This window comes from Corylus avellana, chromosome 1 (assembly GCF_965113065.1).
Source record: "Corylus avellana chromosome 1, dhCorAvel1.hap1.2, whole genome shotgun sequence".
In the NCBI taxonomy this organism is placed as follows: Eukaryota; Viridiplantae; Streptophyta; class Magnoliopsida; order Fagales; family Betulaceae; genus Corylus; species Corylus avellana.
This window is the reverse complement of record NC_142490.1, coordinates 4,219,307-4,331,424: the sequence shown is the minus strand read 5'-3', so window position 1 is coordinate 4,331,424 and position 112,118 is coordinate 4,219,307. Positions and strand designations below refer to the sequence as shown.

Genomic DNA, 112,118 nt, shown 5'->3' with positions numbered 1-112,118 from the left:
TTTGTATATTCAAATAGGAAGTAGATACATAAACTTAAAATATTAAAAATAATATAACTTTTTTTTCCACTAAATATTTTTCATTCTCTTAACAAAATACATTATAGACAAAATACCCATTAACAAAACCATCACAGTCATCGTCTTGATTGGTTTTGGAGACTCTGGTATCGAGAGCTCGGTGGTAGGTGAGGGGTTTAGTGGTAGGTGAGGGGTTTAGTGGTAGGTGATGGGCGTTGAATTTGAATGAATGGAAAAGTCTATGGAAATGATTTGAATTAAAGATACCATGTTGTCATTGGTATTGTATTCAGTATTTTTATCTAATGTGTCAAATTTATATTGAAGATTATAAAATGAGATTTTACTACACATTCTGATAGAAGGGTCTCTTATATTAAATTAGATTTTATAGATTTAATTGTGTATATAATATGATAATGTACATAATGAATAATTTGTTATATTATTTAAAATTTTTTAAATGATGATATATTATGTGCATCATTAAATCTAACAAAACAAAATTTGAACAGCTAGGATTCATTTCTCTTAATGCGTCAAAATGACCCATCCATGAGACTGATGAGAGCATCTCCAACAGTATTTCTAACCTAGCTTTTTAGTTAAATTTAGCTATTTTGTTAACTTTTCTTGCTTGAACAGATACTGTAAAATAGAAAGTTTTCCTACTACTATACTGTTACAGTAAAGTTTTATATTTACAAGTTACAGTAACAACTTGTAAGTAATATTTTATTATATTTTCTCTTTCTTTCTATTTTTTTAATCTTTTCTCTCTAATTCTCTCTTTATCTCTTTTTATGGAAAATATAAGGAAATGATAAAAAACTAATAAAATAATACTAAAAAATAATATTTAATTATAATAGATAGTTAAAATAGATGTTCTTGTTGGAGTGTGTAGTGAAAAACTAATAGCTAAAATAAAAAATAAATAAAAAAATTATATTTTAAATAGTAAAATGAAAACTCTTACTAGGGATGTTCTCAAGTACCAATCAAAAGTTCAAAGCAAAGGAAAGTTTGGTGCTTGATTTTTCATCATTCAATATTGGAATTTTTTGCAAGGTAACTTTCTTTCCCCCTCCCCAATAATTAATGTAATGACTCGTGCGAGAGTAATACAATGTTTACTACAAATGATATTTAATAATTGGTAAAATGATTCAGATGTTAAATTTTTTATTTAATTATTTAATTAATTATTAATTTTCACATCAATTTTTAAATAATTTTGTAGCAAAAATTGTAGTATTCCAAATCCTCTTCATAATGCAATTTATGCTACTAGTAACACACTATCATGTGGAGAGCACATGATATGGAACTAATAATGCCATTTATGGTAAGTTTATAAATAAATAATTTGACTATATTCATCTAGAAAGACTAATTAATAATCACACTGCTCATTCAAATGAGAAAATTCCTTTAAACCGGTTGGGATGAAAATCTTATGTATAAATTATGAATAAAAGATTCCAAGACAATGACCAAAGATGAGGCCCAAAACAGGATATATTCACGTACTGATAGAGACATGGGCATGATCCAATAGCTGGATTGATACTTTTCACTCATTTAAAATGTTTGAACACATGAGGATTGTCAGCGAAACGCTTTATTGTGGTAGTGGAAGAAATCAGCATCGGCCTCGAGCCGCCTTCCAAGGAGGAGATAGGCTTGCAAAAGAGGTAAACTGTAAAAGGCGTTAGAAGCCTGCCGACTCTAGAGGGTTAGAGCATTTAGTCTCACCAAATTTTACTCACCAAAATAATTAACTCACTTTTTTAGAGCACTTCAACAACCTCACTATTTTAACAATCCACTTTCACGATTTTATTTAAATATTTGTTTATTTTTTTTTAACTATAAAAGGAAGAGAGAGAAACGAAAAGCAAAAATGAAGAGAGATAAATGAGTCATTTAATTAATAGGTGAGTGAACAATACTTTTTATATTTGGTGAGTACTGTTTATTTCACTATTTTTTTTTTTTTTTTGGTTAAAGTAGTAAGTCTGAAAAATAGAGATTTAAGCAACTTTTATTAAATTGCCTCACCAAAATAACTAAAAGATAGTTTTAGTGAGGTTGCAAGGAGTGCTTTAAAGGGATTTCACGCCCAAGTCAATATGGGGTGTGATGGAGAAATATGTGGTGAAGAAATAATATAATTGACAGTAAGAATAGAAATTTGTGTACCATAACTTTATATACTAACATATAAAGTGACTGGGAGAGAGGGGGAGAAAGTGACCGGCCAGGAGAGGGAGAAGGTGACCAGCCGGGAGGGCGAGATGTAGACCGGGCCAGGATGGGGAGGCCTTGGGCCGGTTAATCTGGTCCCTCCAAAAACGTTGTTTTCATCCAAGGTTAACGTCATGCATTACCATTGATTTTTAATTTGAGAAATGTTATGTTTACCTAATATTTTACCAAGAGATGGGTAGTGAGAGAAATACTATGAGTACCAAAGAATAAGTTTCACATCATTTTAGTATTAATCTCTTAATAAAAAAATTTAGTACACCTAGCATTTCTTATTTAACTACTATCCGACCCAAGAATTAATTCATCACATGCAGATGTGGAGAGTCCCCCAACCTGCCCTCTCCTGCGTTAGGTGGGTTGTGAGGGACCTCCCACCCCCGCAACTACTTCCTATCCCGCGGAAGTGGTCGTTGGGACCTTTACCTTTTTCTTTTTTTTTTTTTTCTTTTTTTTCTTTTCTTTTTTTTTAATATTTTATGAAACAAGGATTTTTTTTCTTTCTACAATTCGTTTTTTCTTCGTTTTTATTTTGTAATTTCATAACCACTACGTTGAAAAAACGGCTGAAATTTGTAGTAACTAGTAAGTGATCATTTAGATTTATAAATTTATTTTGAAATCTCAGGAATTTATTTGTTACAGATTCAAAGGATATTGACTAATTAGTAATTTTCCTGATTTTTTAATTTTAGATATTACTTTATAAATGAGTTGGTCATCGAGACAAAGATTATTGGTGGCACATATATCCGAGAATACTCCTACTAAATAATGAGTCGTTATTTCCATAATGGAGAATCACCACATATGTCGCATTAGATTCTCATTGATACCCTGACGAAGCTGAGTCAGACTATAGCTCAATCAGACTTGAGGGAGTATTTGTCGTTCCTATCATCTAGGCCCTTCTTGTGCGGTTTCCAGTAAGTAAGTGCTACTATAGTTACACCCAAGTAATAACCATAAATGATCACTTAGCCTACCCTTTTCCAGAAATAATGATAATAATGATAATAATGATAATGAGTCGTTAGCCCAAATGGGTTAGGTGAGGACTCATTTGGGCTAACAACACGGGCAGTCACGGCTCAGCCCAGGAAAGCAAATTCATTGGTCACGTGAAACCAAACATAATATATATGTTGATTGAGGAATCTACGTCGGTGGAGCGTGAAATAGTGTCGTCGCTGTAGAGCTTCAAGATACTGAACAAATCTTCAGCTACATGAGGAAGAGAATCCGGCCATCTCTCTAACTCTAAGGTTTTTGCAGGGAAGGATGGAAATATGTATATATATATATATATATATATATATGGAGAGAGAGAGAGAGAGAGAGAGAGAGAGCATCTTTTGGCTATGGGATCGATGATCTATATACAGTAGGCAACAGGAAATTGTGATGGCCCAATATTAATTATATATTGTTTTTGAAGTATTAAGAGCCAAAATTGTTAATTAGTGTAATAGATTTGGATTATTCGTTGAATCATTCATGCTTTTTGCAAAAAATAAAGGTTGCAAGTGGGTGGCCTAAAAGATTCATGTTATTTTTGTTTCAATTGTTGGCCAAATTCTGGTTTTTACAATATATAACAGTACTCCTACTTTGTCTTTTTCTCTTTTGTCCACATAGTTTTTGGCTCCTCGTATTGTTGTTATTAATAATTATTAAGATTAATGTTATAAATTATATATTTTTTTCTAATGTTGAGGTGATAGTCTAAATATTAATATGTTGATGTAGCAGTCTTAACCAATCTAAAGAAAATAAAAATTTGATATGCATATGTGGTCTTCAAATTCAGACTACTACTTTACCGACCTTCAGAGATTAACTATGTTCTCTTACGTTTGATTTTGTCATTAAATATTTTTTTTTAAAAAAAAAATCAACAATTATAAATATCACAAATGGGCAAGTGTCTGTCTTGTAGCATAAGTAAACAAGTTTAGTTTACTAATCATATCTAACACACTCTGTTTAACTATGATCCCCTGATACTTACAATACTGCAAACATCAAATACAAGGCCAAACTTGGAAAAACATGATTGAAATTGACGTTATGTACATGTTGCCTAGTAATCAAGGGTGAATCTTTTCTCCACTTTCAACATCATCTACATGGGCCCAATTAGAGTGCACTTCATATGGATTCAAAGAAGATGCCTTCAAGATTCTTTGGAAGCTGTACTGTCGGTTTACAGGCGGCTTTGGGAGGCTTCTTCCCTTGTCGAGGCTTAGATTTTTGAGGGCCTCTTCGTCATCCTCATGAAATCCTTGCATCTGGATGATTCCTTTGACAAGGTGTGCACATCCCTCTTCTTCCATTTTATCCGTTGATTTTGTTGAAATTATATTTGACTTGTTCTTGTAGACTGCGTACAGGATCAGCTGTGCTGACCCCAACAAAACGCCTACGCCGTTTGGTACCTGAAAATGTTTCGATAAAACATTTATGAAAAATGTTAAACATCTCAAATTTTTGTTTCAAAAGTTAGTTATCAAAGATGGATGGGGGACTTACACCAATAAAGAAGTCTTGGACAAGCACGGCATAAGCCGACCAAATGCCAGCATTAAGGAACAGAAAAAATGAGAGGAAAAAGGGCATGAATTCCACGCTCTTCGTCTTTATCACCAACCTCTGCCAAAATCAAACAATTTATATGCAAATTCTCATGAACAAATAACATATATAGTTTAATGGAGGAGATTAATGAAATAATTACCATGGCTGATAGAGGAGATGCATACATGCCAACGGTTAAGCCAGCACATAAAACTCCAACGAAGGTGAGCCGCACACTTCCATGGAGTGCCAGAAGAGTTACTGCAATTACTAACCCAAGAAAACCCACATTCAATATGCCCACCAACTTCGCTGTCTTTACCTGGTAAATATGTAGGAGAATGTATGAAGGATGAAATGAGGCATTTTCCATTTCTAAACTAAATTTTCCACCGACTAGACCTCTCTCTTGTCTGACTAGACCCCTCTCTTGTCTGACTAGACCCTCTAGCTTGTTATTGGTTTACAACAAATAAGTGCTATCATGGTTATGCACAGCCAGACAGAGTATTCACGGTTGCTCAACCCTTCATACCTTTTTTTAATTAGTAAAAAAAAAAAATAGAGCTTTTTCTTTATATATATATTGAGTACCTTGAGATGGTTTGGAGCATAGATGAGAAAAAGAGTGACATATATGAACTGAAAGATGACACCGGCGCCATTCACCGTCCAGACAAGTAAACCGCCAGGCTTAAGAAGTCCATAAAACGTCCATAAACTTGTGCTGAGTAGAGTTGTTATATATGGAATGCTTTTGTAATTCTCTGTCGATTTCTTCTTCACCACCTGCAAAAACGTTTTTCTGAAAATAGGAAAGAAAAAAAAACAACCATATTTTTAATCAATGAGATTTTTTGCTTAATTAACTAGCTATGGTGGTTATGTTGTGGAGGAACGAAAGTTCTGACCAAATAATCCATTTTGAAATAATCCATTTTAATTCAGCATATATATATATACACTCTATATCTTAATCAATAAAGAGATTTAGAAAGAACAATTGTTCTTTTGACATGCATATTGTCTCATCACTTACATGGGAGAAGCAAAAACCAGTATTGAAATTATGTTGCCTGTAAATAAAGAAACATATATAATGTGATAAGAAAAGAGAAGAGATTAAAAGAGGGTTTATGAGAGACAAAATAAATAGACAAACCAATAATGCCAATGATGATGCTCAGGGCAGCCATGGGAGTAGCTAGCTAGAGGCCGGAGCTGTTGAAGGAATAGTGATTCGGTGGTGATTGCATGCGAAAAATAAAAGAGCTTCAAGTTAGATCTTCTATATATAGATGTACGTGTTACACGTGTGTATCCATTGTGCAATATGTTTGGCACGTTTACACTCATTTTACTTGAACCTACTTCTTCTTTAAGGCATGCGGTTCTGTGGACCACCCTCTCCGGCCTTCATGCATGTATGGGATTTTTGATAGTGTAACATTTCTTTTTGTTAAATAAAATGAGAAAAAAAATTATATTATATTAATAAAAACAGTACTAGAATCCTCTACAGCTTTTAAGATTACTATTAAAGAGTTTGTTGAATACTATATTTAATTATTATAAATCATGTAAAAGGTCGGCGGCTGGATATATATGATCTTATGGATTTACTTTACAAAAACCAGGGCTTTAATTATGAAGTACTCTAGCTCCCATAAAACGACTGGATTTTTTGAAAGTTATATTTAATTACTATAAATCATGGATTGAGATCTCTTAAAATTTTCTTTAAATTTGAGATTTTCAAATTTTTAAATCATAGATGTTCATTTTATTTAAGTGTCTAAAATAAGTCATATTTCAGTATTTAATGAAAAAATTTAACGAGAAAACTACTCTTAAAGAATTTAATAAGCCATATTTTCTTATTAAATGTTAAAATATAATTTATTTTAAACGTTTAAATGAAATGAATATCTATAATTTATAAATTTAAAAACCTCAAATTTAGAAAAAATTTTAATTTATCTCCGTCCATAAACCATAAAAGGTCGGCGGCTGGATTTACTTTACAAATACCTAGGGCATTATGAACTCTAGCTCCCATAAAACGAGAGGAAGATTGGTGGTTAGTACTTTGTGAGATCCAACTACTTTTTACTTTATGATATTGATTGACATTTCCGTCAAAAGTAGGGGTTTGATGGCCACTTTGAGATGTCCACGAAAGCTAGCTCCACTATTGTAGACAGATCTTTCAACCTAACTATGGTGGGGAAGGTGAGGTTGGGGATGACAAATGAGAGAATATCATCACCCTTTTTCCCTCTTCTATATCTTCTCCGCAAGTAGCGGGGCTGCCTATTGTATATACTATTTGTACGATGAATTAATGGTAGACTCATCAACTATTAAATTTATAGGAGAATAAAATTAAGGACAAATTATTGACACAAATTATTTCTTTTGAATTTTTGTGGAGTCCACATGGAGAAATGATTAACGTTAATATATATATATATATATCTTACAAATCAACCATTTGATTTGTAGACTTATGTAGACCCATAAATCTAATAATTGATCTATTGAATTTGTAAAATGATATTAATAAAGTATGAGGAAAATATTGACGAGAATCATTTCTCAATTACTTTAAGTCTCAAACTATTCTCAATATATAGCTCATCGGAATTTAATAGCCAAAAATAGCTAAAGCATTCTCAAACAACAAGAGCCGTGTCCAAATTGAGAAAATATGTTGTACAACCCGACATAAGATCCTCGATCCTCCTAAAAGATCACCTATGGCTTATTACGGAAAGCAAGGCATATGCATGGCATCTATAAAAGTTTCGAGCATGTTACTCATCCATTATTATTATTAAAGTTTGAAGGATGCATGTTATACATAGGCAATGAAAATCTTGAGAAAGATTTTTTGTTATTTCGAGTGATGATTTAATATAGAGTAAATATTTTATGTTTGAATATTGTTTTTGTCAATTTGATCGCTATTAAAATATAAAATAAATAATTAAATTTATTTATTCTTATAAGCTTAATCTTTTAAGATAAATAGTTGTATCTATTAATTTACCCATTTCATGCATTATCAAACTTTCATAAAAATCACATAAGCCCAAAGCATTTATTTAATAAAATAACATGACATAATGCAACTAAAACTACTAGTGATTCCCAAGGCTCAGTAGCTAGGCTATGTTCCAAACTAAGTATGTTACTTTTTTTTTTTTAAAAAAAAATATGAATAACCACGGTTGTGGTTAGGAGGGATAATATTTGTTGGATTTTCTGTCGTAGCAATTTCATCATTGTGATATCACCTTGTTGTACAGCCTTTCTATGAAAATGATATCCGACATTCAATATGCTTGGTCTTATCATGATACTTTTTATTTTTTGTCAAATGTATTGTGCTCGGACTATCATAGAACACAACAATCTCATCATGTTGCAAATTAACCCTAATCACCAACCAGACCTCTCAACTAAATTGCTTATTTCACTGTCTCTATAATTACCATATACTTCCTTCGTGGTAGAAAAAGCAATTTGTCGGATGTAATGTTGCTTTCTAACAAATGGCATAGCTCAAGAAAGTGAAAACATAACTTGTAAGAAACTCCTCTTATCTATCCAAATTACCAACATAATATGAATCGACAAACATTAGAGCCAAAATATCTTTAGTTTTGTCATAGAACAAACCAACATTTGTAGTGGCTTGTAAATATTGAAGTATATCCGTTTTACTTTCGGCCAATATACCTTGTTAGAATTGACCATGTAGCAACTATCAACAATGACCGCATGCACCTTTTTTTTTAAGTCAAGAAAATTGTCCACCAATAAATACTTGACACCTTCATCATGTAGGGGATAAAATCATGTTGAAGTTGGTTGGATATAGTTATTTATTCTTTTTATGCAACGATTTTAATTACATGAATCATGACTCGTATATATATATATATATCTTCTAGGATTCACTGAACTTCCTTTGTCTGTTCAAACCATAGTTTAAAAAGATAGTAAATTTATGAGGACTATTGTTTTGGATGACTCCGGCCCCTCTGAATATTGTTCCCATAATTGACTTTATATGGTTTATAGAAGAGAGGAGAAGCATGAAAAAGCCTTCAGAATCTTTGAGGCGTTTCTTCTTCTCGACCTGATCTTGGGTGGGTCCTGGCCCACTGGGTCAACATTGTTATCGTTTTTTCCTGCATATGGAATTCACAAACACTCTGCATCATGTTTAAGGGATGCCAATGAAGATATTCATAAATGCAAACATAATTAAAAGGGGTAGTTAATTTAGAGTTTATTCATATGATTTAGAGCTTGTTTAGGATTGCGCTTGCAAAATAGAGTTTTAAAGTAAAAAAAAAAAGCATTTTGGCCATTTTTTTGGTTTTTTGGACTTTTAAAAGTACTTTCATTTTTTTTATTAAACAAATATTTTTTTTTTCTTCAAATGGACTTTTTGAATGTCAAACGCACTTGTAGGCCTCTCAAACGCACTCTCAAACAGGCCCTTATTTTCTTTTCAAAACGTTCATTGGGTTTTCATAGACGACAAATTTGATCTATATGCTTTTTACGAAGGGGTGGTTATCGGTCATATCAGTCCGGTTTTGGGGTTTTTAGTTACCGACTGATAAGGGTTTATACCAAAAATTATGGATTAATCGATAATCGGTTTTTAGTTAACAAATTTGAAATTAACGAATATTATCTGACTCAAGCTTGTAGATTTCTTCAGCTTCAATATCAGGCAAGAGTGACTCACCATACTCAAAAATGGGAGAATATCTCAATCAATTCTGACAACAAATAAGAGCTTCCACTGTTTTACCTTTATCAAAAATACAATTCTCCCATCAATTTGCGTCTAAACTAAACTAATGAAATTTTTGTAACGCGTACAAAAAGTCATATAAGACGTTTAAAATAATATTGCTATAATTATACATGATTGACACGTACATCAACATATCCTTAATATATATATATATAAAAGTAAAGAAAAAAAAGAAGAAGGAGGTGGCAGTGGAAAAAATCTCCGTTGCTAGTTGTGGTGGAGCCAGCTTCTTGGTGATCCGCCTCCACTCTTGCGGAGGTAGTTACGGGGTGGGGTGTCCCCTACAACCTGCCCTCTCAGCGACTACCTCCTTCTAACCTGCGAAGGTGGTCGCTAAGACTTCCATTCTTAATTATTATACAATTCTTGCTTATTAGAAGATGAAATTATAATTTTATAATGACTACGTTGGAAAAACCACTGAAATTTGTACAGAGAGGTCATTTTATTACGGATGCGCGCATTCTATTTGGATTTGTAAATTTATTTTGAAATTTAAGGGATTTATTTGTTACAAATTCAAACGATATTGATCACTAATTAATTAATTAATTTTATTTTTATTTTTAGATAATTCTTATAAATGAGTTGATCATGGAGACAAAAGAGTATTTGTCGTAAATGATATATCTTCCAACATAATAATTGGTAAAATGATTATTTACAATAATACTGCAAACATCAAATACATGAAAGGCCAAACTTGGAAAAACATGATTGAAATTAAACTTAATTACGTACATCAAGGGTGAATCTTTTCTCCATTTTCAAGATCATCTACATGGGCCCAATTAGAGTGCACTTCATATGGATTCAAAGAAGATGTCTTCAAGAGTCTTTGGAAGCTGTACTGTCTGTTTACAGGCGGCTTTGGGAGGCTTGTCCCCTTGTTGAGGCTTCGATTTTTGAGGGCCTCTTGGTCATCCTCATGACATGCTTGCATCTGGATGATTCCTTTGACAAGGTGTGCAGAGCCTTCTTCTTCCATTTTCTCTGTTGATTTTGTTGAAATTATATTTGACTTGTTCTTGTAGATTGCGTACAGTATCAGCTGTGCTGACCCCAACAAAACGCCTGCAGCATTTGGTACCTGAAAATGTTTCGATAAAATATTTATGAAAAATGCTAAACATTTCAAATTTTTGTTTTAGAAGTTAATTCTTAAAAGATGTGTCACCATCCCATAAGTTAGTGACCAATTATATATATATATATATATATATATATATATATATATATATATATATATATATAGTGCGGAGATGGAAGGGGGGACTTACACCAATAAAGAAGTCTTGGACAAGCACGGCATAAGCAGACCAAATGCCAGCATTAAGGAACAGGAAAAATGAGAGGAAAAAGGGCATGTACTCCACGCTCTTCGTTTTTATCACCGATCTCTGCCAAAATCAAACAATTTTTATATATGCAAATTCACATGAACAAATTAATAATATAAGTTTAATGAAGGAGAATAATGAAATAATTACCATGGCTGAAAGAGGAGATGCATACATGCCAACGGTTAAGCCAGCACATAAAACTCCAACGAAGGTGAGCCGCACACTTCCATGGAGGGCCAAAAGAGTTACTGCAATTACTAACCCAAGAAAACCCACATTCAATATGCCCACCAGCTTCGCCGTCTTTACCTGATCATCAATACCATGCATTCCCAATTTTCTCTTTCAATCAAATGGAAAATGGACATTCAATTCATACAATATATATATATATAATTTCTTTCTTCACATATCTAATTCTGAAGTACGTATTAGTGTTTTTGCAATGTTGGTATCCCAAGTATTTTTTCCTTTTAATTATACCAATTTTTGTTAAAATGCCCAAAATGCCCCATATTTAAAAATAAATGGAAATTATGGTGACCCACAACGTGGCCGTAGAGCCGTGGGTCACCAGGATTTTTACTTTTTTTTTTTTTTTTTTTTTTTTTGAATTTTCACTTAAAAAGGGTTATTTTGGACATTTTAACCAATAAAGTAGTAAAATTAAAGGGAGAAAAGTTTTGGGATACTACCATTATAAAAATTAAAAGTTTGAAGTTATGATTGCAAAAAACACCGATGATGCTTAGGGGGTAATGAAATTTCCCCACAAAAATAATTTCAAGGAATACATGCATGTAAATCTATTAGGCTTTATACATAGTTACATACATATATATGAATGTATTATATAAAGCCTAAAATGGTACAAAGTCAAATCTTCGATATAATTAACAAAAATGATATAAGATAAGGGTAATTAAAGATAATATATTATTTGGACGCAATTTCTGAACTAAATTAGGCTAAAAAATAGGTAGGATCGGCAAGAATTCTACTATGTACATTAACTTATTTGATGTGAAAGCAAAGAGAGCTTTAATTAATATTAGTCATTTTGAGACGTGATGTTTTAATGGGGTTGAGTCATGGTATAGCTCAACCAAACTTGAAGGAGTAACTGAAATTTTTCACTGATTAGACCTCTCTTGTCTGACTAAACCTGTCTAAATTGTTATTGGTTTCCAACGAATTGAATAAGTGCTATTATGGTCATGCTAGACAGTTGCTACTGATCAATCTCTCATACCGTTTTTTAATTAATAAAAAAAGAGAGCTTTTTATTATATATATATATATTGAGAGTACCTTGAGATGGTTTGGAGCATAGATGAGAAAAAGAGTGACATATATGGACTGAAAGACGACACCAGCGCCATTCACCGTTGAGATTAGTAAACCGCCAGGCTTAAGGAGTCCATAAAAGGTCCATAAACTTGTGCTGAGTAGTGTTGTTATATATGGAATGCTTTTGTAATTCTCTGTCGATTTCTTCTTCACCACCTGCAAAAACGTTTTTCTGGAAAAAGGAAGAACAAAACAAGCATATTTTTACATCAATGAGGTTTTTTGCTTAATTAACTAGCTAGCTAGCTAGTGATTATGTTCATGACTTTGTGGAGGAACAAAAGATCTGAGCAAAAAATCCATAAAGAGAACAATAAAGAGATTTAGAAAGAACAATTGTTCTTTTGACATGGTCTCACTTACATGGGAGAAGAAAAAACCAGTATTGAAATTATGTTGCCTGAAAATGAAGAAACAAATGTAATATTATATTTGATAAGAAAAGAGAACAAATTAAAAGAGAGTTTGTGGGAGACAAACCAATAATGCCAATGGTGAAGCTCAAGGAAGCTGCAGCCATGGAAGGAGTAGCTAGATCGAGGAGCTGTTGAAGGAATATTGAAGCAGTGGTGATCGATGGGTTTTGGAGGTAATTAATAAGGTTGCATGTGAAGAGTGAAGCAGAATAAAAGAGGACGTGTACTATCTTGAAGCTAGATATTTTATATATAGATGTACGTGTTACATTTGTATCTATTCTGCAATATGTTTGCCACGTTTACAATCAATTTACTTGTACCTTGCTATCGATCTCTTTTGTTTTATAAAGGCATGTACGTCGTCCTCTCTTTCTCTTTCAAAATAAAGATATTATCATGAAACATACAAAGAGCTGGGTGCTGGAGATGTTTGTTAGTTTTTGTGTTGATTTAATTCAGTTCTAAAATATAGATGTTACTATTTATAGACTCAAACACTGATATAGAATGTTCAGAATCCAATCACCACCGTTCATAATGTAGATTCATGTGTTATGAACGTCCCTGCAAAATTTCAGCTCAATCGGACCACAAACGCTAATCGATTGGAGCTGTTGATCAAGGCTGGACAGCATTTTCAAAATGTTGTTTCACCCATTGCATGCCCTGTCCGGACAAGCCTTCCCCGGGTCCGGACTGCATTTCTAGAAACTCTATTTTTGCTCCGCAGGGCCCTGTCCGGACAGCCCATTAACCTTTCCGGACACCCCGTAAGTTTTAGGCCCAAAAACGTGATTTTAAGTGGGTTAGGTCTATGGTTTTATCAGGGGTATATATACATCATTATAGAAGAGAGAGATACGAATTTTCAACCTCAGAGAGTTCGTATGAGGCTGTGCTTGAGTGATTATTTTGTTGTGAGCCAAATTGATTCCTCTTAGAGGATTTTTGTTAGTTTTGATTGTGTGCTTAATTGAAGTCTATCAGAATTGTTCGATAAAGGAGAATCACGTTGAAGAAGATTGTAAGTGAGGAAACAAGTTGGAGGCTTGTCGATCTTACAGAGTCAAGGTCTTGCAAAGGGTTGTAAGTGTTTCTAGTATATGTAATCTCTGGATAATCGTTTGATGGTGATTTCCTGGCTTTGGCTGCTCTAGAGAGGTTTTACTTTTAAAAAGTTTTCTAAAAGGTTTCCTCTTCGTCACCAAAATCTTTGTGTATGACTGTTTATATTTTGGTGATTGTTTGCTTTGATAAATATCCGTTAATTCTGCATAAAATTGTGATATTTATCTGTTTAGAGTTTTTCAATTGGTATCAGAGTGGGTTCACTCCGTAAATGATTAAATTTCTGAGTGTGATCTTTGTTTCTTGTTTAAGATGTCTCAAACCCTTAACACTGTGCCTAATTTTGATGGATCAAACTATGGCTATTGGAAGTCCCGTATGAGATTTTTCTTAAAATCTATAGACGTTTGGCATGTCATTGAATCTGGATTTAAAGCTCCAGATAAGCCGACAGCTGAATGGTCTAATGTTGAAAAACAAACCCATATGGCGAATGACAAAGCTATGAATGCTCTATGCTTGGCAATTTCACAAACTGAGTTCTCCAGAATTTCAAATTGTGATAGTGCCAAAGATGCATGAGAGATCCTAGAAACTACTTATAAAGGAAAAAATCTTGTTAAAGCTTCAAAACTTCAAATGTTAGTTTCTAAGTTTGAGGAAATTAAAATGTTAGAGGATGAGGCATTTAATGATTTCTTTGGTAAACTTAATGAAATTAGAAATTCCTTGATAAATCTATGAAAGAAAGTTTTTGACACTAAGATTATTAGAAAGGTCATGAAATCACTCCCTGAAAGATTCAGAATGAAGGTAACAGCCATTGAGTCATGCACTAATCTGGAAACCATGAGGATAGAAGAGTTAGTTGGTGCCCTTTAGACTTATGAGTTTTCTTTGCCTCAACCTAGGAAAAATAAGGATCTTGCCCTTAGAACTCTTAGGAAGAACTCTGATGAGGAATCACCAGATGATGAGTAACTTGCCTTGATAGCTAAAAAGTTTTATAAGAATGAACATAGAATTTTCAAGAGGTTTGGAAAACAAAAAGGAAGTACTCAGAAAAGAAATGAAAGAGACCTACGTGGTCCAAAATGTTATGAGTGTTCTGGCTATGGTTATGTTCGCAATAATTGTGCTAATCTCAAGAGTAATAAGCTAAAAGACCAAAAAGCCTTCAATATTACCTTGAGTGACACCGATGAGGAAGAAACTCCTAATTATATGGCTTTTGTTGCATCCTATGATTCTGATGATTCTAATCAATCACATGTTCAATCTGCCTCTGATAATGAATTAAATAGGGTTAATGATCTTCAAAACTCCTTTAGCAATTTAATGGAAAAGTTTTCTACGCTTAGAAATACTAACTCAAAAATTATTAAGGATTTTAAGAATCTTGAGCTTGAAAAGGATAATTTGTTGAAATCTTTGAGTAATTCACATGCTGTTTGCAATACTCTCAAATCTGAAAATCATGTGTTAATTGCTAAAAATAAATCTCTTTAAAATGATCTGATTGCATCTAGAAATCACTTGAGTAAATTCTCTAGTGAAAAGTTTGATAAAATGTTGCATATTCAAAAGTATTCTAGCGACAGATCTGGTTTAGGATTTGATAAAACAGCTTCTTTGTCTTCTAACCGTGCTTCTAATTCAAAGATTGTTTTTGTTAAACCAGTGAAAGTAGAAGAATCTTCAAGTGAAGAAAAGCAAGTAGTTGCTTCGACTCCTTAAGGTAAGAAAGGTAAGAAAATCTACATTGAGCCTCATGCATCTTACCCTACACTTAGAGTCGTGCATCTTCCTAGGAAATTACCTTCTCAAAGGTTTGTCCCTCCATGTCATCACTGTGGCAAAATGGGTCACATTTGACCTCACTATTTTAATTTGAAACCTCATGTGCATATAAATGAAAATTCCTATTCTAGGAAAGAAAGTGAGAGTTTGGTCATAATGATGAGAGAAATGCTATCTAGGCTAGATAAGTTTGAGTAAAGTCATAAGTTTAGACCTAAGATTTCTCAAGTTTGGGTTAGGAAGGATGATATCATTCACCCCTTGAGGGGGAGTGGTGATGATCTCATCTTATGTTAGGTGAGTCACCCAAATGCCTAGGATTGATTTTCTTGCATATCTTTGCATATCTTAGAGCAAGTTGTTTTTCTTGTTTCATTGCATTTTTGTTTTATTTTGTTTTGAAATTGTATTTTGTTTGTGTGCATTTCTTTTGTGAAAAATAACAAAAAGACAAAAATATTTTACTTTGGTTGTTTTTTTTTTTTTTTTCTTCTTTATTTTGTCCTATGCACCTAGATAGTTTATTAATTTTTCATGTTGCTTTTTATGAATTTAATTCCTTGCGTCTTGGAATGTTTTTAATATGCATGAGATGAAAATTTGTGTCAATGGACTTATTTTTGTGGTTACCTAAAGCTTGAGCTTATGTGGTACATTTTGCCTATGCTTTATCCCTTGTGCACATTTAAGCTTAAATTGAGGTTTGGTTTCACTTTATTTGTGAGGTCTGTTAGGTAACCATATGAGGTTTTTAACTAGTCATATTTTTCAAATTGACTATATGCTAGTTGAACCTAGGGCTTAAAAATTTCTACTTTCTCTTTTGTGATAAGCACCAAAAGTTTAAGGACATTTTCTTAAAGAGAAAAATAAACAAAATAGTGAAACAAATAAAATAAAAAGATTATATTCCAAAAGGAATTTATTTCACTGTGTCAAACTTGTGCAAATTATTTTACAAAGAGAAATGTATAGAATGAGAGTGACTAGGTCCTAGTATGATAATGTTTGACTTTTGATTTGATATACTTGTCAAAATCTCATTTTGGTGAAACTTTCTCCTAATTTTGTAAGTTGAAATTTTTTCTCTTTGGATGGCTTACACATACACACCACACAAGCATGGGTTGAATAGAATATTTTCTTGGCTTAGGTTAAGCAATATGAGTTTCTTGTCATTTCTAGTCTCATGTATATTTTGCATATTTGGAGCATGTTTGTGATATTCATTGTGTAATACATGAGTCATTGATGTGTATATCATGTGTGTTCATTTGACTTTTAAGGGGGAGAAATATGTTTTGCATTTCCAGTTTCTTGTTGTTAATTGAGTCATACATTGAGGGAGAGTTTTGCTGATGTTTCTTTATGATCATGCATTTTACGTCATTTTTTTTTATCATGAGTTTTATTTATGTCTTCTTGTTCAACATATGCCTTGATGTATTTTGTGAAGTGTTTCAGGAAACATGAAGACCTTTAGTCATTCTATGACAAAAAGGGGGAGTAAATATGGGGAGATGATGGGATTAGTTCGGCATTTTGGTTTTGTCACTGAATTGCCAAATGGGGAGTTTGTTAGTTCTTGTGTTGGCTTAATTCAGTTCCAAAGTGCAGATGTTACTGTTCACGGGCTCCAACACTGATATAAAATACTCAGAATCCAATCTCCATCGTTCATAATGTAGATTCGTGTGTTATAAATGTCCCTGCAAAATTTCAGCTCAATCGGACCACAAATGTCCATCGATTGAAGCTGTTGATTAAGGTTAGACAACATTTTCAGAATGATGTTTCACCCATTGCATGCCTTGTCCGGACAGGCCTTCCCCGAGTCCGGACGACATTTCCAGAAACTCTATTTTTGCTCCGCAATGCCCTGTCCGGACACCCTGTAAGTTTTTGGCCCAAAAACGTGATTTTAAGTGGGTTAGGTCTATGGTTTTCTCGGGGGTATATATACATCATTATAGAAGAGAGAGACACGAATTTTCACCTCCAGAGAGTTCGTGTGAGGCTGTGCTTGAGTGATTATTTTGTTGTGAGCCAAATTGATTCCTCTTAGAGGATTTTTGTTAGTTTTGATTGTGTGCTTAATTGAAGTCTATCGGAAGGGTCTGATAAAAGAGAATCATATTGAAGAAGATTGTGAGCGAGAAGACAAGTTGGAGGCTTGTCGATCTTACAGAGTCAAGGTCTTGCAAATGGTTGTAAGTGTTCCTAGTGTCTGTAATCTCTGAATAATCTTTTGATAGTGATTTCCTGGGTTTGGCTGCTCTGAAGAAGTTTTATTTTTAGAACTTTTTTTAAAATGTTTTATCTTCGTCACCAAAATCTTTGTGTGTGACTGTTTATATTTTTGTGATTATTTACTTTGATGAATATCCGTTAATTCCGCATAAAATTATGATATTTATTTGTTTAGAATTTTTCAATGCTCTTTCATGGATTTTCTTTGCAAGCAGCAGGTTTTTATGAACTCTAGCTCCCATAAAACGACAGGAATTAAGGTCGGTACTTATTTTTTTTTTGTAACAAAAAAAAAAAAGAAAAAAAAAAAGGAGATCCTAGATTCCTAGCTATAGGAGTAATGGTCCAACTGCTTTTGACTCTATTATTTAGATTTGATGGCCACTCTGAAATATCCACAACAGCTTCACTGTTGTAGACCGATCTTACTTATCTTAGACTTAAACCTACCTATTGTGGGGGAAGGCTGAGGTTGAGGATGGCGACAGAATATCATCATCCTCTTCCCCTACCTCTTCTATATCTTCTCCACCACTAGCGGGGGCTGCATATTGTATATACTATTTGTACCATTCTTTTATAATATTCTCTTTCATGTATATATAGTTACACATGCACATATATTTAAAAGCATTGCCAAAATAGTTAGAAATTCTCAAGCAACAAGAGTCGTGTCCAAATTGAGAAATATGTTGTACAACCCGACGTACGTAAGACCCTCCTCCAAAAATCTCCCATGGCTTATTATATATGGAAAGCAAGGCATATGCATGGCATCTATAAAAGTTTCAAGCATATATGTTATATATTCAATATTCAATTTTTTTTTTTTTTTTTTAGTTTGAAGGATATATTGGCAATGAAAATCTTAACAAAGCTAGGTCTTTGTTCAAGTAATGATTTAACATTATGTCAAAGTAACGGTTTAAGTTTGAATATTGTTTTTATCAATTCATTTTTAGAGTATAAATTTAAAAAATGTGTGTGTGTGTTTTTTTTTTCTTAGTGTTTTGAATTTTTATGAAAAACGATTACCGGTTAATAACCGACCTTCAATAACTGTATAACCGTTGGGTGTGATTAACAACTAAATGGTCTAATGGTTGCAGTTATTTAAAAATGAATAACTACATAAACCGTTTGCGATTATGAAAGAATAACTACAATCACATTCACTTGTATACCCCTCGTAAAGAGGACTTCAAAATCAGCCCATAGAAAAGTGGACTTCAAAATCAGCTAGAGGAAGAAAAGAAATGGGGGTAATTTCACTTACCCCCATGAAGTTACGCACTTTTTGTAAATACCTTTCAATATTTCAAGTCTTTCACTTTGGTATATCGAACTTTAATTTCCTTCTATTTTTCTCCTTTCGTTACATATTGCAGTTAAATTAAATAGTGGAATAAGTAATTTCAGTAAGAGTATTTTAATAATTTCACACATTTTCGTTAGAATTTAACAAAAAATTTTAACAGAATGAAGAAAGTAAAAGAAAATTAAAATTCAATATAGCAAAGTAAAAGATTTTAAACATTAAAGAGTATTTACAAAAGGCACCTAACTTTATGGAAGTAAATGAAATTACCCCCAAGAAATAAGAGTCAGAAACAATCACGTGAAACCCAATTCGGCCGCCGATAAATCAAAAGCAAAAGAGACCAACCCACGTGAAAGACCTGAAGTGAAAAAAAAAAAATTAACTGGCCCCACATCACTTGATAGCGTCAAGTTACTAGTACTTCACAAATTTTCAGTATGATTTGAATTTTTTGAAGTCCCCATTACAAGCTACAAATATATATCAATCAAGTGAACTTGAGATCCAAAACTGATTTACTCGTAATGATTGTTGGATTTTTCCTAGTAACAATTTTCTTTATTAGGGTTTATTCATGTGATTTAAAGTCTGTTTAGGATTGTGCTCGCGAAATAGAGTTTTTAAGTCAAAAAATGTATTTTGGCCATTTTTAAGTTTTTTAGACCTTTAAAAGTGCTTTCATTTTATTTACCAAACGAATATTTTTTTTTTTCTTCAAATGGACTTTTTGAGTATCGAACGTACTTGTATGCCCCTCAAATGCACTCTCAAACAGGCCCTTATTATCTTTTCAAAACGTTCATTGGGTTTTCATAAACGACAAATTTGATCTATATGCTTTTTACGAAGGGGTGGTTATCGGTCATATCGGTCTGGTTTTTGGGGTTTTTAGTTACCGACCGATAAGGGTTTATACCAAAAATTATGGGTTAATCGGTAATCGGTTAAACCAGTTTTTGTGGACTTCTTATTGGGCTTTTTACTGTTTGCTAATTGGGCTAGAAATTAGTTGTTTTGAGAACCCAAATACTTTTTGTTGGGCTAAAATAACTTATTAAAAATAAGCTGTTTTGGGAGCCCAAATACTTTTTGTTGGGATAAAATAGCTTATTAAAAATTATCTTATTGAAGCTATTTTTATATTGATCCACCACATCTTAAAATGTAAAACTTAACAAAAGAATATCAGAAACTAATCAAATCAAGTTATATATATATATATATATATATATATATATACACACACAAGACAAGGCCTCAGCTTCAGCTTCCATGTCAACTTAAAACAACCCTAAAATAACAGTCACAAAATATTAATGTGCCTTTAGAAATTCTAATTAGACTAAGCAAATTTCAACTAAACAAAACCAATTAATGAAAAATGCTTTCATTTTTTTTTTTTTTTTTTTTGAAAGAAAAATGCTTTTACAAAAGGCAAATAAATCCCATCCAATGCATTCATTGAAGCAGCAAACACCAGCACCAATATGGCAATCTCAATGCATCAAATCAACAAAACTCAAAAGAAATCAAATCTACCTAAACCCAAATTAAAATCCATTCAAAAATAATAAACAAAGTATCAACTAAGTAAAATCACTTAATAAAAAGAAAATAAGTTAAATAACCCACATAAAGGGCAACAGCGATTACACAAATATAGTAGAGAGAAAACATAAAGATAGTAATCAATATGGATAAACATAAAAACGGTTACATAATAATTTTCATGATCCACCTAAATATGGATTATCTTCAGACTTCAATTCCATAAATTTGCTTCCTTCAATAATCCAACAAATCAAAATATAAACATAGTGAATCGCTATTAGTGATTAATATTAAAGAGTGAGAAATAAATATGAAGTAAGAAAACAATAAGATGCAAAAAAACTTACCAAATCCTTTCAACAAAACATCACTCCGCAGAGTTCATCCATCAAGCCTTAATCGGTGTCAGATGTGATGGAATTAGACAGAATTTCTACTACAATTAAATTTTTAAAGTATTAGTGAAGATAATTTAATCAAATAATTAGAACAATGAACAAATTTGAAATTAACAAATATTACGTAACTCAAGCTTGTAACTTTCTTCATCTTCAATATCAAGTAAGAGTGACTCACCATACTCAGAAATGGGAGGAAGATTTCAACCAATTCTAATAACAAATAAGAGCTTCTACTGTTTTACCTCTATCAAAAATAAAATTCTCTCGTCAATTTTCGTCTAAAGTTAACTAATTAAATTTTTGTCATGTGTACAAAAAGTCATATAAGACGTTTAAAATAATATTGCTATAATTATACATGATTGACACATCAGCATATCCTATGTATATATTAAAAAAAAAAGAAAAAAAAGAAAAAAAGAGGTGGCGGTGGAAAAAATCTCCGCTGCTAGTTGTGGTGGGGCCAGCTTCTTGGTGATCCGCCTCCACTCTAGCGGAGGTAGTTACAGGGTGGACACCCCCCCCCCCCCCCCCCCCCCCCCCCACACACACACACACACACACACACACACACACACACACACACAGCAACTACCTCTTTCTAACATGGGAAGGTGGTCGCTAGGACCTCCATTCTTAATTATTATACAATTCTTGCTTATTTGAAGGTGAAATTATGAAGGTGGTCGCTAGGACCTCCATTCTTAATTATTATACAATTCTTGCTTATTTGAAGGTGAAATTATAATTTTATTATAACGACTATGTTGGAAAAACCACTGAAATTTGTATAGAGAGATAATTTTATTATAGATGCATTCCATATGGATTTGTAAATTTATTTTGAAATTTAAGGGATTTATTTGTTACAAATTCAAACGATATTGACTAATTAATTAGCTAGTACATTTCGTTTTTATTTTTTATTTTTTGTTTAGTTTTTATTTTTTATTTTTAGATAATTCTTATAAATGAATTGATCATGGAGACAAAAGAGTATTTGTTGTAAATGATATATCTTCCAACATAATAATTGGTAAAATGATTATTTACAATAATACTGTAAACATCAAATACATGCAAGGCCAAACTTGGAAAAACATGATTGAAATTAACGTTATATACGTACATGTTGCCTAGTGTTAAGGATAAAGATAAGTCTCAAGATAATCTCCAAGTTCAAATTCAAAAGAGTCTCGAAGATAAAGCTTCTCAAGATAAAGATTATAAAAGGAGTTAGAATTTAAATTATATGTTTCAGAATTCAAATGTATTTCATATCTTTTAGAATTCAAATGTATTCTCAAATCTGTAAATTGTTATCTATTGTAACAACTTTAATTATAAATACAAAAGCCTATACCAGTGTTAAGGTAAGGCAGTACATTTGAAAAATACTTCTGATTATCAAAATCTTTATGGTATCAGAGCTATTTTTTTTTGACTCACGTCAGTTTTTTTTTCTTTCCTGCCACCCATTTTCATTTTCTTTCTCAATCCTCTTAACCACAATGAATGATGCATCATCTTCCATTGTGGTTCCCACCCCACATGCTACCGTCACCACTGCAGCCACCACTATCCACACTTCTGTTACTCACAAGCTTTCAAAAGACAATTATCATTTGTGGAAGGCTAGTATTGTGCCCATTCTCAAAGGCCACTCTGTCTATGGTTTCGTTAATGGAACTATCAAACCTCCACCCCAAATCATTGAAGTCGTGTCCTCCACCACTGATGGAGTTGAAACTGTCGAAAAGAAACAAAATCCAGCGTATGCGACATGGAACCAGCAGGACCAACTCATCCTAGGTGCTCTTACATCCTCCTTAACGGAGTCCATCCTCACTTATGTGCTCAAGTGTACCACTTCCCGTGATCTCTGGTTCACTCTTGAACACTTGTTCACCTCTCACTCTCAGGCTCGCCTTATGCAAGTTCATCTCCAACTTGCTACCCTCAAGAAGGGTGATTCCTCCGCCTCGGACTATTTTCAAAAATTCACAGGCCTCGTGGATACTCTTGCTGCTGTTGATCAACCACTCAATGATTTTGAGCTCACTGCATTTCTCCTTGCCGGCCTTGGATCTGACTATGACTCCTTTGTCACATCTGTTACCACCCGTGTGACTTCTATGACGATTGATGATCTATATGGGCATCTCCTTGCTCATGAGCACCGTCTTTTTCACAATGCTGCAACACTAGATGCTGCCCCTGCAGATGCAAAATTTGTGACTAAAAATAGGCCAACCCGTGAATGTGGAGGCCGCCATTCTCCATCCAATTTTAATTATGGCCGTGGTGGGAGATACTCCCAGCAAAATCGTCCACCTTACCAATTTGGAAATCAGCGTGGCAGGGGGCGTGGTGGACGATCCTCTCATTCTCAGTCCCGACTTTTTTTGTTAGGTATGTCTAAAAGCTGGTCATGGAGCTCTCACATGTCACCACCGATTTGATGAGTCTTTTCAACAAGAGCATACATCAAATGCTCATGCCTATGTTGCTGCACCTCCTTCCCTTGTGGATCACAATTGGTACCCAGACTCTGGGGCCTCGCATCACATCACTTCGGATCTTGCCAATCTCAACTTGAAGGCCGAAGAATATGGTGGTTCTGACCAAATCCGTGTTGGTAATGGTACTGGGCTTTCTATTAAGCATATTGGGACTGCCCAAATTTCTACCCCTTCTTTTCAATTTCAATTAAATAATGTTCTCCATGTCCCTCAAATTCGGAAAAACCTATTGTCTGTGCATCAATTTACCAAAGCTACAAAAACTTATTTTGAATTTCACCCATATAAATTTTTTGTGAAGGACCAAGCTACGGGGAACACTCTTCTGGAAGGGCAGAGTAATCACGGGCTCTATATCATTCCTCCTTTTTCATATGTCAATAAAGTGCGTGATCCAACTGCTTTGGTGGGTGAACGTGCATCTGTGTCAAGTTGGCATTCCCGTTTGGGGTCATCCGGCTTTTAGTGTCGTTTATCGTGTCTTATCTTCATTCAAGCTTCTGTTTTTGCAAAATAAAAAGGACTCCACGTCTTGTGCTGCTTGCCTTAGATCCAAGAGTCATCAACTCCCTTTCTCCAAGTCTCTACATCGTAGTAAATTTCATTTAGAATTAATGTACACAGATGTTTGGGGTCCTTCTCCCATCTGTTCAAAATCTGGTTTCAGATATTATGTCTCATTTATGGATGATTTTAGTCGCTATTCCTGGCTTTTTCCAATTATGCGCAAAAGTGATGTCTTTGTTATTTTTGTTCAATTTCAATCTTACGTTGAACGATTTTTAACAGAAAAATCAAGTGTGTCCAATCTGATTGGGGAGGCGAATACCGCTCTCTCCATAAATATTTTCAACAACATGGCATCACTCACAGACTATCTTGTCCTCATACCCATCAACAAAATGGGGCTATTGAAAGAAAACATCGACACATTGTCGAAACTGGATTAGCTCTTCTCTCTCATGCATATGTTCCCCTTCGTTTTTGGGAAGATGCTTTTGTCACGGCATGTTATCTTATAAATCGAATGCCAACAAACACTTTACAAAAAAAATCTCCATTTGAAATTATTTTCAAAATTCAACCTAACTACAATTTTTTGAAGGTTTTTGGTTCAGCCTGTTGGCCAAACTTACAACCCTACAACACAAATAAGTTGCAGCCTCAGTCTGTCCAGTGTCTCTTTCTTGGGTATAGTCTTTTACACAAAGGTTACAAATGTTTGCATATTCCAACCGGTAGAGTTTACTTCTCACGAGATGTGATATTCCAAGAAGAAATATTTCCTTTTTCCCAGGCTGAAAAATCGCCTTCTTTGTCCTCATCTAATGCATCAATTTTGGGTCCAGCTCCTTTTCAACTCTCTCTCCTCCAGCCCGTGAGTTCTTTACCAGCAGCAAGTGTGCTCCTGCAAGCTACTTCACATGCACCTAGCCTCACCCACGTCACTCCTCACATGCCAAACAACCCATCTACATCTGCACAACGACCCACCCTTGTGCCTAGACCAACAACCTTATTAACCGGTCCCTCAATGGCTTCCTAAGCACCTCCCACAAACACATCTATGACAAGTCCCTCGCAAACTCATCAATTTCCTACCACACCTGTTGAAAATCCAACCCCTACTCCACCTGAAAATCACTCAACAACCGTAGCTCACCCAAACTACATTCAACCCGTGAACCCCCTAGTCTCACCCACTCCCACTTCTGTAGGTCCCCACATTCCAAACCAAAATATCCCTACCAACACCCATTCCATGACTACAAGAGCCAAACATGGTATCATCAAACCAAAAATACCCATCAATGGTACCACAGAATATCCTCTCCCTCATGCTCTCCTAACCGAAGCTAACTTGGATTTGGTAGAACCAACTTGCTACTCTTCTGCCATCAAGCATCCGAAATGGAGAAAAGCAATGAATTGTGAATTTGATGCATTGTTACAGAATCGAACATGGAAATTAGTTTTCCCTTCGGAGGCTCAAAATATTGTAGGATGTAAGTGAGTATTCCGCATCAAACGACGGGCTGATGGTTCGGTTGAAAGATACAAAGCACGTCTTGTTGCCAAGGGCTTTCATCAACAACCTGGTGTGGACTTTGATGAAACCTTTAGCCCTGTAATTAAACCCACTATGGTACGTACAGTTCTTTCTATTGCAATTTCAAATGGCTGGGCTATTCGTCAAATTGACGTAAACAATGCATTCCTACATGAGGTATTATCTGAAGAAGTTTATATGACTCAACCCCCTGGATTTACTCATCCTCAATTTCCCCTGCATTTATGCAAGCTGCAAAAAGCTCTTTATGGGCTAAAACAAGCGCCCCGAGCTTGGTTTTCAAGGTTAAGCACTCGTTTAATTGCTCTTGGTTTTCATGGTTCAAAATCTGATACGTCATTGTTCATATATAAATCTGCTGCCATGACAATGTATGTTCTCATTTATGTGGATGACATAATTATTACGTGCTCCAGTACTACTACCATAACTGATTTGATCTCAAAATTACACTCTGAGTTTGCTATCAAAGACCTTGGAAGTCTGAATTTTTTTCTAGGAATTGAGGTTCTATATCATTCGGGAATTACATACCTATCTCAGCAGCGGTATATCCTAGACCTCCTAACTCGTACAAAAATGGGTGATGCAAAGCCAATTGCCTCACCAATGGCTACATCAACAAGTCTCTCGGCCTTTGAAGGGACTATTTTTAAAGACCCCACTCTCTACTGCAGCACAATAGAAGCTCGCCAATATTTATGCATCACGAGACCGGACATTGCCTTCACTGTCAACAAGTTGTTACAATACATGCACAAGCCTCTTGAGCCTCATTGGCAAGCTACCAAGTGTCTCCTGCGCTATCTCAAACAGACAATGACATTTGGTCTACAGTTTCGACGTTCCTCCTCAAATTTAATTCAAGCCTTTTCTGATGCGGATTGGGCGGGCTCCCGTGATGATCGCCGTTCTACAGGAGGTTTCTCTATTTTTCTTGGCCCAAATCTTATCTCTTGGAGTTGTTGTAAGCAAAAAACGGTTGCTCGGTCTAGCACCGAAGCCGAATATAAAGCCCTTGCAAACACTGCTGCTGATATCCAATGGCTAAAATCATTATTGCATGAACTTGGTGTAACTTCAGTTCAATCTCCAGTTTTGTGGTGTGACAATATTGGAGCAACTTATCTTTCCTCAAATCCAGTCTATCACGCACGTATGAAACACATAGAGATAGACTTTCATTTTGTTCGTGATATGGTCAACAAGAAGACACTTGCCATTAAATTTCTATCTACTAAAGATCAGCTTGCGGATATATTTACCAAGCCTCTATCATCTACTCGGTTTGCATCTCTTCGTTTTAAGCTCAACGTCGTTCCTTTACCGTTGAACTTGAGGGGGCATGTTAAGGATAAAGTTAAGTCTCAAGATAATCTCCAAGTTCAAATTCAAAAGAGTCTCGAAGATAAAGCTTCTCAAGATAAAGATTATAAAAGGAGTTAGAATTTAAATTATATGTTTCAGAATTCAAATGTATTTCATATCTTTTAGAATTCAAATGTATTCTCAAATCTGTAAATTGTTATCTATTGTAACAACTTTAATTATAAATACAAAAGCCTATACCAGTATTAAGGTAAGGCAGTACATTTGAAAAATACTTCTGATTATCAAAGTCTTTACCTAGTAATCAAGGGTGAATCTTTTCTCCATTTTCAAGATCATCTACATGGGCCCAATTAGACTGCACTTCATATGGATTCAAAGAAAATGTCTTCAAGAGTCTTTGGGAGCTGTACTGTCTGTTTACAGGCGGCTTTGGGAGGCTTGTCCCCTTGTTGAGGCTTCGATTTTTGAGGGCCTCTTCGTCATCCTCATGAAATGCTTGCATCTGGATGATTCCTTTGACAAGGTGTGCACATCCCTCTTTTTCCATTTTCTCCGTTGATTTTGTTGAAATTATATTTGACTTGTTCTTGTACACTGCGTACAGTATCAGCTGTGCTGACCCCAACAAAACGCCTACAGCGTTTGGTACCTGAAAATGTTTCGATAAAACATTTATGATAAATGCTAAACATCCTATATTTTTTTTCAAAAGTTAGTTCTCGTGTCACGCTCTCATAAATTGGTGACAATATATATATATATATATATAGCCGCGCGAGATGGATGGGGGACTTACACCAATAAAGAAGTCCTGGACAAGCACGGCATAAGCAGACCAAATTGCAGCATTGAGGAACAGGAAAAATGAGAGGAAAAAGGGCATGAATTCCACGCTCTTCGTCTTTATCACCGATCTCTGCCAAAATCAAACAATTTATATATATGCAAATTCACATGAACAAATAACATAGTTTAATGAAGGAGATTAATGAAATAATTACCATGGCTGATAGAGGTGATGCATACATGCCCACGGTTAAGCCAGCACATAAAACTCCAACGAAGGTGAGCCGCACACTTCCATGGAGGGCCAGAAGAGTTACTGCAATTACTAACCCAACAAAACCCACATTCAATATGCCCACCAACTTCGCCGTCTTTACCTGATCATCAATACCATTCCCAATTTTCTCTTTCAATCAAAAGGAAAATGGATATTCATACAATATATATATGTATATATTCTTCATACTATATTACATAATTTCTTTCTTTCCTTTTTGGCTTGAGCAAATAAATCTTTATTAACTTATCTAATTCTGAAGTACGTATTAGCTAGTGTTTTTGCAATGTTGGTATCCCAAGTATATTTTTCCTTTTAATTATACCAATTTTTGTTAAAATGCCTAAAATGCCCATATTTAAAAATAAATGGAAATTATGGTGACCTACAACCTGGCCGTAGAGCCGTGGGTCACCAGGAATTTTACATTTTTATTTTTTTTTTGAATTTTCACTTAAAAATGGTCATTTTGGACATTTTAACCAATAAAATGGTAAAATTAAAAGGAGAAAGTTCTTGAGATACCATCGTAACAAAAATTAAAAGTTTGAGGTTATGATTGGGGTAATGAAATTTCCCCTCAAAAATAATTTCAAGGTATACATGTAAATCTATTAGGCTTTATACATAGTTACATACATATGCATGTATATGTATGAATATATGCATGTATATGTATGAATGTATATGTATGATATAAAGCCTCAAATGGTACAAAGTCAAATCTTCAATATAATTAACAAAAATGATAGAAGATAAGGATAATTAAAGATAACATCTTATTTGGACGCAATTTCTGAACTAAATTAGGCTAAAAAACCGTAGGATGAGCAGGAATTCTACCATATACATTAACTTATTTGATGTGAAAGCAAAGAGAGCTTTAATTAGTATTAGTCATTTTGATGTTTTAGTGAGGTTGAAGAGTAATGCTATTAGTTTTCTTAGAGTCTTTTTAGAGTCATCCTAAATGTGAAGTGACTTTTAAAATCACCAATAAATAAAAAGTTAATAAATCACATTTAAAATTTAATGATAATTTTAAAAGCCAAATCACATTTATGATGACTCTAAGAGAATTCTAAGAAGACTTATTACTCGAGGTTGAGCCGCCGTAGAGATCAATCGAATTTAAAGGAGTGGCTGAAATTTTTCACGGACTAAACCTTTCTTCTCTGACTAAACCCTTCTTGTCTGACTAAACCCATATAGCAACCCTTCTTGTCTGACTAAACCCATATAGCTTGTTATTGGTTTCCAATGGATAAGTGTTGGTCATGGTTATGTCTGGCCAGACAGAATATTCACAGTTGTTTAAACCTTAAACCATTTTTTAATTAATAAAAAAACAGAGAGCTTTAATTTTTATATATATATATTGAGTACCTTGAGATGCTTTGAAGCATAGATGAGAAAAAGAGTGACATATATGAACTGAAAGATGACACCAGCGCCATTCACCGTCCAGACAAGTAAACCGCCAGGCTTAAGAAGTCCATAAAACGTCCATAAACTTGTGCTGAGTAGTGTTGTTATATATGGAATGCTTTTGTAATTCTCTGTCGATTTCTTCTTCACCACCTGCAAAAACGTTTTTCTGGAAAAAAAAAAATAAAAAAAACAAAAAAACAACCATATTCTTACATATATCAATGAGTTATTTGCTTAATTAACTAGCTAGCTAGTGATTATGTTCATGAACTTTGTGGTTCGGAACAAAAGATCTGACCAAAGAATCCATAAAGAGAACAATAAAGAGATTGAAAAATTAAGAACAATTGTTCTTCTATTGTGTCACTTACATGGGAGAAGCAAAAACCAGTATTGAAATTATGTTGCCTGTAAATAAAGAAACAAATATAATGTGATTTAATTGTTTTCTCGAAGAAAAGATGGTTTGTGGGAGACAAAATTAATAGACAAACCAATAAAGCCAATGATGAAGCTCAAGGCAGCAGCCATGGAAGGAGTAGCTAGGGGAGCTGTTGAAGGAATATTGAAGCAGTGGTGATCGATCGATGGGATTTGGAGGATATAATAAGGTTGCATGTGAAGAGTGAAGAATAATAAAAGAGAAGGACGTGTACACTGTACATATACTATATCTTGAAGCTAGATATTTTATATTTGGCAAATGCTTTTTTCATTCTCCCGCCCATCTCCCCATCATCTCCTCTCTCTTTGATTTTTTTGTTTTTATAGCAAGTGGGGAAATCATTGTAGCAAACCTCTTTATATATATAGATGTACGTGTTACATAATTTGTATCTATTCTGCAACATGTTTGCCACGTTTACACTCTATCATTTTACTTGTACCTTGCTATCTAGATCTCTTTGTTTATAAAGGCATGTGGTCCTCTCTTTCTCTTTCAAAATAAAGATATTATCATGAAACATACAAGAGCTGGGGTGCTGGAGATGCTCTCTCATGGATTTTCTTTACAAGTAGCAGGTTTTTATGAACTCTAGCTCCCATAAAACGACAGGAATTAAGATTGGTACTTAATACTTTCAAGAGATCCTAGATTCCTAGCTATAGGAGTAATGGTCCAACTGCTTTTGACTCTTTTATTTAGATTTGATGGCCACTTTGAAATGTCCACGACAGCTTCACTGTTGTAGACAGATCTTACGTATCTTAGACTTAAACCTACCTATATGGTGGGGGAAGGCTGAGGTTGGGGATGACGACAGAATATCATCACCCTCTTCCCCCCTACCTCTTCTATATCTTCTCCACCACTAGCGGGGGCTGCATATTGTATATTCTATTTGTACCATTCTTTTATAATATTTTCTTTCACATATATATATATATATATATATATATATATATATATAGTTACACATATCTAAAAGCATTGCCAAAATGGTTAGAAATTCTCAAACAACAAGAGTCGTGTCCAAATTGAGAAATATGTTGTACTACCCGACGTAAGATCCTCCTCCTAAGATCTCCCATGGCTTATTATATATGGAAAGCAAGGCATATGCATGGCATCTATAAAAGTTTCCAGCATGTTATATATTTAATATATATATCCAATTTTTATTTTTTTAGTTTGAAGGATATATAGGCAATGAAAATATTGACAAAGATTTTTGCTCAAGTAATGATTTAACATTATGTCAAAGTATCGGTTTAAGTTTGAATATTGTTTTAATCAATTCATTTTTATAGTATACATTTAAAAAATATGTGTTTTTTTTTAAAAATTTTTTTATGAAAAATGGTTACTAGTTAATAACCGGTTTTCAATAACCATGTAACTGTTGATTGTGATTAACCACTAAATGGTCTAACGATTAAACCGGTTGTGATTAAGAGAGAATAACTACGATCACAATCACTTGAATACCCCCGTAAAGAGGACATCAAAATCAGCTAGAGGAAGAAAAGAAATAAGAGTCTGAAACAACCATGTGAAACCCAATGCGGCCGCCGAGAAACCAAAAGCAAAAGAGACCAACCCACGTGAAAGACTTGAAGTGAAAAAAAAAACAATTAACTGGCCCCACATCACTTGATAGCGTCAACTCGTCAAGTCACTCCACAAATTTTCAGTATGATTCGAATTTTTTGAGGTCCCCATTACAAGCTACAAATATCAATCAAGTGAAGAAAATGATATTTGAAATTAATATGTTTTGTTCTCTAATGATACATAAATATATTGCAGTTTGGCTAGCTATCACAAAACACAACAATCTCATCATGCTGTACGCAAACTCAAATCGCCAACTAGGCCTCTAGCTGAATTCCAAATTGCTTATATCACTGCCTCTATGACTGCCATATACTCTATCTTTGTAGTAGAAAAAACAATTGTTGACCATAATGTTACTTTTCAACTAATGACAGACCCTAAGAAAGTAAAAACATAACCCGTTAGATATCTCCTCTAATCCAAATTATCAACATATATAATATGAATCTATAGACACTAGAGGCAATGCTGTTGGCTCTGTCATAAACCTAACCAACATCTATAGTACCTCGTAAATATTAAAGCATCCATTTTACTGTTTGCCATTGAACCTTGCCAGTATTAACCTTGTAGTGACTAACAATACTAACTACATGCGCCAATGGGCATGCACCTTTTAAGTCCAGCAATTATCCTAAACTAGGGTAGGAGATGCACTTGACCTAATAAGTGATTATATGATTCGATCCTAATTTTACAGTACTTGACTTTAGTCCACGAAATAAATAAATAAAAAATAAAAAGAAGAAGAAAAAGATATTGTCCACCAATTTTTCTTTTTAACATGAATCATGACTCTTATATCTTCAAGGATTCATTGAACTTCCTTTGTCTTTTCAAACCATAGTTTAAAGAGAGAGTAAATTCATGAGCACTGTTGTTTTGTACGAATGAAACGTGCCATACACGCCTTGTGAGAAATAAAAAATTAAAAAAATTGAAGACTTGTAAGTAAAAAACAAAAGGAAGAAGAAATACTCTCAAAACCATGAACAAATCTCGCACTAGCTACCATTATTGAGTGAAAGGCTAACGTGTGCACTGTCATCTCCAGCCCTCTGATTGTTCCTATAATTGACTTTATCTCCACTTTCAGGCGTTTCTTCTTGACATGATCCAAAGGCTGATATGAATTATGGAATTCAACATTAATTTCTATCGTTTTAGTCGGATGAATATGGAATTCACAATCATTTTGCATCATTTTGAAGGGATGCCAATGAAGAAATTCATAAATGACAAGATATTTAAAAGGAAATAGAGAGAGATCCAAAGGAATTTATTTGATGATTTATGTTCACACGGTAAAGCCTTTTATGGCCTAGCTAGATTGTGCTATTATTTCTTTATACTTTTACCGATATAAAATACTCATATTTATAGGAGAATTGTGATACGTAAGTATGATAATCAAATCAATCAAATTTGATTACCATCATAACTAATTACACCATATCATATAGTCTAACAGTCAATCATTGATGATATGGACAATAAAGTCTCTAACTCAAGATGAAAGATTCTGAAAATTAGAGTTTGAAAAAAAGGTGAATATGACAGCGATCAGCTATGGAGGTCAGATGATGGCTAAAAACTCAATAGAGTTGGTGGCAGTCAGCGACAGTGACCAGAGATTGGCCTTTAACAACAATAAACTAAAAATTTTGAGCCAAACAATGGGCGGCCAAAAAAGGGCCAACTGTAGGCCAAAATCACCAAGTGAATTGTGTATGGGTTGTTTATTGCGTTGCACCTCGGTCAAGGAAGATATGTAAAACCAAAAATAGGAAAAGAATATTATAGCTAGGAATTGAATTTTAGGGATACGATTCATTCACATAATGAGGAATTGTAAACGAGTATCTACAAGATGAGAAGTGCTACACATTCTAAATTTTCTTCTTAAAAGTTGGTTCTCAAATGATGTGTCATAATGTCATGAGATTTATTATTTTGAAAAATGTGTTACCAACTCATGGAATGGTGACACATCATTTGGAAACTGACTTTTAGAACAAAAATTTGAGATGTTTAACATTTCTCCTAGAGAATTACCCTAGTGAACTCTATCGTTGCGCTCGGAGGTTTTGGCCCTTGAATTGCCAAATTGTTATTTTCATTTACAGTTCTCATTCTCCAAGATCTGGGTTCATTAAAGCAGTCCAATAAAAATTTAGAAAAGAAAAATGCATGTGTATTGGATTGCAGTGGCAATTTCACAGTGAGGTTTGACTTTTACCAATCTGCCTAGCTTGGAGAAGAAGGGTTTCGCTCTTTTACCCAACCCGCAAAGGTGATCGCTAGGACCTCCATTCCTAATTTTTATACAATTTTGTTTTGTTTTGTTTTTAATTTGAGGATGAAATTGTAATTTTATAACGACTATGTTGGAAAAACAACCAAAATTTGTAAAGCGGGATATTTTGTTACAGATGCATATATATGGAGACAAAATTAAGATTATTTTTTTGTAAATGAATTCCAACATAATAATTGGTAAAATGATTGTTTACATTAATACTGCAAACATCAAATACAAGGCTAAACTTGGAAAAACATGATTGAAATTAAGGTGTACGTTCTGTTTCCTGAATCCTGGTAATCAAGACTCAAGAGTGAATCTTTTCTCCATTTTCGACATCATCTTCATCATGGGCATAATTAGCGTGCATTTCATATGGACTCAAAGAAAATGTCTTCAAGATTCTTTGGAAGCTGTACTGTCGGTTTGCAGGCGGCTTTGGGAGGCTTCTTCCCTTGTTAAGACTTCGATTTTTGAGGACCTCTTCGTCATCCTCGTGAAATGCTTGCATCTGGATGATCCCTTTGACAAGGTGTGCAGATCCCTCTTCTTCAATTTTCTCCGTTGGTTTTGTTGAAATTATATTTGACTTGTTCTTGTAGACTGCGTACAGTATCAACTGCGCTGACCCCAACAAAAAGCCTACAGCATTTGGTACCTGAAAATGTTTGGCAAATGTTTAAAATCTAGACTCTAGGATACTTAAAAAGAGCGGGGTAAAAATACATGCGGATAATAACCGCCCGCACCTGTTATTCACACGTGTAGATATAGATGGTAAAAATTAATATTCGTAAATGTGGATGCGAATAGCATGATTAAAATAAGTGGATGCGAATAATAACCGTATCTGTATTTCCTTTATTTACATATAAATATATATATATATATATATATATAGTGCGGAGATGGATGGGGGGACTTACACCAATAAAGAAGTCTTGGACAAGCAACGCATAAGCCGACCAAATGCCAGCATTAAGGAACAGGAAAAATGAGAGGAAAAAGGGCATAAATTCCACGCTCTTCGTCTTTATCACCAACCTCTGCCAAAATCAAACAATTTATAAGCAAATTTACATGAACAAATGGCATAGTTTAATGAAGGAGGTTAATGAAATAATTACCATGGCTGAAAGAGGCGATGCATACATGCCCACGGTTAAGCCAGCACATAAGAGTCCAACGAAGGTGAGCCGCACATTTCCATGGAGTGCCAGAAGAGTTACTGCAATTACTAACCCAAGAAAACCCACATTCAATATGCCCACCAACTTCGCCGTCTTTACCTGATCAATATGTAGGAGGATGGGAGAAGGAGGAAAGGAGGAAATGAAACATTTTCCATTTCTAAACTAAATTAGGCTACAATAATCATGAGTTTAATTATATATTGATATCAATACCACTCTGATAGATAGTAATTAACCAACTAATTAAAGTAAATGAAGCAGTGGTCGGCGGGAATTCTACCATATACGTAAACATATTTGACGTGAAAGCAAAGAGAGAGCTTTAATTAAATATGTCTTAATGTAATCCGAGTCAGTCCTGCTGACTAACCTCTTTCGGTCATTAATTTTCAACCGATAAATTCTACTATAGTCACGCTTTTGATAAACTTAGACTCCGTTTGTTTGGAGTAAATTAATTTATAAAAAGCAATTATTATTGTTATTATTTTTATTTTTATTTTTTTGTATTTTCAAGTATTTGAGAGGACGGAAAATAATAAATGAAAAATATCATGTAAAGAGAGAGAGAGAGCATTAATTATTCTAGTACCTTCTTATCCGTGGGAGCATAAATGAGAAAAAGAGTGACATATATGAATTGAAAGACGACACCGGCGCCGTTCACCGTCCAGACAAGTAAACCGCCGGGCTTCAGAAGTCCATAAAACGTCCATAAACTTGTGCTGAGTAGTGTTGTTATATATGGAACGCTTTTGTAATTCTCAGTGGATTTCTTCTTCACCACCTGCAAAAACGTTTTTCTGAAAAGGGAAAAAAGACAGGGAAAGTGATCATCATCACTAATCAATGCCCATAATCCAATCTTCTCATTAATTAATGAGTTTTTAACTCTCTAGCTAGTTAAAGATTATGTTCATGAACAAAAGATCTGACCAAAGAATCCATAAAGAGAACAATAAAGAGATTTAAAAAGAAGAAATTGTTCTTTTGATGGTGTCATGCACTTACATGGGAGAAGCAAAAACCAGTATTGAAATTATGTTGCCTGAAAATAAAGAAACAAATATAATGTGATATTAATTAATTGAGAGACAAAAATAGAGAAAATTAAAAGAGGGTTTGTGTGAGACAAAATAAATAGACAAACCAATAATGCCGATGATGATGCTCAGGGCAGCCATGGAAGAAGAGGAGCAGTTGAAGGAATATTGAAGCTAGCGGTGGTGATGATGGGAAATTGCATGTGAACAATAAAAGAGGACGTGTAAATGTCGATATAGGTTGCTTTTTGTATCTATCATGCAATCTTTGCCACGTTTACACGAATTTATCTTCATAATTGCATGTGGACCACCTTTTTTTTTTTTTTTTTAATGCATGGAACTTTTGCCTTCATATGTCAGTGGGTTTTCAGATTAATTTTCCTTGTGTCTTTAAGTGCACTTGTCCTAATTCACTAGAGGCATCAGATGAATATATGTGATTAATTTTTTTTTTTTTTAAATTCATTTAAAAAAATAAGAATTCTAGAAAACCTTATCTTATGCCAAAAAAAAAAAAAAAAAAAAAAAAAAAAAAAACCCTTAGGATGAACTTGCACATAAAACGACATGGTAGATTGGTAGGTTGGTACCTATTACTTGATGAGATATATGTATTATCTAGTGAATAAAGTTGAGTGTATTATTGACATTTTTCCCTCAAAAGGAGGGATTTGATGGCCACTTTGAAATGTCCAAAAAAGCTTCACTGTTCTGAAGACAAATCTTCTGAATCTTTAACCTGCCGATATATGTTGGTGGAAGGTCACGAGATTGGTAAAGTTTCGCCATTTTTTCCATTTTTTTTTTTTTTTTCACATTTTTTACGTAAGGATAAATTCACTTTATCTCGTGAAGTTTCAGAAAATTTTTAATTTGAACTCAAATGTTTAAAAATTAGCAATATATCCCTTAATGTTTTAAAAATTTTTAATTCAGACCCTCCATTATTAATTTCTATTTAATTGGACAGAAATTATCCCATGTGTGTTTCGCATGAGATTTTGATGTTCTCTATTCTAATTTTACCCTTATTAAAACCTATGAAATTATATAATTACCCTCAATTTCATAAGTTTTAATAAGAGTAATTACATAATTTCATAGGTTATTTGAAATTACCTTTTCTATTATTTGAACCATTTTGAATATTTTTCTTTCATAGCTGCACCTACTACGAAATTGTGATGATAGATAAACTAATTATTAAATAAATAAAAAAATCTAAAGAAAGCAAATTGATGTGCTATAGATAAAAAAATATTTATATTATTATTCAAATGTCAGAAATCATCACTGTTTATTATAAAATGTATATTAGTATTCACTAACATTTATCAATTTCTTTTTTTAGTTGATGACTTCTTTTTCAAACTAAATACACACTATTAAAAAAAAATAAAAAAAAGATGTAGCTTTCTTTCATTAAAAAAAAAAAAAAAAAAGGTTGAACACGTGCTCCTTTTATAGTTTTTTTTTATATGCATGCATCAGAGAGGCAGCTAAAGAGCACTTCAAAATCAGCTCGGAGAAGACCCGAAACAGCCACATGAATCCGAATCGGTCGAGAAACCAAAAGCAAAAGAAACCAATCCACGTCAAAGACTTGAAGTGAAAAAAACAAAACAAAAGCATATATAACTGGGCCCTACATTGACTTCGTAGCCTCTAAGTTACTCCACGTCGCTGGTGGTGTCTCCTCCAACACCCCTAACGGTAATTACAAGTTAACAAATACTAATCAAGTAGTTTGAGTAATAATTGACTTTGAGAATTGAGACTGGTTTAACAGTATGTTTGTTGGAATTTTTTTTTTTTGGATGATGGGATTCACATTCATTGTGCATATGGGTTTATGGTATATGCCAAAAACATGATATTAGAACCATACTCTTTTGGCTTTGCTTCATTTTTCTAGAGCAAGCCTTTGTCCCCCTCCCTACCTTTCCTCTCCTCTCCTAACTCCTTTGTGCAAATGCCACTGGCGTCCCCACCCGCTCCGCAATGCTGATGACACCACCGCCTTGCCTTGTTTTGTGAAGCCATGTGAATATTGATCAAAGTGAGCTCCATTCAATTCAACCCATAGTTTAGGGGCATAAGCTAAACCTGGAGGGCTCACATTTGCAGAATTACATCAGGAGCCCCAGAGAGGATTTAACCATTTTTAAAGCTCCATCACACAATACACACATTTTCCCATCAATTAATCCCACTGGTCTCAATTCCTTGTTAAGACTTCATTTGCTTAAATGTTAAAACTAAACCAGGTGATGAAACTCACACAGTACTTGTTATCTATACTGAAATTGGCAGCCAAGCAAAGATCTGAATCGAGATCCAGTGCAATACTACTGTGCAATACATTTTATCTGGACCATCAAATGCACGGTCCAAATCGAACAAGAAATTAGTGAAAAGAAAAAAGAGGGGCCTTCTAGGTGGCTGAACCACCCACTTGGGTGAAAGGAAAAAAAATGGCTTTGTAGTCACAATCTGGATGGTTTATTAAAAAACCCACAAAAAAGGTATTGCATAAAGTTGAACAGCCCACAAAACAAATGCAATACTTCTCAATCCAAGATATCCAGCTCTACTTGGTTTCCCAAGTGACATTTAAAGCCCATCATAACGTTACTTTGATATCAAAAAGAAAAAATATGGATATCAAATTGAATCATTCAAACTTATGTGGTTTAAACACAAAAAGTTCAGAATTGAATGAGACAAGCTCCAAGCAATTCAGCTCTAGTATTTCCCATGACCACCAGAAGAAAATTCACCAATGTTACATGGAATATGCACCAAAACTCATTAACCGATCGATCTATATGATAAAAATGATTTCTTCACTGTGTACAGCAACAAAAAAGAAGGAACAACACGGGAAATGGTATACATATAATACCTTTATCCGGATACTAACATCCAGAAAACAGAACACTTCATTTTGCATAGATCTTTATCCTGTATGGACAGCACCACAGTGGATTGAGCACATCCTCAATCAAGACGCTCCATCTGCAAAGCAAGACAAAGATCAAGGTTGTTTCCTTGTTGGAAATAAACATACCATATAAAGCCAATATAATAGGAACAGTCAAAATGGTTCTTCACGGGAGAATGCCTATTTGCGCAGTAACATTAAAGAGCAGAGAAGGAACAAAGAGGTCAGGATTTAAGCTTTAACCATGACATACCTTCCAAAGACCATCGTTAAGATAATGCATGTTGTCCACTCCAATACCCTTGTTGATTGCTTTTCTGTAACCCAGGGCAAATGGTTCAGCTTATTAAATATGCAGCAAAGGAATTACCTCTATACTTAATAGTGAAATCGTAGATGTGATAAATGAATACGCACATATGTGTGTGTATGATTTCAATATAATTATAGGAAACATGGAGCATATAAAGTATATTACTAATTAGCAAATGGTGAGGTGCTAGTTTTTGATTAATATGATGTAAACCAAAACTTTAGGCCTGTGCTTCTCACTATTGTCACAGACATGAATTGCTCGACCACCCTTCTGGGAAGAGGAGGGGAGGGGAAAAGAAAAACTAGGTGTTATCTACTCGCCACTTCTGGTTCAGCACTCTAATTACTAGAAAATTCAATACATAAAAACTAACTTACATGTCTTTTGCTGACATTTTTGTAAATCCAATTGCAAGGGCATGCTCCTTTCCTTCTGCCATAATGGCCTGAGAGTATTCAGTTCTACAGATCAGAAAGATACAAAACTAACCTTCAACACTTTAATATGACACAATTACTATGCATCAAAGAATTATTGCAAGTTTGACATGATATGACGGTAGCCACAGACAAAATGTATTTATACCACTGGAGTTTCTGCCTCCACATCTTCATCCAAAGCACCGCCAGGAGATGTAAGACCAGGACACATTATGTTGGCACCAGCAAGGACAAATTTTATTGCACCTCGGTCAACTTGTAACTTCTTCATTATATTTGGATCTGTAAAACCAAAAATAGAAAATAATGTTATAGGCCTTGAATTTTAGGGATAAGATTCACTTACACGATGAGAACATCAAGCGATAATTACATTAGCACTAGACAAACTTTAAAACTACGTTTCACTGAGAACCTAGAATCTTAATTGAAGTCCCACATATACTTCTGTCCAACTGGATTTAAAAAAGAAATGGTAAGTGACAGCACTCTAATTGGTTATGTACATGGGCATGTGGAGGAGATTGAGGAAAGAGAGCACGCACAAGAGTTACACTAGAGGTGGTGGTTCTCCTATGTGATGTTCATGTCATAGAACTAATCTCCTATTCTGTATAATGCAACTCAGGACACCTCAGTGAAAACTGGAACAGTAATGGTTTCTGCCAACCAAAAAAAGAAAGAAAAAAGAATTGAAATGGTTTTGCAATGTCAACACCTTTTTTCTCATTTTTTCTTTTATAGTATTATATCCTTTTTTTCTTGCTGAGCTGTCGTCCTTGGTAAAGTGCCAACCCACCAACTTTATTGGGCTACTCCCTGGATCTAACAGCATCTTACGTATATTTCCCTAATGAGGAGGCAGAGACTGCTTCTAGACCATGAGACTTGTGTGTACTGCTTAGATGATTAGATGAGTCAAAAAAATGGAAGAAAGTTTTCATAGAAGAGTAAGAGAAAATCCAATATTGAGAAGAAGAAAAAAAAGGACTATAAAGATTTACAACATTTTCCAAACTTAAGCTTCCATCTGCTGGAAATCAGCCAATAAGTCAGTGGATACAAATCTCAAAGAGATAGCAATCTGATGATAAAGGACACCGTATACTCGTGATAAGTTGGCCTGTAAATCAGCAAAAATGAAATGTTCCTCCATTTTTATGAGTAAATCAATCTTATTAGAAGGCGCAACCCAAGTACACATAAAGCATACAAGAGAGAAACAAATCCAATTAGGGAGAAGAAAGAGAACATAGATCAAAAAATTCAAAAAAATTTGAAAAACAAGAATTATTGGTAGCAACCGTGCACTCATAAAAGGTTTTGAACAACATATGTTCCTCCATAAAAAGTCGCTCTTGGGCCCCAACCAGAATGGGACTCAACCCCACGTTTAAAATTCATATCCCACTTTAAAGCAAGATGCCTAGAAAGGGAAAAGCACCTAAATTAGTTGGTCATTACCCAAAACCCCTGATCATTTCATTCACTCCATGGTTCTTTTTCACTGCTTCTGAGGTGTATGGTAGAAACATCCTACTGATTCCTTTTTCTTCTTTTCCCCTTTTTGGTCAGTAAGTCACACATGCATCTAGCTGGTCATCAATGACCTCGCTCTCCATTCTATTCTTAGAGAAAAAGAGGTGCTATTTAAGTTAAAGCATATTGGTAAAATCTATGGACATTTTTTTTTTTTTATTAGTAAGTCACGCACCAGGTGGGACTTGAACTCACGATCCCACCCTCCATCTGTCTAATACAATTTTTAAATACATCATAAAATAAAATATAAGTCCCACCTCCATAATTCAATCTGACTTCATTTCAATACATACAGATCAGTTAAGACAACCCAGAAAAAAGCATCACATTGCAACAGAAAAAGCATAGCAATTAATAAGACTGGCTATTACTTATCAAAAAAAAAAGAAAAAGCATAGCAATCACTTTTAAAGTGACAAATTTTTAGTGTAAAGTAGATGTGAAAATGTAGATAAGATACAACTGTCCCAAAAAAAAAAAAAAAACACTTTACATTGATGAAGGAGTCGTAGGGTAGGCATGTATGGTCCATCACGCACATTGAAGAAGAGTGGCACATTGTTCACCAGAACCAGGTTTAAATGGTTTTGACTATTAAAACAAGATAGGGGAAAAAGAAAAAAGGAAGTTGTCAGAAAAATGGCTCAGATATACCAGATACCACAGTTATCATGAAAGAAAGAATGTGAGGGAAGCAGAAGCAACAGAATTACAAACCATTTAGCAACAATGAGAGGAGACTTCTTCGGAAGCAAATCGTCCAACACTGGTTCAAGACCTGGATACTGCAATAGAGGTGAGATTGAGTTACATATAGATTGAAATAAATTTTGAAACTTTTAAGAATATAGTGACAAATTCATTGGTAAACATCACCTCCTCTGCAATACTTTGTCGAATTTTGCGTTGCACGGATGCCTTGACTTGATTTTGTGCAGAGACCTCTTCAGAGGAAAACCTGGAAGAAAACAAAACATGCATGGTTCATAAGACCACAGAGTTGTAGTGCCAATGTTTGTAGTGTCAGATTAAAGAATAGACCACCCCAAAATCAAAACAATAAAAACTAATATTACACAAGTTTTTGGTCAAACCAACAAAAAGCCTAGAATCCATTAGATGAATTAAATATATCACCACAATGGCATAAAAAAAAAACCCATTACTGAGATTTCCAACCACCGAATTACATATGCAGACACATCAAGAAACACTGGAAGAGCCTACAATAAGGTGATCATAAAAAACCCATTCTTGAGATTTCCAACCACCGATATTACATACGCAGACACATCAACAAACCATGGAAGATCCTGCAACAAAGTGATCCCCCACTGTCTGGAAATCCATCACTTCCCCAAACATCATCCTATATATTGCCCCATGCCTCATGTGGTGTATTTAGTTACTTAAGCATGGCCCATCAAAGCTTCAAAATGCTTTTCTACAAACGGAAACAATTTGCATTCCAAATCCCAACATAAACAACCTCCGTATAATACCCCATCCACTGTAAAAACGAATGCCCACAAGACCCACTTCCCCAATTCACCAAAATGGCCTAGCACATAGTGCACAAAAATGTAAGGACCAACATAGTGGTAAGAGTCGTATGCGTACTTCCATAAAGCAACACAAAACTCATAGCATTAAAGGCATCAATGAAGTGCAAGCCACAAACCATAATCATCAATACACCCAAAAAAAAAAATCTTGGATTCAAATATAGCAAACCCAACAGGCAAAACGATGGGTATCGTTTTCTAATTCAAATCAGACAAAACCCAGAATAATTTGATCCAATAATGAAAAAAGAAAACACAAATAACTACATAAACACAGACAGAGAGAGCTTAAAAGAGCTTACTTTTTGAACATTTTTCTGTCGGAGAAACGACGAGTTAAAGATCTAGAAGAACTTCAGGAAATGGGTTGGCCTATCTAACTGGGGTTTTAGGTTTAGCATCGATCTAAAACCTCGGGTTTCAGCTCTTGGAATTGGAAAAGAAGGTCGGGAACAGTTCGCTCGGGTGGCGCACTTTAGTCTGCGTAGTTGGTAAGCCGAGCATTCTAATTGGGCTGGGCCAATTGTGTTGGGTTTGACCCGTTTGGGTTTGTCGGGTTAGACACAAATTCCTTTTGGGTCAGTGTTGGGCTTTGAGAAATGGGTACTTGTAGTCCATGATTCGAAGACTAATTATTTTCTTATGACAGACACGTGTACGTCCCAAGATCTGAAGGTTCACGAAGATCTATACACCTCCCTAGTTTGATAATGCACAATAAAAAGCCCCTCAAAACCATAACCCTAGCTTTCACTCTTACAAGCTCCTCACGTTCGTCGCGGCGTACCCAGCACAACCAGAGACGCAACAGCCTAGCAAGCTCCAATGGTTCTCTCTCTCTCTCTCTCTCTCTCTGATTCTTATTCTTATGCTCTCTCAGCTGACTCGTGTATATGTGCGTGTGTGTTTCATTTCCATAAAGGGTATCGATCTGGTCGCAGGAGGTAAGGTCAAGAAGAGCAAGCGTACTGCTCCCAAATCCGACGATATCTACCTTAAACTCCTCGTGAAGGTGTCTCCAAACCCTCCTTATATACGATTATTTTTATTTATATATGTGAACCATATTTATACGTGTGATGTACCATGATGTGGTTTTGGTGTCTTGGGAAAATCTTAAAGCAGACCCACGTTCGTTTCTGTTTAGAGTGCAGTCTCAATCGTAGAAAAGTTGTCAATTTAAGTACATTCTCACTTAAATATCGGTCAAATCGAACATGAATGTGTAATTTTTAACTCAAATGACACGGTGGGGATGTGGTTTATGCCTCATACTTTCAAGATTTATGACTAAAGTCGTTTACTTTAAAATATGGTCTTTGAATGGAATGCTGGATTTGTGATTGAATCTATATTGAACTAGTTAATTTTGCTCTTTCTTCCACTTGCGGAATCTGCAAATGTCCTTGCAATAGAAACTTTAATCCTAGTTTTGGTTGTAGGATACAGAATTCATTAGAGAGGGGGACACTTTTTCACCATTTGCAGATACTTGTATCCTTGTTTTGAACCTATGACGCACATGACATTTTAGTGGGGAGCAGTCTTTTTTCGATTTGTAGTGCTCCAATGGGGATGCCTGAACAAGTGACCTCCAAACCCATGTATTGCACCTCTGAATGTCAATGACCGGTCTTGGCCACCACTTGTTATTTTTGTTTGACTTTTATAGTTGCAGAACAAAAGTTATCTACACAACAGACTTGATTATAACTATAAAAAATATGAAATAAGGAATCCATGTAGTGATTTATTGTATCTTCATAATGTATTAGCTGCTCCGCTGACTTTCTAAGCCCTATCACATATTCAAGATTTTTGCTCCTTAAATTTGTGTCCTTTGTTTGAACTATTCTAAGGAGGCTCACTGTATTATTCATTTTTTTGTATGATATATTCGGAGGGAAAAACACTATGTTTTGTGATTTACTGATTTATTTAAAATGTTTCTTTAGAATTTTGCTCGATTTTGGATTATGTGAACTTGTATGGATTCTCTTTATTTGGAGAGAAGAAAAAAACATGTTTGTTGTAAATGGATTAATATGGGTTCTTGTTATAGTGGATTTGTGTATGTTTCTGTGTAGTCTGACTTGATGCTACTTAATTAGCTTTACCGGTTCCTTGTTCGGAGAACTGGCAGCAAGTTCAATGCAGTGATTCTGAAGCGCTTGTTCATGAGCAAAGTCAACAAGCCACCACTTTCTCTATCTAGGTTGATCCGTTTCGCAAAAGGAAAGGTTTGTATTTTGTTTGTCCAATTTATTCTTGTAAAATATAGTTTATTGGGCATTAAATCTCATTACACCTTTGGTTGGTTTTATAGGAGGATAAGATTGCTGTGGTTGTTGGGACTGTGACTGATGATACTCGGGTTTATGAAGTTCCTGCTTTGAAGGTTACGGCACTGAGGTTTACTGAGACTGCTAGGGCGAGGATTGAGAAGGCAGGTGGTGAGTGCTTGACGTTTGACCAGCTGGCTCTCAGGGCTCCATTGGGACAGAACACGGTATAGACTTTTGATGCCATTAGCAGTGTTCTTTTTTATTGGTCTTTTATGGATTTTTTTTTCTATGTTCTAGTGATTAGCTTCAATTGCTAAGTACGATGTCTAAGCCCCCTAGACTTGTATTCAGCTTGGATTTTTTTTATCTAATTCTAGTTTGAGGGCTTATATTCTACTGAGAAATTGATGCATCCTGTGAATCTTATTTTAAACTAAAAATCTTTGCAAATTTCCAAACAAATGTTCTAAAAACTTTAGATTTAACATCCTAGAAGTTTGCCGATACAGTGCAAAAGTACCAAGCATCTCTCTTTGCCTTGTGGATGCTACGGATTGTTCATGCCTTGCATGGTGGAGGATGAGATTGTGGGTTCAAGTCCCACCGGTTATGGGTTCTTACTTTACATTTTTGGTTTTTTTGGGGGGGGGGGGGGTTTTTTGGGGGGGGGGGGGGTTTTTGGGGGGGGGGGGGGGGGTGTATTGTGGGAAGGTCGTAGAATATGAAAGTTAGAGAAGAAAAGACAATAAGTGATGGAATAGTGATACGTGTAATATTATATTTCTCAATCATTTAATTGATTAGTTTTACTATTCACATCATTTTTCAGTTTATTCCACTTATAAAAAAAGGGTTTATTCTGAATTGATGGTGCTTTAGTCATTCCCTTCACTATCACAGTTTCATCTCCCTTCTATTGTTTTCAAAGGCTATAGAATATTAACAAATAATATGGATTTTAGTTGCATATTAATTGATAAAGAAATATAAGTTATTCCCTAGCTGTTTATTTGAGAGGCATCATTTTCATCGCGGTTGCAAAAAATTGCTTCTTACACAAATACAAATGAATTTTTTTCTTAATAGTCAGCAAAATTGTTAAGAGCTATTGTATTAAACATAATCGTGGATGCAGGTTCTTCTCAGAGGTCCAAAGAATTCTCGTGAAGCAGTGAAACACTTTGGACCTGCTCCTGGTGTGCCACACAGCCACACCAAGCCCTACGTGCGATCAAAGGGAAGGAAGTTTGAGAAGGCCAGAGGAAGGAGGAACAGCAGGGGATTTAGGAATTGAGTTCATTTTATTACTTGTTGAGCAAGTGTCATTTCTGACTATGTCAATCCAAATTTTTGCTGGACTATTAGGTGGTTTCTGGCAGTTTTACGTCAATCTTATTTAAATATGCACTGCTTGTTACTTGAAGACTCGTTTCTTATTTGACACTGGTTCGTCTAAAGTGTATTTGGGGCAGCTTGATTTCGAAGTTTTGTCACAAACGTTTCAGAAATGATATGGTTTCTTATAAAATCCCTGTTTTCGAAGCGGATGTATCACTTGTCTGCTGCATATTTGTTCCATTTCTGCAGCCGATGTTTCTGATTAATTCCATTTAATACCAGATGATGTAAAGCATATTTTGGTTCGCATGGGAGAATCCCGAAGCTTTACAAGCTAATGCTTGTAAACCCTTCATTTTCAAGCCCCACAAAAACTTATGGCATGCATTTCTTGTTGAACCTCTTAATAAGGAACTCCTAACCAAGAAATTCGACTTTTCTCTTGGTGAAGCAACTAACCATCCATTGATAGCAGGGCCATGGGGAATCCAGGTGTTATTGGTAGACAACACGTGCTTCTCACTCATAACGAATGAACTAGAGGTGTCTGACAGAAACCCTACCAAATTCTCAGAACCTTCACTCTGCCTGTAAATATGTCAGGTTTGGCTTTCCAACACAAAGGACTCCTTGGGGAAGAACACGAACATAAGTGCTACAAATGAGATTGGATTTAAAAGTCTTTTGCCCGATCTCTCTCTATTTTGTAGAGAGAGAAGCTCTGGATATTTTCCATACCGTCTCCTTCAGTGAGACTTTGCCCACCGCCTAGTGCGGGTTCTCCTGGGAGGAGGGAAAGGCTTTTCCTTTCCCTTCCTCCCACCCCCCTGTGTATCCTCTCTGTTTTCCCCTTTTCCCTGTTTCCTCTTCTCCTGGTTTTTCTCTTGGTTTTCTTTTTTCTCTTTTTCTTCTCCCCTGCTCCTAAGCCAGCTCCGCTCAGCGCCACCTTCACCGCCCCATCTCGTTGCTCCGCCTCCGCCGTCCCTTCACCGCCTCAGATCCGCCTCAGATCGGTCGAGCTATCCACAGATCCGCCATCGCCGTCCCATCTCCACCTCAGATCCGCCTTCTCCTCCTCGCGTGGCTCCTCCGATCTTCCCTCCGCCCACCTACCTCCGCCCCTGCCGGTGCTGTGTGGTTTTTTTGTTTCTTCTGTTTCTGGCCCTCCGATCTTCGGTGCTAGCCCAGAATCTGGTTGTGGTTGTTTTGCCTTTGCTTTTTACTTGTTGATTTTGTGTGTTTGGCTTTCTGTTGTAGTTTTTTTGCAGCTTTTCTGTTGTTGTTTTTTATCTTTGTTGTTATTTTCTGTGGGTTTTCACCCCCTTGTACTGAAGTGGATGGATCTTATTTGGGTGATTTTTGTTGCTGGTGGTTGGCCTTCTACGGTTCCGAATCGGTTTATGCAGTGTTTGACCTGCAACAACGTGGTTGTTGCCTTTACTGCATCGGACTCTTTATCGAGTCTCTTTGCTATTTGTAACCGCCTTGTGCGGCCCTGGAAAAGGCCCGGCTTGTATGCCATTGCCTGCTGTTTGGTCCTTTTGGACCAGATCCAGATTTCGTTCTTAAATTTGTACTGCATTTACTTTTTGGGCTGTGTTGTTGGGGTGCCCACCCCTTTTGAGGTCAATTAGTCAGTCCTGTAACCCGTTTCCCTTAATTGAATAAAAAAAAAAAAAAAAAAAAAAGATTGGATTTACTTGGACCTTCTCCAAGAAGGGGTGCATCCATTAAAAAAAAAAAAAAAAACTTGGCACTATGATATGCCATACAATCATAATCATATATGATAGTACGTGCTTTATGCCAATTTTGGGAAGACATGATGACAGGAGGTGAGGTCTAATAATGCGTGTTTTTAGTATTCAAACTAACCAAAAAAACAAGGGAGATGTCCTCATAATCCGATCTTCAACTTCTGTTATTTTAGTTGGTATTTTGAAAAATGCTTCAATATTATTTTTAGCATGTTTGAAAAGTTCATAGATACGATTAAAATCTAAAGAAAGTAATTAAAATAGGTGGAGTCGAAAATGTTTTTGCTAGAAACATGGGGATTGAGTGGATGGTGCATGCAGCCTCATATTGTCTAAAATAATCCCAAAGAGACTTTGTTAAGCAGAGTAATTGTGTGGTCATAGGCTTCTCTCATGCACTAATCTAATCCCTCTACTCTTTATATATATGCTTGAGTCTTGAATGTATTCAATATATAACTACTCCTATTTGAGAAGATAAAATTCTGTGAAAAAACAAAAGATGAACACCATTTCTTGCTCAAAGGTCTTCCTTGTGCTGCTTGTAACTCTCTTGCCAAACCAAATTTTTGCGGATCAAAATTTAATCTCCTCAGCTTGTGGTCACACTCTGTACAAGGATCTGTGCACCACAACTCTTGAATCGGACCCCGAGAGCAGCTCGGCTACTAGTTTTGATGTCCTAACCAAAGTTGCACTAAAACATGCAACATCTACAGCTACCGAAATACATGACCAGGTCACAACACTGCTCAAAGGATCGTCGAGCAATAAGGATGCCCTAACAGGTTGCAATAAGAACTTCCAAGACGCAATCGAACGACTTGCGGCAGCGAGCAAGTCCCTGGCATCTAAGAAGTACTTTGATGTTTATACATGGGTGTCGTCTGCCGTGAGTTCTAGTGACACATGTGGCGAAGGCTTCAAGAAAGTGGGAGAAACCAAATCTCCATTAGCCGATCAGAGTACCACATTTGCCCATCTTGGCAGCATTGTCATAGACATTACCAATCAACTCAAATGAAAGGCTGCTAATCTCATTATCTCAACTCAATTTACATATTGAGCTTAGTTTTCGGCAATAAAAAAGTCCTTCCGTTACACAACTAATGGATTTGTAGGAAGGAAATTGTATGGAGTAATGTCTAATAAACTTGCAGATTGTGGTTGTTTCAAATTACAGCATTGTCTTCAAATTTACATTTTCTAGATACTAATCTCTGCATTTTTTGGATGCTGTAAAATAAATCTACATAATATTCTATAATTCCAAGATCAGGTTTCCCAATAAACTGATAAAAGAACTTAACCAAAATCCATAGCAATAAATAGCCTTTGAATCTTGATTTGAAAGCCTAAAACACCAAATAATAGTTTCTCTCATTTGGCCCCCCTAAGTTACATCAAACCGATGAATGTTGTGTACATTTATAGGGTCCGGAAAGGGTACATTCCCCTTCTGGATTCCTTTGCTTTGCGTTTGTTTGCAGCCCCTTATGGCTGCTTTGATTCGACTAATGGGCCAAATTATTTATTTGACTCGTTTCTACTTGTTCTTCGTTCTTGTTTTCTTGGTTTGTTTACGGCACCGTATTTGGGTTGTTTCAGGGCATTTGTTAGGGTTGGACACCCTATTTGTATTTTTATTTGGTTGTAATTTTCCCCTTCCCCACCGCCATCTTGAAAAAAAAAAATTTATGCAATTCATAAATATTATGGGCACTATGGGCAGCAATCAATACCCAATATGTTAATATGCTCCTTAAAAGTCTTTGGTGATAACCATTTTTTAATGGATCTGCAATCATGAGTCCTGTGTTAATATGTTCTATAGGCACTCGCACTTTTTGAACTTCCTCCTTAGCGGCAAAATATTTAAGCTCCACATGTTTAGTACCATTAGAATATATGTCGTTCTTAGAGAAAAACACGACAGCATAATTATCACAATAAATTATCAATGGCTTGACAATAGTGTCAACAATTTCAAGTCTTGAGATAAATTTCCCCAACCATAATATATAAATTGTGGCCTCAAAGCATGCCACAAAGTCAGTAAAGTTTGAATTAGAGTAGCCAATCACCTCTTAGAACTTAGAAGTGAGCATATAATCTTTTGATCCTCCTAAGTATCTTATCACTTTCTTTGCAGCTTTCTAATAATCCATTTCAAGATTGCTTTGATATATGCCCAACATACCAACTACAAAAAACAAATTCAAATTAATTTTATTTTTATTTTTTAAAAAAGTAAAATAAATATATATATATACAAAAAAAAATTATAGGGGTGGCTGTCGGTTGTTGGGGGTGGGGGGTGGCCTTCAAGCCACCCTGAATCTGCCCTAGGGTGGCCCAAAAGGCCACCACCGGCACAGGTGGCACGTGAAGGAGAAATTTTGAAGTTTTTTGGTGTGCGTGGTTGTTATAAATGCAAACTTTGAGCGCTAATATTTTCAAAATTTGAGACGTGCAAATAGTATTTATGTGCGAAAAGCCACATATGAATAGTAGTACTGTTCACGAGTGAACTGTATGTTACTATCCACATGTGAATAGTAGCACTATTCAAACGTCTATATTTTATGAATATTGATGTTTAAACAGTAAAACGACACAAAATTAGTGAAGTTTTCCAAAAAAAAAAAAAAAAAAGTCACTAATTGGACTTTATTCATTTATATATATATATATATATATATTTTAAAAATGAATTTTAGTTTTTGGGTATTACATAATGCTAGTCCAAATACGAGTAATGTCTACAAAAAATAGTGGAGTTCCTCAGCTACTCATACAAGAAGGGTATCTTCCAGTAAAACATTTAGGCAAATTACATTGGTTTCGAGAAGACCAACAACTTTGATTTTTCACTATTAATTGAGAAACTTACATCAAGGATCAGTTCTTGGTCGTCAAAAAAGTTGCCATTTTTCAAGCAGATTTTACAACTTTTATCCTGTGTCTTGTACAACATACAAATGCATGTTTGGTCCAGTATTTTCATCATTCCAAAGGAGATTATCAATTGAACAAAAATTCAATACTTTGGATCGTTTGTTACTAAAATTCTGAAAATTTTATCCTAATTAACCGGCCAAAAGGCCAAATGGCTAATTGATTAGGAAAATTAAATAAATAAATCAAACTTCTAGTTAAGTATTTGTCAGTTTTTCAATATTATCTTTAGCATGTTTGACCAAAATAAAAATAGTTCATGGTTAAAATGAAAATCTAAAGAAAGTATGTTTTTGTTAGAAACGTGAGAGTGGACAATGCTTGCAGACTCGTACCGTTAAAACAAAAGCCCAAAAATATATACTTGTGTGGTCATCCGATTCTGTCGTGCACTAATCTAATCCCTCTACAGCTCTATATATATTTGAGTCTTGAATGTATTCTTTAGCTCAGTAATTAGTCCTATTAGAGAAGATCAAATTCTGTGAAAAAGCAAAAGATGAACACCATTTCTTGCTCAAAGGTCTTCCTTGTGCTGCTTGTAACTCTCTTGCCAAACCAAATTCTTGCTGATCAAAAGTTGATCTCATCAGCTTGTAATCTCACTTTGTACAAGCAACTGTGCACACAAACTCTTCAAAATGACCCCGACGGCAGTAAGGCTACTAGTTTTGAAGTCCTATCCAAAGTTGCACTAAAACATGCAACATCTACAGCTACCCAAATACATGACAAAGTCATTAGTCTGCTCAAAGGATCATCGAGTGATAAGGCCCTAAAAGATTGCAAAGAGAACTACGAAGATGCACTTGATCAACTTGGAAGGTCGACCACAGCATTGGCATCTAAGAGATACAATGATGTTAATACATGGGTGTCGGCTGCCATGAGTGATGCTGACTCATGTGACGGTGGCTTCTCGGACGTGGGAACTGCCAAGAATCCATTAGGAAGTCAGGGCACCACATTTAGCAACCTTTGCAGCATTGTCTTGGCCATTACCAATCAACTCAAATAGGTCTTTTTGTTTTGATTTTGATGAACATCTATTTTGATGTCAAATCGATGTTGGAATGTCCATGCATGTGTTCCAATATTTAATATATATATGAATAAAACAGAAATACCGTTATTTTAGTTTTTTTTTTTTTTCTTTCTAAATTGGGTTGAATGAATTTTTTTAATTTAGTTTATTAAAGTGAATATAGATTTTGTATGCTCTAGTGATAAATATCAATTTAATAAATTAAATCAAAAGAATTTCCTACTAATAATTTGTCCCAACCAAAATAAGTACTATAGGTTACATACCATTTATCTTCCATTCATTTCATCTTATATCCACAATGCGAAAGGAGGATGAAAAAGCACCACCAATTGCGACCTTGGGTGGCTCACACTGCATGATCATGTCATACGATATAAATATTGTTCATTTAATATAAAATTTCATTTTTTGTCAAGTAACAGTAACTCAAAACATCGCCCTTCTATTGTTTTCAAAGGCTATAGAATATTAACAAATAATATGGATTCTCTTAATAGTCAGCAAAATGGTTAAGAGGCGCAATTCTTTTGTATTAAGCATAATCATGGATGCAGGTTCTTCTCAGAGGTCCAAAGAAGTCTCCTGAAGCTGTTAAACACTTCGGACCTGCTCCTGGTGTGCCACATAGCCACACCAAGCCGGATTTGAGATCAAAGGGAAGAAAGTTTGAGAAGGCTAGAGGAAGGAGGAACAGCAGGGGATTTAGGGTTTGATTTTGTTAGTTCTTGTGTTGGCTAATTTAGTGATCAAAATGGAAGTTTGAAAGCGCGCAACAAAATCCAGTTTCAGGCCAAGGCTGTCCGAACAGCAAGATAGCCTGTCAGGACAGCAATTCCAACAAGCTGAAATTCATCCCCTGCAATAGGTGTCCGGACAGAGTGCTAAGGTGTTCGGACACCACTTCCAGCAAGCAGCCGAAAGCTTCTTCGAAGGTTATTGTCCGGATAAGCACTTACCCTGTCCGGATACACCGTAGATTTTATGCCCAAAACGTGTTTTTAAGTGGGCCCAGATCTAGGGTTTTGTACGTGATATAAATACATCTTTATAGACTTGGAGAGGTACGGATTTCTACCCTAGATTTCGTTAGAGGCTATACTAAGAGAGAGTTTATGTTGTGAGCTAAATCATTCCTCTTAGAGTACTTGTTAGTTTGATTTGTGCACTTCATTGAGAAATCTATCGGAAGGATTCCGTAAAAGAGAATCACGTTGAAGAAAATTGTAAGCAAGGAGACGAGTTGTAGGCTTGTCGATCTTATAGAGCCAAGGTCTTGCAAAGGGTTGTAAGTGTTCCTAGTGTCTATAATCTTTGGATAATTTTTTGATAGTGATTTTCTGGATTTGGCTGCCTTTGAGAGATTTTACTTTTAAAACGCTTTTTAAAAGATTTCCTCTTCGACACCAAAATATCTATGTCTGCGTAATTTACTGCTTTACATATTTTGGTATTGAATTGTTTGTTGCCTCTTATTTGTTAATTCTGCATTAATTGGTATTTGGAGTCTGCATATATAGCATTTTTTTCAGAGTGGATTTTATTACTTGTTCAGCAACAAGTGTCATTCATGCACTATTGGCAATCCAAATATTTGCTAGACTATTAGATCCTTGTTCTAAAGTGTATTTGGGGCAGCTTGATTTCCATGTTTTGTTACAATCATTTCAGAAATGAAATGATTTCTTATGAAATCCTAGAAGCGGATGCATCACTGTCTGCTACATATTTGTTCCATTTCTGTAGCAGATGTTTCTGCAGAAATGGAACACTTGCTACCAATCTCACCTTGTAGCACTTGCTTCCATCATGTTCACCCTTTATTCTATGATATGCCATACGATCATAATCATATGTGATAGTACTTGCTTTCTGGTTTTAAAGGAAAGTCTATGCCAAAATTCAATTTTGGGAAGACATGATTATAGCCATCCATAGCTTATAACTTATAAGCCTATAGCTCACAGGAGGTGAGGTCTAATAGGATGCAGGTGTTTTCAATATTCAAACTATCCAAAACAAATGGTAGATGTCCTCATAATCTGATCTTCAAAATCTGTCATTTTAGTTGGTAGTTTGAAAAATGCTTCAATAGTATTCTTAGCATGTTTGACAAAAATTCAAGGATGCGATTAAAATCTAAAGAAAGTAAGTTAAGATTAGGGAGTTAAAAAGGTTTTTGCTAGAAACATGGGGAGTGGTGGATGGTGCATGCTCATATTGTCCAAAAGAATCCCAAAGAGACTTTGTTAAACAGAGCGATTGTGTGGTCATTCTCTTCTCTATTCTCTCGTGCTCTAATTTAATCCCTCTACTCTTTATATATATATATATATATACTTGAATGTATTCTTTAACTCAATAACTACTCATATTTGACAAGATAAAATTCTCTGAAAAAGCAAAGATGAACCCATTTCTTACTCAAAGGTCTTCCTTGTGCTGCTTGTAACTCTCTTGCCAAGCCAAATTCTTGCTGATCAAAATTTGATCTCCTCAGCTTGTGATCTCACACTGTACAAGAAACTGTGCACGAAAACTCTTGAATCGGACTCCGAGAGCAGTTCGGCTACTACTTTTGAAGTCCTATCCAAAGTTGCACTAATACATGCAACATCTACAGCTACACAAATACATGACCAAGCCACAAAATTGCTCAAAGGATCGTCGAGCAATAATACAGCCCTAACAGATTGCAAAGCGAGCTACGAAGATAAAATTGAAGAACTTACGAAATCGATCGATGCCCTTGCATGATGCATCTAAGAGGTACGATGATGTTTTGACATGGGTGTCGGCGGTCCTGAGTGCCAGTGACTCATGTGACCAAGGCTTCAAGGAAATGGGAGAAGGCAACAATCTGGGTGCCACATATAGCCAGCTTTGCAGCATTGTCTTAGCCATTACCAAACAACTGAAATGATCTATTTTGATGTAAAATAGATGTTGGAATGTCCATGTGTCCCTATATTTAATACAGGAATAAAAGAGAAATGCCATTATTTTAACTTCATTATTATTATTATTATTATTATTTTTATTATTTATTTATTTTTTTCTAAATTGGGCCAAAGTAAATTTTTTAATTTAGTCTATTAAAGTGAATATAGATTTTGCATGCTTTAAAGATAAATATCAATTTAATAAATTAAATCGAAAGAATTTGCTTCACCACCTCATATCTAGACTAATAATTTGTCCCATATTGTTGGTTACTTACCATTTATCTTCCATTCATTTCATCTTATATCCACAATGTGAAATACAGGATGCAAAAGCACCACCAATGGTGACCTTCTGGTAAAGGAAAATAAACCCAACATTATGTTTCTTATGAAAACAAAATGCAAGAAAACGAAGATGGAGGAGTTGTGGGTTAAGCTTGGCTTTGCAGGTTTGTTTGTGGTGGAGCCAGTTGGTAGGAGTGGAGTTGTGGGTTAAGCTCTCTTATGGAAGGCTGATGAAGAGTAAGAAATTCAAAATTGTTCCAGACGGCACATCAACGCCATTGTGAAACATTCAGATAGTGCAATATCTTGGAAGCTAACGGGTTTTTATGGACATTCGGATTGGACCAAGCGACATGAGTCTTGGGCCCTTATGAGACATCTCAAAAATTTCAAACTCAAACCTTGGCTTTGTTTGGGCGATTTTAATGAGATCGTAACGCAATATGAAAAATCAAGGGCGGCTTTAAGGAAGAAGGGCAGATGGACTTATTTAGGGGAGCACTTGAGTACTGCCATTTGAGTGACCTGGGATATAAGGGACCAAAATTTACCTGGACAAATTGCAGAAATTCAGAAAACTTCACTAAGGAACATTTAGACTATGCGGTTGCAAATAGCAGTTGGTGTTCGGTCTACAGGAAGGTGGAGGTACGGGTATTAGCGGGCAGGTCTTCAGACCACAAGCCTCTGCTCGTGCGGCTTGACAGTGGGAATGACGCACGGGTAGAATACAGCAAAGGTTTCAAGGTTGAAGCATCTTGGATTGTGGATGGGGAGTATGACCAAATTGTTTGTGAAGCTTGGGAGGGAGGAGGTCTGGGAGGATCAAAGATGCAGCTGGTTCGGCAAAAGCTTGCTCACTGCCAGCATGATCTGTCCAGGTGGAGTGCACGCAAATTTGGGAATGGCGAGAGGAAACTCAAGGAAAAGACCAAGCAGTTGGAGGCTTTACAGAGGGAGGAGGGTCCTGAAAATTGAGAGGCCATCAAATTGATTCATTCCAAAATTGATGTGATAATGGAACAAGAAGATCTTCGTTGGAAACAGAGTACAAAACAAAACTAATACGAAGTAGGGGATCAAAATACGCCCTTCTTCCATGCATGGGCCTATCATAGGAGAAGAATCAACTATATTCGGAAGGTGTTGGATGAAGCAGGGGTGGAATGGAAAGAGATTGAGGGGGGGGGGGGGGGGGGGGGGGGGGGGGGGGGGGGGGTGGCTTTGTACAGTTCTACCAATCTCTTTTCTCTGCAGGGGAGACACAAGGAGTAAGTGAATGTATTGCTAACTTGGAAACCCGTGTATCAGCTGAGATGAACGCAGGTTTGCTGCGTACCTTCACCTCGGCCGAGGTTGAAACTGCTTTATTCCAAATGCACCCGCTAAAGTCCACAGGGCCGGATGGCTTCTCCGCATGCTTCTACCAACGATCGCGGAACATAGTTAAAACTGAGGTTTGCAATGTTGTCATTGATTCTCTTAATCATGATCTTTTTGATGTCGATGTTAATGCGACAAATATTGCTCTTATCCGGTTATTCCCAAATCCAATAATTCCTCACTGGTGACTGATTACAGACCCCATTAGCTTGAAGCAGATGCATCACTGTCTTCTGCATATTTGTTCCATTTCTGCAGCAGATGTTTCTGCAGAAATGGAACACTTGATACCAATCTCCCCTTGTTGCACTTTCTACAATCATGTTCACCCTTTATTCTATATATCCATTTGTTGTGTAAAGCCTCGCCTATCACCTCCCAAGTCTGGTTAGTAATCAATGAGTCCATCTCATCCTTCATGGCTAACTCCCACTTGGTTGAAAATTCAACAATAAAACACACCAAAAGGATAAGAAAAATAAAAAACGCCTAATAATACTCCTATCCTAAATTAATCTATCACGAATTCTGCATCACTCTGCCTAATGCATAGGCTTTCCAACACAAAGGACTCCCGGGGGAGAACTTCCCCAAGAAGGGGTCTTCCATTTTAAAAAAAAAAAATTGAAAAAAAAAAAAAAAAAACTTGTCACTACGACTAATGGACAGAGTTTTTATAATCAAATTTTCTAACATCTCATTTTCAATTGATAATATGGATATTCCATTTACTTTTTCTTGTGACATTGTCAATCTTAGGTAGGATTTTATCAAATTTAATTTTGAAAAAAAATATTTCTTCATAAGCAACCGTAACATGTATTGTCAATCAAATTTTATACTCGATACATTTAAAAAAGAATCAAATATTTTTATATAATTTAATTTGCCAATCAAAGCACTTTCGTTTATTTGTAAAATTTCATTTAAAACTTATTTTTTATTACTTACTAGATCAGAATCCGTGCAATGCGCGAAATTATTCATTATAATTTAATTTTAAAACTTAAAATACATATCCATTGTATTTTTTATTATAGGTCAAAAAAGTTGTATAAAAAAATCTATCATGCCTATTTCAATAATAAAAAAAAAAAAATACTAAAAGTTATATAACAGTATATTACTGAACATAGTAACACAATTACACATAAGATTGCATGAATATATAAATCACATAAAAATATACTATCATAAGAACCATATATAATTTTAGTTTTAATCCATATAAATTAAAACATATTAAAACATTCCCATATGTGTAATTTAAAATGGAAACAAAGTGTACAGAAAAAAGAAAACAGCAAGAAAACCTGGAATGAGTTAAAAATTAAGACCCTTAATTAATTTTAATTTAAGCACATTAAAAAATACATAGTAAATCACAAAAAATAAAAAATAAATAAAAAATTGGGAACCTTTGTTTTCTTTATTAAGACAATTAAATATATTACAAATAAAACTCCTACGTTTTAATATAAAATTTATATAAGAGAAAAAATCAATTTGAATAAAAATAATATATAAATTTGAAAAAAAATATAAGGGACACAAACAAAAACAGAAGTAAAAACTATTCTAGCCCAAAACTTGTGACCCCTAGGTTTTAAATGCCCAAAACTTGCTAACTTTTTAAAACGCTACATGTCGCAATTTTATGCACTCTCTAAAACATGGATTCCTGACACGTGTCGTAATTCTAAGAACTCTCTAAGCGAAAACTCAGCTTTTACACACACACACACACACACACACATATATATATATATATGAACAAATAAAATCCCTTAGTTTTAAATGCCCAAAACTTGTTCACTCTTTAAAACGCCACGTGTCGCAATTTTAGGAACTTTCTAAAACATGGGTTCAGGACACGTGTCGTAATTCTAAGCACTCTCGAAGCCAAAACTCGACTTTTATATATGTATATATGAATATGATTAAATATATAGCTACTTATCACTTGATTCAAGAACATGAAATAATAAGACTTAAGAAAAAAAAAAAAAAAAGTGTTGCGAAAAATGGAAAGCTATAAAGTGCAATTTACAGTGGAATACAATGCGAAAAAAAGAAAAAAAGAAAAAAGAAAAGGATGTTGAAAAGACAGCAAACAATTAGAGTTTATTACACTTCACAAACTTTTCACTTTCTAAAATTTTATGGCTGTTGACACTTTCATATGAATAATGAATTTCAATCCATCATTACTATTACCAAATTTAGGGTCTTTAATTAGATACTATTTATTAACTTTTACCATATTAGAACCTTAAATATTTTTTTAGAAAAAACCTTTATTGTACAATTATTAATTGGGGCCTTAATTAGACACTATTAATTATTAATGTTTTACTATATTAGAGCCTTCAAATATTTTTTTAAAAGGAATCTGTACTTTACAATTATTAATTCGGGTCTTAATTAGATACCTTTTATTACTTTTTTACCATAATATTAAAGCCTTAAATTTTTTTTTAGTAAACATATTTATTGCATAATTATTAGTTGGGGGCCCTAGGCAACTGCCTAGCTCGCCTAGGGATCCGGATCTTCTCAGTCCATTATGGACTAGAGGATATCCAGTTTATGGCTAGAATTTCTTTACAGAAATCCTAGTACCACAAATGTGTCACGTGTCCTCCGAATAAAAAAAAAAAAAAATTAATTAATACTTAAAAAATAAATAATAACTAAAATAATAATAAAAAAAAGATGGGTGGCCGGCAACCACAGTTAGGCTTGGGGCGAAGCCACCCTATGGCCCTTGGGGCCAAGGGCCAAACTAAAAAAATAAAAATAAAAATCGTTTTGCCCTTTGGGGTGGCCCGACCACCCCCAAGGGTCATGGGGTGGTCCGGCCACCCCCAGTGTCTAGCTATCCCATATTACTTTATTAATTAATTAATTTATTTATTTTTAATCTTAAATAATATTTTATTATTATTTTTTGTTAGTGGGACATGTGTCCTATTTGTAGCTCTAGAAAAAAATTCTAACCATAAACTGGATATTCTTCATTTCATTTTGAACTAGAGAGGATCCTATTTTCTCGCCTAGGGCTTGAGCCGGCCCACACTATGATATGTCATACGATCATAATCATATATGATAGTACTTGCTTTATGGTCTCAAAGCAAAGTCTATGCCAATTTGGGAAGACATGGTTATAGCCATCCAATCCATAGCTTATAACTTATAAACCTATAGCTAACAAGAGGTGAGGTCTAATAGGATGCAGGTGTTTTCAGTATTCAAACTATCCAAAACAAATGGGAGATGTCCTCCTCATAATCTGATCTTCAAATTCTGTCATTTTAGTTGGTATTTTGAAAAAAGCTTCAATATTATTTTTAGCATGTTTGACCAAAATTAAAAAGTTCATGGATACAATTAAAATCTAAAGAAAGTAAATTAAGATAAGTGGAGTCAAAATTGTTTTTGCTAGAAACACGGGGAGTGAGTGGATGGTGCATGTAGGCTCATATTGTCCAAAAGAATCCCAAAGAGACTTTGTTAAACAAAGTGATTGTGTGGCCATTCTCTTCTCTCTCTCTCTTGCACTAATTTAATCCCTCTACTCTCTCTCTCTATATATATACTTGAATGTATTCTTTAACTCAATAACTACTCCTATTTGACAAGATAAAATTCTCTGAAAAAGCAAAGATGAACACCATTTCTTGCTCAAAGGTCTTCCTTGTGTTGCTTGTAACTCTCTTGCCAAACCAAATTCTTGCTGATCAAAATTTGATCTCCTCGGCTTGTGATCACACTCTGTACAAGAAACTTTGCAGGAAAACTCTTGAATCGGACCCCGAAAGCAGCTCTGCTACTAGTTTTGAAGTCCTATCCAAAGTTGCACTAAAACATGCAACATCTACAGCTACCCATATAAATAGCAAAGTTACAAAACTGCTCAATGAATCATCGAGCAAGGTAGTTAAGGGTGCCCTGAAAGATTGCAATGAGAACTACCAAGATGCAATCGAAGGACTTACGAAATCGAGCAATGCATTGGCATCTAAGAGGTATAATGATGTTAATACATGGGTGTCGGCTGCCATGAGTGCCAGTGACTCTTGTGACCAAGGCTTCCAGGATGGGGGAGACGACAAGTCTCCATTAGGCAAGTCTCCATTAGGCCATCAGGGAATCGCATTTACCCGGCTCTGCAGCATTGTCTTGGCCATTACCAATCAACTCAAGTGAAACTCATCGTCTATCAGACTTTTTGGAAACCCAATTTTATTTCTCAACTTAATTTACCATATTAAGTTTAGCTCTCGGTAATAAAAAAAAAAAAAAAAATCCTTTCATTGTACAACCGAGGGATTTGTAAAGCATCAATAACATGTCATGGTCTAGGTGCCAAGAAATGGTTTTACTTTATTTCAAATATGAAATGGAGAGGATCCAATTCTCTTGTGCTTCCATTTATCATAGCACAATCCATGGCCTAGAAATAAATTACTCTGCTTTTTTCATTTTTCTTTCATGAGTAGGAGGTTCGGTGTGGCGGAACCACCCCATGGCCTTATGATGATGATGTCGCTTAATGCATTCACCACCTAAAATTATCACACACATCACACCACCTCTACTAAGACACTTAGCCATTAAAGGAAGGGATGAAAAAAAATGATTTAAAGTTCAATGGTTAAAGAATGACATAAACAAGGAGAAAACAAGCCAGTTACTAATTAAAGAATTGGAAAATCAATGATAACATAAGCCAAAAATAGAACCTCGCGTGAGCACATCAGCTTACCCCATTAAAGGGCGAAACATGCCACCAAACAAGCAATTTCATGAATATCCAGACCCCTCCCACCTCGATTGTAGAGCTCAATTACAATGGAAACATCACTCAAAAAAGTTTCTTTCTTCGGCCTCTAATGTGTCATTTGATAACGGGTTTACAACAAATGTCAAAAGAAGACATGATTTGTCAACTCTAAAGTCTTCAATTAGGAAAAGCTTGAACGAGTAGTCACTGCATAAAAGAATATTAATTAATAAATTTCTTACTGCAGTTTCAGTATAGGCTCCGTTTGTTACGACCTAAAATGTTTTCTGAATTTTTTTTTTTTTTAATGTTAGTCAAACCATAAATATTTTTTGGTTGACCGGGATAGCCTTCTTTAAAACCGTAAACGATTTTCTAAGTTTGAGCTTCTCACTCTCTCTTGCAATTCATTCTCTACCGTCACCAGAGGTTGTCGACCGTTGTAGGCCATTGTCGGAATTCGCCAAAATCCACAGTTGGATGTTGTTAGAGTTCACCGCTTGCCAAAGATTGTCGGCGGCCGCCATTGCTTGCCCTTGCTGTCGATGGTTTTTGTACAAGTCATGCCGAAAAATGTATAAAGGTGAAATGATTTCCCTAAAAACATTTTTTTGTGAAAAACATTTTACGTCGAAACAAATGGAATCTTATGTTACGTTTGGTACGCAGAATAACCATTCCATTAAAAAAAATTAATAGCTTATATTTATTTGTTTTACTATTCGATTTGTATATTAAAGGGACAATGGTCATGGCGACGAAATACTCTCGCTGCCAACATAGGATCCAAACAAGTACCCAACTGCCAAATGGCTTGTTTTCAAGGAATAGCCAATCAACTGGAAATCACGCCTCATGAAGCGGACATCACTAGATCAAATCTTTCTCCCCCTTTCCCTCTTTGGCTCTCTTTGTGCGAACTTGTCAACAAAATGCTAAATGGCGTATTAATTAACGAAAAAAATAGTTTATTCAAGCTTAAAATATTATCATAGTTCATTAACTATTTGTCAGATTTCAATTTCTTTCTTATTAAATGTTACGAACCTAAGTTCGCAACGGAATAAATTAGGTTATAAGGGAACTTAGACCTTTCAAACATAAGGTTTGTAATTAATTCTTTTCATGCCTTTATTCATAGCATATCCTCCTTTAAATAGAGAATTCATTACATTACATAAAAGATCTAAGACTGAGTCAGCAGAAACCCTTATATATATATATATATATATATATATATATATATATATATTATACTTTTGGAGAGTAGTAAATTCTGAAAAAATAATATCGTACATTAAATTTTTGAACTTAATGAAATCACATCTAAGGAAAATTATTGAAAGTATAGAAAAAATCATGCTAATTTTCTATATTATAATCCATGTATATGTGATTGTAATATATGTGATTTAATCATATATAGAAAGAATCATGCTAATTTAATTTAGAATGAACCAGTATAGAAAGAATATGTATTAGTTTTCTAAGAGTGATCAACCAGTATTCTTAGAAAGAATCATGGGACATTAAATCACATATATTATATGTGATTTAATTTTCGAACTTAATGACTGATTTAATTTACTACTCTCCAAAAGTATAGAAAGAATCATGCTAATTTTCTATATTATAATCCATGTATTCTTTTTGTAATTTCTTTTTTCTTTATACCATTCATTTTAAATCATATATACTTATAGGAACAAAGATTTTAATTTTTTATTTATTTAAAAAGGTGAGATATATTTTTATACACTTTTTTTTAACTTATAATGAAAAATGATGCGTTTAATTTTTAAAATTAAAGGGTAAAGTCCTCTTAACCCTCTCAAAGTACCACTTCAATGACAATCTACTCCTCAAACTATCAATTGCGACAATTTACCCATATAAACTACCAAAACAATGACAATGTACCCCCCCAATGCTAGTAAAATGACTAAATTACCCATATAAAATTTTCAATAAGACAAAAATACCCCTAAAATTTTGAAAAAAAAAAAAATTAAATATATTTAAAATTTAAAAATATATATTAAAAAATTAAAAAGGTTTGGGGGTGGCCGAGCCACCCCTTGGCCCAGACCACCCCCATTTGGGCCAAGGGGTGGCTCGGCCACCCCCAAATGGCCAAAATGGGGGTGGTTGAAACCATCCCCAAAGGGTTTGGGGGTGGCTCGACCACCCCCATTTGGGCCAAGCATGACTTCATCAACAGCTAAAAAGCCTACTTGGTGGGGGAAGAAGTCTGGCAAGAGCAAAGAACAAAACCCAATTAGCGCGCCCACCTCCATCCTTCCAAATCCTCAGTCAAGAATGATAGGGTCAAGGCCAAGGACAAGGAAAAGGCCAGCAACTTCGACGAGGTCTTCTCCTGGAGATTGCCGCGTACCATTATGGATTTCGGTGGCTCCTTCGGCTTTTCAAATTCTTTCGAGAATTTTGTTGAAGGAAGAAAATTTGGGTAGGCTTCATGGTATCAAGATAGCGAGATTGAGCCCTTCTATTTCTCACTTGCTATTTGCTGATGATGTAATGATTTTTTCCAAGGCTAATAGGAAAGAAGCTTCTGTAATTCTCAAGGCTTTTAAGTCTTATGCTCAATGGTCAGGGCAACATATCAACTCTTCCAAGTCAGCTATTTTCTATAGCAAAAACTGCAAACCTGCTATCAAGACAGCTATCAATGATATTCTTAAGTTGCCTCCCATCCCTGCTCGAGCAAAATACTTGGGTATTCCTCTTTTTTTAAATAGGAAGAAAAGTAATTCTTTCATTGAGCTTAAGGAGAGGATTTTTGCTAAAGTAACTGGTTGGAAAGCCAGATTACTTTCCCAGGCAGCTAGAACGACTTTGATAAAATCAGTGGCTAATGTTATTCCCTCTTATTTGATGTCACTCTTTCTCTTGCCTAAGTCACTGTGCTTGGAGATTAATTCAGTTTTGAGGAAGTTTTGGTGGGGGTTTCCTCAGGAAAAGAATCACAATCTCTCCTTTCTCTCTTGGGAAAAAATTTGCCAACCTAAAGTTGTGGGGGGTCTTGGCATCTGCTCTATGGAGTGTATTAACAATTCTCTCCTTGCACGAATGGGTTGGAAGATGCTTTGTAATGAATCTCTTCTTTGGGTTGAAGCTCTTAGAGGCAAATATTTAAAGAATGGTTTTTCTTTTCTAAATGCTCCTTCAAACCCTTCTTCTTCTTGGATTTGGAAAGGGTTACTCAAAAACAGGTCAGTGGTTAAAAAGGGTGCTTGTTGGTCTATCTCGGATGGGGCTAATATTCATATTTGGAATTCTCCTTGGATTCCTTCTATGCCTAGTTTTAAGCCTAGACCCAATGTAAATTTGGTTGATCTTCCAGATTTTTTAGTTGCTGACCTCTTATTACCAGGAATTAGATTGTGGAATGTTGATCTTCTTGGTGATCTCTTTGACCCTCCCTCTGTCCAGAACATCCTTGGAATTCATATTCCCCGGATTAGTGATGTTGACAAGTGGTCTTGGGCACCTTCTTCCTCTGGCCTCTTCTCGGTGAAGTCTGCTCGCGATATTTCATTGCCTTCATCTAGCAGGATTTCTCCATTATCTCCAGTTGACTGGCAAACCCTTTGGGGCATCAAGATTCAAGCCAGATTAAAAAATTTGCTATGGAAAATTGGGTGGAATATTTTACCTTCTAGAGCTAATATTGGTAGATTTGTGACCTCTGTGGATGACAATGCTTGGGTGTGTCCATTCTGTAAAGGCTCTTTAGAGACCTTGAATCACATTTTCTTGAATTGTGATTTAGCAAAGATTCTTTGGAGGACTTCTCCTTGGCCTATTTTGATCTCTTCTTTTGCTGCCAGACCCATTTCTGATTGGATCATTGCTATTATTTATCCCTTTGACAGGTTGGCTATTCCTCTAGTTGATTCCCAAAAATTTCAACTTTTTGCAGCTCTTGTTATGGATACCATTTGGTTCTCAAGAAACAAACTGATCCATGATGCTATTCAACCTGATCCGCCCAAGATTATCCAGCAGCTCAAGACTACTCATGAGTACCATGTTTCAGCTTGGCAGATTTCGGCTCTCCCCTCTCTTTGGTCTCCTCCTCGGCTAGGAAGTGTTAAAGGCAATTTTGATGTAGCTATTTGTGGAAATTTTGCTGTGGCAGCTGCTATAATCAGTAATCATGATGGTGAAATTATTCATGCTGCTACCCAAAAGCTTTTCTCCTCTGATGCTCTTTTAGGCGAGGCTTCTGCTGCTCTTCTTGCCTCCCGACTTGCAGTCTCTTCAGGATTTAGTAATTTCATGCTTGAAGGGGACGCTCTTTTGGTTATTTTAGCTGTTAATCAGCCTCATCTTTTTGCTACTTGGCATTTTGCTCCTATTGTCTCTGATTTGAGAATTGAGCTCTCTTCCTTTCAATGCTGGAATGCGTTGAAAGTTTCTAGATGTGCAAATTATCGTGCACATGCTTTAGCAAAATGGGCCGCTACCCATCTAGTGTTTGGTAGCATTCCAATAGGATCCCCCATTCTTTCTTCCATTAGGATCAAGAATGGGAAAGATCCTCCCTTGTAGCCCCCTTTTTCCTCTTCAATTAGAAAAAAAAAAAAAAAAAAAAAAAAGTTTCAATTCCGATGGTGGCAACAACGCCAACAAGGTAGGCCATCCACTATGTCGGCCGTCGATTTTGTCCGGGAACGATCATATCCACGAGGCCATGGTGGGTGGTTGGCCCATCCCCAACTACCTAGGGGTGGTCCGGCCACCATCTAGGGGTGGTCCGGCGCCCCTATTTTAAATAAATTAAATTTTTATTATTTTTTATAAGTTCTAGTATTTTTGTTTTTATTTTAGTTAGGGTAATTTTGTCATTTTATTAACAAATGGGGTACATTGCCATTGTTTTGAGAGTTTGGGAGGTAAATTGTCATAATTGATAGTTTGGGGGGAGGAGAGATTGTCATTGGAGTGGTAGTTTGAGGGGATTAAGAGGATTTTACCCAAAATTAAATTATAATGAAGAATCTTGCACATAGCGTGTGTTATAAGCTAGTTAAAATAATATTATAACCCTAATACGGCTAGGGTTAGCAGACTTATGCTAACATAATATAAATCTAATACATAAAACTAATACAGCTAGCCAAATATGGAAAGTCTGTGACATTAAGTTCGCAACGGGATAAATTAGGTTTTAAGGAAACATAGACCTTAGATTATAATGGAACCTAGACCTTTCAAATACAATGTTTGTGATTAATTATTTTCATACATTTATTTATAGCATACCCCCCCTTAAATAGAGGATTCATTACATTACATAAGAGAGATAGGGATGAGTCAACAAAAACTCTTATTAAAATAATATCATAACCCTAATACGCAGGGACGGAGCCAAGAAATTTTATGGAAGGAGGCCAGCCAAATTTTTTTTTCGGTTCTTTAAAATTTTTTTATGAAAAAAAATTATTTTGGTTGTTTTTTATGAAGTAAAGACTACTGTAAGGGCCAAAAAAAGTGAACATTTAAAAGTAAGGGCCAAAAAAAAAAAAAAAAAATTAGTGGGTATGGGCCAACAAAATTAAAAATAGGGCCAATTTTTTTTTTTTTTGGAGGGAGCTAAATAACTAAAATTAAAACTTTAATTTTACTTTTTTAATTTTTTAATTTTTTTTATTATTTTTTTTACTTATAATTTTTTTTTCCTTATTTTGGGGGGGACATTGGCCCACCCTGGTCCCCCCTTCCCTCCGTCTCTGCTAATACGGCTAGGGTTAGCCGACTTATACTAACATAATATAAATCTAATACATAAAACTAATACGGCTAGCCTAATATGGAAGGGCACGTAACATTAAACTATCAATTCTGTCATTTTAGATGGAATTTTAAAAATGCTCTAATATTATTTTTATCATGATTAACCAAAATAAAATGTTCATGGATACAATTAAAATCGAACAAAAGAACTGATTAAAATAGCATTTTGGTCTAAAGAAAGTAATTAAGACAGTGGAGTTGAAAGTGTTTTGCTAGAAATAAGGGAGTGGATGGTGCAGACTCCAGCTCCATAAGAATCCGAGAGAAACTCTGTTAAACAAGTGATTGTATGTGGTCATGCGCTTCTCTAGTGCACCAATCTAACCCGTTCACACAGACACACACACTCTCTCTCTCTCTCTCTCTCTCTATATATATATATATATATATATATATATATATATATATATATATATATACAGACATTTCGGTGTATGTAATCAGAAGCCCATAACATAAAACTTTTCTAGAAAGCAAAGATGAACACCATTTCAAAGGTCTTCCTTTTGATGCTTGTAACTCTCTGGCCAAACCAAATTCTTGCTCAAAATTTGATCATCACAGCTTGTAATAGCACTCTGTACAAAGAATTGTGCAGAAAAACTCTTCAAAATGACCCAGAAAGCCGTGCGGCAACTAGTTTGGAAGTACTAGCCAAAGTTGCACTAAAGCATGCAACATCCACAGCAACCCAAATACATGACCAAGTGAAAAAACTGCTCAAATCATCGAGCAAGCCGATTAAGGCTGCCCTGACAGATTGCAATGAGCTCTACCAAGATGCACTTGAACAACTTGATGACTCCAGCACTGCCTTTATAACCAAGAATTACGACATTAGCACATATGTGTCAGCTGCCATGGATGATGCTGACACATGTGACCAAAGCTTAGAGGAAATGGCACCCGGCAAGTCTCCAATAGGCAGTCAGGGCACTACATTTAGCCAGCTTTGCAGCATTGTCTTGGCCATTGCCAAGCAAGTGAAATGAAAGGGCCGCTAATCTCTGCCTGCTCTCACACTCTAAACTAAATTTTCCAGATTAAAAAAAAAAAAAAAATCCCTCCATTATACTACTGGTTTTACTTGATTTCAAACATGTTTAGTGCCAATCTTTAATATTTTTTTCTCATGTTGTACCGTTTGTTATAGAATAATCCATGGCCTACAAATTCGTAGAAGAAGAAAAAAGACAGAGATCAAACTGAAAGTTATATTATGTAACAGAGTATGTTCCCATGTGCTGCAAATCAAATTTATTGTGATTAATGGATTTCTGAAAAATAAAATAGCCAATACAAACACACCCTTAAAAACCAGAAGCCACTAGATGATATTCGCATCGCCAAGAATTCACACAAAATGGTAAAAAAACAATTCCTTAATAGGTTTGAAAGAAAAATGTAATCCAAAATAACATTGGAGCAGATCTCCATGGACTGATAAAGGAGAAAGCTCAAGCTAAAAGGATTATTAGCATGTTTTACACACAGATAAAATCATGGAAACCATTTCCTCGGAAAACAGCTTCCCAGGAAGAACTATGTGCGAATGTAAAAACAAAGGAACACAAAATAAGGATAACCAAATGAGCATGAATCAATCAACTCAAGTGAAACTCATTGTCAATCAGACTGTTTGGAAACTCATTTTTCTTTCTCAACTTAGTTTACCATATTAAGCTTAGCTCTCGGCAGTAAAAAAATCCTTTCATTGTACAGATGAGGGATTTGTAAAGCATCAATAACATGTCATTGTCTAGGTGCCAAGAAATGGTTTTACTTTATTTTAAACTTGAAATACATGAAATGAAGAGGATCTGTTTATCATAGCACAATCGATGGCCTAAAAATAAATTACTCTACTTTTTTTATTTTTCTTTCATGAGTACGAGGGTTCGATGTGGCCGAATCACCCCATGGCTTTATGATGGTGTCGCTTAATGCATTCACCACCTAACATTATCACACACATCACACGACCTCTACTAAGATACTTGGCCATAAAAGAATGACATGCATAAACAAGGAGAAAACAAGCCACTAATTACTAATCATAGAATTTGAAATCAATGATAACATAAACCAAAGGTAGAACCTCGCGTGAGCACATCAGCTTACCAAAAAAGGAGCGAAATCAAGGGTGAGACATGCCATCAAATAAGCAAGCTCATGAAGATATAGAACCCCCCCACCCCACCCGACAAAGTTTTCCTCCAAATCAATCTCATGATCGAAGCCACTAACACTAGAAACATCATTCATAAAGTTTCATTCTTCAACCTCTAATGTATCAGTTGATAAAGGGTTTACAGCAAATGTCAAAAGAAGACATGATTTTTCAACTCTAAAATTTTCAATTAGCAATTAAAAGCTTGAACGAATAGTCATTGCATAAAAGAATATGAATTAATAAATTTCTTAGTGCAGTTTCATCTCAGCCTCTGTTTGTTTCGACGTACGTAAAATGTTTTCTGAAAAATATTTTTTGTATTATTCTATGTTTGGTATGATTGAAAATCATGGTCAAACCCTAAACATTTTTCTGTTGACCAGGATGACCTTCTCTAAAACCGTAAACCATTTTCTAAGTTTGAATTTCTCATTTTCGCATGCACTCTCTCTCGCAATTCATTCTATGTTGCCGCCAGAGGTTGTTGACCGCTGCAAGCTATTGTTGGAATTCGCCGGAATCCACAGTCAGATGTCATCAGAGTTCACTGGTTGACAAGTGTTGCCAGCGGCCACCACCGCTTGCCCTTGCTGTTGATGGTTTTCCATACAAGTCACGCCGAAAAATGTATTAAGGTGAAATGATTTCCCTTAAAACATTTTTTAATTTAATGGAAAACATTTTACGTCAAAAAAAATTGAACCTTATGTTACCTTTGGTACACAAAATAACCATTCCATTAAAATAATAATAATAATAATAATAATAATAATAGCTTATAATTATTTGTTTTCTTATTTGATTTGGATATTAAAGGGACATTTGTTAGCATTTTAGACTGCCACTTCTTTACATAATTTTTTCACACCCATAGGTGGGGTTAAAACTACCTATAGGTATATGAGATAGATACTTATTGGATTTTGATCAAATTATGGTTTTAAAAGTCACATATAGGTGTAAAAAAATTTGTGTAAAGAAATGAGAGTAAGGGTCTGTTTGGGACTGCGGTTTCAATAAGTGCGATCTTAAAATTTGTGTTTTTGAAATCACTGCTTTTTAAAATTGCAAAGGCGTTTGGTAAAACATGTTAAAAAATATTTTTTTTATCAAATATTTGTTATGCGAAATCTTAATTTTTGTTTAAATTATAAAATTCGTGCTTTTTCAAATAAACACCATCTAACCTGCTTATAGAAATCACAGGTTTCTTTTCCTATTTTAGATTAAGTTCTTTTTAAATTGCAATGCTAAACGTAGATTATTCTTATGAAATTGCAATCCCAAAAGCACACTAACTATAGCATTCCTCTATATATAAATATCCAAACCCAACGTGGACTGCAAATCTGAGACCTTATTGGGCAAAATCTTCCATCTTTAGAAAAAAAATCGTAGATGGACTAATTTGTTATTTGTTTTAAATTCCTCAATATGATTTCATTTGGTTTAATTTTTTTTTACACAAAGAAAGTGGAAAGGTAATTTGATTTGTATTTACTTGTTTTCTTATTTATTTTTGGACATTAAAGTAACATTTGTTAGCATTTTGTACAAGCATTTTATACAAGCACTTGTCGCACTTCACATAATATCCAAACCAAACTTGAAAGAAAATAATTTCTACAATTTGTTCTCAATATGTTTAGTCTATATATATATATGTGCGTGTGTGTGTTTTGAAACAGTTTCCGGTTTGGTGAATACAAGGACAACTTCACGACCTTCCTTCGCGCTCCTCCATGTATCTGAAGGACACTCAAAGGTTAAGAGAACTCGTCGGGGATGTTTCGGCAGATCCTCCTCTGATCCTTCATTGAAATTCTAAGAAGAAACTATTGCACACCTTCATACTTCTTGGATGTGCCTATTGATAGCCCCGGTCATTGGAGCTAAAATGGTAACTCGGCTAGAGATCTGGGATTTGGGAGTGATTCGATCGTAATCAAATCTTTGATCCGATCCTGTGACCATTATAGAAAAGTCGTATCCGCATCGGCAGTTATTGCATATCCTGTGAATGGCACAGACAATATCTTTCCATATTTGTTCCCGAACGTCTTTACCTGAACATCTTGATATGCTCGGCTGTTGATTATCCCAAGCACTCTTTCCTTATAGTCAGAATCCTATACCCGAGAGACATGTGCTCCCGGCTAGGTTCTCCCGATACCGTGTTGATCCTTGACTATGCTACCCCCCTTAGGTCTTGGGCTTCGATGATGCCTGAACTTCTAGGATGGCTTGGACCAAGCCATGGGCTTGGACCGACAATTATATGTATAACAACATATATAGTGTGAGGAACAACTTGCCCCTTCATGCTTGACGACAAAAAATTTGCTTTGCGTTGTTGGATCCAAACAGGTACCCAAAGGCTAAATGGCTTGTTTTCAAGGAATAGCTCACTCAGCTAGAAGTCATACATTATGAAGCACAAGTTACTAGATCGAATCTCTCTCTCTTTTTCCCTCTCTTTGTATGAACATGTCGAAATAGCTTATTAATTAAGAAACATATATAATTAATTCAAACTTAAAATATTATCGTAGTTCATTAACTATTTGTAAGATTTCAATTTTTCTTTCTTATTAAACTATCAATTCTGTCATTTTAATTGGTATTTGAAAAATGCTTCAGTATTATTTTGGATAGAAATTTCCTCCAAACTAGTCTGTAGGAAATATCCTCCAACCCATTTAAAATAGCGCCGAATGTCTATAAACATTTAAAATGCACATTAAATTCTTAACGTCATTACTAGTAGTTTACTAACTTAGACTAAATTTAATGTGGCTTTTAAATGTTTATAGACACTTGACACTATTTTAAATGAATTGGAGGATATTTCCTCCAAACTAGTTTGAAGAAAAATTTTATCCTATTATTTTTAGCATGATTAACCAAAATAAATAGCTCATGCATACAATTAAAATCAAACAAAATAACTTATTAAAATAGCATTTTGGTTTAAAGAAAGTAATTAAGACAGTGGAATTGAAAGTGTTTTGCTAAAAACAAGAGAGTGGATGATGCATACTCTAACTCCATAAGAATTCGAGAGAAACTTTGTTAAACAAGTGAATAGTATGTGGTCATGCGCTTCTTTAGTACACCAATCTAACCCCTTCTCTCTCTCTCACTCTATATATATATATATATATATATATATATATATATATATATATATATATATATATATATATACACCATTTCAAAGGTCTTCCTTTTGATGCTTGAAACTCTCTTGCTAAGCCAAATTCTTGCGCAAAATTTGATCACCACAACTTGTAATAGCACTCTGTACAAGGAACTATGTAGAAAAACTCTTCAAAATGACCTAGAAAGCCGTGCTGCAACTAGCTTGGAAGTCCTAGCCAAAGTTGCACTAAAGCATGCAACATCTACAGGAACCCAAATACATGACCAAGTGAAAAAAACTGCTCAAATCATCAAGCAAGCCGATTAAGGCTGCCCTGACAGATTGCAATGAGCTCTACCAAGATGCACTTGAACAACTTGATGACTCCAACACTGCCTTTATAACCAAGAATTACGACATTAGCACATATGCGTCGGCTGTCATGGTTGATGCTGACACATGTGACCAAAGCTTCAAGGAAATGGCACCCAGCCAGTCTCCAATAGACAGTCAGGGCACTACATTTAGCCAGCTTTGCAGCATTGTCTTGGCCATTGCCAAGCAAGTGAAATCAAAGGGCCGCTAATCTCTGCCTGCTCTCATACTCTAAACTAAATTTACCATATTAAAAAAAAATAAAAAATCCCTTCATAATACAACCTTACTTGATTTCAAACATGTCTAATGCCAATCTTTAATATTTTTTCTCTAGTTTTACCGTTTGTTATAGCACAATCCATGGCCTAGGAGAAGAAAAAAGAAAGAGATCAAATTGAAAGTTAGATTATGTAACAGAGTATGTCCCAATGTGCTGCTAATCAAATTTAATGTGGCTAATGGGTTTCTGAAAAATAAAATAGGCAATACAAACACACCCTTAAAAACCAAAAGCCCCTAGATGATATTCGCATCGCCAAGAATTCCCACATACAAATGGGTGAAAACCAATTCCTTAATGGGTTTGAAAGAGAAATCTAATCCAATAACATTGGAGCAGATCTCCATGGACTGATAAAGGGCAAAGCTCAAGCATAAAGGATTATTAGCATGTTTTACGAACAGAAAAAATCCCGGAAACCATTTCCTCGGAAAACAGATTCCCAAGAAGAACTATGTGCAAATGTAAAAACAAAGAAAGACAAATAAGGATAACCAAATGAACATGAATCAAAGAGATAGCGGTGTTAAAAAAAAAAAAAAAAAAAAGGTGCTCTAAGAAATGGATTTTTTCCATTCTATTTTGTTCCAATAACATTCTATCTAATTTAGAGCCATGTGGTAAAAGAAATTTACAATTAATCTTTCAAACACTCAAAACTACTTTAATCATCACAACCAAAAAATAAAAATTACCATCTGAAAAGTTTTTCCAATGGAACCAAAGTCAACCAAACCAACCAAAGAAAGACAGAGAAGGGTGAAAAGGGGGGAAGGGATTGGGTATCACAAAACGCTTCTGCCCGATAACGATTCCTTGATAAATATAGCAAATGATATGAAGGAAGCACCAACTCGATACAATACCAAACTAAAAATATTTCAAAAACACACTTAACTTTAACAACAATGGGAAATTTAACAATGTTTCAGGTAGCATAAACAACAAAGGGAAAAAATGTGCCCATGCAAGGCAACTTGGCCTTGGACAAAGAAACTTGGATAATAAGCTTGCGAGAAGTTGCTAACTCAATTTCTTCTTTCTATCTTGATTTCACTGACTTGACTCCAGGCTCTAAAGTTCAATCAAAACTAACATTTAAAGTTATGTTTTTTTTAGCATGTTTGACCAAAATTAAAAAGTTCATGGATACGATTAAAATCTAAAGAAAGTAATTAAAATAAGTGGAGTCGAAAATGTTTTTGCTAGAAACATGGGGAGTGAGTGGATGGTGCATGTAAGCACATATTGTCCAAAAGAATCCCATAGACTTTTTTAAACAGAGTGATTGTGTGGTCATTCTCTTCTCTTTCTCGTGCACTAATCTAATCCCCTACTTTTTATATATATACTTGAGGCTTGAATGTATTCAATAACTACTCCTATTTGACAAGATAAAATTCTCTGAAAAAGCAAAGATGAACACCATTTCTTGCTCAAAGGTCTTCCTTGTGCTGCTTGTAACTCTCTTGCCAAACCAAATTCTTGCTGATCAAAATTTGATCTCCTCAGCTTGTGATCACACTCTGTACAAGCAACTATGCAGGAAAACTCTTGAATTAGACTCCGAGAGCAGCTCGACTACTAGTTTTGAAGTCCTATCCAAAGTTGCACTAAAACATGCAACATCTACAGCTACCCAAATAAATAGCAAAGTTACAAAACTGCTCAAAGGATCATCGGGCAAGGAAGTTAAGGTTGCCCTGAAAGATTGCAATGAGAACTACCAAGAAGCAATCGAACGACTTACGAAATCGAACAAAGCCCTGGCATCTAAGAGGTACAATGATGTTAATACATGGGTGTCGGCTGCCATGAGTGCCGGTGACTCTTGTGACCAAGGCTTCCAGGATGGGGGAGGTGACAAGTCTCCATTAGGCGATCAGGGCACCACATTTACCCAGCTCTGCAGCATTTTCTTGGCCATTACCAATCAACTCAAGTGAAACTCATCGTCTATCAGACTGTTTGGAAACTCATTTTTGTTTCTCAACTTAGTTTACCATATTAAGCTTAGCTCTCGGCAATAAAAAAATCCTTTAATTGTACAGCTGAAGGATTTGTAAAGCATGCATCAATAACATGTCATGGTCTAGGTGCCAAGAAATTGATTTACTTTATTTCATTCATAAGGAGAGGATCCGATTCTCATGTGCTTCCGTTTATCATAGCACAATCCATGGCCTAGAAATAAATTACTCTGTTTTTTTCATTTTTCATTGATGAGTATAAGGGTTTGGTGTGGCCGAACCACCCCATGGCCTTATAATGGTGTCGCTTAATGCATTCACCACCTAACATTAGCACACGGATAGACGTTTTCTCCAAACTAGTTTGGAGAAAATTTCCTTCAACCTAGTCTAATAAGTGCCAAGTATCATTTCTCATATGTTTTTTAAAAAATATTTTTTGTATTTTTCAATGTTTGGTACGATCAGAAATCATGGTCAAACCTGAAACATTTTTTGGTTCAAGAGGATAACCTTCTTTAAAACTGTAAAAAATTTTCTGAATTTGAACATCTTATTCTCACATGCACTCTCTCTTGCAATTCATTCTCTGTTGTTGCCAAAGGTTGTCAACCGCTGCAAGCCATTGTCGGAGTTCACTGGTTGCCAAGTGTTGTCGGCGGCCACCACCGCTTGCCCTTGATGTTGAGTCAATCCGAAAAATGTATTAAGGTGAAATGATTTCCTTAAAACATTTTTTAATGGAAAACATTTAACATTGAAATAAATAGAACCTTATGTTACCTTTTGGTATGCAAAATAACCATTCCATTAAAAAATAATAATAATAGCTTATATTTATTTGTTTTCTTATTTGATTTGGATATTAAAGGGACACTTGTTAGCATTTTAGATTGTCATTTTTTTACATGATTTTTTCACATCCATAGGTGGCTTTCAAAACTAGCATTGTATATGAGATGAATATTTATTAGATTTTGATCCAATTGTGGTTTTAAAAGCCACCTATTGGTGTAAAAAAAATTGTGTATAGAAATGAGAGTAGGTATAGCATTCTTATATATAAATATCCAAACCCAAAGTGGAATGATAATATTTTTTACAATTCTTTCCAAAGATGTTTGCTATGAAATCTGAGACCTTATTGGGCAAAATCTTCCATCTTGAGAAAAAAGAATCTTAGACAGACTAATATGTTATTTGTTTTAAATTCCTCATATGATTTCATTTGGTTTTTTTCTTTTTTTTTTTCTTTTTTTTTTCCCTGAGCAATACAAAGAATGTGGAAGGGTAATTTGATCTGTATTTACTTGTTTCCTTATTTATTTTTGGACATTAAAGTAACATAAATAAATTAAGAAAAATAATTAATTAATTCAAACTTAAAATATTATCATAGTTCATTAACTATTTATCAGATTCCAATTTATTTCTGATTAAACTATGAATTCTATCATTTTAATTGGTATTTTAAAAATGCTCCAATATTATTTTTAGAATGCTTAACAAATATAAATAGTTCATGGATACAATTAAAATCGAACAAAATAACATATTAAAATAGTCTTTTGGTCTAAAGAAAGTAATTAAGACAGTGAAGTTAAAAGTGTTTTGCTAGAAACAGGGGAGTGGATGGTGCAAACTCCAGCTCCATAAAAATCTGAGAGAAACTTTGTTAAACAAGTGATTGTGTGCGGTCACGCGCTTTTCTAGTGCACCAATCTAACCCCTTCACTCTCTCTCTCTCTCTCTCTCTCTCTCTATATATATATATATATATATATATATATACATATATGCACTTCAGTGTATGTAATTAGAAGCCCATAACATTAACTTTTCTGAAAAGCAAAGATGAACACCATTTCAAAGGTCTTCCTTTTGATGCTCGTAACTTTCTGGCCAATCCAAATTCATGCCCAAAATTTGATCATCAAAGCTTGTGATAGCACACTGTACAAGGAACTGTGCAGAAAAACTCTTCAAAATGACCCGGAAAGCCGTGCTGCAACTAGTTTGGAAGTCCTGGCCAAAGTTGCACTAAAGCATGCAACATCCACAGCAACCCAAATACATGACCAAGTGAAAAAACTGCTCAAATCATCGAGCAAGCCGATTAAGGCTGCCCTGACAGATTGCAATGAGCTTTACCAAGATGCACTTGAACAACTTGATGACTCCAACATTGCCTTTATAACCAAGAATTACGACATTAGTACATATGTGTCGGCTGCCATGGATGATGCTGACACATGTGACCAAAGCATCGAGGAAATGGCACCCGGCAAGTCTCCAATAGGCAGTCAGGGCACCACATTTAGCCAGCTTTGCAGCATTGTCTTGGCCATTGCCAAGCAAGTGAAATGAAAGGGCCACTAATGTGCTAATCTCTGTCTGCTCTCATACTTTAAACTAAATTTACCATATTAAATAAAATCCCTCCACTATACAACTTGTTTTACTTGATTTCAAACATGTTTAATGCCAATCTTTAATATTTTCTCATGTTTAACCGTTTGTTATAGCACAATCCATGGCCTACAAATTCGTAGGAGTATGTCCCAATGTGCTGCAAAGAAAGAGATCAGATTGAAAGTAATATTATGTAACAGACTATGCCCCAATGTGCTGCAAATCAAATTCACTGTGGTTAATGGGTTTCTGAAAAATAAAACAACCAATACAAACACACCCTTAAAAACCAGAAAAACAGCAGCCACTAGATAAAATTCGCATCGCCAAGAATTCCCACAAAATGGTAAAAACCAATTCCCTAATGGGTTTGAAAGAATAATGTAATCCAATTACATTGGAGCAGATCTACATGGACTGATAAAGGAGAAAGCTCAAGCAGAAAGGATTATTAGCTTGTTTTACGCACACATAAAATCCTGGAAACCATTTCCTCGGAAAACAGGTTCCCAAGAAGAACTATGTGCGAATGTTAAAACAAAGAAAGAAAAAATAAGGATAACCAAATGAACAGGAATCAAAGAATCAAAGGGATAGCAGTTAAAAAAAAAAACAACAAAGTTCTCTAAGAAATGGATTTTTTCCAGTCTATTTTGTTCCCATAACATCCTATCATTAGAGCCATGTGGTAAAAGAAATTTACAATTAATCTTTCAAACACTCAAAACTAGTTTTATAATCACAACCAAAAAATAGAAATTACCATCTGAAAAGTTTTTCCAATGGAAGCAGAGTCAACGAAACAAACCAAAGAAAGACAGAGAAGGGAGAAAGGAGGGAAGGGATTGGGTATCACAAAACGATTCTACCCAGATAACGATTCCTTGATAAATATAGCAAATGATATGAAGGAAGCACCAACTCGATACAATACCAAACTAAAAATATTTCAAAAAAAAAAAAAAAAACTTTACCTTTAACAACAATGGGAAATTTAACAATGTTCCAGGTAGCATAAACAACAAAGGGAAAAAATGTGCCCATGCAAGGCAACTTGGCCTTGGAAAAAGAAACTTGGATAATAAGCTTGCGAGAAGTTGCTAACACAATTTATTCTTTCTATCTTGATTTCATTGACTTGACTCCAGGCACTAAAGTTCAATCAAAACTAACATTTAAAGTTCTCTGAAAAAGCAAAGATGAACACCATTTCTTGCTCAAACGTCTTCCTTGTGCTGCTTGTAACTCTCTTGCCAAACCAAATTCTTGCTGATCAAAATTTGATCTCCTCAGCTTGTGATCTCACTCTGTACAAGCAACTGTGCAGGAAAACTCTTGAATCAGACTCCGAGAGCAGTTCGGCTACTAGTTTTGAAGTCCTATCCAAAGTTGCACTAAAACATGCAACATCTACAGCTACCCAAATAAATAGCAAAGTTACAAAACTGCTTAAAGGATCATCGAGCAAGGAAGTTAAGGGTGCCCCGAAAGATTGCAATGAGAACTACCAAGATGCAATCGAACGACTTACGAAATCGAACAAAGCCCTGGCATCTAAGAGGTACAATGATGTTAGTACATGGGTGTCGGCTGCCATGAGTGCCGGTGACTCTTGTGACCAAGGCTTCCAGGATGGGGGAGGTGACAAGTCTCCATTAGGCGATCAGGGCACCACATTTACCCAGCTCTGCAGCATTGTCTTGGCCATTACCAATCAACTCAAGTGAAACTCATCGTCTATCAGACTGTTTGGAAACTCATTTTTGTTTCTCAACTTAGTTTACCATATTAAGCTTAGCTCTCGGCAATAAAAAAAATCCTTTCATTGTACAGCTGAGGGATTTGTAAAGCATGCATCAATAACATGTCATGGTCTAGGTGCCAAGAAATGGTTTTAATTTATTTCAATCATAAGGAGAGGATCCGATTCTCATGTGCTTCCATTTATCATAGCACAGTCCATGGCCTAGAAATAAATTACTCCGTTTTTTTCATTTTTCTTTCATGAGTATAAGGGTTTGGTGTGGCCGAACCATCCCATGGCCTTATGATGGTGTCGCTTAATGCATTCACCACCTAACATTATCACACCGACAGACGTTTTCTCCAAACTGGTTTGGAGGAAATTTCCTTCAACCTAGTCTAATAAGTGTCAAGTATATCTCTCATATGTTTTTTGAAAAATATTTTTTGTATTTATCAATGTTTGGTACGATCAGAAATCAAGGTCAAACCCAAAACATTGTTTGGTTGACGAGGATAACATTCTTTAAAACTGTAAACAATTTTCTGAATTTGAACTTCTTATTCTCACACGCACTCTCTCTCTCGCAATTCATTCTCTGCTGTTGCCAAAGGTTGTCGACCGCTGCAAGCCATTGTCGGAGTTCACTGGTTGCCAAGTGTTGTCGGCGGCCACCACCGCTTGCCCTTGATGTTGGGTCATGTCGAAAAATGTATTAAGGTGAAATGATTTCCTTAAAACATTTTTTAATGAAAAACATTTTACATCAAAATAAATAGAACCTTATGTTACCTTTGGTATGATAAATAACCATTCCATTAAAAAATAATAATAATAGCTTATATTTATTTGTTTTCTTATTTGATTTGGATATAAAAGGGACACTCGTTAGCATTTTAGACCGTCACTTTTTTACATGATTTTTTCACACCCATAGGTGACTTTTGAAACTAGCATTGTATATGAGATGGATATTTATTAGATTTTGATCCAATTGTGGTTTTAAAAGCCACCTATAGGTGTAAAAAAAATTGTGTATAGAAATGAGAGTAGGTATAGCATTCTTATATATAAATATCCAAACCCAAAGTGGAATGATAATATTTTTTACAATTCTTTCCAAAGATGTTTGCTATGAACTCTGAGACCTTATTGGGCAAAATCTTCCATCTTGAGAAAAAAAAAAATCTTAGCCAGACTAATATGTTATTTGTTTTAAATTCCTCATGATTTCATTTGGGTTTTTTTTGTTTTTTTTTCCTGAGCAATACAAAGAATGTGGAAGGGTAATTTGATCTGTATTTACTTGTTTCCTTATTTATTTTTGGACATTAAAGTAATATTAATAAATTAAGAAAAATAATTAATTAATTCAAACTTAAAATATTATCATAGTTCATTAACTATTTATCAGATTCCAATTTCTTTCTTATTAAACTATCAATTCTGTCATTTTAATTGCTATTTTAAAAATGCTCCAATATTATTTTTAGAATGATTAACAAAAATAAATAGTTCATGGATACAATTAAAATCGAACAAAATAATATATTAAAATAGTATTTTGGTCTAAAGAAAGTAATGAAGACAGTGAAGTTGAAAGTGTTTTGCTAGAAACAAGGGAGTGGATGGTGCAAACTCCAACTCCATAAAAATCTGAAAGAAACTTTGTTAAACAAGTAATTGTATGCGGTCACGCGCTTCTCTAGTGCACCAATCTAACCCCTTCACTCTCTCTCTCTCTCTCTCTCTCTCTATATATATATATATATATATATATATATATATATATATATATATATATATATACACACTTGAGTGTATGTAATTAGAAGCCCATAACATCAACTTTTCTGAAAAGCAAAGATGAACACCATTTCAAAGGTCTTCCTTTTGATGCTCGTAACTTTTTGGCCAAGCCAAATTCATGCTCAAAATTTGATCATCAAAGCTTGTGATAGCACACTGTACAAGGAACTGTGCAGAAAAACCCTTCAAAATGACCCGGAAAGCCGTGCTGCAACTAGTTTGGAAGTCCTGGCCAAAGTTGCACTAAAGCATGCAACATCCACAGCAACCCAAATACATGACCAAGTGAAAAAACTGCTCAAATCATCGAGCAAGCCGATTAAGGCTGCCCTGGCAGATTGCAATGAGCTTTACCAAGATGCACTTGAACAACTTGATGACTCCAACACTGCCTTTATAACCAAGAATTACGACATTAGTACATATGTGTCGGCTGCCATGGATGATGCTGACACATGTGACCAAAGCATCGAGGAAATGGCACCCGGCAAGTCTCCAATAGGCAGTCAAGGCACCACATTTAGCCAGCTTTGCAGCATTGTCTTGGCCATTGCCAAGCAAGTGAAATGAAAGGGCCACTAATCTGCTAATCTCTGTTTGCTCTCATAGTCTAAACTAAATTTACCATATTAAAAAAAAAATCCCTCCATTATACAACTTGTTTTACTTGATTTCAAACATGTTTAATGCCAATCTTTAATATTTTCTCATGTTTAACCGTTTGTTATAGCACAATCCATGGCCTACAAATTCGTAGGAGAAGAAAAAAGAAAGAGATCAGATTGAAAGTTATATTATGTAACAGAGTATATCCCAATGTGCTGCAAATCAAATTCACTGTGGTTAATGGGTTTTTTAAAAATAAAACAACCAACACAAACAAGCAAGTGAAATCAAAGGGCCGCTAATCTCTGCCTGCTCTCATACTCTAAACTAAATTTACCATATTAAAAAAAAAAAATCTTTTTATAATACAACCTTACTTGATTTCAAACATGTCTAATGCCAATCTTTAATATTTTTTCTCATGTTTTACCGTTTGTTATAGCACAATCCATGGCCTAGGAGAAGAAAAAAGAAAGATATCAAATTGAAAGTTAGATTATGTAACAGAGTATGTCCCTATGTGCTGGTAATAAAATTTAATGTGGTTAATGGGTTTCTGAAAAATAAAATAGGCAATACAAGCACACCCTCAAAAACCAAAAGCCCCTAGATGATATTCGCATCGCCAAGAATTCCCACATACAAATCGGTGAAAACCAATTCCATAATGGGTTTGAAAGAGAAATGTAATCCAATAACATTGGAGCAGATCTCCATGGACTGATAAAGGGGAAAGCTCAAGCATAAAGGATTATTAGCAATTTTTTACGAACAGAAAAAATCCCGGAAACCATTTCCTCGGAAAACAGGTTCGATCCCAAGAAGAACTATGTGCAAATGTAAAAACAAAGAAAGACAAAATAAGGATAACCAAATGAACATGAATCAAAGAGATAGCGGCGTTAAAAAAAAAAAAAAAAAAAAAAAAAAAAAAAAAAAAGTGCTCTAAGAAATGGATTTTTTCCATTCTATTTTGTTCCAATAACATTCTATCTAATTTAGAGCCATGTGGTAAAAGAAATTTACAATTAATCTTTCAAACACTCAAAACTACTTTAATCATCACAACCAAAAAATAAAAATTACCATCTGAAAATTTTTTCCAACGGAACCAGAGCCAACCAAACCAACCAAAGAAAGACAGAGAAGGGAGAAAAGGGGGGAAGGGATTGGGTATCACAAAACGCTTCTGCCTGATAACGATTCCTTGATAAATATAGCAAATGATATGAAGGAAGCACCAACACGATACAATACCAGACTAAAAATATTTCAAAAAAACACTTAACTATAACAACAATGGGAAATTTAACAATGTTTCAGGTAACATAAACAACAATGGGAAAAAATGTTTCAGGCAACTTGGCCTTGGACAAAGAAACTTGGATAATAAGCTTGCGAGAAGTTGCTAACTCAATTTCTTCTTTCTATCTTGATTTCATTGACTTGACTTCAGGCTCTAAAGTTCAATCAAAACTAACATTTAAAGTTATGTTTTTTTTAGCATGTTTGACCAAAATTAAAATGTTCATGGATACAATTAAAATCTAAAGAAAGTAATTAAAATAAGTGGAGTCAAAAATGTTTTTGCTAGAAACATGGGGAGTCAGTGGATGATGCATGCAGGCTTATATTGTCCAAAAGAATCCAAAAGAGACTTTGTTAAACAGAGTGATTGTGTGGTCATTCTCTTCTCTCTCTCGAGCACTAATCTAATCCCCCTACTTTTTATATATATACTTGAGGCTTGAATGTATTCAATAACTACTCCTATTTGACAAAGATAAAATTCTCTGAAAAAGCAAAGATGAACACCATTTCTTGCTCAAAGGTCTTCCTTGTGCTGCTTGTAACTCTCTTGCCAAACCAAATTCTTGCTGATCAAAATTTGATCTCCTCAGCTTGTGATCACACTCTGTACAAGCAACTGTGCAGGAAAACTCTTGAATCAGACTCCGAGAGCAGCTCGGCTACTAGTTTTGAAGTCCTATCCAAAGTTGCACTAAAACATGCAACATCTACAGCTACCCAAATAAATAGCAAAGTTACAAAACTGCTCAAAGGATCATCGAGCAAGGAAGTTGAAAAACGCTATGCCGACTCCAATAACTTGTTTATCACAATTTATGCGGAATTAATATTATGAAGCAATAAACAATTCAATCACCCAAAATATACAAAGCAATAAAGAGGCAGACACAGATATTTTGATTACGAAGAGGAAACCTTTTAGAAACCGATCTAAAAGTAAAACCTCTCCGGGGCAGCCAAACCCAGGAAATCACTATTAAAAGATTATCCAGAGATTACAGACACTAGGAACACTTACAACCCTTTGCAAGACCTTGGCTCTGTAAGATCGACAAGCCTACAACTTGTCTCCTTGCTCCCAATCTTCTTCAATGTGATTCCTTTTATCGGACCCTTCCGATAGACTTCTCAACCGTAGATTTATCGAAGGAATAACTAAAACTCTAAGAGATTTAATTTAACGCTCACCACATATGATCTCTCTTAGCATAGTCTCCGACAAACTCTCTGGGGGTAAATATTCGTGCCTCTCTCTTCTATATTGATGTATATATACCCCCGACAAAACCCTAGACCTAACCCACTTAAAATCACGTTTTTGGGCCTAAAACTTACGGGGTGTCCGGACATGTTAATGGGCTGTCCGGACACGGCTTTGCGGAGCAAAATTTGAGTTTCTAGAAATGAGGTCCGGACCCGGGGAATTGCGGTCCGGACCCGACCTGTCCAGTCTTGATCAACAGCTCCGATCGATGGGCGTTTGTGGTCCGATTGAGCTGAAATTTTGCAGGGACGTTCACAACACATGAATCTACATTATGAACGGTGGAGATTGGATTCTGAGCATTCTATATCAGTGTTTGAGCCCGTAAACAGTAGCATCTGCATTTTGAAACTGAATTAAGCCAACTCAAGAACTAACAAACTCCCCCTTTGGCAATTCAGTGACAAAACCAAAATGTCGAGCCAATCCCATCATCTCCCCATATTTACTCCCCATTTTTGTCACAGAATGACAAAAGGTCTTCATTTTTCCTGAAACACTTCACAAAATACATCAAGGCATATGTGGAATAAGAAGACATTAATAAAACTCATGATAAAAAAATGACGTAGAATGCGTGATCATAAAGAAACATTAGCAAAACTCCCCCTCAATGTATGACTCAATTAACAACAAGAAACTGGAAATGCAAAGCATGTTTCTCCCCCTCAAAAGTTAAATGAACACACATGATAACACATCAATGACTCATTTATTGCACAATGAATATCCAAACATGCTCCAAATATGCAAAATATACATGAGACTAAAAATGGCAAGAAACTCATATTGCTTAACCCAAGCAAAGAAAAATGTTCCATTCATCCCATGCTTGTGTGGTGTGTGTGTAAGCCATCCAAAAAGAAAAAATTTTAACTTACAAAATGAGGAGAAAGTTTCACCACCATGAGGTTTTGACAAGTATATCAAATCAAAAGTCAAACCTTATCATACTATGGCCTAGCCACTCTCATCCTATACATTTCTCTTTGTAAAATATTTTGCACAAATTTGACACAGTGAAATAAATTCCTTTTGGAATATGATCTTTTGATTTTATTTGTTTCATTATTTTGTTTATTTTTCTCTTTGAGAAAGTGTCCTTAAACTTTTGGTGCTTATCACAAAAGAGAAAGTAGGAATTTTTAAGCCCTAAGTTCAACTAGCATATGGTCAATTTGAAAAATATGACTAGTCAAAAACCTCATATGGTTACCTAACAGACCTCACAAATAAAGTGAAGCAAAACCTCAATTTAAGCTTAAATGTACACAAAAGATAAAGCATAGGCAAAATGTACCACATAAGCTCAGGCTTTAGGTAACCACAAAAACAAGTCCATTGACACAAATTTTCATCTCATGCATATTAAGAACATTCTAAGATGTAAGGAATTAAATCCATAAAAAGCAACATGAGAAATTAATGGACTATCTAGGTGCATAAGACAAAAGAAATGCACATGAAAGAAAACAAATTCAAAACAAAATAAAACAAAAATGCATTGAAAAACGAAAAACAACATGCTTGAATAGAGATTACAACAGGCAATACATGAATGTCCTTTAGCATTAAACTTTCATCACATCTTATAGGTCCCACTACAAAATAATGATTTGGTTTAATAACTACTTTTAGGTCTTCACAAGGCATTACACATTCATGAACATTTGATTAGCAAGTAGACAAAAATCTTGGTGGTCCACACACAACATCTCATCTATAAGCCTTTCAAAGATCATGATATATGAATTTCTTGAAAAGTCCTTTATGAATATGCCTCATGACAAGAATCTCAAAACAAACATATATACACTCTTCACACAAAAAGTGTAACAAAAAAAATTGCAATGCATAAACTACAAAGCAGAAAAAAAAGCAAAGCAAAGAAAAATAACATGCTCTAGGATTTTCAAAAATAAGCAAACCAACCAATCCTAGGCATGTTATTAACTCACCTAAATTAAGGTGAGATCACCATCACTCCCCCTCAATGGGTGAATGGTATAATTCTTCCTAACCCAAACCTTCTTGAATGAAGATGTAGAGACGTGAACATTTTCAAACTTGTCTACTCTAGACACACCTCCCATCATCATTACCAAACCCTCATAATCTTTCCTAGAAAGAGAATTTTTATTTTTATGCACATGAGGTTTCAATTTAAAACAATTGGGTCGAATGTGACCAACTTTTCCACAATGATGACAAGTAGGGATAAACCTTTTAGGAGGTAGATTCCTAGGAGGATGGACGACTCTATATTTGGGGTAAGATACACAAGGTTCAATGTGAATTTTCTTAACTTTCTTACCTTGTGAGGTCGAGGCAGCTGCTGTTTTTCTTTTAACCACAGAGTCTTATACTTTTTCTGATTTAACAAGTATTATCTCGGAAGTAGAATCATTGTTAGAAGACAAAGCAACATGACAATCAAAACTTAACTCAGATTTATCACAATCAGAATTCTGAGTATGTAACATATTCTCAAGGGAATAGCTAGAGAATTTTTCCAATTGAGTTTCTGACTCTTTTAATTTATTCTCTAACAAATCAACTTTAGAACCTAAAACAGAATTTTCAGATTTTAAAGAATCAATTAAAGCATGTGATTCAGACAATTTAGTAACAATAGATTCATTCACATGTTTAAGATCTTGAAATTCCCCCAAACAATTTGTGTATTGATGTCTCAAAAGAGTGAATTTTTCCAACAAATTATTGAAGGAGTTTATAAGATCATATTCCCCTTGAGAAGTATTCATAGCAAACAGGAGTCAATAGATCTCACTCAAGAATTTAATCCAAACAGAGTGAACCCGCTTTGATACCAATTGAAAAACGCTATGCCGACTCCAAAAACTTGTTTATCATAATTTATGCGGAATTAATATTATGAAGCAATAAACAATTCAATCACCCAAAATATATAAAGCAATAAAGAGGCAGACACAGATATTTTGGTTACGAAGAGGAAACCTTTTAGAAACCTTTTAGAAACCGATCTAAAAGTAAAACCTCTCCGGGGCAGCCAAACCCAGGAAATCACTATTAAAAGATTATCCAGAGATTATAGACACTAGGAACACTTACAACCCTTTGCAAGACCTTGGCACTGTAAGATCGACAAGCCTACAACTCGTCTCCTTGCTCACAATCTTCTTCAACGTCATTCCTTTTACCGGACCCTTCCGATAGACTTCTCAACCGTAGATTTATCAAAGGAATAACTAAAACTCTAAGAGATTTAATTTAACGCTCACCACATATGATCTCTCTTAGCACAGCCTCCGACGAACTCTTTGGGGGTAAAAATTCGTGCATCTCTCTTCTATATTAATGTATATATACCCCCGACAAAACCCTAGACCTAACCCACTTAAAATCACGTTTTTGGGCCTAAAAATTACAGGGTGTTCGGACATGTTAATGGGCTGTCCGGACACGGCTTTGCGGAGCAAAATTTGAGTTTCTGGAAATGAGGTCCGGACCCGGGGAATTGCGGTCCGGACCCGGCCTGTCCAGTCTTGATCAACAGCACCGATCGATGGGCGTTTATGATCCGATTGAGCTGAAATTTTGCAGGGACGTTCATAACATATGAATCTACATTATGAACGGTGCAGATTGGATTCTGAGAAATCTATATCAGTGTTTGAGCCCGTGAATAGTAGCATCTGCATTTTGGAACTGAATTAAGCCAACACAAGAACTAACAGAAGTTAAGGGTGCCCTTAAAGATTGCAATGAGAACTACCAAGATGCAATGGAACGACTTACGAAATCGAACAAAGCCCTGGCATCTAAGAGGTACAATGATGTTAATACATGGGTGTCGGATGCCATGAGTGCCGATGACTCTTGTGACCAAGGCTTCCAGGATGGGGGAGGTGACAAGTCTCCATTAGGCGATCAGGACACCACATTTACCCAGCTCTGCAGCATTGCCTTGGCCATTACCAATCAACTCAACTACTCAAGTGAAACTCATCGTCTATCAGACTGTTTGGAAACTCATTTTTGTTTCTCAACTTAGTTTACCATATTAAGCTTAGCTCTCGGCAATAAAAAAAATCCTTTCATTGTACAGCTGAAGGATTTGTAAAGCATGCATCAATAACATGTCATGGTCTAGATGCCAAGAAATGGTTTACTTTATTTCAATCATAAGGAGAGGATCCGATTCTCATGTGCTTCCGTTTATCATAGCACAATCCATGGCCTCGAAATAAATTACTCTGTTTTTTTCATTTTTCTTTCATGAGTATAAGGGTTCGGTGTGGTCGAACCACCCCATGGCCTTATGATGGTGTCGCTTAATGCAATCACCACGTAACATTATCACACGGACAGATGTTTTCTTTGGTTTGAAGAAAATTTTCTTCAACCCAGTCTAATAAGTGTCAAGTATCATCTCTCATATGTTTTTTGAAAAATATTTTTTGTATTTTTCAATGTTTGGTACGATCAGAAATCATGGTCAAACCCGAAACATTTTTTGGTTGACGAGAATAACCTTCTTTAAAACTGTAAACAATTTTCTGAATTTGAACTTCTTATTCTCACATGCATTCTCTCTCGCAATTCATTCTCTGTTGTTGCCAAAGGTTGTCAACCGCGGCAAGCCATTGTCAGAGTTCACTGATTGCCAAGTGTTGTCGGCGGTCACCACCGCTTGCCCTTGATGTTGGGTCACGCCGAAAAATGTATTAAGGTGAAATGATTTCCTTAAAACATTTTTTAATGGAAAACATTTTACATCGAAATAAATAGAACCTTATGTTACCTTTGGTATGCAAAATAACCATTCCATTAAAAAATAATAATAATAGCTTATATTTATTTGTTTTCTTATTTGATTTGAATATTAAAGGGACACTTGTTAGCATTTTAGACTGTCACTTTTTTACATGATTTTTTCACACCCATAGGTGACTTCTAAAACTAGCATTGTATATGAGATGGATATTTATTAGATTTTGATCCAATTGTGATTTTAAAAGCCACATATAGGTGTTAAAAAAAAAAGTGTTCAGAAATGAGAGTAAGTATAGCATTCTTATATATAAATATCCAAACCCAAAGTGGAATGATAATATTTTTAACAATCCTTTCCAAAGATGTTTGCTATGAAATCTGAGACCTTATTGGGCAAAATCTTCCATCTTGAGAAAAAAGAATCTTAGACAGACTAATATGTTATTTGTTTTAAATTCCTCATATGATTTCATTTGGTTTTTTTTTTTTCCCTGAGCAATACAAAGAATGTGGAAGGGTAATTTGATCTGTATTTACTTGTTTCCTTATTTATTTTTGGACATTAAAGTAACATTAGTAAATTAAGAAAAATAATTAATTAATTCAAACTTAAAATATTATCATAGTTCATTAACTATTTATCAGATTCCAATTTATTTCTAATTAAACTATCAATTCTATCATTTTAATTGGTATTTTAAAAATGCTCCAATATTATTTTTAGAATGATTAACAAAAATAAATAGTTCATGGATACAATTAAAATCAAACAAAATAATAGATTAAAATAGTATTTTGGTCTAAACAAAGTAATTAAGACAGTGAAGTTGAAAATGTTTTGCTAGAAACAAGGGAGTGAATGGTGCAAACTCCAGCTCCATAAAAATTTGAACGAAACTTTGTTACACAAGTGATTGTGTGCGGTCACGCGCTTCTCTAGTGCACCAATCTATATATATATATATATATATATATATATAAACTTTAGTGTATGTAATTAGAAGCCCATAACATTAACTTTTCTTAAAAGCAAAGATGAACACCATTTCAAAGGTCTTCATTTTGATGCTCGTAACTTTCTGGCCAAGCCAAATTCATGCTCAAAATTTGATCGTCAAAGCTTGTGATAGCACACTGTACAAGGAACTGTGCAGAAAAACCCTTCAAAATGACCCGGAAAGCCGTGCTGCAACTAGTTTGGAAGTCCTGGCCAAAGTTGCACTAAAGCATGCAACATCCACAGCAACCCAAATACATGACCAAGTGAAAAAACTGCTCAAATCATCGAGCAAGCCGATTAAGGCTGCCCTGGCAGATTGCAATGAGCTTTACCAAGATGCACTTGAACAACTTGATGACTCCAACACTGCCTTTATAACCAAGAATTATGACATTAGTACATACGTGTCGGCTGCCATGGATGATGCTGACACATGTGACCAAAGCATTGAGGAAATGGCACCCGGCAAGTCTCCAATAGGCAGTCAGGGCACCACATTTAGCCAGCTTTGCAGCATTGTCTTGGCCATTGCCAAGCAAGTGAAATGAAAGGGCCACTAATCTGCTAATCTCTGTCTGCTCTCATACTCTAAACTAAATTTACCATATTAAATAAAATCCTTCCATTATACAGCTTGTTTTACTTGATTTCAAACATGTTTCATGCCAATCTTTAATATTTTCTCATGTTTAACCGTTTGTTATAGCACAATCCATGGCCTACAAATTCGTAGGAGTATGTCCCAATGTGCTGCAAAGAAAGAGATCAGATTGAAAGTAATATTATGTAACAGAGTATGTCCCAATGTGCTGCAAATCAAATTCACTGTGGTTAATGGGTTTCTGAAAAATAAAATAAGGGAAAAATATAAAAAAGCCCCCCAAACTACCAGCCGTTTTCGATTTAGCTCCCTAATGTTCCAAAAGTGATAAAGTAGCCCCCCAAACTACCAAATTATTGCATTTTGGCCACTCCGTTAGTCAAAACTGTCAATTTGGACGGAAATTGCAAAACGACGTCGTTTGTTACGGGTAAGTTATTACAATGCCCTTTTGAGAAAAATATAAAAAAGCCCCCCAAACTACCAGCCGTTTTCATTTTAGCCCCCTAATATTCAGAAAGTGATAAAGTAGCCTCCTAACTACCAAACAGTTGCAATTTGGCTACTCCGTTAGTCATTATTGTCAAATATGATGAAAAATTCAAAACTACGTCGTTTTAACCAGGGTAAGTTACTAAAATGTCCTTTTAGGAAAAAAAATCATATTAAAACAAGCACGCTAAACGGCACCGTTTTTCTTGAAATTAGGGTTTCCTTACACTTACTAAAACGGCGCCGTTTTGATAAGTGTTAGGAATAAAAGAAAAAACCTTAGACCCCATGCAGAAAAAACCCCCAACCCCAGTTTATCTCTCTCCCCCAAACCGCCGGCCACCACGTCGTTCTATCTCCGGCAACCTTCTCCCTCAAGTGAAAAAAACGCAACACCCCTCTCTCTCTTTCTCTCAAAACCGACTGCCCCTGCCACCACCATCCATCACCGCCGGCCACACCATCCACTAGCTACGAAGCGCCACCGAAAAATTCTTACCCATTGTAGAAATCAAACAAAAAAACCACGTTCGTAGATAAACAACACCGATCCGACAGCTATACCATGAAATACAATAAAAAGATTGAGTTATAGGTAAGATTTACAGGCTGCTGGAGATAGACGACGTGGTGGCCGGCGGTTTTGGGGAGAGAGATAAACTAGGGTTGGGGGTTTTTTTGTGGGTCACCTGCGTGGGGTCTAGGGTTTTTTCTTTTAATTCCTAACACTTGCCAAAGTGGCGTCATTTTGGTAAGTGTAAGGAAACCCTAATTTCAAGCAAAACAGCGCCATTTTGCTTGCTTGTTTTAATATGATTTTTTTTTTCAAAAAGGGCATTTTGGTAACTTACCAATGCCAAAACGACGTAGTTTTAAATTTCTCATCATATTTGATGGTAATGAATAACGGAGTGGCCAAATTGCAATTGTTTGGTTGTTTGGGGGCTACTTTATCACTTTCTGAATATTAGGGGGCTAAAATGAAAACGGCTGGTAGTTTGGGGGGCTTTTTTATATTTTTCTCAAAAGGGCATTGTAGTAACTTACTCGTAACAAACGACGTCGTTTTGCTGTTTCCATCCAAACTGACGGTTTTGACTAACGGAGTGGCCAAAATGCAATAGTTTGGTAGTTTAGGGGGCTACTTTATCACTTTTGGAACATTAGGGGGCTAAATCGAAAACGGCTGGTAGTTTGGGAGGCTTTTTTATATTTTTCCCATAAAACAACCAATACAAACACACCCTTAAAAACCAGAAAAACATAAGCCACTAGAGAAAATTCGCATCGCCAATAATTCCCACAAAATGGTAAAAACCAATTCCTTAATGGGTTTGAAAGAATAATGTAATCCAATTACATTGGAGCAGATCTCCAAGGACTGATAAAGGAGAAAGCTCAAGCAGAAAGGATTATTAGCTTGTTTTACGCACGCATAAAATCCTGGAATCCATTTCCTCGGAAAACAGGTTCCCAAGAAGAACTATGTGCGAATGTTAAAACAAAGAAAGAAAAAATAAGGATAACCAAATGAACAGGAATCAAAGAATCAAAGGGATAGCAGTTAAAAAAAAAAAAAAAAATGTGCTCTAAGAAAAGGATTTTTTCCAGTCTATTTTGTTCCCATAACATCCTATAATTAGAGCCATGTGGTAAAAGAAATTTACAATTAATCTTTCATACACTCAAAACTACTTTTATAATCACAACCAAAAAATAGAAATTACCATCTGAAAAGTGTTTCCAATGGAACCAGAGTCAACGAAACAAACCAAAGAAAGACAGAAGGGAGAAAGGGGGGAAGGGATTAGGTATCACAAAACGATTCTACCCAGATAACGATTCCTTGATAAATATAGAAATTATAAGGAAGCACCAACTCGATACAATACCAAACTAAAAATATTTCAAAAAAAAAAAAAAACCTTTACCTTTAACAACAATGGGAAATTTAACAATGTTTCAGGTAACATAAACAACAATGGGAAAAAATGTCCCCATGCAAGGCAACTTGGCCTTGGACAAAGAAACTTGGATAATAAGCTTGCGAGAAGTTGCTAACTCAATTTTTTCTTTCTATCTTGATTTCATTGACTTGACTCCAGGCACTAAAGTTCAATCAAAACTAACATTTAAAGTTCTCTGAAAAAGCAAAGATGAACACCATTTCTTGCTCAAACGTCTTCCTTGTGCTGCTTGTAACTCTCTTGCCAAACCAAATTCTTGCTGATCAAAATTTGATCTCCTCAGCTTGTGATCACACTCTGTACAAGCAACTGTGCAGGAAAACTCTTGAATCAGACTCCGAGAGCAGCTCGGCTACTAGTTTTGAAGTCCTATCCAAAGTTGCACTAAAACATGCAACATCTACAGCTACCCAAATAAATAGCAAAGTTACAAAACTGCTCAAAGGATCATCGAGCAAGGAAGTTAAGGGTGCCCCGAAAGATTGCAATGAGAACTACCAAGATGCAATGGAACGACTTACGAAATCGAACAAAGCCCTGGCATCTAAGAGGTACAATGATGTTAATACATGGGTGTCGGCTGCCATGAGTGCCGGTGACTCTTGTGACCAAGGCTTCCAGGATGGGGGAGGTGACAAGTCTCCATTAGGCGATCAGGGCACCACATTTACCCAGCTCTGTAGCATTGTCTTGGCCATTACCAATCAACTCAACTACTCAAGTGAAACTCATCGTCTATCAGACTGTTTGGAAACTCATTTTTGTTTCTCAACTTAGTTTACCATATTAAGCTTAGCTCTCGGCAATAAAAAAAATCCTTTCATTGTACAGCTGAGGGATTTGTAAAGCATGCATCAATAACATGTCATGGTCCAGGTGCCAAGAAATGGTTTTAATTTATTTCAATCATAAGGAGAGGATCCGATTCTCATGTGCTTCCATTTATCATAGCACAGTCCATGGCCTAGAAATAAATTACTCCGTTTTTTTTCATTTTTCTTTCATGAGTATAAGGGTTTGGTGTGGCCGAACCATCCCATGGCCTTATGATGGTGTCGCTTAATGCATTCACCACCTAACTTTATCACACGGACAAACGTTTTCTCCAAACTGGTTTGGAGGAAATTTCCTTCAACCTAGTCTAATAAGTGTCAAGTATATCTCTCATATGTTTTTTGAAAAATATTTTTTGTATTTATCAATGTTTGGTACGATCAGAAATCATGGTCAAACCCAAAACATTTTTTGGTTGACGAGGATAACCTTCTTTAAAACTGTAAACAATTTTATGAATTTGAACTTCGTATTCTCACACGCACTCTCTCTTGCAATTCATTCTCTGCTGTTGCCAAAGGTTGTCGGCCGCTGCAAGCCATTGTCGGAGTTCACTGGTTGCCAAGTGTTGTCGGTAGCCACCACCGCTTGCCCCTGATGTTGGGTCATGTCGAAAAATGTATTAAGGTGAAATGATTTCCTTAAAACATTTTTTAATGAAAAACATTTTACATCGAAATAAATAGAACCTTATCTTACCTTTGGTATGATAAATAACCATTCCATTAAAAAATAATACTAATAGCTTATATTTATTTGTTTTCTTATTTGATTTGGATATTAAAGGGACACTTGTTAGCATTTTAGATTGTCACTTTTTTACAAAAAAATTTCACACCAATCGGTGACTTTTAAAACTAGCATTGTATATGAGATGGATATTTATTAGATTTTGATCCAATTGTGATTTTAAAAGCCACCTATAGGTGTAAAAAAAATTGTGTATAGAAATGAGAGTAAGTATAGCATTCTTATATATAAATATCCAAACCCAAAGTGGAATGATAATACTTTTTACAATTCTTTCCAAAGATGTTTGCTATGAACTCTGAGACCTTATTGGGCAAAATCTTCCATCTTGAGAAAAAAAAAAAAAATCTTAGACAGACTAATATGTTATTTGTTTTAAATTCCTCATGATTTCATTTGGGTTTTTTTTGTTTTTTTTCCTGAGCAATACAAAGAATGTGGAAGGGTAATTTGATCTGTATTTACTTGTTTCCTTATTTATTTTTGGACATTAAAGTAACACTAATAAATTAAGAAATATAATTAATTAATTCAAACTTAAAATATTATCATAGTTCATGAACTATTTATCAGATTCCAATTTATTTTTGATTAAACTATCAATTCTATCATTTTAATTGGTATTTTAAAAATGCTCCAATATTATTTTTAGAATGATTAACAAAAATAAATAGTTCATGGATACAATTAAAATCAAACAAAATAATAGATTAAAATAGTATTTTGGTCTAAACAAAGTAATTAAGACAGTGAAGTTGAAAATGTTTTGCTAGAAACAAGGGTGTGAATGGTGCAAACTCCAGCTCCATAAAAATTTGAAAGAAACTTTGTTAAACAAGTGATTGTGTGCGGTCACGCGCTTCTCTAGTGCACCAATCTAACCCCTTCACTCTATATATATATATATATATATAAACTTTAGTGTATGTAATTAGAAGCCCATAACATTAACTTTTCTGAAAAGCAAAGATGAACACCATTTCAAAGGTCTTCCTTTTGATGCTCGTAACTTTCTGGCCAAGCCAAATTCATGCTCAAAATTTGATTGTCAAAGCTTGTGATAGCACACTATACAAGGAACTGTGCAGAAAAACCCTTCAAAATGACCCGGAAAGCCGTGCTGCAACTAGTTTGGAAGTCCTGGCCAAAGTTGCACTAAAGCATGCAACATCCACAGCAACCCAAATACATGACCAAGTGAAAAAACTGCTCAAATCATCGAGCAAGCCGATTAAGGCTGCCCTGGCAGATTGCAATGAGCTTTACCAAGATGCACTTGAACAACTTGATGACTCCAACACTGCCTTTATAACCAAGAATTACGACATTAGTACATACGTGTCGGCTGCCATGGATGATGCTGACACATGTGACCAAAGCATCGAGGAAATGGCACCCGGCAAGTCTCCAATAGGCAGTCAGGGCACCACATTTAGCCAGCTTTGCAGCATTGTCTTGGCCATTGCCAAGCAAGTGAAATAAAAGGGCCACTAATCTGCTAATCTCTGTCTGCTCTCATACTCTAAACTAAACTTACCATATTAAAAAAAAATCCCTCCATTATACAACTTGTTTTACTTGATTTCAAACATGTTTAATGCCAATCTTTAATATTTTCTCATGTTTAACCGTTTGTTATAGCACAATCCATGGCCTACAAATTCGTAGAAGAAGAAAAAAGAAAGAGATCAGATTGAAAGTTATATTATGTAACAGAGTATATCCCAATGTGCTGCAAATCAAATTCACTGTGGTTAATGGGTTTTTTAAAAATAAAACAACCAACACAAACAGGCAAGTGAAATCAAAGGGCCGCTAATCTCTGCCTGCTCTCATACTCTAAACTAAATTTACCATATTAAAAAAAAAAAAAAATCCCTTTATAATACAACCTTACTTGATTTCAAACATGTCTAATGCCAATCTTTAATATTTTTTCTCATGTTTTACCGTTTGTTATATCACAATCCATGGCCTAGGAGAAGAAAAAAGAAAGAGATCAAATTGAAAGTTAGATTATGTAACAGAGTATGTCCCTATGTGCTGCTAATCAAATTTAATGTGGCTAATGGGTTTCTGAAAAATAAAATAGGCAATACAAGCACACCCTCAAAAACCAAAAGCCCCTAGATGATATTTGCATCGCCAAGAATTCCCACATACGAATGGGTGAAAACCAATTCCTTAATGGGTTTGAAAGAGAAATGTAATCCAATAACATTGGAGCAGATCTCCATGGACTGATAAAGGGGAAAGCTCAAGCATAAAGGATTATTAGCCTGTTTTACGAACAGAAAAAATCCCCGAAACCATTTCCTCGGAAAACAGATTCCCAAGAAGAACTATGTGCAAATGTAAAAACAAAGAAAGACAAATAAGGATAACCAAATGAACATGAATCAAAGAGATAGCGGTGTTAAAAAAAAAAAAAAAAAAAAAAAAAAAAAAAAAAAAGGTGCTCTAAGAAATGGATTTTTTCCATTCTATTTTGTTCCAATAACATTCTTGCTAATTTAGAGCCATGTGGTAAAAGAAATTTACAATTAATCTTTCAAACACTCAAAACTACTTTAATCATCACAACCAAAAAATAAAAATTACCATCTGAAAAGTTTTTCCAGCGGAACCAGAGCCAACCAAACCAACCAAAGAAAGACAGAGAAGGGAGAAAATGGGGGAAGGGATTGGGTATCACAAAACGCTTCTGCCTGATAACGATTCCTTGATAAATATAGCAAATGATATGAGGGAAGCACCAACTCGATACAATACCAAACTAAAAATATTTCAAAAAAACACTTAACTTTAACAACAATGGGAAATTTAACATTGTTTCAGGTAACATAAACAACAATGGGAAAAAATGTTTCAGGCAACTTGGCCTTGGACAAAGAAACTTGGATAATAAGCTTGCGAGAAGTTGCAAACTCAGTTTCTTCTTTCTATCTTGATTTCATTGACTTGACTCCAGGCTCTAAAGTTCAATCCAAACTAACATTTAAAGTTATGTTTTTTTTAGCATGTTTGACCAAAATTAAAAAGTTCATGGATACAATTAAAATCTAAAGAAAGTAATTAAAATAAGTGGAGTCGAAAATGTTTTTGTTACAAACATGGGGAGTGAGTGGATGATGCATGCAGGCTTATATTGTCCAAAAGAATCCAAAAGAGACTTTTTTAAACAGAGTGATTGTGTGGTCATTCTCTTCTCTCTCTCGAGCACTAATCCAATCCCCCTACTTTTTATATATATACTTGAGGCTTGAATGTATTCAATAACTACTCCTATTTGACAAAGATAAAATTCTCTGAAAAAGCAAAGATGAACACCATTTCTTGCTCAAAGGTCTTCCTTGTGCTGCTTGTAACTCTCTTGCCAAACCAAATTCTTGCTAATCAAAATTTGATCTCCTCAGCTTGTGATCACACTCTGTATAAGCAACTGTGCAGGAAAACTCTTGAATCAGACTCCGAGAGCAGCTCGGCTACTAGTTTTGAAGTCCTATCCAAAGTTGCACTAAAACATGCAACATCTACAGCTACCCAAATAAATACCAAAGTTACAAAACTGCTCAAAGGATCATCGAGCAAGGAAGTTAAGGGTTCCCTGAAAGATTGCAATGAGAACTACCAAGCTGCAATCGAACGACTTACGAAATCGAACAACGCCCTGGCATCTAAGAGGTACAATGATGTTAATACATGGGTGTCGGCTGCCATGAGTGCCGGTGACTCTTGTGACCAAGGCTTCCAGGATGGGGGAGGTGACAAGTCTCCATTAGGCGATCAGGGCACCACATTTACCCAGCTCTGCAGCATTGTCTTGGCCATTACCAATCAACTCAAGTGAAACTCATCGTCTATCAGACTGTTTGGAAACTCATTTTTGTTTCTCAACATAGTTTACCATATTAAGCTTAGCTCTCGGCAATAAAAAAATCCTTTCATTGTACAGCAGCTGAAGGATTTGTAAAGCATGCATCAATAACATGTCATGGTCTAGATGCCAGGAAATGGTTTACTATATTTCAATCATAAGGAGAGGATCCGATTCTCATGTGCTTCCGTTTATCATAGCACAATCCATGGCGTAGAAATAAATTACTCTGTTTTTTTCATTTTTCTTTCATGAGTATAAGGGTTCGGTGTGGTCGAACCACCCCATGGCCTAATGATGGTGTTGCTTAATGCATTCACCACGTAACATTATCACACGGACAGATGTTTTCTTTGGTTTGGAGAAAAATTTCTTCAACCCAGTCTAATAAGTGTAAAGTATCTTCTCTCATATGTTTTTTGAAAAATATTTTTTGTATTTTTCAATGTTTGGTACAATCAGAAATCATGGTCAAACCCGAAACATTTTTTGGTTGACGAGAATAACCTTCTTTAAAACTGTAAACAATTTTCTGAATTTGAACTTTTTATTCTCACATGCATTATCTTTCGCAATTCATTCTCTGTTGTTGCCAAAGGTTGTCGACCGCGGCAAGCCATTGTCAGAGTACACTGATTGCCAAGTATTGTCGACGGTCACCACCGCTTGCCCTTGATGTTGGGTCACGCCGAAAAATGTATTAAGGTGAAATGATTTCCTTAAAACATTTTTTAATGGAAAACATTTTACATCGAAATAAATAGAACCTTATGTTACCTTTGGTATGCAAAATAACCATTCCATTAAAAAATAATAATAATAGCTTATATTTATTTGTTTTCTTATTTGATTTGGATATTAAAGGGACACTTGTTAGCATTTTAGACTGTCACTTTTTTACATGATTTTTTCACACCCATAGGTGACTTTTAAAACTAGCATTGTATATGAGATGGATATTTATTAGATTTTGATCCAATTGTGATTTTAAAAGCCACCTATAGGTGTAAAAAAAAATTGTGTTTAGAAATGAGAGTAAGTATAGCATTCTTATATATAAATATCCAAACCCAAAGTGGAATGATAATATTTTTTACAATTCTTTCCAAAGATGTTTGCTATGAACTCTGAGACCTTATTGGGCAAAATCTTCCATCTTGAGAAAAAAGAATCTTAGACAGTTTAATATGTTATTTGTTTTAAATTCCTCATATGATATCATTTGGGTTTTTTTTTGTTTTTTTTCCTGAGCAATACAAAGAATGTGGAAGGGTAATTTGATCTGTATTTACTTGTTTCCTTATTTATTTTTGGACATTAAAGTAACATTAATAAATTAAGAAAAAAAATTTATTAATTCAAACTTAAAATATTATCGTAGTTCATTAACTATTTATCAGATTCCAATTTCTTTCTTATTAAACTATCAATTCTGTCATTTTAATTGGTATTTTAAAAATGCTCCAATATTATTTTTAGAATGATTAACAAAAATAAATAGTTCATGGATACAATTAAAATCGAACAAAATAACTTATTAAAATAGTATTTTGGTCTAAACAAAGTAATTAAGACAGTGAAGTTGAAAGTGTTTTGTTAGAAACAAGGGAGTGGATGGTGCAAACTCCAACTCCATAAAAATCTGAAAGAAACTTTGTTCAACAAGTAATTGTGTGCGGTCATGCGCTTCTCTAGTGCACCAATCTAACCACTTTACTCTTTCTCTCTCTCTCTCTCTCTCTCTATATATATATATATATATAAACACACACTTCAGTGTATGTAATTAGAAGCCCATAACATTAACTTTTCTGAAAAGCAAAGATGAACACCATTTCAAAGGTCTTCCTTTTGATGCTCGTAACCTTCTGGCCAAGCCAAATTCATGCTCAAAATTTGATCATCAAAGCTTGTGATAGCACACTGTACAAGGAACTGTGCAGAAGAACCCTTCAAAATGACCCGGAAAGCCGTGCTGCAACTAGTTTGGAAGTCCTGGCCAAAGTTGCACTAAAGCATGCAACATCCACAGCAACCCATATACATGACCAAGTGAAAAAACTGCTCAAATCATCGAGCAAGCCGATTAAGGCTGCCCTGGCAGATTGCAATGAGCTTTACCAAGATGCACTTGAACAACTTGATGACTCCAACACTGCCTTTATAACCAAGAATTACGACATTAGTACATATGTGTCGGCTGCCATGGATGATGCTGACACATGTGACCAAAGCATCGAGGAAATGGCACCCGGCAAGTCTCCAATAGGCAGTCAGGGCACCACATTTAGCCAGCTTTGCAGCATTGTCTTGGCCATTGCCAAGCAAGTGAAATGAAAGGGCCACTAATCTGCTGATCTCTGTCTGCTCTCATACTCTAAACTAAATTTACCATATTAAATAAAATCCCTCCACTATACAACTTGTTTTACTTGATTTCAAACATGTTTAATGCCAATCTTTAATATTTTCTCATGTTTAACCGTTTGTTATAGCACAATCCATGGCCTACAAATTCGTAGGAGAAGAAAAAAGAAAGAGATCAGATTGAAAGTTATATTATGTTACAGAGTATGTCCCAATGTGCTGCAAATCAAATTCACTGTGGTTAATGGGTTTTTTAAAAATAAAACAATCAATACAAACACACCCTTAAAAATCAGAAAAACAGACGCCACTAGATGATATTCGCATCGCCAAGAATTCCCACAAAATGGTAAAAACCAATTCCTTAATGGGTTTGAGAGAAAAATGTAATCCAATTACATTGGAGCAGATCTCCATGGACTGATAAAGGAGAAAGCTCAAGCAGAAAGGATTATTAGCTTGTTTTACGCACACATAAAATCCTGGAAACCATTTCCTCGGAAAACAGGTTCCCAAGAAGAACTATGTGCGAATGTTAAAACAAAGAGAGACAAAATAAGGATAAGCAAATGAACAGGAATCAAAAAATCAAAGGGATAGCAGTTATATAAAAAAAATAAAATAAAATAAAAAATTAAAAAAAGTGCTCTAAGAAATGGATTTTTTCCAGTCTATTTTGTTCCAATAACATCCTATCATTAGAGCCATGTGGTAAAAGAAATTTACAATTAATCTTTCAAACACTCAAAACCACTTTTATAATCACAACCAAAAAATAGAAATTACCATCTGAAAAGTTTTTCCAATGGAACCAGAGTCAACGAAACAAACCAAAGAAAGACAGAGAAGGGAGAAAGGGGGGAAGGGATTGGGTATCACAAAACGATTCTACCCTGATAACGATTCCTTGATAAATATAGCAAATGAGATGAAGGAAGCACCATTGTTGTTTCAGGTAACAGAAACAACAATGGGAAAATATGTCCCCATGCTAGGCAACTTGGGATGCATTCAGCAGCTAAGGTGGGCGCTGAGCCTCAGACGCAGACCATAGTTTAAAACCCTAATCTTGAAGAGCATATTTATAGAGGATATAAAAGTTAAATTACAGCAATGTCCTCATATTGGTCTTGTTAATAGACACCTTAAAAAAAAAAAAAAAAAAAAAAAAAAAAACTTTACTCACCCTCCTCAAAATTCAGCTTTAAATCTGGCATAAAATTAAAATTCTCAAAATATCTTTGTCCAAATTTAAGGTATTGGAAAATGCTAAAGGCTCAATTATTTTGTCTAATTTGGGGCCAATTTTTGACTTTTTTTTTAATTTAAAAAATAACAAAATAAAAAAAAAAATTTCTGAAGTAATAATTTTTTATGTTGGTTATTGTTTTTTTTTTTTTTTGGTATTTTTTTTAAATTAAAAACTTTATTTTGCTTCAGAAACTTTTTCCTTATTTTTAATTTAAAAAATTTCTGAAGTAATAATTTTTATTTTAGTCCTTCTTTTATTTGGTATTTTTTTAAAAAAAAAAAAAATTGTATTTTTCTTCATTATAATGACAATTTTTTCTTGATAATAATGACCGACCCATAACCAGCTTTGGTGAGCAATGAGTCTCCTCCATGGAGATTGGAGACCCACCCATGGTCTAAAAACAAAGGCCAGCTCAATCACTAAGCAAATTAGGCGGCCGCTTATAGCCTCAAATTAATAAATATTAATAAAAAAATCCATTAAAAAACAAATTAAGCTCTTATTAACCTCAATATTCTTTAATTAAGGCTCTTTAATCAAGGTAAATAAGTAATTTAAAAATGCCAAAAAATATTAGACCTAATTGTTGTGCTTAAATTAAGCCACATACTTAATTTCAAAAATGCATTAATATGTCCCAAAGAGGTATCTCAATTGGCTGGGGACCACGCCTCATGAAGTGGAGGTCACTAGTTTGAATCTCTCCTCTCCCCTCTTGTGTGGACATGTCAAAAAAAAACATTAATATCATTTGATTATCCAACATTCCGAAATAAATAAGACTTAAAAAATGGATATCAATAAATAAGAAGATCAAATAATGATAAGGGTTAAACTCTTTTGCCTCTTGTAGTTTAACAACTTTATTTTTTGTCTCTTATGTTTTAGTGTATTAGATAATTTGATTATCAAGATTCAAGTTATTTCGAAATAATTGCTTTGACAAATCGGTTTTATTGTTCTATTTTTTATAATTTATTTTATTCTAGTCAGAATATACTTTTTTTTTTTTTGATAAATTGTGTTTGTTTAATTTGTTAATATTTTTAATCAAATATGTATACTAGAAAATATGCATCTGGATATGAAAAACTTATGAAAAGACGAGAGAAAGAATGATAGAAAATCTTGAATATAAAAACTTAATCAATAATTTTTATCACAAAAAGTGAAAAGAATGATTTTTAAATAAAAATATAATTAATCTTAAAATAAATATTATTTAATTAATATTTAAACCCACTTAAACTTTTCACCTAAGGCATCAAAATATATGCTCTGCTAAATAGTAAAGACCCCGGCTCATGGGCCTTCTCCATGGAGATCCACGATTGTGGGTTTCCTGGCCGTGGAAGAGTTATATATACATATATTACAATGGTATTTTTAGTCATGTGCATATGACCCATTTTTTGTCTAATCTAACCAAAACCTTAACAACAGGCCAAGTGAAAAGACTAATAATTTGGAGTCTATTGTAATCTTTTAAAATTTGAAAATATAAGTTCAAAGGGATAATGTCCCCAATGGGTAGTTCAATCGAATGTGGACCACTCCTAATGAAGCTGATGTCACTAAGTCGATTCCCCCTCTCCCTTCCCTTGTGTAGACATGTTAAAAAAAAAAAGTTCGAAGGGATAAGTGATAATCCGAAAAAAGTGGTGCTCCATGGCACATTTGTAATTTATATATATATATATATATATATATATATATATTATAAATGTGCCATGGAGCATGAATTCCAGAAAAAAGTTGTGCTCCTTAGCATTAGCGTCAAAGGGGTACGTGTAGTTTTTCCAAATTTTTGTTGGTAAACATAAGAAAACAAATGATATCATTTAAGATATTCTATGCCCTACATTTCTTAACAATGACTTTGAAATTGAATAGTAAAAATTTGTTATCTCAACATTTATCACTTTATTATTTACTATATTTATCAACTTAATATTAAAAAAATAAGAAGTAAAGAAAACTTTCTTTCCAAATGTATGACTTAGTTTAATGTCAAAGCCTTAACAGAAAAGTATCAAATATTTGAGATGAGAGTGAGATTTAAAGAGATCTAGTTCCAGTTTCATCAGAAGTGCTCTAAGAAATGGATTTTTTCAATTCTATTTTGTCCCAATAACATTGTGTCGTAAAAGAAATTTACAATTAATCTTTCTAACACTTAAAACTACTTTTACATCACAACCAAAGAATAAAAATAACCCTCTGAAAAGTTGTTCCAATGGAACCAGAGTCAACCAAACCAACCAAAGAAAGACACAGAAGGGAGAAAGGGGGGAAGGGATTGGGTATCACAAAACGCTTCTACCCTGATAACGATTTCTTGATAAATATAGCCAATAATATGAAGGAAGCACCAATTCGAAATACCACTCAAAATATTTCCAAAAAAAAAAAAAAAAACATAACTTTAATAGAAGCTCAGATGGAAATTTAACAATTTTCAGGTAACAGAAACAACAATGGGAAAATATGGCCCCATGCTAGGCAACTTGGCCTTCGATATAGAAACTTGGGTATTAAGCTTGCGAGAAGTTGCTAACTCAATTTCTTCATTCTATCTTGATTTCATTGACTTGACTCCAGGCTCTAAAGTTCAATCAAAACTAGCATTTAAAAATTTCAACAACTCGTTTCTTTTATTCTCTGCAGCTTTATCCTCCTTTGTTTTCTCAACCTTCAAGCGAATCTACACCCAAAAAAAAAAATTATATATATATATGATCACATTTTTATGACTATCATCTCATATACAACATTCTTAAAGGCTATATAATACGAGGTAAACAACAGCCTGACCTTTTTTCCAGAGATGGCACTAAGCCGAACACCGTCGTCCTTGTCTCGTCCTAAAAACTGAATGAAGCACATAAAGGTTTAAGCAGAGCAGCAAAACAACAAATAATTGAAACTGCAAGCATAGGTGCTACAGTTTAGTGAGAACCTTAGATAGCTGAACAGGGCCACTACTTCTCTCATCCTGCTGTTTCTGTATATGGCTCCCATTGCCAAGACAAACCCAACCCAGAACCAACATCCAGGCAAGTCAATCAAGCAAGTATCCAATCATGATGTCACAGACCCCAGCTCCAATTTCATAGAGCCATTCCATAAAACAGGCAGAAAGTACTATAAGCACCTCAGATAATGATAGGTATATCACATACATTTAAAGTGAAATATTGTGAATGCCATGATAAATTGCTAGACATGTGTTACCTTCCTAGATGCACAAGAAAATGGAACTTTCACAACGTATACATGGAAAATGAAAATGCATCAAGGAGCTCTCAACGGCCATTGTTTTGTCTTTAAACTTCTTTTCTAATGGGAAAAAAGAAAGTCTTCTAACAAACCCATTATAGAAGCACACTTGAGTGACTTAAGACCTTATGTCCTATTATTACTTTTAAGGAAATTTAAATTCTAAACACAGTTTACCACACCACCTTCCTCTTATGCTATTGTTCTTGTTATTCAATCTCAAGTCAAACACAGTGTTATTTTGTTTCTGCAGTTAGTTTGCTCACAATTTAGTTACACTATTCAATGCCACAGAGTAACTAACAAATTAAAAATCAACCATACTAGATGGGTTAGAAAACATAGTACTAACTAACCACTAGCATAGAAACAATCATATGGAGCCTATTAAGCTATAGAAAGGGTAGTGGCCTACCTCTTTAAGTTTGTGGCTGTACTGTTTATGGCGATGACTCTTGCTTCGGTCCTTTTCCTTGTTCTAGAAAATGAAATTGAAATGAAGAGGGATAAGAAGACAAGCAGAGGATATAACAAGATGAGCTAAAAAGGAGTTGAACCACCACCTTCTTTGGCTTGTCAGTCTTCTTGTGCCTCTTTGAATGACTAGATGTTCCACGCTCACTGTCAGAAGAACTGTCACTTCTACAACTCAGCAATAGAGATGAGATGTTAGGAAAGCCAATCACCTTAGTATCCCACTTAGAAACAACGGATAAGTGCCTGAAAATCTAAATACGAAATTCCAAGCTACTATCTAAACAATGTAATATGATAGACCACATTATATTGCTACCGAATCATTCCATGCAGGTAAAAACCCAAAAAAAAATATGCACATAATGACACACAAGAAATATAAACAAACTTTATAATAAATTACTATGAAGACAACTCATGTGATCCATATTTTCCAGACGAGATGTTAGGAAAGTGAATCGTTATCATTCCAAAAATTTTAAGGAAACGTGCTTCACAACCCTCGTCACCCACACTTTCTTATGTTCAATCCATGTATTTTATTTGCAAGAATCCCAAAGTTCAACAGTTCACTTCTGTTGCTAATACTATGAAGACTAATTAAACCATTGCCTAAACCAGCAGTCACCCACTACTTGTTGCCTAACACTGAGCAAAAACACACACTTGCAGCATCCCATTTTTTTCCTTTTCAATTGGAAAGTGACGCACCCGGTCATGACTAGATAAACTCTACCTTAGAGTCTCATTGTTAAGTGTTTAGCCCCATAATCATCAAAAAAACACTTAGTTAAGACTCTGTAAACTGTTAATTCCCTACCCGTAATTAACACAATATTAAACTTCAGAACTTTCAGGATTTCAGGAAGTAGTCCCATAAAAGCAAGCCATAAATATAATTTACCAGAATAAAAAGATTTTATTTTTATCTTTTCCTCTCAGGAACCAAACAGATCACTAATCCACATAAAGTACATGACCACATAAGCATGAAAAAAAAAAAAAAAAAACCCTCGAGAGATAAAAATTAGAACAAAAATCTAAATTGGGTTTCTCCAAAAAATCGAGATTTTTCCCTCAGAAAAAAAAAAAAACAATTTTGCGTTTCTTTAACCTTTCACCCAAGTTCTCCCATCAACCCAAACAACGAATAAAACCAACAAAAACTAAAATACAAAACCCCCAAAAAAAATATCACAGTAATTACATACCCAACCAAAATACACAAGCCCGAAATAAGAACTGGGATAACGCTAATTTCAATCCCAGCTTCCTTTGCTCTTCATTTTAATTAATTAAAAGCTTTAGCTATGTTCCTCAAAATCCAAAAATAAAATAAAGACAATCAGTTATATTTGGGGGACCTGGAGGAATCGGAGGCAGAAGAGGAAGAGTGGGAGTCATCGGAGTGGCGGTGGTGTCTGCGACGTCGTTTGGTTTGAGAGCGGCTCCTCTTTCGGATCTTGAGGGCTTCTCTGTCTCTGTCTCTGTCTCGGTGGCTACGGTGGCGACGGCGGCGGTGAGAGGAAGACAACGTGGAATCGGAGGCAGGGGAGGATGAAGAAGAAGAGGTGGAAGAGGCGGCCATTGGCACCGAGAGAGAGAGAGATAGAGAGAAAGGGAGAGACAGGTTTGGCAAACAATGGTAGAGAGAAAAAAGCAAAATAATTGACTTCTACTTTTCTTTTTATGTTATAGTAATTTTTTTTTGTTAGTAGTAAAATAATTGTTATAATTTATAACTTTTTTGAAAACAGGCTTTGTTTTTTTATAGTAGAATTGATAATTCATATACTTCACTGTTAAAAATATTTGAAATTTTATTTTCGAAAGTATTATTTTCATCAAAATCGGTTGAGAAATGTTAGATTTCCTAAGAATTTTCTGACAAACTTTATTATAAACCCATATGTCACCATCCCATCACATTATGCATCAATATACTAACCAGAAATACTTAGGCCCCGTTTGGTTCTAGACCCTTGGATTGGACTAGCTAACACTAGGTATAGCTAGTCCTTTGTTTGGTAACACTTTATTCCTGGGAATAGCTATTCCCATGGGATTACTAATCCTATATACACGGGGTTAGCTAAGCCACTAAAAAACGAGTGGCTTAGCTAATCCTTTCCTGTGGGATTAAAATTCTCGTGTAAATTGCCCACAAAAACCCCACCCTTCTAGCACCGACATCTCTCAAGGAGACTCTGCAAAACAATCTCCATCTCTCAAAGAGCAACGATCTCTCTTCTCTACGCAAGCAATCTCTCTCCCCTTCTCTTCTCTTCGATTTCTCTTCTTTGTTTCTTGGTTATTTCATTCTCTCTCTATTTCTTGGATTTTTTTTTCTCTGTAACGTTTCTCTGTTTTTTTTTTCTTTTTTTCTTTTTTTTCTTTTTTTTCTTTTTCTTTTGATTCTCTGTATCGTTTCTCTTTGATTCTGTTTAGGCTTTTTTAAAAAAAAATAAAAATAAAATAAAATAAAATAAATTTATTATTTTTTTTTTTAATTCTGTTTCTCCATCTCTCTTTCTCTATATTTTCTCAGTTTGATTTTTAATTCAATTATATATATATATATATATATATATATATATATATATATATATATATATATATATAACCTATGTTCAAGCATACAACCTGTGTTCAAGCGTATATATATATACACACACACGCTTGAACACAGGTTATTCATACCTGTTCAAGCGTGTGTGTGTGTGTATATATATGTACCCAAAACGTTTCTGAGTTTTATTTTTTATTTTTCTTCTGTTTTTTTATTTCTTTTGATTATCTGTATCGTTTCTCTTTGATTCTGTTTAGGGTTTATTATTTTTTTTTTTATTCTGTTTCTCCATTCTTTGTATCGTTTCTCTTTGATTCTGTTTAGGGTTTATTTTTATTTTTTATTCTGTTTCTCCATCTCTCTTTCTCTATACTTTCTTAGTGTAATTTTTAATTTAGTTATATATATAATTGAATTAAAAATCACACTAATATATATACACACACTTGAACACAGGTTATTCATACCTGTTCAAGCGTGTATATATATATAAAATTATATATACATGACATAACTAAAAAAAAAAAAAAAATTATAGTAAAATTGTTTATGTTTCAAAAAAAAAAAAAAATGAAAGTCCTTAATAATATAAATTGTATTTATATTATAAGGGTATTTTAGGAAATAAGATCACAATACAATTCCATTCACCAACATATTGTACTGTACCAAACGAAGGAATAGGATTAGGTAGTCTATTCCAGCGTTACAACCAAACAAAAGAATAGGATTAGCTAATCTATTCCCAGTGGTAGCTAATCCCAGTGGTAGCTAATCCTTTTCCAATGGACTAGACAATCCGCGAACCAAACGAGGCCTTAAGAACATTCCCGATGGAAGAGCCAAATATTACTTTTATCTAAAATGACTCTTTAAATATTTAAAAAACCCCTACATTGGATTAGCCAAAAGAAATGTAAAATAGATATTTGATTGGGAGAGCTTAAAAAAAAAAACTAAATGTAGCAGCACTTTTCAAGGGAGCTATTTTATTTTTCATTATTTCTCACATGTTTTCTCTTTTTCTCAAATCTTTTCTTATTTTTTCCCTGCATGTTCTCTTTTTTCCAAATTTTTTTCCATTTTTCCTTTCACATGTTCTTTTTTTTCCAAAATTTTTCTTACTTTTAACAATATTTTAATAGAATAGATAGAAATATAGCTAATCGGATGTAGAGACATTTAAAAATGGCTTAGCTAAACTAGATAAAAGTGAGTTTTTAGAAGCTATTTTACATAAAAATATAGCTCCTTCATTGGGAATCTTTATATTTGGTCCATATTCTTTACAATTAACTATTGAATTTGTAAAAACACTTTCTCATAATATTGTGTTAATTACGGATTAGAGAATTAACAGTTTACAGAGTCTTAACCAAGTGTTTTTTGATGATTATGGGGCTAAACACTTAACAATGAGACTCTAAGGTAGAGTTTATCTGGTCATGACCGGGTGCGTTACAAATATAATGGTTGATTGTAAAAGAATATGGGTCAAGTATGAGGAACTTATTGACCCCTAACATTTCTCCTAACCTAAAATATTAGAGGTCAATAAGTTTTCCATATTTGACTCATATTCCTTACAATCAACCATTAAATTTGTATATTATATAGATTTCACATAAATCAATGATGGATCCCACAAATCTAATGGTTGATTGAAAAAAAAAAAAAATATGAGCCAAATATAAAGAACTTATTAACCCCTAACATTTCTCTATATTAAAATAATAAATCACATAAGATAGTTACACATCAGCTTGAAATCTATTTTTTGTTAAAAGACTTGAAAACTCTAGTATTTCTATTAAGTTATTGTTTGAAATCTTTTTTTTTTTTTTTTTTAATTCATTGTTTGAAATCTTTAATTAGTATATATTTGTTTATATATATATAGGTACTCATATAAATTTGAAAACTTCTTTACTCAAGTAATGCTATTGGTACCTCCACTTTATGAACAATCTTTACTTGTTGATGTGGTAGTGTTATATCAATTAATAATTATTATTTTTTCAAAATTATTAAATTGGGTGGTCGGCACCACCTCTAACCACAATGGAGGGGGTAGACGTCGACAACCAATAGCCCTAGAGTAGTGGTTATGACCACCAGACTGAGAGTGGTGCGACAACTATTCGATGCAAGTGATTGTAACGCCCTCAAGATTACACAACCACATTGCTCTCGTCCGGATCGCCCACTGAGCATTTCTCCTGATTGAAGCGGGTCATGAAGCCTTTGGGGGAATCGTTTTCGCTTTGCTTAAGAGTGAGCAAGTACGTCATTGGTCTCCGCCTGCTAATGAACTGGGTAAGAAACTATTTACCTAGTTCGACAAATGACCCCATCAATCCTGGTTGAAGGTTGTCGATCGAATCATCTCCTCACGGGTCCCTTCAGCGTGACAGGGAAAGCCTCACACATTATCCTACTCGGAGTCCCCAAAAGATGCATGTGATGTGAGCCTTGTATGTTTCAATATGGTCCATCGGATCGTTGGACCCATCATATGAATCTATTTGGGGAACTTTGAACTTCGTAGGAATGATCAACTCCATGACTTCCTTAGCGAAGGGGAGATTTGTCCCCGGAAGATGTGAACGGTTGAGTAATGTTTTTCGTCAACCTTCTTGATGACTTCCCCAAACTTAGCTTGCAGCTCATTTATGTAGAGTTTTGTAGTACTACATACACTCAAAATTCTATTGAAGGAGAAGGTTCATGGCATCAAAGATTTAATTGGATCAGTTGGGTTTACAGTGCTATGAGATGCAATTCTAGGGGATTCAGTTTAGGGTTTGGTTGGCTGGAGCTACTGATGTTGCCCTCTTGAATGCTCTTTGGACCATATGTTTGGCATATGATCTTTTATCTCAAGAAACAACAATTCGATCAAAAATTGTCATTCCCACAAACAATGCCAACTATTAGAACAATGACCGCACACCAAATGTCGAGCCAAGAATACTTAAAAGAAAGACGTAGAGATTAGAGAGGTCCACCAAAGAAGCTAGCAAAACTACATTCAATGCTTTAGAGCCTGTTTGAGATTGTGTTGAAAAATAGAGCTTTTAAGTTAAAAAGAGTTTTTGGGCAAAAAATTCATTTTTAAGCTTTTGCCAAAAGTGCGTTTTGACAATTTTTAGGCTTTTTG

The 112,118-nt window shown here is 34.9% G+C and overlaps 21 protein-coding genes, 1 non-coding gene and 2 pseudogenes across 22 annotated transcripts; 18 read left to right on the top strand and 6 right to left on the bottom strand.

Moving 5' to 3' along the window:
• Positions 1 to 4,221: 4,221 nt before the first annotated feature.
• Positions 4,222 to 6,115, bottom strand: LOC132172154 (bidirectional sugar transporter SWEET16-like). Its single transcript, XM_059583605.2, has 6 exons — positions 6,032 to 6,115; positions 5,909 to 5,945; positions 5,464 to 5,674; positions 5,030 to 5,191; positions 4,825 to 4,944; positions 4,222 to 4,730 (listed from the first exon to the last, which is right to left on the bottom strand). Exons 1-6 carry the CDS (start codon positions 6,063 to 6,065, stop codon positions 4,383 to 4,385), a joined length of 912 nt encoding a protein of 303 aa, XP_059439588.2. The 5' UTR covers positions 6,066 to 6,115; the 3' UTR covers positions 4,222 to 4,382.
• Positions 6,116 to 10,320: 4,205 nt separating this feature from the next.
• LOC132171956 (bidirectional sugar transporter SWEET16-like) lies at positions 10,321 to 13,016 on the bottom strand. The gene is made up of 6 exons (XM_059583376.2): positions 12,883 to 13,016; positions 12,766 to 12,802; positions 12,364 to 12,574; positions 11,200 to 11,361; positions 10,990 to 11,109; positions 10,321 to 10,799 (listed from the first exon to the last, which is right to left on the bottom strand). Exons 1-6 carry the CDS (start codon positions 12,920 to 12,922, stop codon positions 10,452 to 10,454), a joined length of 918 nt encoding a protein of 305 aa, XP_059439359.2. The 5' UTR covers positions 12,923 to 13,016; the 3' UTR covers positions 10,321 to 10,451.
• Positions 13,017 to 23,251: 10,235 nt separating this feature from the next.
• Positions 23,252 to 23,390, top strand: LOC148587879 (small nucleolar RNA Z247). Its single transcript, XR_015910923.1, has one exon. It is a non-coding gene; the product is annotated as a small nucleolar RNA Z247 (small nucleolar RNA).
• Positions 23,391 to 27,309: 3,919 nt separating this feature from the next.
• On the bottom strand, positions 27,310 to 30,374 carry LOC132171074 (bidirectional sugar transporter SWEET17). The gene is made up of 6 exons (XM_059582290.2): positions 30,126 to 30,374; positions 30,003 to 30,039; positions 29,587 to 29,797; positions 28,139 to 28,300; positions 27,934 to 28,053; positions 27,310 to 27,786 (listed from the first exon to the last, which is right to left on the bottom strand). The coding sequence occupies exons 1-6, from the start codon at positions 30,247 to 30,249 to the stop codon at positions 27,439 to 27,441; spliced, it is 1,002 nt and encodes a 333-aa protein (XP_059438273.2). The 5' UTR covers positions 30,250 to 30,374; the 3' UTR covers positions 27,310 to 27,438.
• Positions 30,375 to 34,183: 3,809 nt separating this feature from the next.
• LOC132171075 (bidirectional sugar transporter SWEET16) lies at positions 34,184 to 36,450 on the bottom strand. Its single transcript, XM_059582291.2, has 6 exons — positions 36,336 to 36,450; positions 36,197 to 36,233; positions 35,778 to 35,988; positions 35,120 to 35,281; positions 34,919 to 35,038; positions 34,184 to 34,650 (listed from the first exon to the last, which is right to left on the bottom strand). Exons 1-6 carry the CDS (start codon positions 36,367 to 36,369, stop codon positions 34,300 to 34,302), a joined length of 915 nt encoding a protein of 304 aa, XP_059438274.2. The 5' UTR covers positions 36,370 to 36,450; the 3' UTR covers positions 34,184 to 34,299.
• A 2,423-nt stretch (positions 36,451 to 38,873) lies between these two features.
• LOC132170951 (pseudouridine synthase and archaeosine transglycosylase (PUA) domain-containing protein) lies at positions 38,874 to 43,508 on the bottom strand. The gene is made up of 8 exons (XM_059582112.2): positions 43,341 to 43,508; positions 42,350 to 42,431; positions 42,191 to 42,258; positions 41,967 to 42,064; positions 40,077 to 40,213; positions 39,869 to 39,936; positions 39,429 to 39,492; positions 38,874 to 39,249 (listed from the first exon to the last, which is right to left on the bottom strand). The coding sequence occupies exons 1-8, from the start codon at positions 43,349 to 43,351 to the stop codon at positions 39,232 to 39,234; spliced, it is 546 nt and encodes a 181-aa protein (XP_059438095.1). The 5' UTR covers positions 43,352 to 43,508; the 3' UTR covers positions 38,874 to 39,231.
• A 264-nt stretch (positions 43,509 to 43,772) lies between these two features.
• Positions 43,773 to 46,870, top strand: LOC132172114 (large ribosomal subunit protein eL18y). Its single transcript, XM_059583565.2, has 5 exons — positions 43,773 to 43,866; positions 43,961 to 44,050; positions 45,150 to 45,278; positions 45,365 to 45,547; positions 46,459 to 46,870. Exons 1-5 carry the CDS (start codon positions 43,864 to 43,866, stop codon positions 46,615 to 46,617), a joined length of 564 nt encoding a protein of 187 aa, XP_059439548.1. The 5' UTR covers positions 43,773 to 43,863; the 3' UTR covers positions 46,618 to 46,870.
• A 2,039-nt stretch (positions 46,871 to 48,909) lies between these two features.
• LOC132173037 (uncharacterized) lies at positions 48,910 to 49,522 on the top strand. The gene has a single exon (XM_059584596.2). The coding sequence runs from the start codon at positions 48,921 to 48,923 to the stop codon at positions 49,440 to 49,442; it is 522 nt and encodes a 173-aa protein (XP_059440579.1). The 5' UTR covers positions 48,910 to 48,920; the 3' UTR covers positions 49,443 to 49,522.
• A 2,329-nt stretch (positions 49,523 to 51,851) lies between these two features.
• LOC132173125 (pectinesterase inhibitor-like) lies at positions 51,852 to 52,513 on the top strand. Its single transcript, XM_059584711.2, has one exon. The coding sequence runs from the start codon at positions 51,876 to 51,878 to the stop codon at positions 52,392 to 52,394; it is 519 nt and encodes a 172-aa protein (XP_059440694.1). The 5' UTR covers positions 51,852 to 51,875; the 3' UTR covers positions 52,395 to 52,513.
• A 459-nt stretch (positions 52,514 to 52,972) lies between these two features.
• On the top strand, positions 52,973 to 55,344 carry LOC148587878 (uncharacterized; annotated as a pseudogene).
• Positions 55,345 to 60,687: 5,343 nt separating this feature from the next.
• LOC132168597 (pectinesterase inhibitor-like) lies at positions 60,688 to 61,439 on the top strand. Its single transcript, XM_059579591.2, has one exon. The coding sequence runs from the start codon at positions 60,704 to 60,706 to the stop codon at positions 61,244 to 61,246; it is 543 nt and encodes a 180-aa protein (XP_059435574.1). The 5' UTR covers positions 60,688 to 60,703; the 3' UTR covers positions 61,247 to 61,439.
• Positions 61,440 to 68,115: 6,676 nt separating this feature from the next.
• Positions 68,116 to 68,679, top strand: LOC132173031 (putative invertase inhibitor). The gene has a single exon (XM_059584593.2). The coding sequence runs from the start codon at positions 68,123 to 68,125 to the stop codon at positions 68,633 to 68,635; it is 513 nt and encodes a 170-aa protein (XP_059440576.2). The 5' UTR covers positions 68,116 to 68,122; the 3' UTR covers positions 68,636 to 68,679.
• Positions 68,680 to 73,024: 4,345 nt separating this feature from the next.
• On the top strand, positions 73,025 to 73,544 carry LOC148587877 (pectinesterase inhibitor 6-like; annotated as a pseudogene).
• A 1,482-nt stretch (positions 73,545 to 75,026) lies between these two features.
• On the top strand, positions 75,027 to 75,833 carry LOC148587876 (pectinesterase inhibitor-like). Its single transcript, XM_088513158.1, has one exon. The coding sequence runs from the start codon at positions 75,035 to 75,037 to the stop codon at positions 75,560 to 75,562; it is 528 nt and encodes a 175-aa protein (XP_088369284.1). The 5' UTR covers positions 75,027 to 75,034; the 3' UTR covers positions 75,563 to 75,833.
• Positions 75,834 to 77,440: 1,607 nt separating this feature from the next.
• LOC148587875 (putative invertase inhibitor) lies at positions 77,441 to 77,953 on the top strand. Its single transcript, XM_088512520.1, has one exon. The coding sequence runs from the start codon at positions 77,441 to 77,443 to the stop codon at positions 77,951 to 77,953; it is 513 nt and encodes a 170-aa protein (XP_088368646.1).
• Positions 77,954 to 79,197: 1,244 nt separating this feature from the next.
• LOC148587874 (pectinesterase inhibitor-like) lies at positions 79,198 to 79,833 on the top strand. The gene has a single exon (XM_088518277.1). It carries the CDS (start codon positions 79,198 to 79,200, stop codon positions 79,723 to 79,725), a length of 528 nt encoding a protein of 175 aa, XP_088374403.1. The 3' UTR covers positions 79,726 to 79,833.
• A 1,775-nt stretch (positions 79,834 to 81,608) lies between these two features.
• LOC148587873 (putative invertase inhibitor) lies at positions 81,609 to 82,121 on the top strand. Its single transcript, XM_088512421.1, has one exon. It carries the CDS (start codon positions 81,609 to 81,611, stop codon positions 82,119 to 82,121), a length of 513 nt encoding a protein of 170 aa, XP_088368547.1.
• A 1,835-nt stretch (positions 82,122 to 83,956) lies between these two features.
• On the top strand, positions 83,957 to 88,768 carry LOC148587872 (pectinesterase inhibitor-like). The gene is made up of 2 exons (XM_088515289.1): positions 83,957 to 84,237; positions 88,433 to 88,768. Exons 1-2 carry the CDS (start codon positions 83,965 to 83,967, stop codon positions 88,766 to 88,768), a joined length of 609 nt encoding a protein of 202 aa, XP_088371415.1. The 5' UTR covers positions 83,957 to 83,964.
• Positions 88,769 to 90,525: 1,757 nt separating this feature from the next.
• LOC132181773 (putative invertase inhibitor) lies at positions 90,526 to 91,056 on the top strand. Its single transcript, XM_059595009.2, has one exon. The coding sequence runs from the start codon at positions 90,526 to 90,528 to the stop codon at positions 91,036 to 91,038; it is 513 nt and encodes a 170-aa protein (XP_059450992.2). The 3' UTR covers positions 91,039 to 91,056.
• Positions 91,057 to 93,737: 2,681 nt separating this feature from the next.
• Positions 93,738 to 94,327, top strand: LOC148587871 (pectinesterase inhibitor-like). Its single transcript, XM_088515253.1, has one exon. It carries the CDS (start codon positions 93,740 to 93,742, stop codon positions 94,325 to 94,327), a length of 588 nt encoding a protein of 195 aa, XP_088371379.1. The 5' UTR covers positions 93,738 to 93,739.
• A 1,776-nt stretch (positions 94,328 to 96,103) lies between these two features.
• LOC148587870 (putative invertase inhibitor) lies at positions 96,104 to 96,616 on the top strand. Its single transcript, XM_088512418.1, has one exon. The coding sequence runs from the start codon at positions 96,104 to 96,106 to the stop codon at positions 96,614 to 96,616; it is 513 nt and encodes a 170-aa protein (XP_088368544.1).
• Positions 96,617 to 98,446: 1,830 nt separating this feature from the next.
• On the top strand, positions 98,447 to 99,252 carry LOC148587869 (pectinesterase inhibitor-like). Its single transcript, XM_088511589.1, has one exon. It carries the CDS (start codon positions 98,457 to 98,459, stop codon positions 98,982 to 98,984), a length of 528 nt encoding a protein of 175 aa, XP_088367715.1. The 5' UTR covers positions 98,447 to 98,456; the 3' UTR covers positions 98,985 to 99,252.
• Positions 99,253 to 100,814: 1,562 nt separating this feature from the next.
• LOC132168593 (putative invertase inhibitor) lies at positions 100,815 to 102,413 on the top strand. Its single transcript, XM_059579587.2, has one exon. The coding sequence runs from the start codon at positions 100,836 to 100,838 to the stop codon at positions 101,346 to 101,348; it is 513 nt and encodes a 170-aa protein (XP_059435570.2). The 5' UTR covers positions 100,815 to 100,835; the 3' UTR covers positions 101,349 to 102,413.
• Positions 102,414 to 104,726: 2,313 nt separating this feature from the next.
• On the bottom strand, positions 104,727 to 108,042 carry LOC132170724 (uncharacterized). The gene is made up of 6 exons (XM_059581809.2): positions 107,754 to 108,042; positions 106,476 to 106,554; positions 106,328 to 106,390; positions 105,593 to 105,637; positions 105,448 to 105,504; positions 104,727 to 105,337 (listed from the first exon to the last, which is right to left on the bottom strand). The coding sequence occupies exons 1-6, from the start codon at positions 107,975 to 107,977 to the stop codon at positions 105,245 to 105,247; spliced, it is 561 nt and encodes a 186-aa protein (XP_059437792.1). The 5' UTR covers positions 107,978 to 108,042; the 3' UTR covers positions 104,727 to 105,244.
• Positions 108,043 to 112,118: the final 4,076 nt, after the last annotated feature.

Excerpts from the sequence above, each read along its gene's own strand:
- LOC132172154 (XM_059583605.2), bottom strand. The coding sequence starts at position 6,065 with ATGGCTGCCCTGAGCATCATCATTGGCATTATTG. Across the intron at positions 5,675-5,908 it reads CTGGTTTTTGCTTCTCCCAT|AAAAACGTTTTTGCAGGTGG; the intron begins GTAAGTGATGAG and ends TCCTATTTTCAG. Across the intron at positions 5,192-5,463 it reads ATGCTCCAAACCATCTCAAG|GTAAAGACAGCGAAGTTGGT; the intron begins GTACTCAATATA and ends CATATTTACCAG.
- LOC132171956 (XM_059583376.2), bottom strand. The coding sequence starts at position 12,922 with ATGGCTGCAGCTTCCTTGAGCTTCACCATTGGCATTATTG. Across the intron at positions 11,362-12,363 it reads ATGCTCCAAACCATCTCAAG|GTAAAGACGGCGAAGCTGGT; the intron begins GTACTCTCAATA and ends ATTGATGATCAG. Across the intron at positions 11,110-11,199 it reads CATCTCCTCTTTCAGCCATG|AGATCGGTGATAAAAACGAA; the intron begins GTAATTATTTCA and ends TGATTTTGGCAG.
- LOC132171074 (XM_059582290.2), bottom strand. The coding sequence starts at position 30,249 with ATGCAACCTTATTATATCCTCCAAATCCCATCGATCGATCACCACTGC. Across the intron at positions 30,040-30,125 it reads CTTCATCATTGGCTTTATTG|GCAACATAATTTCAATACTG; the intron begins GTTTGTCTATTA and ends CTTTATTTACAG. Across the intron at positions 27,787-27,933 it reads TCCAGGACTTCTTTATTGGT|GTACCAAACGCTGTAGGCGT; the intron begins GTAAGTCCCCCA and ends AAACATTTTCAG.
- LOC132171075 (XM_059582291.2), bottom strand. The coding sequence starts at position 36,369 with ATGGCTGCCCTGAGCATCATCATCGGCATTATTG. Across the intron at positions 36,234-36,335 it reads CATCATCATCGGCATTATTG|GCAACATAATTTCAATACTG; the intron begins GTTTGTCTATTT and ends CTTTATTTTCAG. Across the intron at positions 34,651-34,918 it reads TCCAAGACTTCTTTATTGGT|GTACCAAATGCTGTAGGCTT; the intron begins GTAAGTCCCCCC and ends AAACATTTTCAG.
- LOC132170951 (XM_059582112.2), bottom strand. Across the intron at positions 40,214-41,966 it reads CCTACGACTCCTTCATCAAT|ATCCAAATATAATGAAGAAG; the intron begins GTAAAGTGTTTT and ends TTGGTTTTACAG. Across the intron at positions 39,937-40,076 it reads TGGAGGCAGAAACTCCAGTG|GCCATTATGGCAGAAGGAAA; the intron begins GTATAAATACAT and ends GAATACTCTCAG.
- LOC132172114 (XM_059583565.2), top strand. Across the intron at positions 44,051-45,149 it reads ACCTTAAACTCCTCGTGAAG|CTTTACCGGTTCCTTGTTCG; the intron begins GTGTCTCCAAAC and ends CTACTTAATTAG. Across the intron at positions 45,548-46,458 it reads CTCCATTGGGACAGAACACG|GTTCTTCTCAGAGGTCCAAA; the intron begins GTATAGACTTTT and ends TCGTGGATGCAG.
- LOC132173037 (XM_059584596.2), top strand. The coding sequence starts at position 48,921 with ATGAACACCATTTCTTGCTCAAAGGTCTTCCTTGTGCTGCTTGTAACT.
- LOC132173125 (XM_059584711.2), top strand. The coding sequence starts at position 51,876 with ATGAACACCATTTCTTGCTCAAAGGTCTTCCTTGTGCTGCTTGTAACT.
- LOC132168597 (XM_059579591.2), top strand. The coding sequence starts at position 60,704 with ATGAACACCATTTCTTGCTCAAAGGTCTTCCTTGTGTTGCTTGTAACT.
- LOC132173031 (XM_059584593.2), top strand. The coding sequence starts at position 68,123 with ATGAACACCATTTCAAAGGTCTTCCTTTTGATGCTTGTAACTCTCTGG.
- LOC148587876 (XM_088513158.1), top strand. The coding sequence starts at position 75,035 with ATGAACACCATTTCTTGCTCAAAGGTCTTCCTTGTGCTGCTTGTAACT.
- LOC148587875 (XM_088512520.1), top strand. The coding sequence starts at position 77,441 with ATGAACACCATTTCAAAGGTCTTCCTTTTGATGCTCGTAACTTTCTGG.
- LOC148587874 (XM_088518277.1), top strand. The coding sequence starts at position 79,198 with ATGAACACCATTTCTTGCTCAAACGTCTTCCTTGTGCTGCTTGTAACT.
- LOC148587873 (XM_088512421.1), top strand. The coding sequence starts at position 81,609 with ATGAACACCATTTCAAAGGTCTTCCTTTTGATGCTCGTAACTTTTTGG.
- LOC148587872 (XM_088515289.1), top strand. The coding sequence starts at position 83,965 with ATGAACACCATTTCTTGCTCAAAGGTCTTCCTTGTGCTGCTTGTAACT. Across the intron at positions 84,238-88,432 it reads AAGGATCATCGAGCAAGGAA|CCAACACAAGAACTAACAGA; the intron begins GTTGAAAAACGC and ends AACTGAATTAAG.
- LOC132181773 (XM_059595009.2), top strand. The coding sequence starts at position 90,526 with ATGAACACCATTTCAAAGGTCTTCATTTTGATGCTCGTAACTTTCTGG.
- LOC148587871 (XM_088515253.1), top strand. The coding sequence starts at position 93,740 with ATGAACACCATTTCTTGCTCAAACGTCTTCCTTGTGCTGCTTGTAACT.
- LOC148587870 (XM_088512418.1), top strand. The coding sequence starts at position 96,104 with ATGAACACCATTTCAAAGGTCTTCCTTTTGATGCTCGTAACTTTCTGG.
- LOC148587869 (XM_088511589.1), top strand. The coding sequence starts at position 98,457 with ATGAACACCATTTCTTGCTCAAAGGTCTTCCTTGTGCTGCTTGTAACT.
- LOC132168593 (XM_059579587.2), top strand. The coding sequence starts at position 100,836 with ATGAACACCATTTCAAAGGTCTTCCTTTTGATGCTCGTAACCTTCTGG.
- LOC132170724 (XM_059581809.2), bottom strand. The coding sequence starts at position 107,977 with ATGGCCGCCTCTTCCACCTCTTCTTCTTCATCCTCCCCTGCCTCCGAT. Across the intron at positions 106,555-107,753 it reads TCTGCCTCCGATTCCTCCAG|AAGTGACAGTTCTTCTGACA; the intron begins GTCCCCCAAATA and ends GCTGAGTTGTAG. Across the intron at positions 105,638-106,327 it reads ACAGCCACAAACTTAAAGAG|AAACAGCAGGATGAGAGAAG; the intron begins GTAGGCCACTAC and ends AGCCATATACAG.